This window comes from Labeo rohita, chromosome 7 (assembly GCF_022985175.1).
Source record: "Labeo rohita strain BAU-BD-2019 chromosome 7, IGBB_LRoh.1.0, whole genome shotgun sequence".
NCBI classification, from domain to species: domain Eukaryota; kingdom Metazoa; phylum Chordata; class Actinopteri; order Cypriniformes; family Cyprinidae; genus Labeo; species Labeo rohita.
The window spans coordinates 38,666,965-38,811,143 of record NC_066875.1 but is presented as its reverse complement, the minus strand read 5'-3'; the positions used below and the strand labels follow the sequence as shown (position 1 = coordinate 38,811,143).

At 36.9% G+C, this 144,179-nt stretch overlaps 8 protein-coding genes and 1 long non-coding RNA gene across 13 annotated transcripts in view; 4 read left to right on the top strand and 5 right to left on the bottom strand.

Moving 5' to 3' along the window:
* Positions 1 to 7,993, top strand: part of si:dkey-19b23.10 (uncharacterized) — a 15,675-nt gene extending 7,682 nt beyond the window's left edge. For all 3 annotated transcript variants that reach the window (XM_051113768.1, XM_051113770.1, XM_051113769.1), the window contains exons 2-12: positions 1 to 689; positions 787 to 908; positions 1,090 to 1,236; positions 3,045 to 3,265; positions 4,501 to 4,652; positions 4,731 to 4,834; positions 4,956 to 5,016; positions 5,102 to 5,190; positions 5,267 to 5,401; positions 6,889 to 6,989; positions 7,133 to 7,993. The exon at positions 1 to 689 is cut by the window's left edge and continues 144 nt beyond it. In XM_051113768.1, coding sequence (XP_050969725.1) covers positions 1 to 689; positions 787 to 908; positions 1,090 to 1,236; positions 3,045 to 3,265; positions 4,501 to 4,652; positions 4,731 to 4,834; positions 4,956 to 5,016; positions 5,102 to 5,190; positions 5,267 to 5,401; positions 6,889 to 6,989; positions 7,133 to 7,610 — 2,299 coding nt within the window. In that variant the 3' untranslated portion in view covers positions 7,611 to 7,993. The remainder of the gene's footprint in view (positions 690 to 786; positions 909 to 1,089; positions 1,237 to 3,044; positions 3,266 to 4,500; positions 4,653 to 4,730; positions 4,835 to 4,955; positions 5,017 to 5,101; positions 5,191 to 5,266; positions 5,402 to 6,888; positions 6,990 to 7,132) is intronic.
* On the bottom strand, positions 4,514 to 6,466 carry LOC127167645 (uncharacterized). Its single transcript, XR_007828003.1, has 3 exons — positions 6,009 to 6,466; positions 4,726 to 4,807; positions 4,514 to 4,610 (listed from the first exon to the last, which is right to left on the bottom strand). It is a non-coding gene; the product is annotated as an uncharacterized LOC127167645 (long non-coding RNA).
* zpax4 (zona pellucida protein AX 4) lies at positions 7,752 to 14,175 on the bottom strand. 2 transcript variants are annotated; one of them, XM_051113766.1, is made up of 19 exons: positions 14,010 to 14,175; positions 13,835 to 13,917; positions 13,657 to 13,746; positions 13,316 to 13,443; positions 11,893 to 12,033; positions 11,598 to 11,672; positions 11,306 to 11,476; positions 11,131 to 11,227; positions 10,788 to 11,011; positions 10,523 to 10,676; positions 10,235 to 10,443; positions 9,571 to 9,688; positions 9,229 to 9,434; positions 8,995 to 9,112; positions 8,630 to 8,799; positions 8,446 to 8,543; positions 8,251 to 8,360; positions 8,006 to 8,158; positions 7,752 to 7,850 (listed from the first exon to the last, which is right to left on the bottom strand). In XM_051113766.1, exons 1-19 carry the CDS (start codon positions 14,030 to 14,032, stop codon positions 7,831 to 7,833), a joined length of 2,388 nt encoding a protein of 795 aa, XP_050969723.1. In that variant the 5' UTR covers positions 14,033 to 14,175; the 3' UTR covers positions 7,752 to 7,830. The 2 variants fall into 2 exon arrangements, with proteins under 2 accessions (XP_050969723.1, XP_050969724.1); XM_051113767.1 differs by having other exon boundaries at positions 8,009 to 8,158.
* Positions 14,176 to 17,234: 3,059 nt separating this feature from the next.
* On the top strand, positions 17,235 to 25,777 carry si:dkey-19b23.7 (uncharacterized). Of its 2 annotated transcripts, none has more exons than XM_051113788.1 (9): positions 17,235 to 17,521; positions 17,925 to 17,990; positions 18,495 to 18,566; positions 18,765 to 18,940; positions 19,021 to 19,078; positions 19,458 to 19,629; positions 20,986 to 21,183; positions 21,480 to 21,606; positions 25,495 to 25,777. In XM_051113788.1, the coding sequence occupies exons 1-8, from the start codon at positions 17,510 to 17,512 to the stop codon at positions 21,584 to 21,586; spliced, it is 861 nt and encodes a 286-aa protein (XP_050969745.1). In that variant the 5' UTR covers positions 17,235 to 17,509; the 3' UTR covers positions 21,587 to 21,606; positions 25,495 to 25,777. The 2 variants fall into 2 exon arrangements, with proteins under 2 accessions (XP_050969745.1, XP_050969744.1); XM_051113787.1 differs by having other exon boundaries at positions 17,919 to 17,990.
* si:dkey-19b23.8 (uncharacterized) lies at positions 21,996 to 26,935 on the bottom strand. Its single transcript, XM_051113789.1, has 3 exons — positions 26,571 to 26,935; positions 23,841 to 24,530; positions 21,996 to 23,720 (listed from the first exon to the last, which is right to left on the bottom strand). Exons 1-3 carry the CDS (start codon positions 26,611 to 26,613, stop codon positions 23,635 to 23,637), a joined length of 819 nt encoding a protein of 272 aa, XP_050969746.1. The 5' UTR covers positions 26,614 to 26,935; the 3' UTR covers positions 21,996 to 23,634.
* A 13,339-nt stretch (positions 26,936 to 40,274) lies between these two features.
* Positions 40,275 to 55,111, top strand: LOC127167559 (uncharacterized). Its single transcript, XM_051113688.1, has 12 exons — positions 40,275 to 40,490; positions 44,977 to 45,028; positions 45,131 to 45,214; positions 46,037 to 46,138; positions 46,452 to 46,492; positions 46,639 to 46,809; positions 52,003 to 52,119; positions 53,019 to 53,070; positions 53,184 to 53,267; positions 54,054 to 54,155; positions 54,250 to 54,290; positions 54,439 to 55,111. The coding sequence occupies exons 1-12, from the start codon at positions 40,428 to 40,430 to the stop codon at positions 54,610 to 54,612; spliced, it is 1,083 nt and encodes a 360-aa protein (XP_050969645.1). The 5' UTR covers positions 40,275 to 40,427; the 3' UTR covers positions 54,613 to 55,111.
* Positions 55,112 to 57,919: 2,808 nt separating this feature from the next.
* tnfsf12 (TNF superfamily member 12) lies at positions 57,920 to 65,701 on the top strand. The gene is made up of 6 exons (XM_051113792.1): positions 57,920 to 58,698; positions 60,929 to 61,010; positions 62,523 to 62,570; positions 62,664 to 62,687; positions 62,775 to 62,902; positions 64,392 to 65,701. Exons 1-6 carry the CDS (start codon positions 58,483 to 58,485, stop codon positions 64,644 to 64,646), a joined length of 753 nt encoding a protein of 250 aa, XP_050969749.1. The 5' UTR covers positions 57,920 to 58,482; the 3' UTR covers positions 64,647 to 65,701.
* An 11,594-nt stretch (positions 65,702 to 77,295) lies between these two features.
* chd3 (chromodomain helicase DNA binding protein 3) lies at positions 77,296 to 135,042 on the bottom strand. Its single transcript, XM_051113800.1, is given in 41 exon segments — positions 77,296 to 79,257; positions 83,321 to 83,447; positions 84,878 to 85,041; positions 86,045 to 86,240; positions 89,132 to 89,264; positions 89,553 to 89,661; positions 93,319 to 93,447; positions 93,685 to 93,819; positions 93,900 to 94,137; positions 96,448 to 96,602; positions 96,701 to 96,866; positions 98,007 to 98,151; positions 98,278 to 98,411; positions 98,813 to 98,898; positions 101,166 to 101,252; positions 102,517 to 102,694; positions 104,936 to 105,102; positions 105,256 to 105,487; positions 106,598 to 106,722; positions 113,867 to 113,984; positions 114,345 to 114,476; positions 114,723 to 114,864; positions 115,029 to 115,202; positions 115,419 to 115,540; positions 117,281 to 117,418; positions 117,648 to 117,848; positions 117,980 to 118,171; positions 120,232 to 120,322; positions 120,448 to 120,579; positions 120,658 to 120,875; positions 120,959 to 121,162; positions 123,706 to 123,963; positions 124,157 to 124,344; positions 125,536 to 125,665; positions 125,753 to 125,880; positions 127,676 to 127,740; positions 127,742 to 127,915; positions 127,997 to 128,121; positions 131,471 to 131,645; positions 131,859 to 132,002; positions 134,901 to 135,042. Coding segments are annotated over 39 exon segments (5,952 nt in total). The 5' UTR covers positions 131,579 to 131,645; positions 131,859 to 132,002; positions 134,901 to 135,042; the 3' UTR covers positions 77,296 to 79,051.
* Positions 135,043 to 136,867: 1,825 nt separating this feature from the next.
* LOC127167793 (cytochrome b5 domain-containing protein 1) lies at positions 136,868 to 143,239 on the bottom strand. The gene is made up of 4 exons (XM_051114035.1): positions 143,012 to 143,239; positions 142,854 to 142,930; positions 139,921 to 140,139; positions 136,868 to 139,358 (listed from the first exon to the last, which is right to left on the bottom strand). Exons 1-4 carry the CDS (start codon positions 143,130 to 143,132, stop codon positions 139,131 to 139,133), a joined length of 645 nt encoding a protein of 214 aa, XP_050969992.1. The 5' UTR covers positions 143,133 to 143,239; the 3' UTR covers positions 136,868 to 139,130.
* Positions 143,240 to 144,179: the final 940 nt, after the last annotated feature.

The following is a 144,179-nucleotide window of genomic DNA, read 5'->3' as shown; positions in this document are numbered from 1 at the left end:
TGACCTTTACCAACAAGGTTCAATAAGTGGGCTCGGCCCGTTTGAGGTTCCGTGTGAAGCCACGGATGGCACTGGAAGTGCTCTAAATGGAATTGATCAATCGGGGAACGCTGCTTACTGGGGGAATACGTCCCCTGTGTCCTCTATAGGACTGAACAGGAACAAGCCACAAACTGGAGTTTATGAGACCGACTGGAGCTCTACCTGCCACCAACAAGAGGCGTCTGAGAGTTATGAAACAACTGGCCGTCAGCAACAAAAACTGGACTCATTCTCAGAGGCCTTTTGCAGTCGTAGCACTTCCCGAATGCTGGGTGGAGAAGAGCATAGCGGTTTTAACAACGTTACTCCTCCATCACATGCACTCTCCTTCCCTCTGGTTCTAAGCCCACCACCAACCCCTTTGCCTCCATCTTTTTCTCCTCCTAAACGACCTCAACATTTTTTGCCCAGCCAGATTTTGAGTCAATCACAAATACAAACACAGACGGATGGGACGCTGCAGTTTTTCCCCTCTCTACCTTCGCCCTCCACTGGCAGGTTAAATCATCCGATTTGGCTCCAGCTACAAGCTGACGACAGCGATGGCCTGGATTTAACGCAGCACCTTCAACAAGATTCAAACTCCCCCCTGGTTTATTCAGAGCATGGAGGGCCTCATCTAAAACAAATAAACTCAATGCAGAAAGGTACGGGTTACATTATGCAATGTTTTCTATGTTGACCTGCCGTAATTTTCAAATCTTAAGTATGATTTTTAATAAAACAAATGCTTTTCTTGCTTAGACTGCTCACTGCAAATGTCTCTCAACTCTGCACTGGTTCAACATCATCATCCTCAGGCCTGCGTGCAGCAAGATCTGGGTCACGAGCACGGGACATCTGAAGATCACATGACATGGCCTCAGGTCTGTCATCTGCACCTTCAGACAGATTGTTAACCTGAGAAGCATATTTGACTTATGCATCAATGGCTTTAACATCACAGCAGCCCATTTAATTTTCTTGTTACATATTTTAAGCTGGCTATGATAGCATGCAACATTCATTACAACCAATAATGTACAACCAATTTTTTCATTTTAATAGATGGGGCAATCATCCCATTCATTTGGACCTTCTCTGCACCAGTCTAGTCTCCATGTGCAGGGGTCAGGAGAAGGAACTCGATTTGGTTGTGGACTGAACTTCAGTTTTGGGTCCTCAGACAAACCTCTGGGGTCCTCCAGCACACAGGCAAGAGACCATTTAGTTACTAAATGATTTTGTGCCATTCAAAAGTCTGGAGTCAGTAAGACTTTGAATAAATTTTAAAAACAAATACTTATTACTTTTTGGATCAATTTAATGGATCCTTGCCGAGTAAGTGGCAGTAAAGACATTTCTAATGTTACAAAAAATTCTATTTCAAATAAGTGCCGTTTTTTTTTTTTTTACTTTCTATTCATGTAAAAATCCTGAACAATATTATCATGGCTTCCACAAAAAACATTTTACAACAGTTTGCAACAGTGATAATAATGAGAACTGTTTTCTTGAGCACCAAATCAGCATATAGACCAATTTGGAGTAGACGTCACAGTTACAATACCGGCAGCTGCGCGCGCATTTGCGGTGGCAGAAAAACACCGGTCGAGGGCAACAGGTCAAATCCATTAAATTAGAGAAAAAATGTATTGTTGTGCCTTTGGATGTTAGAATTGGAATGCAAATAATTTTTATAAAATACTGTCATCAAAAACATAATTTGAAGCTAAACGCAGACTTTAAACGGACAGTCTATGGATGAAACCTACTATGATTACCCTACTTTTAAAGCATAAATTTGTTTTAAACAATTTGTCTATATAATATTCACATATGCAGTTCATAGGGGACATATTGTGTTATAGGTATAGCATGAAATACTATTTAAATCTATAATATTTTACATAACATTTACCAATTTTATCTCACAATTCTGACATTATTTTTCTCTGCAAATGCAAGTTTATATCTCCTAGTTCAGACGTTATAACTTGATTTAATTCAACAATAGCAAGTTTGTCGGTTCTGAGGAAAAAAAAAAAAACAGAAGTGTGGTCTATAAACTCATGATTCTAAGCCGAGAGATAAACAGAGAACAACGCTGATTTTTCTTATCAGAATTGTGAGAATAAAGTGAGAATTTTGAAATTTAAACTTTTTAAAAAACATTTTTTTAATTTTTTTTTTTTTTTATTCTGTTAGACCATGGCTTCCATAGATCGCTACTTGAAAACCGTCATTTTCTGCCACCAGATAAGTTCTGCCCACAAAAAAAAAAAAAACAGCATTACTGTTTGCAAACAACAAATTGGTCTATAAGAGTGATTTATGAAAGATCATGTGACACTGAAGACTGGCGGCTGAAAATTCAGCATTTTCATTACAGGAACAAATTAAATTTTAAAGTATATTCAAATAGAAAACAGTTATTTTAAATTGTAATAATATTTTACAATATTACTGTTTTTACAGTATTTTTGATCAAATAAATTACAATATGATAATATTTTACAATATTATTGTTTTTACAGTATTTTCAATATATTTTGATATATATTTTTTTAAATAAATAGCCTTAGTGAGAATAAGACACTTTTTTCCAAAAAAAAAAAAATATATATATATATATACAGAGAGAGAGAGAGAGAGAGAGAATCAGAATAAGAGCAAGAGCACACCCATCAGCAGGCTTTATTTGTTAATTCGTTAGCCATAGTTAATTTAAGTTAATACATTTCTTGTCCCTTTTTTTATGTTGATGTTACAGCTTGCAGACAACCACTATGCAAAAGCTACCTGTGCTTGTGACTCTTTAGCTCCTTTATACTACTCTATAGGTACTCAAGATTAACATGAGATTGGTAGAAACTGTGTGTTATATTCGCTTTAAAAAAAAAAAAATGTAACTGTCATAGGTTGAAACCACACGTATTCATTTCAGCTGTTAAGCTGTGGTTAGCTCTGTAGCATCATTTTAAGCACAATTATTCACAAGAAGCTTTATTTGCCTCATGTAGAACGTTCCCAGCTCCGTATATACTGGAGTCCCTTTCAACAGTGTGATCCAGATGAGTAGAGAGCTCACGGAGGACTGGGAACAAACGACACCTCACTATACGCCACCTCCAATGCTGAACCCGACACGTAGTGGAACAGGACTCTTCTGCAACCTACTGTCTTCCCTAGCTGTGGAAAACAGAGCACTGTGGACAGACGAGAGGAAAGATGACTCACAAAGGTGAGCATTCAAATGTTTGTTTGTTACTTCTAAGTTTTAGTCGCTCATTGACGTCACAACGGAAGCATTTGTATTATTTTTCCTAACATTTTATTTATTTATTGTTAATTAAGAGCTGTCTGAACCGCTAAATAGAATCGTTACTTATTTAACAACAATAATCTGTCAGGAGATAACAATGCAAAAGTTGGTGTCAAGTTTTTCTCTTAATTGGGTGAGCATCTGCTTGATTGTGCTAATTTGACTTATTTTAACCCTTCTGGCACTGTTCAAATGTGGGTCAAAAAGTACCTTTTATTTTAATTAAATGAATGTACTATATTGTAATTTGATCATGTTTCTTTATTTTTTATTTAATAGTATGTTTTTAAGGTGATTTTACGGTACTAAATTATATTTATGGAATAGTTATGATCCATGTATTACTTGTTAACCACTTTTTGAGCATAGACTTGAAAAATGTAATTTCCAACTTAAACTGTCGCAAATCTTGAATGCTATAGAGCACAGACTTTAAAAGTCTTTTTAAAAAACACTATGTCAGATTATTGCACAAAATGCCATTTTTTTAATATGAAATATATAAGCCATAAATCTAAACAAGTTTCATATCTCAATGAAACTAGCCCTCAGTATGATTTTGTTTGGGCACAGAACCAAACGTTTCTACTAGATAAAAATTAGTGATAACTCTTAAGAATAAGGTTCATTAGTTAACATAAACTAAGAATGAAAATACATCTACAGCATTTATTAATCTTAGTTCATGTTAATTTCAGTATTTATTCATGCATTTTTTAAATCACAAGTTGTATTTGTTAACTTTGGGTAACACACTGTGAACTAACATGAATAAACAACGAACTACTGTATTTTTATTACCATCAACAAAGATTATTGAATAGAGCAATAAACGTATTGTTCATTGTTTGTTCATGTTGGTTAATACAGTAACTAACGTTAACAAATTGTAAATTTTTCTTTTTTTTTTCACTTCCCATTCAGTTATTTTTGACTGTGAATAATACAAATGTGACATATTTTTCAAGAATATTTAACCTTTTCAAATTATGTCCATGATTAAGTTAAGTTAAGTTAAGTTAAGTTTTGTTGCATAGCAAGTCCCCAAAAAAGTACAAATCGGCCAAAAACAACACCAGAGAGTTAAGAAACTTACGTGTCAAGCCGATTTGCAGACAGATGATTTCGTAATTTCTTTTACATTTACACTCCAGGTGCATAAATATAGGCCCAGAGTTCCAAGCTGAGCTGCCAGATCTGATAATAGGAAGAGAGCATGAGATGTGTTCAGAGGAACCAGTCAGGGAGGAGCTGTTATGGACACCTTGGACAGAGTTAGAGGAAAATGACACCCTTTTACAACACGGTAATCAAAATAAAATATTTCAATGATTATTAAACCACTAGTTTCCTCTTAATTAATGAGTGTGATCTCAAACCTCAGTGGAGAACCTTCTTGACCTGAGTGCCTCCAGTGTTCTACCAGGAGGTGGCGCCAATTTGGAGCTTGCTCTTCATAGCCTGTCTCATTGCCAGGGAAACATTCTAGTAAGTGCAATATTCATTATGAATTTATGTTTTTATAATATTTTGTAATTAATTTTGATCACTGTATTTCACAAAATAATGTAGAATAATATTTAATTTTCTTATTTTTTCCTGCTAACAGGCAGCACTGGAGCTGCTGTTGTTTAAAAACTCCCCTCCATCAGAAAACTATCACTATTCTGGTAAACACTCATTTATTAATTGCCCAAAACTTTTACAGTCACCATATTGTAAATCAGACTAATTAGTTTTTTACTTTCCATTTAGGCATGGACATGTGGACTTTGAGTGAACAAAGACTGTTCCATAAAGCATTTGCAATTTATGGAAAAGATTTCTCCTTTATACACAAAATGGTAATATATTAAATATCTGCAATTCTAAACCACCAAATATCCGAGATCATAGTATTTACAGTTTTCATACTTTCAGGTGAGAACAAAGCAGGTGTCACAGTGTATTGAATTCTACTACAACTCCAAGCGGCTTTCAGAGAAACAAAACAAACAGAGGGAGAGAGAAAAAGAAAGTTTGGAGAAAGAGAGAATTGCAGCCGTCGTAAGTCAGGTAAGACTGACTTCGATTACAGCACATCACTATCAGACTATACAAGAGCTGATCAGGTAAATCCATGAACCAATAAGTTTAATACAAAAATGAGAAAGATATTTAATAGCTTTTTAACTGACCTAGTTTGCCCAGCCTTATCTAACAGAACACAAAAAAGCACTGCGCATTAAAAGAATACCATTTTTACAGAACCTTTATATTTAACGATATTTAATTATTTTTACGTATAAGTGTATATTTGTAATGCCACATATGTTTCTGAGTTTTGCTTTGACCAGCAGGTGACGCCAGCCTGTGGTATTTCTACAACTTTGAAACAAAGAATCATTTGCAAAAGAATCGGTTCGTTTGATTCAAACGTTCGAAAAGCTTCGTTTCTCCCATAAGTCCTGAAAAACACGTTTTTACGCACAAAAACATCTGAAAAATAAGTCTTAGTAATAGAGTATCCCCCAAGTTTTCCGAAACTTCCGAATGTTATATTAAACGCTTCAAATAAACACGAAAGCATATAGTTTAAGAAGGTCTGCCGTGTCAGTTGCTTTGACAGATTGCGTGTGCTGTTTAATGCGTTTGAGAAATGTTTTCACACTGCATGACTTACAGTTTACGGTCATATCCTCTTCTGTAATTATGAGAAATTCGTGGGAGTAATTCCATTCTAAAATTGTCAGAAAAGGCTCGCCCAACACGCCAGTCTACTGTAAACTTCGCTTCACGAATGCGCATGCGCGACAAACAGACGGCGGGATTATAAATTGCAGCGGTATATACATGTAAGATTTTATACATTTTTTTATATACATGAATATTAAAAAACACGCTAGAGGAAGTAGAGGAAATGCTTGTTTTGGCAGAACATTTTTCTTCTTGTCGGTTAACTCAAGATTTGGTCAGTTACCCGGATACGCGTCCATACTGGGGATACTCGGATGTAAACAACAGCATGGATCGCACGGTTAATGTACTACTGGATATGTTGTTCTGCTAATTTATGCTGTCTAAACCACAGAAAAGACGTGTGGAGAGTGCAAATCATATAAAGAAGGACTTAGTAAGCAGGAAAGGGCGCTATATTTTGACAAACTAAAGTTAATAGGTGGCAAAGATGTACAGGCAGTATTAAGATATTAGCCTAATATTTGGCCCACCACAAACACCTTTTGTTCCTCAGTTTTTTTAACCTATTTGTTATAACTTTTGGCAGTCTATAGTTCTCCAAATGTTTTTTCCTGGTCCCGCTGATTAGTGCAGCCCAAAACATGATTATAATTGATTATTTTCAACAGCAATAATCAGCAAAATATTTTCGTTTGGTTCAGTGTCACCAATATGGCTGACTGATGACACCGTGGAGAGAAAAAAAAAAAAAAAAAACCTCTGTAATGGCCTACTACCTTTGATTTGCACATTTTCTGGAGGACAGCATTGGGTACCATGTAGAATAATCATATTTCATTTTCAAAACTCTTACTCCTTTACAGGTTCCTTCAGCCCCAAAGACATTGGTTAACCAAACCAGTATTGACAGACTGATTCATACCCCATCACTTCCCACAAGCTTTCCTTGTAAACAATGTGGAAAGTAAGTATGCACAACTTTGCCTGTGCTATTTTAGCATGTAATGGGTTTGAAAGTCACAGTCTTTGTTTTAAAAGCAAGCATGTCTGTTTTGGACATTAATTGGCATACAACCTTCCCTTTGACCTTGCAAATTGTCTTTTCAGGATGTTTTATAAAATCAAAAGTAGAAATGCTCACATGAAGATCCACCGACAGCAGCAAGAGGACTGGAGGGAAAAACTACAGATACACCCCAACCAGCACCACAACCTTAACCTGACCAGAGCACTGACTCATCCAAACCAGCAAATCTTAACCCAGACCCATCATCAGAATCACATCCTGACTCAGAGTCTGATTCAGAATTTGGTCCAATCACAGACCCAGCTGGCTTTTCTTCAAAGTGCAAAGACTCAGAGTGCATGCCCAACTAGCAGTACAGGTTGCATGGCTCCTACCCAGAATCCACAGATTGTGCCCAAAGCACCTTCCTTACAACTCCACACTGGACATCAGCAGACTTGGGGCTCGCTGCACAGTGTAGACACGGGAGGCCTGTTTTATAACCGAGGCTCCATGGTAAACGGGCTCCATTTAAGCATACAGGACAGTATCGGTAAACAATGGGCTGATTCCCAATAACTGACATACCAAAACTGACTTGTACAGTTTGTTTAAAACTTTCAATGCCATAAGGCGTTATTAAAACATGTTACTGCTTTCAAAAGTTTTAAAATTGAAAAACAAATGTAACATGGAAAAAAAGAGAATGCCAAAAAGTGCTTGAAGAAAAGTACTTTTATTTTAAACAGCACAAGACAAAAATGCTTAAGAGTCAAGTTTATTAAATATCACATCAAATCTAAAAGCCTCCATTAGGTCCTGGGGGAGAGAAAGAGAAAGTGTTAATGTAAATAACCCATTTCATCTTCAGCTGTTGCTGTAAAGCAAAATGAACTTGGTTGTACAAGTTTTTAAACTTGCATTAAACTTAAAATTGCTCAACTTATTCTGAGTAGTTAGACTAATAATACTACCACCTAATGACCACTGGGCATATTCATCTAGGGGTGAGGTCCACTGGCCCACTCGTGCATAGTCAGCTGGTTTCCTTGCAACACCTAACTGAAAAGAGGGCTTCATAATTGTTTGTTTCTGTGGTTGCATGGGCTTAAGCATTTGGGGAGGAACTGAAAATAGAAAACATGATCAAGATTATAGGCACTTAAAGACCACAACAAATTGTTCTGAAAATCATTGGCAATTAAGCAGATCAACTTGCCCTTTACAGGGTCCTTCATTTGTCCAATTCCAGGTGTCTCAGCTGCAAACCTCCGGTCCACAAAAAGGCTTTCAATGCCACGTACAGGGTAAATGCACCTCACGGTCACTCTGATTCAAATGAAGTCAAAAGATTTTAATATTCGTTTTTAAACTAGCTGAATCACAGTTGCACAGCTTTAGACCCTTAACACACCTGTACGCAGCATCTCTAGTGATGACTGGCCTGGTGTCCGTGGAATACAACTCATGAAATATGATCTCATTTTCATAGGTCACATACTGCTGATCAATCTGTATAGCAAGACGATGAATGGAGGCATTTTCACTTGTCAGTTTCACAGAAAAGAAATAAACCCAGACAACCCTTTCAACTCTACCTGAAATCTGGTGCCACAAGTGTTAAGTCCAAAAGAGAAGAGGACTCTGGTCTCATCAGTTTCTTGGGGTCTGCAGCTTTGGTCTAATAGTGTGGTTCTGGCAGGGTCTGCAGAAGGAACCGCTTTAGTGATGTCACTCACCACAGTCATCACACCATCAGTAGAGCACACTGCAAAGATAAGGGAAACCGTTCAGTCGAGAGCAAACAAGAATCACTGTATTTGTTACTTTACAGTGTCTTTACTTCGTGCCTAGACCTGTATTAGATCAAACCAAAGCCCACAGAAACCAGCCTCAAAAGCAGCATGCTTCCTGATGCCATCACCACAGATTTGGGGGAAGTAAATAAGAGACGTTACATTACCCAAAAGCTCAGTGGTTTGAAATAGACAGCGTTTGGACGAGGACTGCTCAATCGCCAAGGTTTTAGCATTTTTGGTGAGAAGCTCAAAAGTGCCATAGAACTGCTGCAGAGTAATATCCTACAACAGAGGGAGATTTCATGTTAAATTTCAGCCACATTGTCACAACTCATGGCAATTTTGAGAATTTTAAAAATGGCTTCTGCAACGGAGTCCAGCTTGTAGTCAAGTTTAACCTCATAGATGTATCCTATGGTAAACAGAGGCACATCCAATATTAACGTGGTGCTGTCATTGGTCAGGATGTAGCCACGTTCAGATGCCAGCTGTGGGGTCAGCGTGTAGGACCCAATGCCAATGTCCCACAAGTAGTCGTACTGCTGATGGTCCTTCATGAAGCTTATGCCATTGTCAGCACACATGCTGTCAAACACTGGAGGTACTGTGGAAACAAAATTAAAAACTCACCTCAACGCACAACAGACTAAGTACCATACTAATACTGTTAAAAGTGTTTGAGTACCCCAAACACCCCAAAACCGTAACTTTTAAGATGCAGAAAGGATAGGGTTTCTTACAGGCATCAATGATGAAAGCAGACACAGAAGAAAAGTGGTAATAGGCCTCCATTTGAGGCATGATGTTCAAAGTCCATTTAATTTCCAAAGAGTACTCAAAAAAGCCCTCCGAAACGTACTGGAAGAAAAAGACCAGCAAAACACTGAAAACCAGATTTTCCAAAGACTAACACTGAACACACTGGTCTGAAATTAGGGCCACTTTCGAACAGGGTTTTGTATAGTCAATTATCCAACATGGATTCACCTTAAGCAGTATACTATACAGCAGTCAACATTTGAAGTGGGCCACAAAAAGTTCTAACTTGTTCTAAGACAAGAACGGGAATTATTTTGGTTTTAGGACTTCGAAAGGTTTTGATCCACTTGAAATGTGGATCACTGTATAGCAAATCTCAACTGCCCATTTTTGTTGCAAAAACATCTTATCAGCCAGCTCTTTATATAAATTGATATACAAGAATCTCCAACTTCATCCAGATGCATGCAGTATACTTGCTAAATCTCAATTGCTTGAGTGGTCACAAAGCCTATATTAAAAGACCTCTCTACTTCAACTTGACTAAGGCATGAAGAAAATCCAGATAAATTTCTGTAAAATTGCTTTGAAATGGTGCTTTATGAAAAGTCCTGACCTAGAAAATACACTGAAAAGTAAACTTACCTGCTTCACAACAAATTGGTCTTCAAACGGCACCCTAATGATGTACGCAAAAGTATTATTTTCTTCCGAGACTCTGGTGATGGAGTATCCCATCTGTGCGGCAGTCAATACAGAGATCTCTTGGCCATTCAGCTCTACGGACACCAGTTCCACATCAAAAGGAATATTACCCAGGTAGACCTGGAAGACTCGCTCCTCAAGTGTTGTTTCTGGAAGAGCCAGTATACTTTTAGTGAACAATCACCCAAGGAGAAGCAGTGAAATGCCACAACACGATCGGTGACTCACGGTTAACTGAAAAGGGAGGACGAGGAATTGGTGGAGTAGCCATCTGCCGGACCACATTGTGCTTGGTCACCACACCACGCTGGTCCACAAATGTTTGCTGGTAGGTCAGCTGGACCATGTACAGTTCATTATACACGTTGTCCATCACAAAGCTCTGTAGGCAAAAGTAAACATTCAATTCATAAGCTCCTAATTCACGTACCTTTGGATGCTTTAAACAGACATTGTCCAGATTCATACATGGATACAATGCCATGGATCATACCTTTCTTATCCCTCCCTCGGCAGCATATGGGATGCTACTGTCTACAGTCTCCTCACTGACCGTCACAGAGTAGCCTCGGTCTGTTGCAGCCTGTTCGTCTACTACCTCACCATCAACTCCCATGCCTATGTACTCACTCCTTAGCTCAGAGGGTCCAACAACCAGAGGAGTCATTACTGCAGGGGTCCTCCAGTGAAGTCTGTAGCCATCAAAAGAGCCTTCATCTGAAAGAGTCAACAAAGGGCATCTAAATATGAAACCTAAAGGGGAGTCTTGCAACTACACAAAGAGTCAGTAACAGATGAGGGGGGTTGTTTGGGAGAACAAAAACAGTTGTTTTTACCCAGTGAACAGGCAGCAACCAGGTCCACCATGACCACCATCCAGTTCTGTCTGAAAAACACTGTGGCTTGGATCACTTCAACTGCAACATTATTGACCTGAAACAAGTTAGAAGCATTTGTGATTATGGGGCAGTCTTAAATGAGGCAATCAGAAAGTGACATTAACCACCATACCATTTTTACAGAAGAATAAGGTTGTCCAAAGGTTGTTCGAAACACAAGTCTGCCAGGTGTGGCCATTATGAAGTAGCCCAGAGTAGCAGCATCTTCAGTTGACATGACTGCAGATTGCTGGCCCTCTTGTTGTAGAATCACCTGCCAGGCCTCAACAGCTGAACTTTGGGCCTAGAAGCAAAAATAAAGTGTACCCAAGACCTTGATTTAAAAAAAAAAAAAAAAATAATAATAATAATAATAATAATAATAATAATAATAATAATTAACTCAAGAACAACTAGCCACTTACAACAGCATAAGCTGCAGAGAAGTCGTCTTTAATACTGCCAGCTGTGGGACAAGGGAGATCAGTTCTCACAGACACCTAGATGGAAAGAAGGGAAAACGGTTTACAAATAAAGCAGAGTTTAAAAAAAAAATATATATATTTATATTTTTATATATATATATATATATATATATATATATATATATATATATATATATATATATATATATATATATATATATATATATATATATATATATATATATATATATATATATAAAAAAAAAGTGAATCAAAGTATCAAAGTCAATCATACCTCCATGTAGTTCTCCTCACAAGTGACCTCTCTCGGAGAGAAAGGAGGAACAGAGCAAGTCTGGGAGACATTGAAAAATGATTCTGTGCCACTCTGATCCATAATGAACACACCAAACATGAAGGTGAAGACCTCATCATTCTGATGGAGTAAGAAAAAAAAAAAAAAAAAGTTAAGTTGAGATCAGTAATATTTTGAAGTGTTACAAAACCACTACAATAATGCTTACCAGTAAGCATTCAAATATGACCTTGGACCACAAATAAAGGTCAATTTTTTGAAATTGTGATTTATACATCATCTGAAAGTTGAATAAATAAGCTTTCCGTTGATGCATGCTTGTTAGAATAGGGTAATATTTGGCCAAGATACATCCATTTGAGAATCTGGAATATGCACGTGCAAAAAATAAATACAAATATTGCCTTTAAAGTTGTCCGAACAAATTTCTTAGCAAAGCATATTACTAATATTTAAAAAAAAAAAAAAAAAAAAAAAAACCTACAACACACAACAAGTTTTGATATACTTGCGATAGATGATCTTTACTTAATATCCTAATGCATTTTGCCTTAAAAGTTAAAAAGAAAAGAAAAATAGATCCATACGATGTATTGTTGAATTTTGCTACAAATATACACATGCTACTTATGACTGGTTTTGTGGTCCAGGGCCACATATATACACCCACACATTTGTTTTTGTTAATTGTGGGGACTTTCCATAGACTTGTCTAGTTTTTATACTGATGAAACGATATTGTCTATCCCCTAACCCAACCCTAACCCTAAACCTACCCCTTACAGAAAACATGTTTGCATCGTTACATTTTCAGATAAAAATCATTTAATAAATCATTTTTAATCACTTTTTTTTTTAACATTGTAGGAACCACAGGCCGGTCCTCACAATGTCAAAAAAATTCAGGTTTTACTATCCTTGTGGGGACATTTGGTCCCCACAATGTAGCAAAAACAAGTACACACAACCCCCTAATATTTCTTGCATACAGTAGTACACAATACCAAAATTAAGCAATTATGAAAAGTTTACATAAAATTCTACAAAAGATTTTCAATTTGAATAGAAAGTTTAAAAGTTCATTTATTTAAAACAAGTTAACATGCATTTGTCATTTTGATCAAATTAAATGTATCTAAATAAAAAGAATAATCTTCCCAAAGACAAATTTACAAACTCGTAAAACAGCAAATATGCATCAGTTTGATCAAGTGACAGTAAAGAATGGTAAAAATCTTATTTCAAATGGTCTTCTTTTGTACTTTTTAAAACAAACACCACAACTGCTTATAAAGACCCCAAACCTTTAGCCAGTAATGTAGGTCACACTCCAAAAAAAAAACCAAAAAAAAACCACAACAACATTTTCTTGATTCCCATCATTACGGAATAGATTCTGTACCTGATTGTCTGTGTGACAGGAGAAGTATGATGCTCTAAGAACTACACGACCCAGCAGAGGCTGGACAGAGTAAGTGTAACCACACTGAGCCCCATAGCTCTCTGTAACAGGATATGCACCCCTGGCATCTAAGAGTTCAGAAAGAACAAGAGGGAATAAAAAATATTTTATATATATATATATATATATATATATATATATATATATATATTTTATTATTATTATTATTATTATTATTATTATTATTATTATTATTATTATTATATATTTATAAATTATATTATATTATGATAGAAATGAGTTAAGAATTAAGAAATTAAGAAATTAAAGTTCAAACGCACCAACAGCCTCAAAACGAGGCTCACTGCCAGAAGGTGGTATGTCTAATGAGATAAACAGGGAACGGGTCTTGCATTCAACCACAATGGGAACTATGATCAAAACAAAGACAAAAACGCAGTTTAAGACATGAAGACACATTAAACTTAAAGTAGAACACAGCTTTCTGAAAGCGCTCACCTTGTGGCAGTATGGAGGACTGTTGCAAAGTGTTTACGGAGTCAAGTAGAACACAAGTTACTGCACACTGGAAAAGCAGCCATCTAATGAAAAAGAAAAAAAAAAAAAAAAAAAAAAACAAATTGCTAATGGATTCGTGTTATACACAAGAAAAAAAGCCTTGGTAAACAATTACCGTGAAAAAAATCCAAAAGCCATAGCCACTGATTAGCTTAAGCGTCTGTAGTGTGGTAGCCTAAAACACTAACGAAACTACATTAGCACTAAAACACAATATCCTGAGCTATGCGGCTAAGAATGAAAACATGTGACTGCTGCCTAGATTTTAAATGTGTAATTGTTAGCAGGCGGATGTGTTGATTGGATACTATTGGGCTACTTTAATTAACTCATGGGTTGCTGTCACTTGTTACTTTTTTTTTACCTGGATGGCCGGAAGCTCCGCCCATTATCCAAAACTAAAATAAATGGCAATTGTTGAAAAATAAAACCATGTTTTGTTACAGTATTTCTTTGTTTGGAAAATGCTAGACACTGTTGCGAGTTCTCCATTCGAACTTCATCTGTTCAAAGACAGCTAAACAACCAATGAGAAGAAAAAACACCAGAAAAAAGTCTGAAAAATGACTGAAATCTAAGGTCTGCACATATGGTAGTCATTGCTGTTGTCATAAACTGTTAAGAAAGAGAAAAAGAACAGAGTTTACATAGATATTTTTAGTCTTGCAGGCTTAAATTTGTATAAAATTGTATAAAATACACAGACGTAAGTAGGAATAAAATCACTGTAAAACAGAAACGTTAAGGTGTAATTTCAGTGTACTAACCAAGCCATTCTGTCTGGATTAAATTGTTCTAACAGCCCAGCACTTTAATTCATACATACACATAATAATAATATTTTTTCTTTTAGTCTTAGAGTTATTTCACTCATTTTAGCCGTTTATTCTTATTTGGTAATTTGACATATTATCTTCTTAGCTGTACATCAAATCATTTATTTTCAGTTAAAATTAAATCTGACTGAAGGATTGTTGAATCAGTGTAATAACGTTTTTGTGCGCTAGGTGGGAGCAAAGATACATAAAAATAGAGGCTTTGTCTGTTATTATATTTTCATAATATAATTTACCTTTCTTTTATAGTACTATTCACTTCTGCGCTGGTCAAATTTAAAATTAACTTTAAAAAGTTTTTATTTCTTGCCAGTGACTCAATAATAAAAATACATAATAAAATAAAACATCACGATAACAAAGTTGAACCATATGAAAATGAAAATGTGAATGAATTTGCACTCATATATTCTACATCCAAGCATGAGATTGTGTCACTGTCACATCTATAGTGTCATCATGAGATGACTTGCTTGCAGGAAATGCACCCAGCATGACCGACCAGCTCTGTGTGATCAGTCACACAGTTATTTCTCTATTTTTTCCCTTCAATAAAGGGGAATAACAGAAATCAGACAAGTCTTACATAATAAAATAATAGGGAGTTTTGAAGTGAGTTTCCATTTTCATTTAATGAAAACAATGAAAGACAACTTGAGAATCTTATTGGCAGATTTCTACATGACCAATTCTACCTTAAAGTTCAAATGAACTACAAAAATTTTCCAAAAGGATTGCGGACGTCTGTTGTCTTTTTCTTACTATCTGAATCTTACTCTGCACTTACAGCGTGGCCTTCAGCATCCATCCACGTATCAGAGGTGGAAAGGAAACAGAATAAAGAGTGAGAGAAATACAATAAAATGTACAAGAACAATTCATTCAAGGACTGAACATGAAGCTTTGCGCAGACAGGAGTGTTCAATGAAATCAAAAATCATTTGGCTTGAAACCAAATGAATGAACTGACAACATGCACCTCAGTCTCAAGCTTTTATGAATCTGGGCGAAAATAAAAGGAATATTCTGCGGATGAATGGATATATTTTAGAGGGCATTTGAAGGGTTTGTCTGAAATAAAGGAAAAAAAGGCTTTTCAGTGTAGTTGAATAGAGCAGACATACTGTACTTCTCGGTTATAAAGATTCTTACACTAAATGTCCAGAAGTGAATTATTTATATTGATCAATTAATTAAACAAAGGCTGAATATTGCGCGTTTTTAAGGCTATGTAATCTTCACAGGATGTCCATAGACAGTGTTTAAAAAGCACAGTTTAACCATATACAAGAAAAGAACATAATGCTGTCAGCTAAACTGTCAGACAGGAAGTGGGGTCAGCTTTGAGCTGTGAACCATGCACACTTAAATGAACAGATGTAAGACTATAAAACAGAGTGAGTTCATATTTAAACATTTCATAGCCTTAAAAACTAAAATGTCAGAAGACGAAGCAATTTTTATCTGAAACTAGCCCCCATGTGAGAAAGAGGAAGAAACTATCACAAGCTATAATGAGAAACAGTGATCTCATGTCACACTTTTTTTTTTTTTTATGTTATATTCTGAGAAGTGACTAAAAGTGAAACACTGACATAATTACGTTGGTGCAGCATTTGGTTTTACTGCAGAACAATTAATAAACTCACTGACTGATTAAAACAAAAAGTACATAATGTGTTCTGTCCCAGAGTGTTTTTGTAGACAATACACATTCCACTGAATCTCTTCTGGCAGTGTTGTGCGCCTGCTATTGTGTTCACTTCCTGTTGTGGGCAACAGGGTAGCGTGACATCATTTAGCTTGATATATGCAGTGAGTCATTTGTCTGTCCACAACTGATTTCTAGTCAACACAAAATTCAACAGCTACAGATTATGTCCTTTCTTGTGAACCTGAAATTGATGTGGGATTGATTAATGTACTGAAATTAAATATGAAGTAATGATTGACCTTTTATGATAAACAGATGAAACCGTTAAAGAACATGTACAAGTCACCAATTTACTGGCACAGGCAGTATTAGTAGTGGGCGACAAATGATCATACAACATGAGAAAACTTTTAAGTCTGGTTTGATGGTTTTAGAGTGGTTTTGGGCACATGTTAGCTGGCCAAGATGGGAGACCACCAGGTCAACCATCTAAACCCCAGCCTAACCTATCTGAGACAGGCAAACCACAGTTTCATAAGCATTAATACTGCATAATTTCTTCATTTAATCAGTTAACTCTGGCTATTAGGCAATAGGTGATGATCTGGCACTGTGGCTAAATGCAAATAATAACCTTGCTATGCTGCTTCAGCTAAATTACAGTGCCTACCACAGCGCTATTACATTTAGCTACATAAACATTGCATAATTCTTAATTCTTAATTCACTGGCTATTAAATCGTGGTGTTAAATGATGTGTTAAACGTTACTCTCCACAAATCCCAGTATGATTAAGCGGTTATGTGATATTTTACGTTTTTCCGTAAGAGCAAAACACGCAGATGATCCCTTGCGCGCCACAGAAACATCTGCACAATGATCAGCGCGAGAAATACGAAATAAGACCTAATTTCCGAAACTCTTAAAACCGTGGAGGAAAACATTAGGATAACAATCTATTGCTCGCATTATTAATTTTCCAAAAAAGTGATACGATGCATTGCAGGAGAGGGAAGACAGAGAAGTGGATGTGGAAATAGGCGTGACAGTGTGCTTGCGTTGATTTGCCCAATGCATCTAAATTATAGCAAATTGGTTTGATTGTTCGTCACTGTACATGTAAACATGAGTTCTGGCGTAAGTATATGAAAATGCTCTTTTGATTGCATGCTTAATAATGCGCTTATACTCAAATTTCCAGTTGCGCTGGTAAATAATGGGTTAGATTTTGTTTGACAGTCGTAAACGGTGTTGCAGAGGTCGTATTATGGTAATGTGTTTGGTGAAAATTAATTTATTAATTGTAAATTCACGTATTAAATGCAAAAGGTTTTTTTTTTTTCTCCTCAACCCATTGCTAGCAATGACAGGCTTGGCTGGCGTTGCCTAGTAACGAAGTGATGAGCCCTCAGCATATGTGGGCTTCATCAAATCTTGTTCTTTCAACATTAGAAGGTTACAAACAATTTGTTGTTACGCAAGTGTGTATTGTTTAAAACAACTAATTATATAAACTTTTTTGCCTTTGTGAAAGATGCAGGAACAAGAACAAAGGACGAGACTTCAGCACTTCCTGTCGGAGCTTGCAATACTGGGTTCTTTACAGGTGGGCTGTTACTAAAGCAGTGTACAGTATGTACAGTTTCATATATAAGGGTCTTTTTTATTGATTTATAACTGAACGCTAAATAAATAAGCTTTTCGTTGGTGTATTGCTTGTTAGGATAGGACAATATTTGGTCGAGATACAGTTATTTAAAAAAAAAAAAAATGGAATCTGAGGGTGAGGTTCCAAAAAAATCTAAATATTGAGAAAATCGTCTTTAAAGTTGTCCAAATGAAGTTCTAAGCAATGCATATTACTAAAAAATTAAGTTTTGATATATTTACATTATGAAATTTACTAAATATCTTAATGGAACCTGATCTTTATATCCTAATGATTTGTGGCCTAAAAGAAAAATCAATCATTTTGACCCATACAATGTTTTGTTGGCTATTGCTACAAATATACGCGTGCTGCCTCCGACTGGTTTTGTGGTCCATGGTCACGTTTAATTAAAAATTAAAGATTAAAGCTCACGTCACTGTCTTTTATGTCTGTCTGTAGGGCTTCCATTATTTTCAGCCCTGGCTAAGAGGGAGAGAGGAACTTCTGTTGACTGTGGTCAATGATGACTTGGTGGGCTGTTTGTTTCTTTGTTTATCTTGTCTCTCAGACATTTTAATAAACATAAATGTGTTTGAGAAGATGTTTGGAGATGTTAGGTCATAAAGCACAGCCTCAAACCTCTTTCAACATACTCTAGAAACATCAAACTCAATTGCTGCTTAATCAGTGACAGTTATATCTTACGCCAACTTGTTTATTTGCTGACAGAGATGGCGTTCACCTGGGTTCGCCGTGTCTGTGGCCTCCAACTTCACCAGCTCAACCTGCAGTAGCAGTTACAGTCTGGACAGCGACTACGCCAGCTCGCCTTTAACAGGAGAAGGGCCACTTCCACAAGAAATACAAGAGACGCCAGACGCCACACAGCAACAAACTCCCAGCAGGTGGAGGAAAAAATATCCTTGGATTGTAGCAATTATAAATGAAGTGCTGTATATCAATTATTTTTATTACTCACTTACAGGAATGTTGATTCTCATCTTCTCCCAGCCTCACCCAGTGAGAGAGAGATTGCTGTTCCTGTGAGTATCATCGCCAGTGCCAAATTCACATATTAAGAACGTTACTCATCTTAAAATGCACAGGTAATGTTAATTAGTTTAGGTTTGAATGGGTTTAAATGGGTTTATTAGTTTGGGGGTTTTATGTGTTAATTATTTTTAGGTTTTTATGCTTTTGAAATAAATCTCTTTATTTGATCAAAAACAGTAAAAATACTAATATTGTGAAAAAGTATTACAATCTGAAATAACTGTCATTTTAAAATGTAACGGCAAAGCTGAATTTTCAGATATTTTATGTTCTACATACAATACTTCCTCTTTGACTTTTGAGCTTTCTATAAGATACTAAGACAAAAATGAGGTAGTCAAGGCTCTCAAAGATTGTTTTTCGCTCCAGGAAATGAACTGCACCCTGTTCCTGTTAGCCGGCTACGCCAAGTATGGGCAACCTTATGCCTGGATTCGATCCAATCATGAACGCCTAGTAAACGTTGGAGGAACTGATACTCTAGTCAAAGATACACCAATGAAGCTGAAGTCCATCACAGACTGGGTTTCAACATCCCAGGGTTTTAAGATTTTTAAATGCCTTTTTTTTTTTTACCATCTTACACTTTAATTTACCATATTTTCACAGTCTTATTATATACATTACCAGTTTTTGAAAAGTAAGATTTTTAATGTTTTTAAAGAAGCCTCTTCTGCTCTCCAAAGTACAGCCAAAACTGTAACATTTTGAAATATTTTTACTATTTAAAGTAACTGTTTTCTATTTGAATATTTTTAAAATGTAATTTATTCCTGTGATCAAAGCTAAATTTTCAGCATCATTACTCCAGTCTTCAGTGTCACATGATCCTTAAGAAATCATTCTAATATGCTGATTTGCTGTTTAAGAAACATTTTTATTATTATTATCAATATTTAAAACAGTTAAGTACATTTTTTCAGGATTCTTTGATGATTAGAAGAACCACAGATAAGCGTTTATCTGAAACAAAAAGTTTTTGTAACATTTTACACTATACCATTTAAAAGCTTGGAGTCAATATCATTTTTTATTTTTGGAAAGAAATTATAAAAATGAATACTTTTATTTAGCAGTGATGCTTTAAATTGATCAAATGTTATGATAAAGACATTTATAATGTTACAAAAATTTCTGTATAAAGAATGCTGTTCTTCTGAACTTTCTATTCATCAAAGAAACCTGAAAAAATTACTCAGCTGTTTTAAACATAATAACAATAATAAATGTTTTCTGAGCAGCAAATCAGAATATTAGAATGATTTCTGACTGCTAAAAATTAAGCCTTGAGATCAAAGGAATAACTTAAATTTTTAAATATATTCAAATAGAAAACATTTATTTTAAATAGTAAAAATATTTCAAAATTGTACTGTTTTTGCTGTATTTTGGATCAAAAAAATGCAGTTTTGTCAGATAGCCTTGTGGGCAGCGTGCTGATATATAGCGCTGTTGCACGCTGGGCATCCCGTCTTCAAATCCCAACTCAAGGACCTTTCCTGATCCCATCTCTCTCTCCCACTTTGCTCTCTGTCACTTCTGATCTGTCCTTTCATAACAAAGGTAAAATCCCCAAAAAATAAATCTTTAAATAAATGCAGGTTTGGTGAGCAAGACACTTCTTTGAAAAACATCAAAAATCTTACTGTTCAAAAACTTTTGACTGGTCGTGTACACTTTCTTTATGTGCTTGGGTCAAAGTTTGAAAACTTTAAAAAAAAAATTTTTTTTTTTAACAAGGTTAAAGATTATGTATAACTATACATACAACTAGTGGTATGTGATGGTTGTATATCCATATATTTTTGTGATACCATAAACCATAGTAATCAAACACCTGTAGTTTAAATTTTACAAGGCTCTTACATAACACACAAGTCTTTTATCTGCCCTGTAGGAACTCATGTGTGGGACGTAGTGAGTGAGCTTGTAGGACTGTGCACCATGCCGCCTCCCGACAACCCCTTTTCTCTGGACATGCGCTACCTCCAAACCCTGTCCCTCCCAGAGCGCTTCCTGGTCACTGGGGCCCTCTTGAATTTCCTGGAGATGATTGTGGTTCAGGGAAGCCGAGAGGAACCCTTCTATGATCTGGGTGAGCACAGAGCTCTAGTTACTTTGAAAGATTGGAGTCCGGGAAATCTAGGATCCAAATATTTGGAACGTTCTTTTGTCATTGTGCTCATACGATAAGGGGTGTGAGTAAAAAAAACAATACAGAAGTCTAAACACAGTAAATTCTTAGGCCTGCTTCATACATCCTGTGTCAGTTGCCTAAATTTGTTTCGCCGTGGCATAGAATCACTTATTTTTCGCATAGAGCCACATCGGTTATTGGTCAGGCTAGATTTTACCATCATCCTCTAATGTTTCCTCTACTTTGCTTTTTAGTTGTGGAAGAGCTGAAGCCACTGAGACGACTTCATTTCCAAAGTCTTTCTGAGGTCCAAAGGTTTCAAGGCAGCGACAGGACGCCAAGTCCTTTACCCACCAAATGAAAAATGAACAACATCCAATGGTATTAAACAGTTTGGCATAAAACTCCAAACACTACAAATGTTTAATTTGTTACAATTCTGGATTAAGTTAATTATTTACTTTTTGATATTAAGGACCATTAATTTGTTTACAAAGAAAGGTTTAATAAAAACAGCTTTAGCCTGTAAGCTTCTAAATGTCAGCCATGTCATGTTTTTGCAAACCACGTTCACGTTTTTGAGAAACGTACTAAATCAGACGAGAGTATTTTAATCCCTCGCATTAAAAGATTTGCGCCCCATGACTTACTCACAAACTACTCCCTCTTTAAGGACCTAATCTATCCTGAAAGTCAAGTATCAACAGGCTTTTTAAGTTCTTGATGTCTTTTGTGTGCTTAATAAATTAATAGAATACACGACACAAATGTTTCATGTATAAAAAGTTTAATATTTCATAAAATACATTTCGTATTTAAATATGTACACAAAAACAGGTTTAAAATAAGGTACGAGAACATTCACAGAACATTAAACACCTCATGAAGCAGACAGAACAGATCCAACAACAGATCTGAGGTCGTTGTAGTGCGAGATACGATTTAATACAACTTTAAATAAAATCCATAAGGATAAAATGAAAAAAAAAATCCTTTGATGTAATTGGCCTAACACATCAGGCAGAATTTTTAATACCGTGAGGCACTAACTATATGTTATTGTTATAAGAAGCAGCTCTTAGAGAGCGTATGTAAGTGTGAAGGAAATAGCCACTTATGGTGCTGGACAACCTTTTGTACTATTGTACTATTGTTCCAGTCATGCGAAGCAGGGTGTCCTTGTTTAAAATACTTGGTTTATGTGAACAGGCCACTTAAAAATGCTTCCATGTGATTTATAACTACATGAAAATGCTGCTTTTTCAAGGACATGTCTTTCTATGGAAGCATACCTGAATCAGTCAGCATTCTGATGTCATAAGCTGTTGCCTGGAGACAGTGGCTAAGCTGGCTTTTTTTATTTTTAGAAAAAAATGGGCTGATGTAGTAAAACAACTTGCAGTTACCGAGAAAAGTCTAGAAACTGCTGGAATGCAGGTGCATAGAGAATATTCTCATTTTAAGAGCACACAGCAATACCACGAACTCGTTTCTTCATTATCTGTCTGGAATTAGAACCTACAAGTCAAGTTCAAAGCTTGAACCACTCAAATTCTAAATAAAAATGGCAAACTGAGGTAGAACCAAGCAAAGCAGGATATGGCTATGATAGACCAACCAGAAAGAAGAATCAGTACCTCTCACTTTTCAATTGCCAAATTACAATGAGCACTGATTGTCAAGTCGGTTTACAAATACACAGTAAATAATAAACCATGAATGATGGACACATTGAGGGTGTAATATTAATTCAATCATCAGTTAACAATGTGTGGAAGTTTTGGCCATATGGAGAAAAAGAGCAGGTGAAAGCATACAGTAGTTTAGAATAAAACTGATTGTCTTTAAAATGCCATTTACAGCATAAAAAGCATTGCTTCCTTTATGCATTTGGGATAGAAACACATTTTCAAAGCGCTTGCTTTGACGTCCTGGTCCTGCGACTGTTTACCATCATGCGTCCACCCACTTCCCACACAGATCCTTACCTGACACCTCTAATACAAACAAAAACTATCTCACTGCTCATCAGTCACATTTACAAACTACCCAGACATGTACTGTACACAGAGGAGACTGACTGGAAAAACTCAACTCTGTGATACATACAAGTCTTCAAAACCAGATACCAGCTCAGATGACACTTTTGGTTTTGTCTCTTAATCCCGAGATGAAATTTAAACCAGCATGAACCCATCAGTTTCCTAAACCAAAGAACCTCTCAGTCTGGAAACCTATCACTTTGGTAAATCCATAAACTCAAACTTCAGACTTGAGTCACAAACTTTATCAATGCTCAAAAGTTCCACCAGTTCTAGGTGTGGTTGTCCTTTTCCTCACTTTCCATGCTGGAAATTCCCAAGCATCACAAAATGAATGTGGACAAGGTTCAGGGTGGGATGGAGACCATCAATGCCAGTTGTCACTGGCAGAACCTATTCTGGAAATGGCACGGAGAGGACTGCGGGACACCGACCCCCTCTTCTTCCATCGGACTGAAACACAAAGAATAAAGACAGTTACAAATCTGAAACAGAAAAACAGAACATGCATTTCTTAGGAATCAAACCAATGCCTTGGCCAGTCTGTCTCCACTTTGTCCTGCTTCAACTCACCTTTTCCCAAACTAGCTGGCAACGTTGACCCTTTGGGTGTGGGTGTACCAGGAATCTCTGGCTCTTTAGCGATCCCTTCTGCTTGCGGCAACGTGGCACATCCACCTTGCCAGTCATTGAGTGCTCGCTGAAATGACATCGCCAGGCATGCGGTCATGTCCTTTGCCCTTTCTGCCCGACTGCACCAGAACACTCTACATTGCAGTTGCTGACCGGGCTGCCTGCAGATGTACAGAAACACATTGGGTCTGGCCGTGTGCGAAGCACAGTACGCAATATCCTGCAAGTAGGTCTTTGTGAGCTGTCTTCCGGTGCTCAGTTCTTTAACTTCAACATATCGGGGTCGCACTACCAGGGCGTGATCTTTAGAAAGCTTCCCAGGGGCCCCATCCAACAGTCGATCGATGGCGTCCTCCGCCTGCTCCAAGTCCAGGGAGAAGATCTTCTTGGTGCCGAGGTAGTGCACCTTGAAGAGGGGATCGCCATGAGACAGGCTCTCCGTTCGGTCGCGACGGAATCGTCGACGCAGAGCCGCCGGCGAGTTCTTTAGAGTCTGCATCAGATGAAATGAGGCCAGAGCCATCGTGGGAGATGATAGAAGCGGAGACAGTTTTTTGGAGTCACAGGGATGCTTCTCCTGCTTGTCCAGTAAGCCTCCCAGTGTGGCACAGCTGAGTACAGCCTTGAGATCTGAAGCAAAGAAGAAAGAGAAAGAAGGCATGCTCATTTACTTGTGTGGTCCAAGTGTTACTTTTCTCTTCATGTTTTTAGCTACACACTAGCTTTATGTTTAAGCATAAAATGACCCAGTACATTATGTACTTATGCGGTAATTTGTCTGCAACTGTCTGTTGGCTCTTCGTGGAAAATGGCTATGAATAAACCCACACCCAAGATCTCAGGATAGGATCGGTTTCAGTCAAGCATTAACACACACTTATGCATTGTCTCCTCCTGCATGCTGCACAGGAGCTTCAAATATTAAACAGGCCACATTCGCTTCTAGCAAGAGTGGAAGAACGTCTGTCACCTGTGAGTCATCTGAGACACTCTGCTGGAAAAAGGACAATAAATAACATATGTAGACACCGAGAAGTAATTGTCCACTTAAAATTAGCAATGTTTAACTTTACATCATTTTGAAGGTGCTTATTCGTAAGATTTTGTTTATGTTTAAAAAAAAGGGGATGGACTGACAAAAATTGCATCAAAAATGAGTGTGACGTGTAAATATTCCATACTGGTATTGAGAAATAAATATCTAACATTGTCACTATGGTACCAATATATCATGCATCCCAAGTTGTCTATGTTATATGACCTTGCCAAAAGTTTCTTACCCTGCTTCTCACCGCCTAGCTCAAACATTTCCCTTAATTATATACTTTGTGTGTTGAAACATGCACATCACCCATTTCAAACATGTATTTGAACAAACCCGTGTTAACATGCCCTTGAGCGCCTCATTAGGTCAAGTCTAAATGCACAGAGGGGTGTTGAAGTTCTGCACTGCAGAAGTTATGTAAAACTTGCAGCTGTTTTTGTCTTTTGTCTCGTGTTCCCAAAAACATCTCACTTTTATTCCCACATTGTACTGGCCATGTGGCCGATACCATTGTGTTGCATTTTATTTTTTCCGCTCTCTTTTTTTCAGGCCCATTATTTCAGCATCCCCAGATGCTTCTGAAGTTGGTCACTGCTCGGACCTCCAACTGTTTTTAGCCCAGATGCCTATTGTTGAGGAGAAACTTTCTACAGGAAACAGCTTTAGACGACATCCCGCCAACTTCAAAATATTTCTTGTCCAAAAGACAATGGTGTGTAATAGCGTGTTATGTGAAAAATGCAAACATGAAATAAACCAGACTGATTTGATCTACAGACAACAAATAGACACACACAAAAAGCACATCTGTAAGGAAATGACCTCTCCGTTAGAATACCTTTGTGAGCATTAGAACCAGAATGTGTTTTGTGAACTATGTCTGAAATGGTATACACATTTAAAGTTAGATAATCGCAAAATTCGTCCAATGCGTTTTATGTTGTCTCATTTGCTTTAGAAAGACACACTCACGATAAGAACATTCATAGTCAAATACAGATGGCGTAAATGTAAAACAATTCTGATTGCTATCTCATAGACACAGACTAATAATACAGACAAGCTTTTTTTTTTTGCAGTCAACCTTAAGCAAAACAAACAAACGGACAAAAACAGTGCTTTAACTAAGAGTCTATCTTTACTTTTACTCTGAGGTCCTCATATGGTCACCCACAACTCTTCAAGAGTTAATCATTACAAGCCACTGCAATTACTTCATAGTGGTTGACTGATATTGTTGATGCCAATACTAATATTGCTTACTTTAATCTGCCTAAAATTGCTTGCTCTTCTTCTACCTTGGTTCTACTGTGGCTCTGACTAGGTAAAATTGTTAAATGGACATTTAACAGCAGTAAATGACATTAACATGAAATAAACACTTATTTTAGACAAAATTTGTTCAGTTGACTAATGAGCCTGGCAGACATCCATCAGTAGTTCACATTTCATTAAGAAAGTCTAATACACAACTATAAAATATTTTAACTGAAACAAAAAAAAAAAGAGACCAGTAACACCTTTTCTGTTTGTGAGGCTGGAAGACAATCTTAAACTTGTACAACTTAATAAAAAAAAAACGACCACCTTTTCAAATACAAGATTTGTCACTGAAAGACTCTCACCTTTCATGCAATCTTCGCTTTTGGTCTGGCACAGGTAAATCATGCGTGCTCCACAAACAGCTGAATGGAAAATACACGTCCAACCCGTCGTAGCTTTTGTCACCTCGTAAAACTTTTAGAACCTAACTCGAAATTGTAGCGGTAGTGGCGCTTCACGATACACCGAGACGAACGCGTTGTTTCACAATGTCGGGAGTGAGTATGGTACGAGACAATCGCATGTTATCTTTGGCGTGGGCAGCGCGGCTCTGCTTACCTCACTGTACGCTCTGACAAACCGAATGAGTCAAGCGAGCGTCTGCAACGCTGTATTTGAGCGGCGTAGGCACGCCTCCGCGGGGAGATGTGAGACAACCATGAGGAGACCGAGTTAACGAATGCCTGAAGCGTATGAAGAGGGTGTGGGCAAAGTTCAGCCCTCAAGAAAGCGTCAGCGATGTACCTAAAATAAGATTCACCATGGACAAAGAAGACAATGTATCTGTGCGCACGGCCAGTGGGGGGAGAAAGTAAATACCGCGGGTTGTCAAGTGGATATGTAAATCATAAGTACAGATAGCATCAAATGATGACAAGCTTGCTGTAGATATAAAAAAATGATAAGGCAACAAAACACCTGCATGTGTTTGTTACTATATTTAGTAGTTTTTTTGCAGGCTCACCATGAGGTATGCTTACCTGCACGTACAGGTGATACAATGTGAGTATAAAAACAAATTATTGACAAAACATTAAGGAGTGTGTAGCCTAACACCTATTCTCTTATAAATTCAAGGTCAAATTTATAACACTCAATTTAACCATGACCTCCATGTTCCTTAAAGGGGTCATCAGATGCAAACTTTTCATGTTGTTTGAACATTAATGTGTGTTGGCAGTGTATGTACAAATCTATTCTATAATGATAAAAATCCATGCAGTGATTTTAAATTAATCTGTAAAAATAATATCCTCTTTTTCAAATCGAGCTGTTCTCAGATGCCTGTCAGTGTGCCATCACACCGACAGAGGTCGCTCCCACGATAGTTGATTGACATGAGCGTTTTACCTCAGACCAGCTGTCACAGTCCAGTAACTTTCCTTGTTTTGATGGCGAAGCAGGGATGTAAGTTAGACAAGAATATCTCTGATTGAGCGATTGAGGTGTTGTGTTGCTGGATGTGATAATGAACATAGTGGTCGTCATTCACTCCCGACATCTGAGCCGCTGAAGATGCAGTGGATTATTTGTTTGTGAATGGAATGCACCTCCCGATCTACATATATCCGTCTATGTTCGTGCGAATCATTCGTGATCCAGCTTCACTTACAGCAGAAGTGAGTATAAGCGCTTTTTATGAATCTTTGCGATTGCCTTTCCTTAAAACGTGGTAGTTAGGAAGTTTAGCGGCTAAACGCGCTAAATGCGGTTAAAGTAAACAAGCTCGTCACTCCACAGAGAGAAGAGAGGGGCGGGGCGAGCAGAGCTCATTTGCATTTAAAGGAACAACCCCTTAGAATGAGAAGATTTTTGCAGAGCTGATTTTGGCAAGGTAAAAAGGGTATTGTTTCACAAAACCACTGAGAATTTTTAATCAAAGTATATTAGAAACTTTCATTAAGACCCTAAAGAATCATATCAACTTGTGGAAAATGGGCATGCGATGACCCCTTTAAAGGATAATTTGATCATGCTAGTTAAACAAATTGATGTTAGTAAGTTCTGTTAATTAAATGTATAACAGAAGCTTTTCATCTACATTTTTCACAGACAAGGCTTAAACTAGTCCCAGACTAAAATTTAAGTCTGAGCTGTTTCAACTGAAGGAAACTTGCATTGATTGATCTTAAAACATGCCAGTGCCTGTGTTTTGTCTCAAGATGCAAACCAGTAATGTTTTTTTCTAAGGCCCATTTCTAAAAATTACTTAAATGTCCTAATTGAACTATGGCCTGGCTTAGTCTAAGCCCTGTCTGTGAAACCAGGCCCAAAAGTACCATGACTGATCAGAAGGTTGAAACACTTTCTACTGGAGCTACAAAGACTGCCCAAACGTGACTGTATAGACAACTGATGCAACTGTGAGAATGACTAACATAAGTTAATTTAGCAAATTAACACCAATGCATAGCAAACAACCTTCAAAACGTTAGTTAGTGGAGTGACTAATCTAATGGTTAGTAATCTTGGCTATATTAAAACCAAAGTTGCTTGTCAACTCCCATATGGAGGTGATGCATCACTTGAAGAATTTAAGAAGGTATCCTATCTATTATCGTTGTGCCAGAGCAAATCACTTAAAAGATTAGTTCACTTCCAGAATAAACTTCCAGGATAATTTACTCACCCCCATGTCATCCAAGACATGTTTTTCTTTTTTCAGTTTAAAGAAATTAAGGTTTTTGAGGAAAACATTCCAGGGTTTTTCTCCATATAGGGCATCAGTGGTGGCCAACGGGTTGAAGGTCCAAATTGCAGTTTCAATGCAACTTCAAAGGGTCCCAGCAGAGGAATAAGGGTCTTATCTAGTGAAATAATCAACCAGATCTCACAGCAATTTGTACATATTTTATGAGGCAGGTAATTTGTACATATTTTAAAAAGGCAAGTTCCCTAATTTGTATGAATTTGTACGAATGACCTACCCCTAACCCCACCCCTAAACCTACAGATCGAACAAAACCATAGGAGTGAGGTCGTACGAATTAGCCACCTCATAAAATACATACGAATTGATCATGAGATAGTGTTGAAATGATCGGCCTGCAGTTTGGACCTTCAATCCATTGGCCACCATTGAAGTCCACTATATGGAGAAAAATCCTGGAATGCTTTCCTAAAAAACCTTAATTTCTTTTTGACTGAAGAAAAAAATGAACATCTTAGATGACACTGCATGGCTTATTGCAGCTCACTGTTTTGCAAACAGGTTGTTCATACACTCTTAAAAAATAAAGGTTCCAAAATGGTGTTTTTGCAGTAATGCCATAGACAAACCATTTTTGGTTCCCTAAAGAACCTTTCAGTGAACAGTTCCTAAAAGAACCATTTTGAAGAACATTTAAAAAGAACCTTTTTCAACTATAAAGAACTTTTTCTGCATTTGAAAGGTTTCATGAATGTTCAAGGTTCTTCATAGAACCACTAATGCGAATTAAGAACCTTTATTTTTAAGAATGTAGTTTGCACTGCATCTCCTGCACTGATAGTTATGCTGTGCTTTCTCAATGCTATACTACTGTTGTTTTGTTGTATTGTATGACATTATTCCCATGCTGTACACATTTATCCTTTTCTAGTCCACTACACATTGGTGAACACAATTTCCACCAGTCTGGTTTTGTGAAATTATGTCAACTAAATAGTAAATTTTGGTTCTTTGAGACTAGAGTCCCTAAAGGAAGAATATGGGATGTCTTTTTTATATTTTTGATGTTTTAATTAGTTTCTCAATAGAGGTAAAAGTGAATTGAGTTAATTCATACCATATGTGTGGACTGAGAAAGGAACACTGAGCCCCTGTGTAATCAGCAAATAGAAGATTTGGGAAACACCCACCAAAGTAGCTCTGGTAGCACAGCGGTGCTATTATACAACTGCCAGTGACGCCACCAACCAACCCCCCCTCCAACAAAACACACACACACACACACACACACACACACACATACTCTAAATACATAACGAGTCCAATTTATTCAGTACAAACACACTGCCTTTCAAGTAAACCCAACATGAAAAACATGGTGTGCCAGGTTCACTGCACAGTGCCAAAGCAGGAATAACTGAACAATTGTCACGGGTTAGCATTTGACGTAAGCCACTTCAGGTTTTTGCCAGTAGGATGGCAATGAGCAAGTAAGGCATCATGTGTGCAAAAAATTATTAATTTAATACCAACTGCTGTATAAAAATAAATACATCCATTTCTGGATAAGACTTTGTCATAGCTGTGATCTTTTTGGTGATAGCTGTGATCTTAATCTAATGACCATTAAGGTTTGTTGTTTTTTTAGGGGTGGGGTTGCTATTTGTGGAGTCTGAGAAGTTCAGCGAAGCAAAGCATAAAAAGTGTTTTCTGCTTTGTTTCTTCAACTCAACATCTAAGTAATCAGAGTAACCACCCACTTCTCTCTGAAAGCCTCCATATCTTATCTCACAGGCCCAAACTAAACCTTTCCAACAAAAACAAGAAAATCTCAAAAAGCAGGCAGCGCCAACTCTAAAAAGGAGACATTTTTAATGGACCAAAATGTGATTGACGTAACTGGACATTTTTTTCTTAATCTCTCTTGTAATCAAGTAACTATTAGGCAGATGTTTGATCCAAAGCGCCACATTTTATTAAGACGATCCTGGCTGATATTGCCTAAGGGTGTTATGATAGTTTAGTTTGCTATGCTTGAGCTAAAGTGGTTTAACTTGCTTTAGATAAGCGACTGTGTGAAACTTTGAGTTTCACAGTGAATATTCATTAACATGCACAAATACATTCTTCTAGTGCTAAGTCATGATGATTAATCATAATGAGGTCAATAACAAATAATTAGAATAACAAATATGATTCAAATGAAATAGTGAGAGATGTCATTCACAAGTATACTGCACTTTTTATACTCGATTTGGAGAAACTCCAAATTCTAACAGTTAATGTAGCTCATTTAAAAATGATAATACTAACTACTGTCTGTTTAATAAACCTCCCTAAACTTCTTCAAAGGGCTATAGATTACTAGTCTACTTCATCGTGAGCATCTTTTTCTTATACCTGTGATGTTAATGTGCATATTTGTTTGGATGACCAGTTGTTGTTGTTTTTTTGAATGTCCTTCTATTTTTATTTATTTATTTAGCTGTTTGTTTGAAAATCATTATGTTGTAATATTATTCAATTCAATACCCTTTTTTATGGTTGTTGATGTTTTTTTTCTGTTTCAGAGTTGTTGTTGTTTATGTGTGTAGAAATAAGTACATATACATATCATCAATCATTTTACTATTCTGCAGTTATTCTTGATCTGTAATTGTATTGCGTAATCAGCTGAGTTGGAGAAAATCAAAATAAAGTGAGGGGAAAAAAACTTCTTCAAAGGGCAAAAATAGTACTGGAAGACTGAGAACCATTATTCAAGTACAGAAGGGATGACATGATATAAATATATTTGGAACAATAAGACATTTAGAAGTACTGGACTTGACTGTCTGCTGTCGCAGATTCAGAGACTGCTGCGTGCAGGAATATTTGTATCACTTCTGACAAAGCACTGCTGCTAAATTTAGTAACATACGAGCGGGCCATAAGCAGCATTATTAAATTACTTGTGACAATTTATGCAGCATATCCAACATAATGTGCTTGGAGTTCACAACCTTACAGTATCCTGCAGGCATGGAGTTTTATCATTTGGATAACATCAATCTAACTGTCTGATATAGGCCTGCTGCATAATTAGATGAGCTTCTATTAACCCAGTTAAAGTATAAGTAATCATCTAATGTTATAGAACAGACATAAACAGTCTACTTTTTAATCAAACATGACAAATACCATGCTAGATTTAGCTGACAAAACAACCCTTAAAGTCAGGCTTTTTCCATGTTTAAGTGCTATAATCAGGTCTCAAGTGCATCAACCCAGAAAACATGAAAAAGGACAACCCAATAACTTTGTTTTGGTAAGCCGCCTTCTGCAAGCATATGAAAAAATGAGAGTGTCAGATTTTGCTCCTCCCGTGACATAGTCAGGGGATCTTATTATAATATTACCGCCCCTTAATCTGCATGTTTCCACCTACGGTGCCGCTATTTAGTTTTCGCAAGCGACAACAGTGTACCAATTCTAACGCCATGGCAAAAGTTCACGTAAAGCATGCTAACTGTTCTGTCATTGCCTGCACAGACGAGCAGAGAACACTATTTAGAGTCCCAGCCTCAGAGGAAACAAGAGAGCAGTGGATCTATTGATTTATTTACTGTATATGCTGCCACACAGATCTAGTATAAAAATGTGATTTTTTTCCCAGCTGTTTACCTTCACAAACATAACCGACTATTTTTGTAACTCCTGTGTATATTTAACAAAAACTTGTGTGTATAAGACATGAAAGAGAACTTAGTTTAGTACTCACATGCCATGTGACAGCCGCTTTCTGTGCGCTTGGTTCGGATGTGTGCGCTCATTTGCATGTAAAGAGACATGCACGAAAACAGTGTGTTTCTGCTTCCACGCAAAATGGGATTTTTCAAAAAGATATAATAAATGATCTGTGGGGTATTCCTGGGGACACCTGTATGTTGTATTTATAGTTTCAAACTTGTTTCTTTTTATACTTACACCCTCCCCCCACCTCCCCCCCCACAATAAAACAGCACAATAAGACATGAAAGAGAACTTAGTTTAGTACTCACATGCCGTGTGACAAAAACACAAAACACAAACACAAGTTAAATTAAATTTAAGATTACAGTGCCATGCTAGATAAATGTTTTGTTAAATGTTTGTGTAACCAAATGTGGAGCCTACAACTAGATTACTCAAAAACATGTTTGTTTAAAGAATATTAAGGACAAAAAAATGCCAAATCTTTATGTCAGCACCAATTAATATAATACTCAGGGTAATTTTTAGTTAAAATGTGGTCATTTCTGTCAAAATTGTGAAACAATCAGCAAATAATAGGCTTCCATTTCATGTTCTTGTTTTTTTACTCATTAGAAAAGTTTTTTTAATGTACGTAGCTAACAGTGCTAACACACTACAGCACTCACATTATCTAAAATAAATCCCTCTATGTTCTTTCTTGTTGGCACGAGTAGGTGTGTACACTATGTCCATGAGTGCCTCTACTCACGTTTGTCTGGATGTGTAAATAACACAGGTACTAGAAAATGTACGTGCTTGTTTTGGCTTCAAACACACCATAAAGAACAGCTATTTCAGTTCATTTCTAGAGGTCAGTGTAGAGTGGATAAGAGCTGTCCATGATAGAATAAGGTTTTACCTATATATGTACTACTTTAGTATGAATAGCAGAAGTAGGTTAGGTTTTGAATGGCTCACTCAATGACTGAAACAGTTAATGTCTAACAAAATATTAAGTCTTATACTGGAAAGCCACAGCTTGACCGGCTCCACTGTAATGTCACATGACTAATGCTTACTGCATCTGGACGCAGACAAGCAACGTTTGCTCAGTCTATTTTCTCACTCAGATACGGCATGATGACAAACAGTTGTTCTTCTCCTAATATGGGAAAGAGGGACGTTAGTCCTGTACACGGAATAAGGGGATTTTTTTTTTCTTTTCTTCACTCTTGAGTTCTCTTGCGGTTCAGTTGCATCAGCTAGATTATGAGCTCATTTCCTTTTTTATCTGATCTATATATAAATATATGAATAGCAGTTACATAACAGATAGAAGTTTGTTAATTGGGCTTTACATACAAAAAATGTGATTCAACTGTAATATTGTCCAGATAATAGTGATTTTACATAAAGGTTCTCTAGGCAAATTAAAGCAGACTGTGCTAACCTTTAAACTTTTTTATTTTAAATACGATCACAATTTTTTTATTTTTTATTTTTAAAGTAACACTACCAGTCAAAGATTTTTGAACAGTAAGATTTTTACTGTTTTTTTAAAGAAGTCTCTTTTGCTTACCAAGCCTGCATTTATTTGATCCAAAGTACAGCAAAAACAGTAACATTTTGAAATAATTTTACTATTTAAAATAACAGTATTCTATTTAAATATTTTAAAAATGTAATTTATTCCTGTGATTTCAAATTTGGATTTTTAGAATTAGTACTCCAGTCACATGATCCTTCAGAAATCATTCTAATATTCTGATTTGCTATTATTATTATGTTGAAAACAGCTACGTAGATTTTTTTCAGGTTTCTTTGATAAATAGAAAGTTCAGAAGATCAGCATTTATTTGAAATAGAAATCTTTTGTAACATTATAAATGTCTTTATCATCACTTTTGATCAATTGAAAGCATCCTTGCTAAATAAAAGTATTGATTTCTATGATTTCTTTCGCAAAAATAGTTATACCAACTCCAGACTTTTATATGGTATAGTGTATAATGTTACAAAAGCTTTTTATTACAGATAAATGCTGATCTGATCTTTCTATTCATCAAAGAATTCTAAAAAATGTGCTCAACTGTTTTAAATATTGATAATAATATAATCAAAAATGTGTCTTGAACAGCAAATCAGCATATTTTAATGATTTATGAAGGATCACGTGACACTGAAGACTAATGATGCTGAAAATTTAGCTTTGTTCACAGAAATAAATTACACTTTAAAATATATTTAAATAGAAAACTTATTTTAAATAGTACAAATATTTCACAGTTTTGATGTTTTTGCTGTACTTTGGATCCGATAAATGCAGAATTGGTGAGCAGAAGAGACTTCTTTAAAAAAACATTAAAAAATCTTAAATCTTTGTTCAAAAACTTTTGACTGGTAGTGTATATCTAAATAAAACCTTTATGCAGTTGCCTGAAGTTTCATCATGCCACATTTAAAATGATGAAAGCACCCCAAAAAGATACTATAGTAGCAGAAAAGGAATGTCATCACGTCATAGACTAAATAGGAAAGGAAGACGGTTTCCTGCCCTGCACAAGATCAAGAGGAGAATGCATTATATAGGCTACGAGTGGACCTTCAGCTGATGTTATTTTGGGCGGAGACTGTTATTTGTGCACCGTTTACATTTAAATTCAGTCTATTTTTATATTGTGTAACAGTTACTGTTAAATATCACTAAGATCCATATTTTTTCACTTATGTTTGGATCAATCAAATTCTGTTTAAAGGTTCTTACATCTCATGTGCTGAGAGACTGTGTCTCTGTTCTTCCATCAGTTCTTTTTTAGGTGTGTATAAAAGAGTCTGAGGCTACTGGTTGTGATGTCAGGGCTGCTATTTTTCCATGAATCCATGAGTTTTCTAAGCGCTGTAGTTAGGAGTGTTAATGTCAGTTATATAATGGAATGTCATCACGTCATAGACTAAACAGGAAAGGAAGACGGTTTCCTGCCCTGCATAAGATCAAGAGGAGAGCGCATTATATAGGCTACAAGTGGACCCTCAGCTGATGTTATTTTGGGCGTAGACTGTTATTTGTGTACTGTTTACATTTAAATTCAGTCTATTTTTATATTGCTTAACAATGACTGTTAAAGGGGTCCTATTATGCTTTTGATTTGGGGGTGTACTAGAACATGCTTTCATGCTTGGTGGTTCGAAAAACGCATTATTTTTAACATAATTTACATTATTACAATACATCTCTCCCAGCCTGGCACATAAGGCTCGATTAGTTCCAGGTTTAATGAAGGCCCGCCTTCCGAAAACAAAATGTGTTGTAATTGGTTAGCTCTCCCACTGCGTTGCGATTGGTGAACAGCTTAGACGGTGTTTCAGTACTGACAAGTTCCATGTACAGAGAAACAAGTTCCATGTACAACTGTTAGTGTAAGCTAGATTGAAGTGATTCTTACGTTTTAAATATGGATATTTTTTTTCGATTCGCTCCGGGGGGTTAATGAAGCTTGGGAGTGCCAGGATAAATTTTAATATAACTCAGATTGCATTCGTCTGAAAGAAGGAAGTCATATACACCTAGGATGCATGGAGGGTGCGTAAATAATACGCTACAGTAGTGTTGGGCCCTATCATCAGCCTGCGAGATCGCCAATGCATGATATTATTGTGCTAATGTATTTAATTATTTACATACTTAGTTTCATTACCTGAAACCAGCTCCAGCATAAAGCTAAAAGCAGCCTAACATTATCAAAGAACATCATCACTGATCAGCCTAGCCTATTCTAGTGCAAGTTTATGCATTTTAAAAAACACTTGCGTTATAAGTGAAGCTATCTACAATGATGAATAAATCTATTAAGACACACTGCACACGTCTGCTGCGCGTTACGGCTCTGACGTGCAACCGAAGTAGATTGTGGCTTTGGCATGTGTTTCGACCCCCTGTATTGCAACGTCTGTGGTGCGTTACAGCTCTAAAGCGTCCACTCTAGTCAGTGCTTGTGCTTATATCCGCCACGCTGTGGCTTGTTGAAGTGGTTCTCTGCGCTGCATCGCTAAAGTTAGGCTAATCCCCCACCTCGTCCCTACCCTCCCTCCAACAATTTGAATTTCCGTGGGTGGGATTTATTTTAATGATATTCTAATGGTCCGGGTTGTGACATCATTGCATGAAGAAAACAAATGCTGTAGTCCAAAGGAGCCGTTTGGTTGAATCCCTGAAAAGGGATTTTTTAAAAACAAAATATCTCCTTTCGGAGTGGACTCCAAACTAAAGTTCAAAAAGTGAAAAAGCATAATAGCGACCCTTAACATATCACTAAGATCCATATTTTTTCACTTATGTTTGGATCAATCAAATTCTGTTTAAAGGTTCTTACATCTCATGTGCTGAGTGACTGTCCCTCTGTTCTTCCATCAGTTTTTTTTTAGGTGTGTGTAAAAGAGTCTGAGGCTACTGGTTGTGATGTCAGGGCTGCTATTTTTCCATGAATGCATGAGTTTTCTAAGCGCTGTAGTTAGGAGTGTTAATGTCAGTTATATAATGGTTCTTGGCGCTAACCTGATACTAATGAGCCTATACTGGGGCACCATGCAGCGTAAAGAAAAAAAATCAATTTTCTCCTTTCATGTTGCCACACCTTTAACATTTTCATAAAACTGTGGATCACTCACAGGTCCTCTTTTGCGTCAGTGATGTCCTTGACATTTCAGTCACAAATACAGCTGTTTAGTTTGTGGCCCTAAAACCCAGAAGAGAATTAACATTTTCCAGTTATGTGTTCGATCCCTAACTGCCTGAAATGTCAGTGCTGGATTTACGAGTTAATTAAAGGTCTGTGGTTAACTTTACTTGAAGACAGTTTTATCTTTTGTTTATTCATTTAATACACTACATACAACATAAGCTGCTGTTTTTTTCCACACTGGCCTACTTTTTTTTAACACAAGTTTTCGCACTGGTTCCCAAAAAAGCACAACTACTACCTCAAGAATGTGAGTTGACAAATCATACAATAGAGTGTTTTCACGACCATCACCAATTGGCCATATTGGCGGTACTGAGCGTAAACAATGCCACTGAACCGAACAAAACTTGCATATTTTGCTGATTATTGCTGCTGAAAATGCTCAGTTATATTCATGTTTTGGCCTGTACTATTCGGTCGGCCCGGGAAAAACATTTGGAGTACTACAGACCGCCAAAAGTTATCACAAATCAAGGAGAAGAGTACAAAAGGTATTTGTGGTTAGCAAGAATCTTGACAACATTCATGTTTGTTCTTATCATTTCTGGTCAGGTAGGTGAAATATTAGGCTAATATCTTAATTAATACTGATCGTACATACCTTTATCACCTATCATATTCAGTTTGTCAAAATATTGCGCCCCTTATAGAATAGTCCTTCTGTGTATGATTTAGCAGCTTCCCCATGTTTTTCTGTGGTTTAGACAGCATAAATTAGCAGAACAACCTTTTTAGTAGTACAATGACCATGCAGCCCACGTTGTTGTTTACATCCAGGATGATCAACTGACTAACTGACCAAATCGAGACATAAGTGCAAACCCTCTACTGTAGTATTTACAAAGCAAAAAGCAAGTTGTATTTAAAAAAAAAAACGATGCCAGCGTCTACAGTGTTATAACTGTGCGTAATTCAAAACAAAACGCACTTAAAACGTTAGAAATTAAAGTAACTAATTAAAGTGTCTCAGAATTAGCCTTCTGGGGTTGTTGGCCTGTACAAATTGATGGCTCTGATAAAGGATTGGCGTAACTTAAGTAGCATTTTGTCTTAAGATGTTGCTTTCGTCTGGTCTTTCAAGATTTTCTCGCCCTCACCTGTTTATTCAGCCTACTCAAGGATAGAGCACAATTAGCTGTTTCCGTCTGAAACCCACGCGCCCTCATCCCGTTGAATGGACAGAAGCGCGCGCGTTCGCAGGCACTGTTTCACAGCATGCAGCTGGATCTTTTACATACGTCATCTGATGATCATGCGTAGCTGATGGAAAACGGCATCATTTTCCCCTCGCTTACGTTAGTCAGCCTCAGACAACGGTTCAGTCAGCAGCGCCCGTTACTTTAACACTGGACCTGTTTTAAGTGGCAAGAGGCCAGTTTCTGAGAGCAAATCTGAATATAACTGTTCAGCTGAAAGCATCCACACCCTATCCGTCTAACTAGCCCACGAATCTATTTTTAGCAGCATACAAACTCTGAAAATACCGTTTACACCCCTGAGTTGAACAGTGACTTTGTGGTGCGAGTGTTGGCTGTGAAATGTGTGGCCCTATTTATTGTAGGCCTTACATTTAATGAGCTCACAGCTATATGATCATATTATGAGGCGGCTACATATGCAATCTAAAACTGAATTTAGATATGCTGTAGATGTGTGTAGAACTTATATATATATCTATATACATATATAGATCTCTATATGTATATATCTCTATATCTCTATATATCTGTGTTATATATAACATTTATACGGCAGCCCAGTGGTGTAGTCTAGTTTTTTGTAGTGTGAATTTTTGCTTCCACTCTCATACTTACCATTCCAGAGCTATGCATACAGTATGCATCTACATGTAACTGAGCGCATTCTGAAAGACTGCTTATGTGATATCGACCTCATTATTATAAGCAACACAAGACTTAATAGCCAGTGACATTTACAGTTGGGGAGACTGGACTGATTTTCTAGTGTTTGGTGTTAATCATCTACTGTATACACCTGGAGTACATCTTTTCCCTTTTTTCCACATTCATTGATCCACCACACTGATGTTTTTGAAGTTATTAGCTAGCTTGAGAAAGCCAACATACTGTTTTACTATTTAAACTTCATATTTAAACTTTTTGTAGAATATACTGTACTGTATGTTCTCCTAGAGCTTTAATGCTACAAGCACCATGCAGCCTCGGCGGAGTCCTTGGACCTGAATGTAGTTTGTTGCTATATCTTTTCTAGCTGATGAGACAATTTTTGTATAAATGTGACCCAGGACCACAAAACCAGTCATAAGGGTCAGTTTTTTTAAATTGAGATGTGTCGTTTGAAAGCGAATAAATAAGCTTTCCATTGATGTATGGGTATGATAGGACAATATTTGGCTGGTATACAACTAAATCTAAATGCCTTTAAAGTTGTCCAAATTAAGTTCCTAGCAATGATCTTTACTTAATATCCTAGTGGATTTTTGGCTATTACTACAAATATACCTGTGGTACTTAAGACTGGTTTTGTGGTGCAGGGTCACAAATAATTATCAAAAAATTCGTATAGACTTGCATTAGTTGAGCAAAAATGCCCTCTCTAGAGGACAATTGAAGTCCACTAGAGGGAGCCACAGGATAAGACATTTTTCAACTCATTTACTTTCGTTTTCAAAAAGTTACATTTACAAATAAATGCATACTTTTCCCTTATGCTGCCAAGTAAAGCTAAAATATTTGATCATGACCAGGACAGGTAATGAATGTCTGATGTCCACAGGCCAGTGTGAAAAGTGACAGCTGACTGATCTGTCCCTGCTCCTATCGGGCCACTTCTGCGTCCTCGCAAAACTCTTATCATTTCATCAACTCTTATCTCATTTTTTTTTTTTTTTTTTTTTTTTTTCAGATTTGCCAATTAGAACATTCAAGCGATTTGACACTATTCAAGCACAATATAACAGTGCAGTGTCTCCCGAAGCAGCAGCAACTTCAGTCTTCAGGGCCAAGCTTACGAAAACACTGAAAGAGTGTAGTTTGAGTTTTTCTTTTGCTCAGTTTTTTATTATTGAACACAGGATGGATTTCACAATCAGGGCCGCCACACTCGAGGACTGTAAGGACATTTCGCGGATGATACTGGTGAGTGGATGCGTCCACGTGTCATAGGCATGTGTCCATTTATGACGATTTTAGAATCTTATGAAAAATAAAAACACATATCTGCTACGTCATAGACAGAATGCGCAATCTTTCATTATCGTGTAACGTATGTAATTGCATCAGTGTTGTTGATGACAGAGTTACAGTAAGCTGTACTACTTACAGTGCCGCTTCATAAAAGTAGAATAAATTATTCTAACCTTGTTTAAAGGTTTTTATGATTGATTTTCATTCATATATGGATTCTCTCCAATGTTTTGATAGTAAAAAATGTAAAGGTACAACTGTATTTGCTAAAGTTAAAATTAATTGGAAAGTGAAATTATATATGTTGTGGTTTGGCGTATTGACATTTGGTTGTATTTGTCTGTATTCTTATTAAATTGTATTTTTGTATATTTATATCTAAAATTTAAAGTGTAAACGCGAATTTTTATTTATTCATTTATTTATTTTTTTGTTATTTTTATTTGGATGTCTTGTTATTAATGTGTATGTTTTGCTTCTAATTAAAAAAAAAAAGTAATGCAGAGGTGCCCAAACTCGTTTGGAATACAACGTGCAGCAGCCTTCACCTGTTACCCGTGACTTTTGTGTTTTGAATCGTAAACAGTGTTGACAGACTGGATGGACAATTTTCAGCCCCAAACAAAACGGGCACTCCAAAAAAACAAAACAAAACAAACAAAAAAACATGTCAATCATGGTTCACAAGTACAATTTTTAACTGCTTAAAACAAATAATGACGACAAAATAATATAAATAGGCTATAGATAAATTTCACAGAATTAAATCAGGGCAAATACATTAAAGAGAATTAGAAAATGTAAATGAGGTCAAGTTTTTTCAAAATTTTTGATGTTGAAAAATACAATTTGTTCTCTGAATGACTAATTGCTGTTAATATCCTCATATGAATGTCTGCATGACATGTATAATTCAGTCTAGAATCCGTGGTGTGAAAATGATCGCTGGGAGACGCTGGCGGAGTGAACAAGGCTTGAGAGAGTTGTGAGTGAGGGCGCGGACGCAGCCTCCGTGTTGCCAGATCCATTATATTATAAGAGTTTTTGGACTTGTCTTTTATACTTAAACTGACACTTTAGAAAGGTTATAAAGTAGGAAGTTTCAATTCAGAATCAGCGATATCTTTATCTTATTTGCACAAGATTTGAAATAATTTCGATTTATTTTTTGGTTTTTGTTTGTTTTAATAGCAATATCTGGCAACACTGTATCGCCGGCACTTAAACTGACAGTAATCAAAAAAGCCCATGGACCGGTTATTGTTGACAGGATATCACATTCAAAAAGGGAAACGCAAAAAAAAATCATGACATTATCTGTCAGAAACGGTATCAACGCTCTCAAAAACAGTAGCATTTAACACTGGTACACAGATCTGTAGAATAAGTAGGTTACAGAATGAAAACTAGCAGACACTAGCCATAGGCAGAGCATGTGTAAGGCTGGGGAAGGCTTAGCTTTCCCCTGGCCACGAGGACTTGGGGCAAAAAATTACACTAAATTGGACAAAAATGCCCCCTGCACAAACAAATTAAATCTATTATGGCTGTTGCTGACAAAAATGAAAAAAATGAATAGAAAGTGTCGATTGCGCCATTAAATTAAGATCACGTTGAAACACTTTAAAGACTTAAAGTTCAGTCGTTCATCAGTGGACCACTCCCAGCAAGGGCAATTAACGTGTTTTCATGGTTGCTTGGGCTGAATACATGGCTACAAAGAACTTAATATCAGCTTCCGAGTTGTCATGTGGTTGACACATCCCACAAGGGCACTGATAACACCACGCAGCCAAAATAGCCACTGCTCATGGACACCATCCCGGCTGAGCTCTCCCACTGTTTTGCTAAAAAACTAAAAAACAGCAGGCCCCACTACCACCAGAGCCTGTAGGCCCAGCTCGCCCTCCTCCTCCTGTGAGAGCTGTCCGGACATGCAGCAGTGCCAGGGCCCAAACCCTCCTCCATCTGCTGTAGGTGAACCAAAAACAACTGATAGCAGCTCTCAGTGATATGTGTCGGGTCCCTGCTATGATAGCAGCAACATTCACAAATGTTTAGCACATCCTCAAGTAATGTAGAGGTCGGACAGGTTCGACCACAATTCCAAAAATAAGCTACTATGTCTGTTTTTGAAGAAAACACAATTTTGGAAGAGATAGTGCAGCACCTTAAATCGTCAACCTGCTACCTTGACACAATTCCCACATCTTTTTTCAAAAGTGTGTTTAACTGTTTAGAAGCAGATCTGTTAGAAGTGGTGAACGCCTCACTTCTTTCTGGGACTTTTCCAAACTCCCTAAAAAATGCAGTTGTTAAGCCCCTCCTGAAAAAAATAAATCTTGATAACACCATACTGAGCAACTATAGACCCATATCAAATCTTCCTTTTATAGGCAAGATTATTGAAAAGGTTGTTTTTAATCAGCTGAACAACTACTTAAACTCAGATGGATACCTGGACAAGTTTCAATCTGGTTTCCAACCGCATCACAGCACAGAGACAGCGCTTATAAAGATAATAAATTGTATTTGCTTACATTCTGATTCTGGCAAAGTATCAGTGCTGGTACTACTACACTGTAAATGACCGTGAATATAATGGAAAGAAACTGTAAAAATGCTACAGTAAAAACCAGTTAAATGGTTAGTCAGCCGATCTCTGGGTCTGGCGGTAGCACTTTTGGCGTAGCTTAGCATAGATCATTGAATCTGTTTAGGCCGTTAGCATCTCGCTCAAAAATTACTAAAGAGTTTCAATATTTTTCTTATTTAAAACTTGATTCTTCTGTAGTTACATTGTGTACCCATAGTACAGCAGCACAATTCCTTGATTATTACACTGGAATGAGAGTGTAGTTCCTTGTCATATCAGCCTAGAAATTCGCTTTTCATTTTCCGTCGGTCTTAGTACACAATGTAACTACAGAAAAGCCCAGTTTTAAATAGGAAAAATATCGAAACTCTTTTGTCATTTGCTAACAAGATGCTAACGGTCTAATCAGATTCAATGATCTATGCTAAGCTATGCATAAAAGAAAAATCAGTTGCTACAAATATACCTGTGCTACTTAAGACTGTGTTTGTGGTCCAGGGTCACATGGCTATGCTAAGTCTCCAGACCTGGAGATTGGCTGAATGCATTCGAAAACAGTAAAACTCAACTGTTTAACTCTAGGCGAGTTGGAAAATGAGCCTATTTTCAAAAAAAAAAAAAAAAGTGGAGTGTTCCTTTAACGTTACATCAGTTAATGAAATTACGGTATTTAAATGTAAATTTAAGTTAAAACCGTAAAACTTAAAACGTTGCTACTGTATTGTTTTACGGTAAAATTCTGGCAACCACAGCTGCCATTTTTTCCCGTAAATGTTACGGAAATTTTTTTACAGTGTAGATGCGTTTGACAATGTCGGTCATCACATACTTCTAGACAGTGTAACTCGTAGTTGTGTGCGTGGAATGACGAGGAGGAGAGAGGAGGTCCAATGCACATAGAGTTTATTAAATAATCCAAAGGGAAACTGAATGTACAGGAAACAGCAGGGAACAGCAACCACAACGTAAACACAAGCTATGACAATACAAGAACCGACAAACTAAACTAGACACAACCAAACTTATATAAACACAGAAGGAACCAATCAGGGGGAAGCAAGAGGCAATGACGTAATAATAAGGAACGGAAACGTAAAGTCCAAATAAGGGCATACACGAGGGAAACACACAACAGGGGTCCACAGGGGTCTGACAGACAGACTGGAAAACTGGGTTGGGGTTTCTGGGATGGTCCTCTAATGGTTCAGGTCATAATTAGAAGGGAGAGGTTATTATGTGAGTTTAAGAGAGCATAAGACTACATTTACACGACAACAATGTAGTCAAAACGGAAACGTCTCCCTTGTGTTTTTAAAAAGTTTCACGTATACATGACGTTTTCAAAACGATTCGCATTTATACATATCTGTGAAAACTGCCAAAAATGTTGTATTACGTATGTCTTGCCAGTAGTTGGCACTGTCAAACTTGCACATTGAAACCCGTTTTCAAAATTATGCGTTCTCAAAACTTTCTTCATTTAAACAAGAAGAAAACTAAAGTCATTGCATTTGGAATATTTAAGTTCTTAAGGTGAATGCGTACCTTGACTCTAGGGGGCAGAAAATCAAGAGATCAGAAAATCAGAGTGTAGCGTGACCACTACGTTACACAGGCTATTGTCAATTAAATGGTCCTAATTACTAAAAGCTTGTTAGTTATGTTAGTTATGTTAGTTAAATACTTTGCTTAACTTTTTTTGGCTTATTAGTCATTCTTTTATTTTTAATCATATTATTGTCATCACGTATGCCTCATATGTTTGCAAAGTGAAGAAAATTGGTTTGTCACCAAGGAAAAATCAAATTGCAGCTGTTTCTGTTGTCAAATCCTTCACACTAGGAATTGGCAGAGTATGAGAAACTTTCTGACCAGGTGAAGATTACACAAGAAGGTAGGTCTGATGGTCTTTTCAATACAAATACTATTTTGGAATAAATAATAGTGTGACTTGCTTTAATTTGAAGCTAATACCAAACATATTTCTCTATTACAGCTCTGGAGCAGGATGGCTTCTCTAAAAACCCTTTTTTTCATGCAATCATTGCTGAAGTGCCAGAACACCTTAAGTCCAGAGAGGGTGAGAAAAAAGACCCAGGCCGCTTGATTCAGTATTCATCTGGGATGAACAATCTTATTCAAACATAAGATAAAAACTGCTGTCCTTCGGTAACCTGCACTATGACACATATTTGTTATTTAATCTGAGCATGTGTGTCATGTCTACCCTGAGTACATAGTTGTTACATAACGTTGTTTTGGCATTTTATCCTCCTTGACTTTACTTCCTCACGGTTACATATATGCATTTTCTACACCATTTTTAACATCGCCACAACATATATATTGTTGCGGCATTTACTCATTCAATAGTAGTTTATCCAAAAATAAAAATTTGATGAAAATTTACCCTGCAGGCCATCCGAGATGTAGACGTTTCTTCATCAAAACAGATTTGGAGAAATTTATCATTACATCACTTGCTCACCAATGTGTCCTCTGCAGTAAATGGGTGCCGTCAGAATGAGAATCTAATAAAAACATCACAATAGACCACAAGTCCTCCAGACGACTCCAGTCCATGGATTAATGTATTGCAAAGTGAAAACCTGTGTGGACTGTTTTTGCTTGTAAGCAGTGCTTCTGATTTCTCTCCTGATTCAGACCAGATGACTTTTTCAATGGAGAAAGCAATATTATAGATAGAAGACATTAATTAATGGACTGCAGTCATGTGGATTACTTGATTTTATCAGCCATTTGGACTCTCATTCTGATGTAATCCTAAATTTCTCAAAATCGGTTCTGTTGAAGAAACAACTTTGACAGTATTGTCATTTTTAATTTTTTTTTATTTTAGCCATCAAGCTGACAGAGTTGATTCATATATATCTCTTGACAGGTCATACCAAAGTTGGTTACTGTCTTTACTTCTACGCATACAGTTCATTTAAAGGTCGGGCGGTGTACATGGAGGATCTGTATGTGATGCCAGAGTTCAGAGGTATGGAAACCACACTGTGTGCTTTTGTTTATTTAAATTAAAAATAAATTGTAAGTCTTTTGTCGGTGCCGATAGCCTTTTAGGCAGCAAGCCAACATGTAGCGCCATTGTGCTCCGGGCGTCCTGAGTCGAGTCCCGGCCTTTGGACATTTCCAGATCCCACCCCTCTATCTCTCTCCCACTTCGTTTCCTGTCACTGCTATACTGTCCTGTCAAAATAAATGCGAAAATGCCAAAAATAAATCTTTAAAAAAAATAAATAAATAAATTGTAAGCCTTTTGACTAAAAATGTTTTTCTTGGACTATTTTCAGAGAAAGGCATTGGCAAGGCTCTGATGTCCAAAGTCTCCCAGGTGAGGTTGTTTATTTATACTCGATAATAGTTGCATATGGCACACAATCATTCTACATTAGCAAGAAATCTGTTGTTAACAAATTGAGAATTAGATTATTGTTGACTGTGTACATTTTACATGTTTGTGCTTACGATCACCCTCAGCTTGGTCTGGCTGCCGGTTGCACACAGCTGAATTTCACTGTGCTGGACTGGAACAAATCATCTCTGGACTTCTACCTAAAGGAGGGCTGCTGTGATGTGACCTCTGACGTTGGCTATCACTGCATGCGCTGTGAGGGCGATGCCCTTGAACACTTAGCCCAGAGTGATCTTTAAATTTTGAGGCGCACAGATTCCCTTGTCAACCACTGTGGAATTGCATATGTATTGGTCAAATTATGACATAATCATTTTTCTATTAGTGGAAAGAGTGGAAGTGAAATTATTATATTTGCTGCTGTTACAATCATTTGTATTTAGAATTTAGAACTGTTGCTCTTAGAGGTTGTTCCTAGAGGTTTTATTTAAATAGCCATGCGACCCTGGACCACAAACACTTAAACACTAGTCTTAAGAAGCACAGGTATATTTGTAGCAATCGATTTTTCTTTTATGCCAAAAATCATTAGGTTATTAAGTAAAGAGCATGTTCCATGAAGATGTTTTGTAAATTTTCTACCATATATATATTAAAGGGGTCATCGGATGCTAAGTTTACTTTTTCATGTTGTTTGAACATTAATGTGTGTTGGCAGTGTATGTCAAGTCAAGTCAAGTCACCTTTATTTATATACCGCCTTTAACAATACAGAATTGTGACAAGGCGGCTGTACAGTATTAAATAGGAAACAGTACATCAACAATGCCAAAGGCAACACTAAACACTCACATTATAGGTAAAGGTAGTTAATCAAAAACAATAAAATAAAATGCAATATTGTGTTAAGAGAAAGTGTCCCCAACTAAGCAAGCCAGAGGCGACAGCGGCAAGGAACCAAAACTCCATCGGTGACAAATGGAAAACCTTGGGAGAAACCAGGCTCAGTCGGGGGCCAGTTCTCCTCTGGCCAAAGTTCCCGTGGTCTTGTGCCGACAGCCGTCTAGGTGATGTGGTCTTTAATGTGGATCCGTCTCTGGGGCTCATCTAGTTGATGTGGACTCCGCTGACATTCAGGGCTGTAGAGGTCGTCTCTAGGTGCTGATCCACCGTCTGGGCTGGGTTCGGACTGGATCCGGGGGACTGCAGTGACCATCTGATCTGGATACGGACTGGATCTGGTGGTTAATGTGACCTCGGAATAAGAGAGAAACAGACTAATATTAGCGTAGATGCCATTCTTCTGACGATGCACCGAGTACATCGGGTGTTATGGGAAGTGTTCCCGGTTCCGGTTGACCTAATTAGTGCAGCCTAACAATCCTTTAATGGATTTGAATTATAAGAATGTGGATTTGTTATGTGTAAGCAAGGTTAAAGAGATGGGTCTTTAATCTAGATTTAAACTGACAGAGCTCACAGAGTGTGTCTGCGTCCCAAACATTGTAGGGTAGATTGTTCCAGAGTTTGGGCGCTAAATAAGAAAAAGATCTGCCGCCCGCGGTTGATTTTGATATTCTCGGTATTATCAAATTGCCAGAGTTTTGAGAACGCAGCGGACGTGAGGGACTATAATGCGATAAGAGCTCACTCAGGTACTGGGGAGCTAAACCATTCAGGGCTTTATAAGTAATTAGCAAGATTTTAAAATCTATACGATGTTTAATAGGGAGCCAGTGCAGTGTAGACAGAACCGGGCTAATATGATCATACTTTTTGGTTCTAGTAAGAACTCTAGCTGCTGCATTTTGGACCAGCTGGAGTTTGTTTATTAATGAGCAGAACAACCACCCAATAAAGCATTACAATAATCTAACCGTGAGGTCATAAACGCATGAATTAATGTTTCAGCATTTGACATTGATAGCATAGGTCGTAGTTTAGATATATTTTTGAGATGGAAAAATGCAGTTTTGCAAATACTAGAGATGTGGTTTTCAAAGGAAAGATTACCATCAAATAGCACACCTAGGTTCCTAACTGATGACGAAGAATTGACAGAACAGCCATCAAGTATTAGACAGTGTTTTAGGTTATTACACGCTGAGGTTTTAGGCCCAATAACTAACACCTCTGTTTTTTCAGAATTTAGCAGTAAGAAATTACTTGTCATCCAATTTTTTAACTCAACTACACAATCCATTAGTTTTTCAAATTGGTACGTTTCGCCAGGCCGCGAAGAAATATAGAGCTGGGTATCATCAGCATAGCAGTGAAAGCTAACACCATATTTCCTGATGATATCACCCAAGGGTAACATGTAAAGCGTAAAGAGTAACGGCCCTAGTACTGAGCCTTGTGGTACTCCATACTGCACTTGAGATCGATATGATACCTCATCATTTACTGCCACGAATTGATGGCGGTCAGATAGATACGATTTGAACCATGCCAATGCACTACCACTAATGCCAACATAGAAAGTGTGTATTTGTGCGTTATAATGTAAGCGCCATTAATGACACCTTGTGTTTAATAATAATAAAAAAAGATAGATTAGTGAAATGAAACAATCATTTAATAAAATCTGAGAATGATTAGTAATTGTCTCTTATTGGCCAGATTAGCTAAGCCCTAAAAACACTTCAATGTTTAGTGGTACAGATGATATCACATGATTTATAGATTATATTTAATAGTTTTAATACACTTTGCATAAATGTTTGCAGTTAGTTTTAACAGGTAGCATTACATTATTAGGGACTAGGGGCTTACGTTTCTTTTCAGGAGCACTAGTGCTCCTACTTTAAAAAAAATATTTAGGAACACCTTCTTCTCAATGACAGAAATGAACCTTCCCATTGTAAGGCGATATTTGACTCCTTAAAGTTTATTATTATTACTTTTAAAACTTTGTAATGCCATTTTTCTAACTTTGAATGAATTAATGAATGGAAAAATAAGTTACCAATCAAAATAAATCAGCAACAACAATTCATCTTTGCATGGCATGGAAGAGTGCAAATGTGGCAACATGGAATATTTACAGATTATTTGACAAGAATTAGAGGTGGCATTAATGCATTTCATAATAATAATGTTATGAGATTAATGTTTTAAATTTAACTTTTGAATACAGAAATATTAAACGTTTTTAATGACTCAATTTATACTTTAAAAATTAAACTGGAATCGCCAGTAGGTTGCAGCAAATCACTGAATCATTCATTCAGTCGATTCATTTAAACGTCTGATTAATTTACGAACGAAGCAAGTGACTCTCTATATGAATGGGTCACTGAATCACTGACTCACTAGATTTGTTCAAAAATGTAGATTCAATCATAAACAGCGCTGTGTTTGGTTGGAGATGTGCAGCGGCTCAGCTGTGATGTTCTTTGGAATTATTTTTGTTGACGAAATAGAGCGCAATCAAACAACAGTGTTCCTAAAATTTTAATGTTAAAATTTTCCTGCATTTTAATTAATGAAGCTTTCTACACTGCATACTGAATCTATTATTTACATCGTCTCTACACTTTGTTTCTGTTTGTTATCATGAATGACAAAAACTGCAGTCTGCTTTCACAATCTGTGCTGTGAGTAGCAGGACGCGTACTGATAGAGAAGAATTCTACTGGCTGCAGGCTGCATTATGGCCAATCATACTGTGCTATGTCCATAAGCACCTCGGCCTCTTTAGTTACTTAGTAAGTAACTGGTATGATCTTTTAGGATTGAACTGTTATTTTGTAGCACTTTAGAGAAGCTCTGTGTAGCCTCATTGTGAAGATGATGGCAAAAAGGTTACAAGCTGCTGTATCCAGTGTAATGTGGAATCTGTTGGCCACTGATAAAAGTACATTTGTCCATGGTTTTGCTACATGTGTTTTTACTTGACTAAAAGCTTTTAAAACAGTGTGATCTAGATTAGTGTAGAACAAAACTATGCGTAAGTAATCATAAAATAAACATAGTAAATGCCATCAAAGCTCATTTTTGAATCAGTGGCCATAAGATAAATCATAGCAGGACACAGAACTCACATTATAATCAACCTGTTACATTCATCCCTTTCTAAATTCATCAAAAGCCCAAATGCTTCATCGATTTTGCTTATACACTTGATGAATCAATATGACTACACTAGACAGACAGACAGACAGACAGACAGATAGATAGATAGATAGATAGATAGATAGATAGATAGATAGATAGATAGATAGACAGATAGACAGACAGACAGACAGACAGACAGATAGATAGATAGACAGACAGACAGACAGATAGATAGATAGATAGATAGATAGACAGATAGATAGATAGATAGACAGACAGATAGATAGACAGACAGACAGACAGACAGACAGATAGATAGATAGATAGACAGACAGACAGATAGATAGATAGACAGACAGACTGATATATATATAGATAGACAGATAGATAGATAGACAGACAGACAGACAGCTAGATAGACAGACAGACAGATAGATAGACACAGACAGACAGACAGACATACAGATAGATAGATAGACAGCTAGATAGATAGACATACAGAGAGACAGATAGACAGACAGACAGACATACAGATAGATAGATAGATAGATAGACAGCTAGATAGATAAACATTCATACAGAGAGACAGATAGACAGACAGACAGACAGATAGATAGATAGATAGATAAACAGACCGACAGATAGATAGATAGACAGACAGAGAGGAGAGAGAGAGAGCGAGACAGACAGATAGATAGATAGACAGACAGACAGAGAGCTAGATAGACAGATAGATAGATAGACAGACAGACATACAGATAGACAGACAGACAGACAGATAGATAGATAGATAGATAGATAGATAGATAGATAGATGATAGTAATTTTAAAATGCCTCCTATAGAAATCATTACTTTTGTATATTATCATATTAATAAATAAATTACAATTCGGTAAATTACTCGTTCCAAATTCTAATTTAATTTTCTGTGGCTATTAATAATAATAATAATAATAATAATATTGATTATAGTTGAATAAAGCTACGTTATGTTTGAGTGATTCAGGAAAGAAGCCACAGAATGTGTGAGGCAGAAATAGTTAGAAATAGTCACAGCATCAGCACAAGTTAATATTAAACAGCATAATAAACACTGCGTTACGTATAAGAATGAAAGTAACTGTTAAACCAGCAGTGATGAGTCAACCCTTAAATATATACTGTTTCTGTGGAATGATGACGTACATACATCTAGCTCTAGATAGGCCTATGTGTGATAATAAGCGTCTAACATGAAACACTTTTTAATAAAAGGTTAAGAGGTTTCTTTACAATAATCGTATGAATGGCTAATAGTGATGACGAAACTGTGTTATCACACCAGAACCTGCAGATGGCGCTGTTTCAGCAGTTTCTGAGTGCCGCGTGACAGTGAGAGCCACATAAACACATCCCTTCCGTATTTCCATTTCATAATATTCCACGTTGACAAACACTCAGGGCTTTTTTTTTTTTTGCTCAGTTTGTTATTATTGAACACAGGATGGATTTCACAATCCGGGCCGCCACACTCGAGGACTGTAAGGACATCTCGCGGATGATACTGGTGAGTCGACGTGCCCGCGTGTCATAGGCGTGCGTCCATTTATGACGATTTTAGAATCTTAAGAAAAATAGAAACACATATCTGCTGCGTCACAGACACCATGCGCAATCTTTCATTATCTTCCAAACGCTCCTGTTATTTTAACGCGTAGCGTATGTAATTACATCAGTGCTGTCGATGACAGAGTTACAGTAAGCCATATTCATTTGGCTCACTGTAACCTGACACTTTCCTGTCATTGAGCCTAGTGGAGTGCATTCGAAATGCTCGGAAACGTGCAGCAGCCTTCACCTGTCAGGCTGTCAGCTGCGACTTTTGTGCTTTGAATAGTGGATGAGCAATGACGTCATAATAATGAAGATAAAAGAATGAGAAAATCAGAGTGTACATTATACAGGCCATTGTCACGTCAAGAATTAAATGATCTAATTACTAAAAAGCCTGTTAGCTACGGTGCGAAAATGGAAATAAAAAATTAAACACTTAAACAGATTGTGAAAACAAACAGCTGTGATACAGTCTAACAGAATTCAAAGCATACTTTTAATGGATGATAAATTAAATCTAAATAAAAACTGTAATATTCGCTATAGTACCTGACTGCCCAACTAAAACATTTAATAAATTTTATTTCAAATATTTTATGACTTTAAATGTTCAATGGATGGAAAAATACTTTTCAAGAGATCGTTATCTCAAGCAAATATGTGCATCATCCACATGGCCGTCATAAAAGGAGAAACTTTCTTTGGCTTATTAGTCATTGTTTTATTTTTAATCATATTTTGTCATTTTGTATGCCTCATGTGTTTGCAAAGTGTAGAAAATTTGCTTGTCACCAAGGCAAGATTGCGCAATAGTGGGTTAAACTGTTTCTGCTGTCAAATCCTTCCCAACAGGAGTTGGCAGAGCATGAGAAAGTTTCTGACCAGGTCAAGATTACACAAAAAGGTAGGCCTGATGGTCACATCTTTTCAACACAAATATTATTTTGGAACAAATAGTTCTGTGGATTGATTGAGTGAGAATTTGAAGCTGATACCAGTCATATTTCTCTACTATAGATCTGGAGCAGGATGGCTTCTCCAAAAACCCCTTTTTCCATGGAATCATTGCTGAAGTGCCAGAACACCTTAAGTCCAGAGATGGTAAGAAAAAAGAACCAGGCAGCTTGATTTAGTATTCATCCCTCCAGCGGTGCCCTGCACTATGATACATAGTTGTTATCTAATCTGAGCATGTGTGTCATGTCTAGCCTGAGTGCATAGTTGTTACATAACCTTGTTTTGCCCTTTTATCCTCTCTGACTTCACAGTTTTCTGACATCACATTTCATGCCGTTGCATGCCATTGTTGTGGCATTTACTCATGCAAGATTAGTTACCCAAAAATTAATATTTTTCGAAAATTAACTCACCCTGCAGGCCATCCGAGATGTAGATGAAACACTTGATCCTCTGCAGTGAATGGGTGCCGTCAGAATAAGAGTCCAAACAGCTGATAAAAACATCACAATAAGCCATTTAATGTCTTGTGAAGAGAAAAACTGCATGTTTATAAGAAACAAATCCATCATTAAGGCGTTTTAACTTGAAAGCGTTGCTTTCAACTAAAATACAAGCCCATAATACAGGTCCATAACTCTTCCTTCAGTGAAAAAGTTCATCCTTAGATCCACTGACATATTTAGAACTCTTTAGGGCTGCTTTCACTTGTAGACAGTGCTTGATCAAACTAATCTCAATCTTGGATAGGGTAAAATTTCATTTTTTAGTGAACTTATCTTTTAAGTGCCTGTCCAAATGTGCTAATACTGTGGTAACTGTATGTTTTACAACTTGGTATTGTTTGCCCGGAGTATATTTGAGTTTTGTGCTTTGTATTTTAGCCATCAAGCTGACAGAGACGATTCATATATGTATATCTCTTTACAGGTCATACCAAGGTTGGCTACTCTCTGTACTTCTACACATACAGTTCATGGAAAGGTCGGGCGGTGTACATGGAGGATCTGTATGTGATGCCAGAGTTCAGAGGTATGGAAACCACACTGTGTGCTTTTGTTTATTTGAACTGAAAATAAATTGTAAGCCTTTTGACTGAATAATGGTTTTCTGTGAGTATTTCCAGGGAAAGGCATTGGCAAGGCTCTGATGTCCAAAGTCTCCCAGGTGAGGGTAGTTTATTTATACCCGATAAAAACAGCATATAGCACACAATCATACTACATTAGCAAGAAATCTGTTGTTAACAAAATGAGAATTAGATTATTGTTGACTGTGTATGATTTTACATGTTTCTGTTTCTGATCGCCCTCAGCTTGGTCTGGCTGCTGGTTGCACGCAGCTGAATTTCACTGTGCTGGACTGGAACAAATCATCTCTGGACTTCTACCTAAAGCAGGGCTGCTGGGATGTGACCTCTGACCTCGGTTATCACTGCATGCGCTGTGAGGGTGATGCCCTTGAAAACTTAGCCCAGGGAGATCTTTAAATTTTGAATCACATAGATTTCCCTGTCAACCACTGATCAGAGCCACAAGTAACAAGTTGTTTGATAAGCACAGGAAGACCATGCTCATATCCTATATAGATTTTCTGAAAGAAACGCAACTTTATGAGGCAATAGAGATAAGCATTATTTTCAAGAACCACAGACAGAAGAAGCTGCTTATTTATGTTGCCTCAAAAAGTGTATTACATATTGACACATTCTACGCATTTAAATAGTAAAGTCTGGCCTAACCAAAGATTTAGAAGTGCACTGTTGTGTTATTGGGAATCACATATACAGTTGAGGTCAAAAGTTTACATACACCTTGCAGAATCTACAAAATGTTAATATAGACCACAAGAGAAAATAATATTTGAATTTATAAAAATGACCCTGTTCAAAAATTGACATATGCTTGATTCTTAATACTGTGGTATGTTGAATTATCCACAGGTGTGTTTTTTTTGTTTAGTTATAGTTGTTCACAGGTCCCTTGTTTGTCCTGAACAGTTAAACTGCCTGCTGTTCTTTAAAAAAATCCTTCAGGTCCCACAAATTCTTTGGTTTTTCAGCATTTTTGTGTATTTGATCCCTTTCCAACAATGACTGTATGATTTTGAGATCCATCTTTTCACACTGAGGACAACTGAGGGACTCATATGCAACTATTACGGAAGGTTCAAACGCTCACTGATGCTCCAGAAGGAAAAAGCGATGCATTAAGAGCACAGGGTGAAAACTTTTGAACAGAATGAAGATGTGTACACTTTTCTAATTTTGCCTAAATATAGTATTTTTTTATTTATTACTCCCCTTCAGAAGCTGCAGAAGATACCTACATGTTTCTCAGAAGACAAAATATTTTTAAATTCCAAAAGATTTCACCCTCAGCTCTAAATGCATCATTTTTCCTTTTGAAGCATCAGTGAGCATTTGAACCTTATGTAATAGTTGCATATGAGTCCCTAAGTTGTCCTCAGTATGAAAAGATGGATCTCAAAATCATACAGTCATTGTTTGGAAATGGTTCAAATACACAAAAATGCTGAAAAAACAAAGAATTTCTGGGACCTGAAGGATTTTATCTGAAGAACAGCAGGCGGTTTAACTGTTCAGGACAAACAAGGGACTCATAAACAACTATCACTAAACAAAAAACACAGCTGTGGATGATTCAGGTAACAACACAGTATTAAGAATCAAGTGTATGTAAACTTTTGAATGGGGTCATTTTTATAAATTCAACTATTATTTTCACTTGCAGACTTTGTCTTTTTGCAGATTTTGTAAGCTGTATGTAAACTTTTGACCTCCTCAACTGTATATTGGTTATATTATGACATACTCATTTTTCTACTAGTTGAAGGAGTTGAAGTGAAATTGTTACAGCTGGTGCTGTTAGAATCGTTTATATTTAGAATTTAGAACTGTTGTTCTTAGATGTTCTATTTGAATAGCCATTTTAATATTTAGCCATATATTATGTGTCATTTTATTTTACATTCGAATATCTGTTTGAACATCTAGTCGCTCACAAATCACAAATCCACCTAATTTAAAATTATACACAAGTAGTGTTCCTAAACTATGTTGTAATATATGAAGAACTGATTGGTACACAAGAGTCACAGCTACCTAGAAGATGATGTGTCTGTTTACGCTGTGCATGCACAGATATGAGCCACATACTTTTCCTGACTACTTTTTGGTAACTATTACTAGTCATAACAGAGAATAAGCTCACTAAAAGTAGAAAAATGCACTACAGCTGTGAATAAGATCAATCCTATATGATATTGGGTAGTGAAACCATGCTTAGATTTTGCTTTTCTGAATTGTTTACTTTGACTTGTGCATTTTTTAGTAACCAGATATTTTATGTTTACTGCCAAAAAGACTTTGGCAAGAAAATCTTGTACTGTTAGTGAATACATTATAATCATGAACAACATAAAACCCATAAGTACCTCAGTCTCTAAGTTTAGTTATGTAATAAGTAACTGGTATGACCTGTTAAGATGGAACTGTTATTTCGTAGCACTTTAGAGAAGCTCTGTGTAGCCTCATTGTGAAGATGATGGCAAAAAAATTACAAGCTGCTGTATCCAGTGTACTGTGCAGTCTGTTGTTCTATCGGCCACTGATAAAAGTACATTTGTCCATGGTTTTGCTACATGTGTTTTTACTTGACTAAAAGCTTTTACAACAGTGTGATCTAGATTAGTGTAGAACAAAACTATGCGCAAGTAATCATAAAATAAACATAGTAAATGCCATCAAAGCTCACTTCTGAATCAATGACCGTAAGATAAATCGTAGCTGGAAGCAGAACTCACATTTGGCCTGCAGATCACTACATTTCTAAGCTGCTGAAACGCCAACATGTTGCTGTTCGCACACCTTAGGCAACAGCGACATCGAGTGGTCACCCGGAGAAGCGATTAACGAAATACCACATTCAGGACTTTTTTCCAGCGCACTTCGCGGAGGAATTCAAATAGTATTTCAGTGTTAAAAACAACTGAGACAACAGCTGCGACGTGCGTATGTTGTTTCATTTAATCCTTCAAATGCTCAACCGACTGACAGGCCATCGTTTCGTAGCAAATTAGACCCAGAATCAGACCCAGGCTCATTTTCTGACTCATAATAATCAAACTCACTGCCAGGAAACCATCCAGTTGTTTGGGATTTTTGGAAGGGAGAAAGCAAAAAAGCAAAATTAGACACGTATCTTCACAATATTGACGTTTATGTTAGGAAATGATTAAGCGATGATTAGACTGCGCTGTTTGTGATTTTAGAAAACATGGAGATATTTAAAAAATGATAAACAAAATATTACATTTAGAATGAAGAAAAATAATTGACATGCCATTAGAAGGTAATAGAGGTTATTATTTTAATAACCCCTGCTATGTACAATAATCACACGGTTTTATGAGCGGATTCGGGTTGCATAAAGATTCTAAATGTGTATTGCTGGAGTTTTTTCTTATGAAATTGTGCATGTGGCCGGTTGCATAAATGCTTAGACTAGTCTTACAAGTTAGTAATCAAAATTGTTCAAGATTGGTCATTAGTCTTAATAACTGGTCATCAACTCGGGTACATAAAAACGTAGATTGGTCTTATTTGAATTTGATTGCCTCTTGGCATTTAAAAAATAATAATAATTTTCTCCTGCATGCGTGCATGCATGCATGCATGCATTGTGGTGACAATTTAATCAGCACTCTTTGCTCCATTAATGCATGGTCACACTTGGTGAAATTTTAGAGAACAACCAGTTCAGCCAGCCTTCTAGAAAAAGACACGCGGACAAACGCACTTGTTGATTTGAGGCAGGACAGAGCTAAATAGTATTTCGCTACAGAATAAGAATACTTGGCACCGCACGAGGGGGGGAAGGAAATCTGTTTTCCACTGCTGTGCAGGACTCACTTCCCTGCAGTGCATACTTGAGCACATGGACGCAGAAGTGCTTTGAAATGACACCTCTTATGGACTAGAGCATGATCTATTTGTCTAAGAGAACACGAGGAAGTCATGCCAAAGAATCAGGTCTCTGGAAGATGCGAGTAAAACCCAAATTCCACAGTGTTGCTGTGCTACTGTCAACTCTCTGCACAGGAATGAACGGAATATTGCTATTCCATTTGGGCCAGTTTGTGCAATAAACGCAGCCAGGTCTCCATATACCAAAGCATTGCCAGCGGCGACTGATTTGCTGGGTCAATCTCGCAGCGATTGCAACCAGGTTTGCGTTTGCAACAGCTGCATTTGCGCTCTGAGTTGGAGAAGCTGTCGCGCATGGGACCTACCAGTGAGGCTCAGAGATGTTCTCGTGGAATATGGACAGAATGATTGATGTGGAAGCTCCAGAACGGTAAACGACCCGTGTGCGCAACGATGCAGCGAATTCTTCAGAGGAGACGGATCCGCACACTCCGCTTGGTTTGGTCGCTCATGGCCGTGCTCGCACTGTCCCTGGCCGTGTGCAGTGCCGTATTTACAGTGTGGACAATGCGACAAACGCGGGACCTGTCGAGGTCTTTTCAAACTCTGCAGGAGCGCTTGGAGCAGGTAAACGCCACGGCTCGTTTGCTCTGCTTTTTGTCTTTTAAGTGCATGTCAGATGCATGCATGCATTCACATTTGTCAAAACAGTTCTCACTAATCATGCAGTGATTTTGCAATTATGCCTTTTCTGTCTTTTAATCACGGGGTTATGAGCATGAAAGCCCTTTGCAAGCCCTTTTTGGGGAGGCATATCATGAAGAATGCAATCGTATAATTTCGATGCACTTGATTATACAAACATACAGCTGCAGCACCGCTGGGGGTCTGCGGGACGCGTTTTTATGACCCTTCCAGACTTTGCGCGCGGGGTGCTGTGAGTTATGGCCTATTTAGTTTCTAAAGTCGCTGCCAAGTGTGATGGTTTCTGTTGCCAATTTTGCTCCATGTTTAGGGCAATTTACTGGAAATCTTAGACTACTTGGCACGAGTGCGTTTCGAAGCCAATTGACATCGCCTTTTAAGCATCGCGTCTCGTAAAAGCGTTTGTGTAATTATGGTTAAGTGATTTGCAACTTGTAAGCTACCATTTCGAGACTTAGCTTGCCCTCAGATACAAACGGGTAACTTTGTCATGAGTGTGCTGTTGTCATTATGAGCATTGTTTTAATTACTGGAACAGGAGTATTTCGCAAGCGTTCCTAAGTGTCCGTTCTTCCGCTAATGTGGACGGAACACCGGCCTAAAGTGTTCTGAGAGAGTTCCTGCACAACTATCCAAGCGCCCGAACACCAGCGCAGCACGAAACATACAGCGACCAGTCTGCGATTCCAGAACGAATGATTCTTATGAGCCGGTTCTTTTTATAGAGTCAAACTCTTCAGCGGTTCCCGAACGAATGACTCGTAAGATTCGGTTCTTTTTAGGGAATCAAATTATACAGCGTGACCAGTGAAGCGCAATTACCGAACTAAGGACTCTTGTGAGCCGGTTATCTTTAGTGATTCCGAAACACTTACGAATCGGTCTTAGTAGTTACTTAATTAACTTGTGGTTACTGAATTAAAATATTTGTACTTATAACTCAAGACACTTAAAAAGTGTGGTAACAGTTTGACAACATTTAAGAACGAATGAAATATGCGACCACATTCTTGTTTTAGTGTTTTATCACAGATTTTTTTCATCCGAAAGCGAGTCGCTTAAAAGATTCATTCACAAACGACACTACTACTAGTACAAATTTAAAGTCACAGAAAGGTAAAATAAAAATAAAACACCATGGCAGGTGTAGATGTCAAAATATGCGTACCTCATTTGAAGACGAGATTCATTCTCCAAAGCTTCTTTATGAACTGCTTAACCAACGACGCGTAGGCTAACTAACGTCAGCTAAGTTTTTAATCCTTCTTGCCAGATAATATGAACATTATAGTTAGGTATGTTAAAAATGTGGGGAATGTTTTCCGTGGATTTTTAGAGACTGTTTTGTTTGAGAAAAACATGGAAATACAGTTATGGTTTGGCAACAGCAGCATTTTGGTAAAATTCTGCAATCAATTTCTGGCAAGAGTTCACCCATCTAGCAATATTTCACTCTTAAAAAGAAAAAAAACATGTGGTTGCAACTCTGCATGTGACTTTTCTTTCTCGGAGTTTGTGGCTCTATAATTGTATATGGCGAGTGTAAATCCAAATGCACTTTGCATGGAGTAGATTGAAAGTCCAGATGGACAGGTACTCACGTCATTTATAGGCACAACCGCGGTTTCTGTTGCCAGACGTTTGTTAAACCGCTGACAAAGCGTTCACATGCTTGTCACATTGTTTGTCAGCTTTTTCTTTTCCACTTAAAGTTTCCCTTTAACAGAGAAGCATTCCAGGAATGCACTGCATTAAAGTAAAAAAAAAAAAAAAAAAAAAAAAACGTACAAGGTGTTGTTACCGGATTTCATTTAGGGGAAGTGGTTGACCTATTAAAAAACTGAGTGTCAGTGTTTGCCAGCCTTCTGGTGACTGTTTGTTTGTGTCTCGCTCAGGAACGCCTCCAGCTTGGGTTTGATTATTTCAAAAGCTATGACTACTGCATGGGTTACCCGCAAAACGCCAGTTAATAGAAGCCAGCAGTGTTTCTCCCCAGTGGCCTGAGCGTACTTGACACACATATTTAGGTTCCATTCTTGGCCCAGTCACGCTGGTCGTGTCTGTCTCCCATATCTGTCTGCAAAAGCTGTTGAGGGCGATGAAAAATGTTATTCTTTCTTTTCCTCTAGCTCGTTATTTCTCTCTCTTGCAGGTGAATATGCAGCGCAAGGCCATCTTCCAGCTCATCCTGGAAAAACGCGAACTGCTGGAGAGTCAGAGGTTCCGCAGAGATGGTACTGAAGGACATCATATGTCATAATGTCAGGCACCAAGCCAGATAGTGAAATCCATTCAAAGCACTGGACTAGTAAACACCGAACAAATGATCTGCGATTGTGGCAGATTGAACGGCAGACTATCCATTATAGCAATCACACGTTACTCTTTCAAGGAAATTGAATAAAACCACAGAGATTAGAAAAATGCAGGAGATGTATCAAAACGCTATTAAACACAAAGCCGTAAAACTGACACACGACAGCTGCTGTCAGAAAGCCTTGGATCACCTGCAGTCTTTGCAGCTGCAGATGGATGATCTTTGGTCTTTGCACGCAATATTTACAGAGACCAAACCGTTTTGGACACCGCGGCACCTTGGGTAAACCATTGGGCATATGTTTCCAAAAGCTGCAACAGGAAACAGTAGGCAGCAGGCTGAATGACAGCAGAAATTACAGGTTTGAGCTGGATGGACACGCACCCGGCAAAAACCAACTGGCACAAGGACCGCAAGGGCATAACGGTTTTAGCAGCCTTCTAAAACAAGTGACCCCTTGCACTGAAGCCTGAAATAGCTTTAATTAGCAATAGAGTTCTGCCTCGAATTCTGTCGCAATTATGCGATAAGGCATCTCGAGGTTGGCCTCCTGAGTACATGGTGGAAAAAACAGTGCCAACAGGGTAAAACAACAAACACGAGTGTAGAAACAGATGGACCTTCAGAAGTCTAATGAGCAGCCGCAAGTCTTCAGCTGACACCTGACGGCTGTCTGATTTCAAAGCCAAAATGCTTATCCACAATCATTCCTCAAAATATATTGTTTTCTTAGCCCAGAATAGTGCCCCTTAGGGACAGTCATGGCTTCAAGTTGAAGCGGTCAGCCAGAAATAACAGTCGTTTTAACCATTTCTAGCAAGTTCCTTTTGAAGTCTGAGACTTAGGTGATCAGTCAATGCACATTTTGACGGACTGGCGGGAGTGCAGGCAGCTCCCCTGAGGCGAGATTCGAGAGTCTCTGGAGAGGGGCAAAGAAATAGAAACAACACATTTCTCGAGGTGGTTTGTTTGAATTACTGCATTTAGTTGAACGGTAGCCATAGCTGTTAATCTATCTCATTTCGTAGGATTATTATTTTCTGCTTGAGAAAGGTTAAGAAAGAGCCAACAATTCATTTTTCTTACAGTGTCTAATTTTGTGTGTGTGTTTTAAAGTTTTGCATTTTTGTTGACTGGAACCAGCTGGTGGGGTGAAAGTAGAAAATACTGTGCGTGGTGCCTGTTACTGAAAACAAAGGCTAGGAGAAGTGTAGAACAGAGCTGAAAGGAAATATTTCACCATCTGCTTTGACAATCAGGACTTCAGCTGGTGTATAAATTATTCTAGATTAATCCATGATGTTTGCATCTGCACAGCTGTTTAATGCTGGAAGTTGCAGGAGCTCCACATGGATGACTCTTATCTGCATCCCAGAGAGTTTTGTCTCTTTTTCCATAACACGGCTTTCTTTTGTCTTTATCTTGCAAGCGGGAGGGAGGAAAGGAAATGGACGAAAAGTGGCCTCTCATTTTGAGAGTAAGTGGACAATACTGCAATTCATTTTACTTAACAATAAAAATCCCAACTGCTGTTTTTCCCCCAGACTAATATATATCTCATTTTTAACAGTAACCAACGATTCCTTCCAAAAAGGTGAGTAATTTGGAATTATATATATGTGGAATATTCTCTAACTGTTTGTGTCATATGGAATATTCTCTAATAATGTGTGCGTCCTAGTGGGGAATGAGGGAGTCATTAAAGGATGGACTGAGGAGCAGCTGAATATGAGCAGGGCAGTGCATTATAATCCAGAGACTGGCACCTTCAAAGTGGAGCGCAGCGGCGTCTACTTCCTGTACTGTCAAGTGAGTTAAACCACTTTTCTGCAAACTTTCCAGGCACATCGCCCAAAATACTATATATAGTGTTTTAAACTTAAATTATTGTATAATGTGTTGATGTAGCAAAGGAAGCAGAATTGCAATTTTGAATTTGATATAGTGTAGTAGAATTTAAATTAATTTAAATGTGAAGAAATTCATATAATAATTTTACAAAAAATTAAAAGTAAAAAATAAAATGTGTGAAGGTTCATAGATATTTTGAATGATAGATAGACAGATAGACTAACAGATAGACAGCTATACAGATAGACAGACAGACTGATAGATAGACAGACAGACAAATAGAAAGACCAACAGATAGATAGACAGACAGATACACAGACTGACAGACAGACAGATAGATAGATAGATAGATAGATAGATAGATAGATAGATACACAGACAGAAAGATAGATAGATAGATAGACAGACAGATCGACTGGCAGACAGACAAATAGACATACAGACAGACAGAAAGACAGACAGGTACACAAACTGACAGACAAATAGACAGACAGACCATCAGATAGATAGACAGACAGACAGATACACAAACTGACAGACAGACTGATAGATAGATAGATCGACAGACAGATACACAGACTGACAGTTAGACAGACAGATAGACAGACAGACAGACAAATAGACAGATAGACAGACACAGACAGATACGCAGACTGACAGATAGATAGACAGACAGTCCAATAGATAGACAGACAGACAGATAGACAGACAGAAAGACAGACAGGTACACAAACTGACAGACTGACAGACAGACAGACCGATAGATATACAGACAAACAGACAGAAAGACCATCAGATACACAGACTGACAGACAGACAGACAAATAGACAGATAGACAGACACAGACAGATACGCAGACTGACAGACAGATAGACAGACAGACAGTCCAATAGATAGACAGACAGACAGACAGAAAGACAGACAGGTACACAAACTGACAGACTGACAGACAGACCGATAGATAGATAGACAGACAAACAGACAGACTGACCATCAGATACACAGACTGATAGACAGACAGACAAATAGACAGATACACAGACTGACAGATAGATAGACAGACAGTCCAATAGACAGACAGACAAATAGACAGACAGACCGACAGATACATAGACAGGTACACAAACTGACAGACAGACAGACAGACAGACCGATAGATAGACCGATAGATAGATAGATAGATAGATAGATAGACATTTTAAAATGCAACCTACATAAAACCTGTCATATTTAATAAATTAAATAAATTATGATTCAGTAAATTACTCATTCCAAATCAAATTCCAATTCAACTTTCTGTGGCTCCTGGTAAATCAAACCAAAAGTCTTCTGGTTTAGTCATAACTTACCTCCCTTTTGAAAGTTTGCTCTGATCTTTCATAACATTCCCTTTTCACTTGTTCTCTTTCTCCTGCCATTTGGCATTACCTGCATTTCCATCCTCAGGTACACTTCAACGAGAACCAGAGTCAGTACGTGAAGCTGGAGGTGTCCGTTCCTAAAGGCCCTTTGCTCCAGTGCATCGAGGGGTACGGAACCACTCCGGCGTCTGGCTCCCACAGGTTTCACTTCCTAAAGCCTTGCCAGGTCTCCGGCCTCCTACGCCTTAACAAGGGCGCCGAGCTGAAGGCCATCACCGGAGGTTCGTTCAGTCTGCAAATGTCGGGCAAACACTACTTCGGCCTCTTCAAAGTCAACTAGAGGCACAGACGGTTTTCCAGACACCTCAGCTGTACGGACAAAATAGTTTTATAGTTTTCCACAGATCACTGGCCCAAAAGTACCTAACCTAAACCTGTCTCTTTGAACCTGGCGTTGCCTTAAAAGAGGAAACTCTGACTCAGCGAGGAACGTTTCTATAACCAGCTGCCCATGGTCACGGATGACCCCTTTATGAACGCAAGTGCCCTTCCATGAAGATGTCATCGGGATGTTAATGACTGCACGACTTGCCTTGCTGGACCAATTTATGGGGAATCATTTGGTACTCTGTCGGTTTGGCTGCAAATGCCTTATTAAACGCAAACCAGCACAATTTCTACTATATAAATATAACATTTAATTACAGCATACCAGAGACATTGCTCCAGCAGCGTGGTTGGCTTATATACTGGCATAACCAGTTTGACCAGAAGGACGATGAATTTTCAGCAGCGTTGCAGGCCACTACAAGCATGAGAGGTTTCACCACTGGTTACTTGGCTGGACCAAAACAGAGTTGCCCTAGTTCCTGAACTGCCTCACCACTGGATGGGTTCAGCGCAGAAAAATGAAGGTTTCGGTTGGTTGTTATGAAAACTCAGAGAGACCAAATATGCGTCAAAAAATACAAGAAACTTTACTTTTGTACACGTTTCTTTCCAAATACACTGTCACTGTGACATATGAAACATATAGTAATATTTATCGATGAAAAGGCAGTGGCTTCTTAAAGCAGATGATACATCTTGTGTACTGTACTGTCTAACTGAAAGTGGACTATGTGTACTATACAGCATGACGGTTGATGGCACAGACCTTTAAAAATGCCACAGTATGCCTTTAGTTTTTATATAATGTGCAATTTCATGTTATATTTTTTTAAAAGGTAAAGTTACAGATTTTTACACCATCGTAATGTCATTTAATCTCACTCATTAGAAATGTATGAAACCACTGGTGACTCGAATCTGTCATTGTCTACCTGACCTAGCTCTCCTGAAGCCTTTTCGTAAATCTTGTCAATACTGTCAATTAAATCTGAATTGGAAATCACAGCCGCCATTCCAAATGCACTTTGCCCCAAATGGGTTTCCTAATAACGCAGCCGGCTTCCTCTTTGCAGTTCCTGAACCCTCATGCGGACCCCCGCAAACCTTCTTATTTCCACTTGCTTCTGGACTCTCACTTCCTGTATCTCAATCTGCAGCAAATAGTTGAAAACCTTTGAGGAAAAACATGTGCTTATTCCCCCCTGATCTCTAGCTCCATTCCTTCCCCTTGTCTACTCAATTTTTTTTTTTTATCTGTTTGGGTTCACTCCTCGCATAAAATCCACATTTGGCTAACGGCACCGTTTCTGCTTTTAAAACATCCAAGATAAACCTGACTGGGTCGAGATGAAGTATGGTCAGATTCTGTGAGCGTGAACGTGTGAATCTGAGGTGACGGAGGCAGTTTCGATTTGAAAATATGCACAGGTGTTTCTTTGTTTTCATGGGCATATTTTTTTAGCTGTATTTTACCTGTAAATCAGGTTGAAAATATGAGGTTCCTACATTTAGGGCTATCAAGAAATATAATCTCTATAGGTTTTCAAAGCCAAAAGACCTGTAAAACTGTTGAAGAAGTTATATTTCAAACCTTCAGATTCCATAAATTATGTTGGAATATTAAGTAATCATAGTCAAATAGGACAAAATATTAAAACTTTTATCTTAAAATATTAAGATATTTGCTTAGAATGTTTCATTTGAACATTTAAGTCTAACTGTACTGTTGAGAAGATTATTAACATCTTCCCATCTGTGTGCCGAAAATGTCTTTTTTGTCTTAAAGGGATAGTTCAACCAAAAAAATCTTCACCTTCAAAATCTCAACCCTCATTCACTGCCCTTATAAAGTTTGGAAAAGTCAGGTCATTTTTAATATATCTCCAATTATATTCACCTGAAAGAAGAAAGTCATATACACCTAGGATGGTTTAAGGGTGAGTAAATCATGAGGTGAATTTCATTTTTGGGTGAACTATCCCTTTAAGTAATCATCATAATAACGGTTCCTGGACTGGTGGATCTGTGGTGCATTCAAAAGATCTGACTGAATTCTAGCGATTTTGATGTAGTTTCGTGAATCTTTTTGACTGCCTCATTAAAAAGAATCGCCTCATAAGAGTCATTTGTTTGCGAAGCGGACATCAGTGCTCACACTGCGTTTGCTGCAGGGTGTAGATTAGACAATTTAACAAGATAATTCCTGATGAAAACACAAGTGGACACACACAAAACTTTCCCAACTAGGGCTGTCACTAATGATTATTTTGGTAATCGAGTAATCCATCGATTATTCTGAGGCAATAATAATTAGTTCAAATAAAGTATCAAAAGCAAGTAATCATATGGTTTAACTGAACAAAACTGTTAAAATACACAGGCCTGGGTTCAAAGACAAGGTTTAGACTAAGCCAGGATTACACCATAGTTCATTTAGGACATCTAGGTCATTTTTATAAATGTGCATTAGAAAAAAACATTATTGGTGTGCATCTTGAGACAAAACAAAGGCACTGGCACTGATATATTTTTAAATCAGTCAGTGCAAGTTTATTTCAGCTGAAATAGCTCAGACTTACATTTTAGTCTAGGACTAGGTTTAAAGAAGTTTACTTCCAGAACAAAAATGTACAAATAATTTACTCACCCTCTTGTTATCCAAGATGTTCATGTTCTTCTTTCTTCAGTCAATAAGAAATTGAGGAAAAAAATCAGGAATTATCTCCATATATTGGACTGATGGTGCCCCGAAGTTTGAACTTCCAAAATGCAGTTTAAATGCAGCTTCAAATGGTTCTAAACGATCTCAGCTGAGGAAGAAGGGTCTTATATAGCAAAACTATCGGTCATTTTCGAAACAAATTGACAATTTATATGCTTTCTAACCTCAAACGCTCATCTTGTCTAGTCTGCCTGAACCCTTGTTTTTTCCGCTTCAATACGGTCAATACAGTTAGGGTATGTCGAAAAACTCCCATCTTGTTTTATTCCCCAACTTCAAAATCATCCTACATCGCTGCAGAAGTACCGATCTAGTGTTTACAAAGTAAACATGCCCTTTGCAAATAAATAAATAAATAAATAAATAAATAAACAAAGGTAAAACAGCGATGCAGGACGTTGAAGAAGAAAACGAGACGGGAGTTTTTCGACATACCCTAACTGTATTGACACGAATGGACCCTTTTCACAAGCCTGTGATGACGCGTTTTAACGGTCATCATCATCATAAATCCTTTCAACTTTTTTATATTTTGATTTTTAAAAATATGTATGTGCATTTATAACACTATACTTTGTATTATACCAGGTCTTCATCAAGTTACCAAAAAACTAGTCAACTCTATGTGAGGGTGTTTCTAATGCTGCGGCTATGGGAGGGACGGTAAATTTGACATTGTTCTCTCTTCTGACTGCCGATATCAGTCTCTCTCAATTTTTTCCTTTGAAAGAAAGTCGTGAAAACACTATCGTGTAGTTTTTCTTTTGTTATTTGGGCAAATGGGAATGCAAAAAATATATTTGTGGTACTCTCCCATTCACTGCTATAGGATTTTACCCAACTATGATGACTTACGCTATGAGAAACCCGGAAATGTGAGAAAGGTCCATTACACCGTCTACGCATGCGCATCACAGAGACGAGACAAGACGAGCATTTAAGGTTAAAACGTACATAAATTGTCAATTTGTGTAGAAAATGACCGATTGTTTAGATAAGACCCTTTTTTCTCGGCGGGGATAATTTAGAGCCATTTAAAGCTGCATTTTAAACTACATTTTGGAAGTTCAAACTTGGGGGGGACCATTGAAGTCCACTATATGGAGAACACTCCTGAAATGTTTTCTTCAAGAAACAATAGAGCTAATGTACATTAGGTTTTATAACAAATGCCTGCAGAGGGCGCCAGCGGCCTGACGATTGTTTTTACACGTTACCACGCAATAATCCTTGTTTAATACTGACTAAACAACATTTAAATAAAATTGCCACTTAATCTTTAATATTTGGCCATTTCTTTACTATAGAAAAGCTACAGCCACTGTACTTTCTTGAACATGCGGACATCAAAACGAAACGTGTAAACTCAAAGTGAGGGTTTAAACTTCGTTTTGAAATCAGGATGAACAGTTAGCATTTTGAAAAAGAATTTGATGTATTCTCCTGTGTTTGCGTAGGTTTGTAAATGATTTACCTTACAAATCTGATGAATAGCGCACGTTGCGTTCCCAGATGAACCTTATAACAAACCCAAACTCACAACAACGTGCAGAGATGGAGCTTGAGAAGCTCCACATATGTAAATGATAACAGTTTGTGTTGTGTAGAAGCATTTCCTGTGAACAGAGCCGCTTTGAGAGGCACGTATAACCTACACACATGAAAATAAATCGCATATATTAAAACCACATTGCATATAGTTGTTTAATTGAATCATAGGGCATAGTGTGAATTCTTAATAGCATTCCCTGCTGAAAAAAAAAAAACAGCCTAAACCCCAAACTCCCTCTAAAACCAACCTGCTGACCAGCTAAAACCAACTGCTAAAAGTTTTAGCAGTTTTTTTTTTCAGCAGGGTTATGCTTTATGATTTTAAAATGGGCGCCACTTCCGGTGTTTTGCTAATTTTTGGACACGGGCAAAATGCAATGGAGGATTTAAAAAAAAAAAAAACGAATCCAGCAATCCTTGCAGCCCTAATCCTGACTGTTGTCTAAGTGAGTAGATTTTAAATTACTGTTGCAAATTTATTTATTATAAAATATATATTATTTTTTTTGTGTAGTCAGTCTGGAGCCCTGGAATATGTTGAATCTCCCAACATCCTCTTGTTTTTCACTTGACAACAAGCACAGCAAAACAGACGTTGTTCTTTTGAATTTTTATTTTATTACAAACAAAACAAAAAACAAAAGAGAGAAAGATGCATTATTAACATGTTCCGTTCGGTGTGCCGAATGTCGATCACAACAATGTCACTGACTGTCTGGAATCACAACGTACACAGTGACGCTTAGCAGGAAACAAACAAAACGCAAAAAGGCTGACAACAAAAAAACAATATATTAAAAGACAGAAATGAAAAACGGACAGAAAGTGCTTGATTTGACACAACTCTCCCAAATAATACCAAGCACTGAAACGAACGATATTTCCGTTTCAACAGAGGAACTATACTGGGGACCAGGGCAAATAAATTAACATTTCAACTCTGATCTGTCTGAGTTGAGGCCTAGCTAGGAATAGTACAACTGCAGCCATATACAGAGTTCACATCTGCTGATTAACCCTTTACAGTTGTATTACCATTTAAGGCGATTACATTGCAAGGCTTGCTTTTGTAAGAGCCAAAGATCATAAAGAAACGCTGCGGAAGGAATTTCAGTTGCTGATTTGAATATATGCATTCATATGTTTTCAATTTCATGGTTACACGTGATCCACTGCATACAGGTTATTCGCTTGCAAGGCCCAAATCTAGATATAAGCGATGTCCGTTAGATAGCAATGATATCAATCATTCCGAAGTCCGCTTGACCTCCTTGTGCAATATTATTACAAGAGGTCCGGTATAGAGAAATGTCATGGACCAAACATACAATGCATCAATGTTTCGACTGTTTTTTTTTATTATTATTATTATTATTTTCATTTGGTAGAAGCTTCGCAATCGTAACATCAAGGACAACATCAAGAGCAACAACAATAATCTTAGTTGTAATAACAAGGATTAAAAACAGGAGAACACAATGAAACCGAGTTTAAATACGCAAACGATATCAAAGAGCTCGTAAAAACAAGTAGAAATGTGAAGAAAGGATAGGACCGAGATGTGAGCGATTCGTCCGAATGGACGAAGGTGAGGGTGAAGTGATGGGGGGGATGACAGAGAAAGAGAGAAAGAGGAGTTCGGAAAGTGTAGGACTGCCAAACGTGCTTCAGTAACAATCTTGAACACTATTTGGGAGGTCTGAAGATGCTTTTGATGCATCTTCACCTCACCGTAACACAAGATTAAGGGTCAATACTTAAAAAGGCAGGGAACTCTACATATCAATGCTTGATGTCCCAATATAAGGCTAAATAAACTTCATAACAAACTTGTCTTTTTACCCCAAGACAATACTGCAGCCAATACTGTTTTAATCGAACATAATACATTACTTCCTTACTGTCGTGATAGGTTAGAAACTTTACCTCGTGTTGAAGAAAATAGACCAGGGTACTTTTTGATGTAAAAATGTGTTTCATCCCAAACCAACCAAATTATCTTAAAGGGAAAGTACACTCCAAAATTAAATTTCTGCCATCATTTATTCTGCCTAATGTCATTCCAAACCAGTTTGAACTCCTTTCTTCTGAGGAACAAAAGACATTCTGGAAAATGTCTTTTCTGACCGTGCATTGAAAGTCATAGTGCTCCAGTGTTGTTTTGGACCCCACTGACTTTAATTGTACGGACAAAAAAAACATCACACAGGTTTGGAACGTAAATGATGACAGGATTTCATTTTGTGTTTAACAAGCATTAAGACTGCTTTAAGATTGTTGAAGGTACATGGCGGCTCCAAAACAGTCGCGCTAGCTTACGATGAGGGTTCGCTTGAAAGATTGCACTATGCTTGAGCTCAATGGGTGTTTGTCTTGTCTAAACCGTGGACTGTGAGGTGCATGCTGTCGGAAAAAAACAAATCACTGCGGGTGACGTGAAGCTATTCCACATACATGCAGCTTCATGTCTGTGTCGAGGATGAACGTGAGTGTGCGGATTGGTCTGAAATGCGAGGCTGATTTGGGACAGATAGTTATGAAAGGAAAGGAAATCAAATATTTGTGTGTGTGTGTATATGCGCACATACGGTATGTGTACGGGAGGAAATAACCAAAGGCGAGCTGGAGCTCTGAGTAGCTGTAACTCGAGGTGCTGTGAAAGTGCTGCCGTGATACTGAGGGTAGTCTGTTCATTCGTCAACTGCAGGTGCATGTGTGCATGTATGTGTTCAGGAATAGTCGTGTTTACGTTTGCATGCAGATGTCCTTTGACTGAGTCAGCGCGTGTGTGTGTGTTTTCGTGTGTGGGGGTCGGGAGGTGCTGAATTCAGTCATCGATGCAGATCACCTCCCCACTGCGCTGTTCCCTCCGTGCCATAAGAAGCTCTGCCTCCCTCTCTTTCTTTACCGACATGGGGGGTCCGTTCAACACTGCAGGGAAACATAAAGGGAAGTTAATGATCTGTATACTAATTATGGTTAGCATTTTTTGTTTATATCAAAACAGCAAAACAGTGACCTTCTAATCATTACTGTATCACATTTTCCATTTCTCACTGGCTGACTTCTCCTTCCTCTTTTCCCTTTCTGTCTCATTAGGTTTCATTCACTTACTGTGAATATGCACATATTTCAGCGGAAAAAAACATGTGTGAATGTTTTCACACAGAATTCGTGATTCATCCATAACTTTAGACTTTGTTTCTTAGAGTTGTTCCTCAATTTTAAATTTAGTACATTTAAAAGATCACTTCTGTCATAGCAGAGTATTTATGCCCATTAGGCCTACTATACCAAGCATGCACTATTCAGGGACAAATATGTGTGTAAATGATGTACTTGAAGACTTGCATACAATATTAGTGAATTTGAACCAGTGACTGTTTAGAAAGCAGTCCAACGGTGATGGTTCATTGAATAAGAAAACTTCTGGATTTCAGTCATTTTAAATGTTTAGGTATCACAACATTATAACAAAGTATAAAAGACGTAAACATGAGATAAATATACACTTCCAGTCAAAATTTTTTAAGCAGTAGGATTTGTAATGTGTTTTAAAGTCTCTTCTGCTCACCAAGCCTGCATTTATTTGATCCAAAATACAGCAAAAGCAGTAATATTAAAAAAACTAATTAAAATAACCGCTTTCTATTTGAATATATGTTAAAATGTATTTTTTTCACTGTGATGCAAAGCTAAATCTTCAGCATCATTACTTCAGTCTTCAGTGTCAAAAATTCTACTCAGCTGTTTTTAACATAGTTATAATAAAAAATGTTTTTTGAGCAGCAAATCGGAATATTACAATGATTTCTGATGGATAATGTGACTGGAGTAATGATGCTAAAAATTCAGCTTTAAAATCACAGGAATAAATTAGAATAATAATATTCAAGGAATAATGGTCTTATCTAGTGAAACGATTGGTCATGTTCTAAAAAAAGATAAAAATATATATTCTTTTTAACCACGAATGCTCATCTTGCTCATTCATGCATTATGTAGTCACACTGGAAAGAACACACGTGATGTAGGCGGGAATACCGACCCAGTGTTTACAAAGTGAACATGCAAAGAAACTAAAACAACAATGTTGTTTAGATTTAGTTTAGATTTTGAAGTTGGAGGAGAAAGTGTCTTAAGTTTTTCGCCCTACTTTACCTTTTTTGAACGGAAGTGCACAGACAAAGAACTAACCATGTGTGATCTTTCCAACATGATTATGTAATGCGTGAAATCACGGACGTGCTTCGCAAAGCTAGTGCAAGATGAGCATTTGTGGTGAAGAAGTATATAAATTATTTTTTTTTAGAAATTCACTGATCGTTTCGCTAGGTAAGACCCTTATTCCTTGGCTGGGATTGTTTGGAGCCCTTTAAAGCTGCACCGAAACGGCAATTTGGACCTTCAACCCGTTGGCTCCCATTGAAGTCCACTATATGGAGAAAAATCCTGGAATGTTTTCATCAAAAAACTTAATTTCTTTTCGACTGAAGAAAGACAAGAACATCTTGGATGACTTGGGGGGGAAAGTTATCAGGATTTTTTTTTTTAAATTCTGGAAGTGAACTAATTCTTAAAGTCAAATTTTAAGTGTTTTTAAAGATTAACTTGTAGTTGGCAGAATACTGTAGCTAACTTAAATGTAAAAATAGGGAAAATAAACATGCACAACCCTACATAGCCACAGACAAAAATAAATAAATAAATAAAACCACATTGCGCTCCATTGTGGACATCCTTTAATGGGTAAACTTGCATACAGTCAGAGTATACTATATACCATACACAGTAATAATAATAATACAAAACCTTGTCTTCTATAAAGAGATACATGTGAGAACAACAGTACTGAGCATTTTAGTTCACCACACACAAGCACATAGTGAGTGTATAGTGTTTGAAAATCTTTAGCTTAATTTGCTGTACTTGTAGTTTTTTTTTTGCAAACTCACAGTATGACTCAAACAGACATGATAGCTGCCATCATTTGAGTCATTTATAAACTTCTGAGTCACATCTAACTGTCCTGCCGGGAACATCCTACAGTACCGTATGTGTTTTAGACACATAAAATTACCATAAGTGGCCTACAGCACAAAATTACACGTTCAAGATGGTCATGTGAATATGTCACGTTGACCAACAGAAAGCTGCTTGGTTTGAAATTGTGTTCTCTTTGAGCAGTGCTTCATGCATCGCTACACTACTGACACTGGACTGTTTTTGTCCAAGAAATTTCGCCAACACTTTATTAATGTGACTATTCTATTCTATTCTATTCTATTCTATTCTATAAATGGGGTTAAGCACTTACTACCTTTGGTTTGAAGAACTGCATCTTTATTTAAAGACAGTCCAAATGTAATTTATTGGTTGCACAATATCCTGAACACCAGGTGAGTGACAGCCACCTTGATTGTGCACCTGGGGTACCTGTTTAGTCTCAGGCCTAAACATGTAGGGAACTGAGGAACAGTTGCAAGATCTTCAAAGAAACAATCCTTCTTGGCATGTGTTCCTCCAAATTACACAACCAAAGTTTTTCCAAGGACAAAAACGCCAGAGTCGTTTGTTGTGCTACAGGTTTTGGCTGAGATGAATGTTCTGGAGTGTGCAAAAAAAGAAACACTGTGCACTGGAACAGGCTAATGCTAACGCTTGAGTTCAATTATCTGATTAAGACTGGCACCGTTTCGTAAACATGCAATAAGAGAAAAAGAATGCATGGCCTTCAGATGGGAACGTGTCTGGGGAGAGCTTGGAATGCATTGGGGCTCCTTTACAAGGGGGAAATGCTGAGCTAGAAACCCGCCGGGTGACTTTCATATCGCTGAACGTTGTACTGCATACTCCTGCGGCGCGAGCCAAGGAAAATAATTCATTACTCAGATTCAGATCTCGGACTGACTTGACTCTCTGCTTCTACAATCAACAATCTTGGAACTATCTGGCTTTCTCACTCAGACTGTCTCACTGTCTTGCAGGCTGCTGCTTTTTCCCAGACTGTCTCTCTCAGATTACCTCCTTTACACAGACTGTCTCTCTATTCCAAAATGTCTCTCTCAGACTGTGTGTTTCTGTCAGACTGCCTTTCTGTCCCTCTCGGAGTGATTCACTCTGACTCTTTCTTTTAGCTTTGTTTCTCTTTCCAGGCTGTCTGTCTCTTGTATCTAGGGCTGCAATGATTAATTGATAAAATCACTAATGCATAATAATGATAATAATCAAAACAAACTAAATCAACAATCATTATCTAATTAACTGGGCCTTGTTTTACTTTAATGACTTCACTTAGCGAGAAATGAATGGAGAAATGAAAGTCAATAATTCATTTTGATCAAATTTGTTGGACGTAAAAATTTTTTTTTTTTGAAATGCCCTGTAACCAACTGTAATTAGATAACTATAATAGTTTTTTACAGGAAAACTTACTCAAGAAAAATTACATTAACATGTTATTACAGCACTGTTCAAAAGTTAGGGGTCAGTAAGGTTTTTTTTTTTAAAATAAATTAATACTGCTATTCAGCCAGGATGCATTAATTTGTTTAAACGGACCGTAAAGACATTCATAATGTTTCAAAACCTTTTTATTGTAAAAGGGTCATATAATGCGATTTGATGTTTTCCTTTGTCTCAAACCCAAAATAAGATTCTCTATAAAAGTTAAGACTCAGCCACGCCTTCCTAAAACTGCTCATTTCAAATACGCCCCTACAAATCTACATTACTGTGTGGGAAAACTATTATAACACCAGCCAAATGTATACACAAAGAAAGAAGCGTAACTTTTTTTCTCACTGTAGTATTGCTGCAGTCGCCGCCATGTTGTGGAGACTGCTGCGTGTTTCGTTGCGAAAGCGAAAGTAGTTTGTTTGGCCTTCCAAATGAGTTCCAAACTTAAAATCAGTGGTTAAGTTATATTATAACACTGTTCCAGAACAGTACAACACAAATATTCGAGTGTGTTTCCTGAACCTGGGAGAGTAGCCTACAATGCCAGCAGTGAGCACTATAAAGTAGGGCAATTCCAACTTTGTATAGACAGTCTAGGACTTCTGACTCACAGCCTGTAAGTACGTTTTCATATTTAAAGAATTTGCTACTGGCTATTCAAAAACGAGAGTTTTGAGCAGTGTAGAGTAGTGCTTGTTTGTCGTTTCTACGATCACAAATGCAGAGATGGTGTTATGTTTACGCGGCGTGACACAACACAATGCGTAAAAGGACAGTACGAGTCATTATAATCAGTAATTATGTCCTCACTGGATGCAACAAATGCCTTGTTTATAATGGGTTTTATTGTTTTTGTCTCATTGTGCCAGGACACAGCATCACAACATAGTAAGGGGTGTAACATTTTCGTCACACGCTTGAGGTATTTGGCTAATCACAATGCACTGGATAGCTGGCTAATCAGAGCACAGAGCACTTTTCAGAACGATGAGCTTTGTAAAAATCCACGCGTTTCAGAAAGGCGGGGCAGAGAGGAGCAACAATAACGTACAGTATGTGGAAAATAATGTGTAAACTGCGTTTAACACATTGCATTACACCAAATACACAAAATAATATTCTTTTTAGCAACATCATATGACGCCTTTAAATAAATGCTATTCTTCTTTCTGTTCAATCAAAGAATCATGAAAAAAAAACACGGTTTACACAAAAACACTAAGCGGCACCTAATCTGCATATTAAAATGATATATCAAATTAATGTAGCCTGGGTGAATATAAGACATACTCTATGTCTGGAAATGTTTGTGTTCCCCTAAACAAACTGTTGATTTTTGTAACATTTATATTTTATTAATTTTAGTGTTTAGTAAAGCTTATTTTTATACATCTACACTACCAGTCAAAAGATTTGTAATGTGTTTTAAAGAAGTCTTCTCTGCTCACCAATCCTGCATTTATTTGATGCAAAGTACAGCGAAAGTAGTAATATTCTGATATATTTTTACTATTTAAAATAACTACTTTCCATTTAAATTTATTTTAAAATTCAATTTATTTCTGTGATCAAAACTTCATTTTCAGCATCATTACAGTCTTCAGTGTCACATGATCCTTCAGAAATCATTCTATTAAGCTGATTTCCTGTTCAAGAAACATTTATTATTATTATCAATATCTAAAACAGTTGAGTACACTTTTTAGAATTCTTTGATGAGTAGAAAGATCAGCATTTATCTGGGGGGGGTTATGTGACTGGAGTAATAATGCTAAAAATCCAGAAAATTCAAGTAGAAAACAGTTATTTTAAATAGTAAAAAATTTTCAAAATATAACTATTTTTGCTGTACTTTGGACCAAATAAATGCAGGCTTGGTGAGCAGAAGGGACTTCTTTAAAAAAACATTATTAATCTTACTGTTCACAAACTTTTGACCGGTAGTGTATATTTGTTTTATAGCCTTCAATTTGCAGTTCAGTTTGGAAGAGAACATGTTGGGCAACATGTTGGTTAACTTGCTTTTATAAAACACAGAAAATAAATATGCCTTTTTCATCCTGATTAATTAAAGAAATAATCAACACATTAATCGCTTATCAAAACATCCACTAGTCGCCCATGAAACTGTTATTCTGATCTCTCAGACTGTCTGCCTTTCATTCATCTTTCTCTGACCAAACATTATCTGAGGGCACCAAGTTTTTCTTCTGCCTCAAGTCTCAGCCTCTCTACGTCTCAGTAAACCAGAAAAACATGCAGAGATGGCAGCCGGCCTCAGTGACCCAGCCTATTCAAACAACCAGCACACTCACACAATTAATCACTCACACAGAAGAAGCCACACACCAGCAGCCCTGAATCTTCACTTGTACAATATCAACCCCAACCAAGCACAAACACACGGACAATTAGCTTCAGTTCATTGCTACTGCAAGACCACGCACGCATACGCACACTCACTCAACTACAATAAAACACACCATGTGGTGGAAAATACAGAGCTACTTAAGTGGCTCTCGAGCGTGCGTGAGTGTGCACATGTGGGTGTGTTTATGCATTTTTGTAGAATGCAGGGAGTTCTCATACAACAGTCGTGTACTGTGTAAACGTCCTGCTGGGGATTGAATCTGGCTCTAGCACAGCGCAGGAATTTGGTTGGACAGGTTGCACGCTCAGCATGAGGGTCTTCTGACCCAGGATCAGAGCATTCCTTTGATAAGTTGGCTTTTGGAAAATCATACAGCTGATCTTAGATCAGGTGCAGATGTATATCCGCCTGCATCACGCTACAGGGACAGGTTGCTGCGATGAAAGGTCTTCATGCTTATGTATATGAAGTGATTTCGTGCCATTTTAACATTTCACAGTCCTGGTTTAGCGACGCAGAGAGTCCGTGGCTGGAGAGTTTTTTGAGAGGTCCGCAGTTTCCAGGAAAATGATAGTTCCACTCCACTGTGCCTCAGTTCCAAAACAGTTTTGATTGGGTCAGGGGTTTTAATGACAGAAAACAAGCTTGTGGTATTTTGGAAAAACTGCCGTCTTTGGAATCCTTCACTTCTGACATTGCGAGGCTGCATGTGCGTGTGAGAGAGAAAGAGAGCAGGAGAGCGGATAAATGATAAAAGAAAGAGAGATACTGTATAAAGGGATGCAGAGAAATAGTGATTTGTGGTGGAATTAGGGAGGGAAGGTTTCGAGCACTTAAACGAGCACTCTCGCTCCTTCGGCCAAATGAAAAATTAATCTGCTGGGACTTCTCTCGGACGGACAGATGAAAGAAAGGGAACGGAGGGGGCAAGGGGAGAGAGAGTGAGAGTGGAGGAGAGATACAGAGAGAGAAAAAAAAAGTGCTGGAAAGGGCAGAAGTGGAAGAAGAGGTCTGTGTTTTTGTCGTCCATACGGCTCTTGTTTCAGCTCCCTTTTCCCTACTTCATTTCTCCCTTTCGCATTTGCTCGTTTTGTCTATTATTAAGCATTTCGCCTGAAGAGGATCTTATATTTTCAGACATTCCCACTTCTTTGTTCCCGCCCATACTAATTCATTCCTAATTTATTGTTTTTTTTTCTTTTTTCTAGCCTCTTTCCCCCTCACGTTCTACGGTCACTTTGTCTCTTTCAGGTCACGGTTTTTTGGGCCGTCCGTTGCGCGGCAGGTTCTCCACCGTGTTGCTGAGGCGATACTTGACGATGATGCTGTGCACGGTGGATTTGGGCATGCGAAGCTCCTGCCCGATTGACCCTTCCGACTTGCCGTCCTTCCACAGGTCCACCACCCTCTGGCGCTGCAGCACGTCATGTTCCTTGGTCTTCAGGCAGGATGAAGCTTCTGTGGAGGCAGAAAGGGGGCAGACTGTAGACACTGGGGGGGGTAGGGAGCGGTCAATCAGCGGCATAGTATCAGTCCTCAATATAGAGAAAACAGAAAAACCCATAGGCTGGAAGGAGGCCTTCTCTCGAACAAAGAAAAAGCACAAAATCTCCCAGTTTTGTGTCTCCCGCCAGAGTGAGGACATCCACTAGCTGCGAGAGCAGTGACGCACTGAACTGTCACAAGGTAAAAAAAATAAAGTAAAAAATACATGTAAAAATAATAGATGTTCGGCCATTTTTTTGCCAAAGAAATCTGCGTTGACATAACGTGTCTAAAACCTTTTGCTCCATGAAGTTCATGACATGTAAAACGCTAAGAGTTTAAGTGGCAATGACTTAAAAAAGAAAACAAGATGTGCTCGCCAAGGTCTTTATTTTTTGACAACTTTAAGAATGATTGAGGGAGATGTTACAGGGTCCGCTAGGATTTTAACAGAGGCAAAGCGGAGCTCACACTCCATTTTGTCTCTCTCCTCCCTCTCACTTCTTCCTCTGTCTTTCAGAGAGATGTCTGAGCGGCTCCAAAAAATGTCCTATTATGGAGTACGTTAAACAGATCAACACAGTCTGTCCTTCATTTTTCTCTTTTCTTTTATATCTCTTTCTCTCTCTCGTTTTTTGTTTAGTCTGGCATGCTGTTTTCATCTCGCTCCCTGGCTCGGTTTAAACTGGGGTCACCGCAGTTGTCTTAATCAGGGACCAGAGGGTTCAAACGGGCCCCAAGCGGGGCATATTTTTAGCCAGGCAAGGGTTCAGCGTGTACAGCCTCAACAAACCCAATCAGCCTCTACACCCACCAGGATCTGAAGTCTGGGGCTATTTCAGTGACAGACAGAGACTGAAAGAGAGAGACACAGACAAAGAGGGAGCGAGCGAGCAAGAATCTAGTTCTGCCTCCAGGGGGTTTAAAAAACCGGCGCAAAGGCACAAGCACATTTGTGTTTCTTTCTTTTTTTTTTCTTTTACTCTCTTAAAAATATCTGAGTAGAAAAGCAAAAAAATGTTCCCTCGGCTGAGCGATTCCTGGCACGGCTACGGTTCTGGATAACTGTAATGACATTTTCAGAAAAAGCACCATGGCAAGAAAATATGCCTCCCTTAGACGCTGTGGTAGAAAGATTGGTATCAGGACACTCGATCCAAAAACCTTCGACTCTGTACGGGTAAAAACAGTCGGGACGATGGACGGAATTTGGCCTCTGATAGAATAAACATAAAACGGCAAACAAAAACAACTCCGTTTGTTCTTCTCAGTGCTTCCTGCACACATATGCTGTTACAGAGCTAATATTGAAACAATAAACTCACTGGCAGAGCTAATCTGTTCTCTTGGACCAAAGATGGAGAACGTGAAATAATTTGGCCAAAATTCCACAGGGGCCCTCTCAAATTAAAATGCAATTAAGTGTGCTAACCAGAATCATATTTTTGCAGAAATATGAATACATAAAGTGTGACTTATGTCAGTGTTTTCTTTTCACTTAGGACAGAACATGTGCTTGCATTTCTGAACAGTGACATATTGAGCAAGGACTACATTTGCAACCGTGTTTACGGTTTAAAAACTAAATAGTAAACTACTAAACGCTGAAATCATTTCAGGCCCATCAAAAGTCTGTTAATGGATTAAAGCTTTTTAGGAAGCAAACACTACATCTTCAAAGAGCTTATGTCAAATCCAGCCTCTCATACACTGACCTCACAAATTATTGTGAAATACAGCATTTGTACACCCACATATACGCCCACATAAATACAAATAGACTGAGAGGGAAAAAAAAGAGGGAAGTTGAATCGTGTGGATTTTGCCACGTAAATCATGGTCAAGTTATGAAGTGCTGTCCACTAATAAATCACTGCTTGCTACTAAAACTAATAAAAACACTTTTGTTCTTTGAAATACAGCTGAAATAAAGTAAAATATCAATATCAGACGAAAAACTTAAACTAAGAAGTTCCGAAAATTACAAATGTTGCCTTGGAAACTAAATGAAATAAGTTGAATCACTAAGATCACTTAGATTACTGAAAATAAATTAAGCCTAAATAGTAATATAAAAAAACCTATAAAATATCTAAAATGTATACTAAATTTAAAATGAAAATTAACACTGAAAATATAAAAAAAATGTTAATAATATCTATAATAGTATATAAATAATGCTAAATTAACAGACTGGTGTAGTCTGGTTTACAGATGACTCTTTTGAACTGATTCTTTTAAGAAATCAGTTAAAAAAAAACTCGTATTGGTTTCAATCTGTGAAACATCTGCTGCATGAACAGCTCATTTGCTTACTGACTGGATGTTTGTAGGAGTAAAAGAAGTCAGTATTGTTTTGTTGGAGAAGTTTGCAAAATTAGAGCTGCAAAACGATTAGTCGTGATTAATCGATTCAAAATAAAAGTTTATGTTTACATACTATATGTGTGTGTACTGTTTATGTTTATTATGTATATATAAATACACACACATATATGTATATATTTAAAAAAATGTATTTGTATGTAAACACGTTTTATATTATATATAAATATGTTACATTTAAACATTTTCTTAATATATACATGTATGTGTGTGTATTCAGATATACATAATAAAACAAACTTTTACTTGAATTGATTAATCGCAACTAATCGTTTTGCAGCTCTAAAAACATTCATTCATTTTTGCTGCTAAAACCAAATTCACTGGTGTTTTATATGTGTATTATGCATTTACTTACAAATCTGCTTTCATTTTACTAACGTTACCAAGAATTCCTCAGCCCTCGAAGGTAAAGTACATTCTACACCACTTGTGTCACCAAAAGAAATTGCACAAATGACTGTTTTCAAACAGGTTTTCAGAACACTCCCTTATCCATCCGTCATTGGCTGGCCTAAAAGTTGGCTCCGCCCCTTACTCATGCTATTGGATGCTCAAACTTGCAAAGCAATGTTTTGATAGCACCACAGAGCCACAGTTGTAGAAACTAACAGGAGTAGACTGGATTTGGTTGTAAAGTTAAAAGTTTTATTTGTTAATAGAAAGAATACTGTTGATAGGTTGCCTAAGATAATCAAGTGAATCTTGCTTCAAACTTTTATGAAAACAAACTTTGTTTTAGAATTACATGTACTAATAAATAAGACCAGGAGACCAGGTATTAAGAATGTTGAATTTAACTACTAAAAGAACGTGAAACATTATTATATTTTTTACCAAGAATTCCTCAGCCCTTGAAGGTAAAGTACATTCTACACCACTTGAGTCACCAAAAAGAACTGCAAAAATGACTGTCTGCAAACAGGTTTTTAGAACACTCCACCCTCCATCCGTCATTGGCTGGCCAAACACTTGGCTCCGCCCCTAACTCATGCCATTGGATGCTCGAACTTGCAGACCAATGTTTTGATAGCACCACAGAGCCACAGTGTTTACATTTTTCGGCAGAATCAACCTATGAATAGCCTACTTATAGCTGTCTCTGCATATTAAGCTGCGAGAGGAGAATTTAACATCCAAAAAAATGAACTTCATTTCACCATCTAGCAGATGCTCTAATCCAGAGCTGCTTACAAGCAGTACTTTGTTTTCAAATTTTGAGACTGCCATGATCAACAGATGGTAAGCAAATCTGCCTTTCAAATTTAAACCAACCAAACAAACACATCAGTACCCCCAGCTGGTCAAAACAGATTTCAATTAGACTCTGAATTAAACTTGTCATTTCAGAACCTATCTATTTCTTACAAAAAAGACATTGAGACACTCATATCATGTATACACACAGACAGCACAACACACACAGTTGGACCGTTTCTAAAATCATGAAAAATCAAATAAATAGTTTTACTGCCTTGAAGTGCTTTTGTGCACAAACATCTCATGTTTAATATGAGCAGTTAACAAACACTGATCTGCTTTTTCATTAGTGCAAATAAAAAGCCTTTATGATGGTTCAGAGTAACCAGAGTATGAGATCACTGGAGGCTGTTTTGTTGTGCCTTTCTGGGGACGGTTCAGCAAAACTGACCTGATATGAAAGCGCCAGGGGGCATCTGGCTGTAGTTGGCCCCAGCCAGAGTGAGAGCCGCTGAAGGTGCAGGTGTGAAGGGAGGGCCAAAATTTTGCGGGGTGGCGTATGGGCCTGGAGGAATAGGCTAGATAAAGAGAGAAAGAGAAAGAGTGTGTGTCATAAACCAAAGGGCAGCTTTGAAACACTACACATTTTATTAATGGCAAATGGCTGCAACATATAAGAGAATATTTACTTTTTTATATAATTTATTAATTCCTTTCAGTATCATCAATTTTGAACAACCTGTGGCAGTATAATTATTCAGTCCCTCCAGAATTTCGCAAATTTTTTTTCGCGATTTTGTGGGGGTAATTTCCAAAAATTTGCGCTAAATTTGCGATGTTTTTTTAATAATTATGATAGCACATTTACCAGATTATATTATGTTAGATTCATAATAGTCTTACATGACACAAAGAACTAACAAAATGTATGACGTTTGTTTATTTTGCTACGAAACAAACGACAACAGGACAAATAAGTTTTGTCTGCTGCTGCTGCTACTGTTGTTTCATGAATTTACAGCAGGGGTCTCCAACCTCTTTTACACCACGGACCGGTTGCTGTTTAAAAAATATTCTCGCGGACCAGGGGGACTATAGGCCTGAAATTAAAATTATTACAATTATTATACTGTTATCAGCACATTTTGAAGTAGATTAGTCTCTGAGAGAATATGTGCCGTGAATGCAGCGTTAGAAAACCCTTTATTTACTTTGACTTTCTGTATAGTGAATTGTAAAGTTAAAACTGTAGTTAAGACGTTCACCAGCATAACTATTGTGCAAAGTTTGATATCCATTGGCTCGCCTTCATGGTTTAAAACAGAAATACTTCCACTATTGCAACGTAACCGCAAACCCCCATGCTTATGCATCTTAAACGCAGGGAGACGTGAAAGAGGAATCAACTTGGTATCCCGCGCTGTCTGAAACACTTTTCTGTGCTTGTACGCGCTTCGGGCGTATGCAAGAACAGCGCGCAAGTAACGAATCGAGTTCTGTTTCGTTTCTCCTTCTTGTGGTTTTAAATACCTTGAATGTGTGCATTGGCAAATTAATCTGCAAAATCACATGCCGAACGGTGGGGTCTTGACCGTGACCATGTAATAGGCTAAATGACAGATCAGAGACAATGCTTCAGGGAAACTGCTTTGCCGGTCCAATGGCAGACTCCAGCGAAAGTTTTGTGTTCACTGTTTCACACACACCAAACACGTGCGCATATCTGTATCTTAAAAAATAATACATTACAGCTTCAGTAAAATTTGTTACATTTCAGTTAGTAATTATAATTTAGTGTTTTTTTAAATTAATTAATTAATTTTTTTTTTTTTTTTTTCTTGTGAGACCTTCTTTTTTGCGATTATTTTACAGTGAAATGTCAACTTATGCAGGATCACAAAAAATGCGACGTTGCTGATTTTGTGATCGTGGAATCGCGAAAAACAGGAGGGTCTGATTATTTACTATCTGTGTGAATGTGCACATTCATGTGTGTTAGTGTATTTACCGGTGGTGTGTGTGTCTCATTGCCTTTGTTGGCCAGTCTGCTGAGGATGCTTCTCTCTGACATCTGCAGGCGGGCTGTGATCGGTGGGACTCTAGAGAGAGTGGCTGGGAGCCGCATTACATCTGCCTTCATGTCACTCAAAAGCTCTTCCAGCTGGTTAAGAACTACAAAAATATCCATCATTACAACATGAAAAACTGTAGAAACTAACAGAGTCAGAGAGGACTTGGTTGTAAAGTTGTAAGTGTAATTGTTAATAGAATGAATACTATTTTTATAGGCTGCCTAACATAATCAAATGCATCTTTTTGCTTCAAACCTTTATGAATACACTTTTTTGGAATTACATGTACTGATAAATAAGGCTAGGAACAGGTATTGGGAATGTCGAATTTAACAACTAAAAGAGCGTGAAACATTACTGTATTTTTTACTGTATACTCTGAAATTCATTAAGCCTGAAAACAATTAGAATAAATATTTCCTAAACACAGTCACCTGCTGTTTGAAGAAAGATTCTGAACATTGTTGTTGCTGTTAACTAAAAGCGAAATTTACTGAATTAAAATAAAACTGGAATAAAATGAAATATAAATATTACATGAACTTCAATTTGAAATAAACATTAGTAAAACTTAAAATTAAAATGAAAACATAAAATGAAATATTCAAAACATGACTAAAAAAATTACTAAAACTAAAATACACTACCAGTCAAAAGTTTTTGAACAGATTTTTAATGTTTTTTAATCATTATCAGCTTGAAAGCCAATCGACAGTTCAGAAAGCTAACTAAAAGTGACATAGTGAACTCTAATGGTCAAAAGTAAATTTATTGTCAGTTCTCTCAGCAATCGCAGACAATACTACATGTGATAAGCCAATGGGAACTGGTATCCAATAAATGGTTTATCGGTAGAGATTAAACAACACGCTTGAGAAAACTCCAGGACATTAAAAATGCCTTGTGTTCTTAAACTGTTCCCATATCAGAGCTGGCAAGAACACCGGTCCCACTGGATCTATCCAGAAGCCTTTTATCAGACCCTTAAGACGCCAGCAAACTTTGTCAGAGTTACACACAAACATATTCCCTCTCATTTTTCATTTATAGATACTTATGAGCTAAATCCCACACAAACACACACACACACACGCTTTCCTCACCCTTATGCAAGACAGCATTGGCAGGTTTGTTTCCTGCGAGCGATTCCTTGCTGAGATGTTGATGGGACTCGGCTAGACATTCAACCTCAGCAAAGCGAGCATTCAGGGCCATGGCCGGGTGAGTGGGGTCCTGGGTCATGTTGAGGTATGCAGCCCGACGCAATTGCTCCTCTATCACCAGGGCCTGCTCTAGCAACTGAGAGAGAGAAAGAGAATGAGAGAGAGATCTTAGATCTAGAGATGTGTAAAACTAGATGTTTAAAAAATTAGTCATCTAGTTGTTCAGGCAACCGACTAACTACTTGATGTGGCACGACAGCTAAAAATGACCATCTAAATTTGTATGGTAAAAAAGCAACGGTGCTTCAAAAGACATTAAATTCAAAAGAAACGCTAAATAAAGCACTATATATTTAAACTAAAAAAGTTGGAAACAGTTGGAAAGCTTTAAATTAGGGCTGTCAAATGATTAATTGTGATCGCATACGAAAGGAAAGTTTGAGTTTGTCTAATAAATGTGTGTGCACTGTGTGTAATTATTATGTATATATAAATGCACACTAATAAATGTATATATTTGAGAGACATATGTTTTGTACAAAATATTTGTATTTATATATAATATAAATTACATATAAATATTATAATAAATACATATACTTGTAAATATTTCTTAAATATATACATGAATGTGTTTCTATTTATATATACATAATAATTACACACAGTACACACACATATATTTTTGTATATATTTTATATGCAATTAATTATGATTATTCGTTTGACAGACCTACTTTAAATCTTTTTTCTCAGAAATAGAAGCATCTTTTGTAACAAATTACCATCACGTTTGAATAAGTCATATTGTTCACCTAAAAATGAAAATTACCCAATGATTTACTCACCCACAAGCCATCCTAGGTGTATATGACTTTCTTCTTTCAGACTAATGCAATCAGAGTCATAGTAAAAAATGTCCTGAATCTTCTAAGCTTTATAATGGCAGTGAATGGCTGTTAAGATTTTGAAGTCCAAAAACGTACATCCATCCATCATAAAAGTGCTCTACACAGCTCCAGGGGGTTAATAAAGGCCTTCTGAAGCGAAACGATGCATTTGTCTACGATCCATTTTGTTCCAGTGGAACGTGGAAGTGATGAATGCGGAAGTACAGAGAATAGAGCAAAATAAAACACTGGTCATGAATTAAAAGTTTCCTTTGCTGTAAACAAAACTTGGTTCACGTGAGACTAGCATATTTTCACCGACGTCCTACGTTATCCACTGGAATGCCACTCTGTCATGAATGTGCATAGATTATGGGTTATAAAGTTTTAAATATTGATGTTTTTCTTACACAAATGCATTGATTTGCTTGAGAAGGCCTTTATTAACTCCACCTGGAGCCGTGTTGAGTACTTTTTATGATGGATGGATGCACTTCTGTGGATTTCAAAATCTCGACCATTCATTGCCATAATAAAGCTCAAAGTCAGGACATTTTTAATAAAATTCTGATTGTATTCGTCTGAAAGAAGAAAGTCATATACATCTACACTGTAAAAAATGACTGTAAATTTAACAGTAAAAGACTGTAAAATGCTGTAAAAACCTGTTAAATGGTTTAGCGATAAGTTCCCCTACTATATACTTTTAAAAAATGTACTGGACATTGCATGTAATTTTACGGTAGTATACCGTTTTTTGAAGATTTTTTGTACAATCAGTTTTGTACATTAGGGTTGTATGTTACATCTGAAGTTGTTAAATAAATGTTTATTGCATTATTTCAGTTTCATGTGTGTTACTATGATGGGTGTTTAGTGTTTGTGTCAATGATACTACATATGACACTACATATGTTAATATTTAAAAGCTGCTTGTGATGGGCTTTGGTTCATCATGTGACTTCTCATCACCATCTGCTTTCTCATCACCATCTGCTTTCTCAATGGATTACAAAGGTACAAAACAGATTTCAGTACGTCAGTAGGTTGGTACATTAACATTATATCAATTAATGAATTACGTTATTTAAGTGTAGATTTAAATTAAAACCGTAACACCTACAACGTTGCTACCGTATTTTTTTCTCAGTAAAATTCTGGCAACCACAGCTGCCGTTTTTTACTCTAAATTGTACCTAATTTTTACAGTGTAGGATGACTTGAGGATGAGTAAATCATGGGGTTATTTTCATTTTTGGGTGAACTTTAATGCATCCTTGTCGAATAATAGCATTTTTAATGCTAAACTTTTGAATGGTAGCATAAACCTTTTCATTACATCATCTAAGCACAAGCACAATCCCAAATTCCTGCTTTAACAGACAGCGAGGAAAACACAATGGAAAAAGTATCACGGGTGAAAAAGTGAAGAGGCTGAGAGAACAAAGAAAGATAAAAAAAAAAAAGAAAGATTGAGAACACAGAGCTGGATTGAGGGAGAGTGAAACACAGGCCTCAAAATAATAGAGAATTAAGAAATTTATTGAACAGAATTGACAGAAAAATTACGTTTGGAACGATAAACCGTTCCAGTGATTTATGAGCATGAGAAAGCACCAGCTTCCAATTAAAAGAAGTTCCACTGGAATAACGGCGGGTCTCAGGTTGCTCAACGCATTCGGAATTATGTAAGCGTAGAAAGAGAAAGACAAAGAGAGAGAGAGAGAAAGGCTGAGAAAAGAAAGGAGGATGTAGAGAAAAGGATATGAAACATGTGATGAAAAGAAAAACAGGAAAAACAATGAGACATGGCTGTTTCACAAGAATGCGTGTCAGCATATTCAGGTTTTGTGCTAAAAAGATCAAATCTTCAGGCAGGAATCATACAAACAGAGCAAAAGGTAAAGCAAGAAGCATGCCAAAACAAGACACACGAGTATATAATTACGAGACAAATGACAGAACAAAAGAAGCAGCTTTCAAACAATGACCTACCGCAACTCGAGACAAAAAAGTGTAACATAACTACAAAAGCCACAATGAAAACCAAATTAAACTCCACCACGGATATCACAACAAACACAAAGTAAAGAAACTAAACACAAAACTTTATTTTTATTCTTTATTTACAACATACCTTAAACCGCCTGGCCAGGAACTTGTTTTTCATCTCTAAGAAGTTTCCCTTGTTGGCTTGAGTTTTGAAAGGTTCGTTTACGATGGCGAACTGCGGGTCGTTCTGAATGTCCTGCCACCGTGCATAGCCGTGGCTTCAGCAGGTCAAGGAGCAAACCTGTCAAACTACATTAGACCATGATATGTGTTCAAATCGAACGATCTTTATTTTCAATAAAAGAATAAAAATTTTGCAGTCTGTATAATATTCGCTAAAAGAAAATGGATGTATTTGTAGGAACGTTTTTTCCATCTCATTTTATGTCCTTGTTCTTCTTGGCTTTGAGCTCTAAACAAACTGTTCATTTAGCAATCGCAGTATAAATATACATTAATGGAACTGGGTTGTTTCTAGGGTGACAGCAGCCTATCTCCAAGGATACCACACGATGCCTGCCAGCAGCCAGAAGTCGTGTCGCCGGTGCCAGATCTCATTGATCTTGCCTGATGAAATGGCCGCCCGCTCCTCGTTCTGCCAAAGCGTGTGGAGCTCTGTGCGTAAAAGACAAACACAACACGGTCAGATACCATTTACAATCTGTTTATACCTGCTGACGAATAAATAAACAAAAGGTAACAATCCTCCGACAACAAAGCTAGCCAGCGTGTAAATCGAGTTATCTAGCTATAAACTACTCTAAGAGTGTGGGCTGCATGCTTAGTGTTTGCTTGAAATGTTTTCTCAGCGCTAGTGAAATGTTTATGGACGTTAAGTATAAACCCCTTGATGTTTAGTTGTTCTCCTTTAAAGTTGTAAATTAAACTACTTAAAGTGATTGGCTTCTGGGAACTGAAACTATTTATAGTAACTGGGTCTGGAAAATAATAGACCGGACAAATGACCGCTAGCCTGCTAGCAGAGGGAAGGTAAATATTAAGAGATGGAAATGTTTAATCAGGGATGCACAGATAAAATATTGCACAGATAAAAAAACAAATAAAATAATAGCAGATACCAAAAAGCCAATTCATTTTGTGTTAAGGCTAAAAAAAAATAAATTAATATTAAATGTTGATACTAGTTTGGATATATTGATAATAAAATAATATATATATATATATATAAATAAATATACTTGTAAATATTTCTTAAATATATACATAAATGTGTTTGAATTTATATATACATAATAATTACACAGTACACACACATATACTAGGCAAACCCAAACTTTTATTTTGCATGCGATTAATTGCGATTAATCGTTTAACAGCCCTACTAGTAATGCTTTACAATATGATGTTATTTGTTAACATTAGTTACTGTATTAACTAACATGAATGAACACTGAATGAACAATAAATTTATTACACAATTTATTAATCTTTCTTAATGTTATTATTAAAAATACAGTCACTTGTTCACGTTAGTTTACAGTGCCTTACATTAACATACACAATTTGTGATTTTAATAATACATTAGTAAATGCTGAAATTAACATTAACTAAGATTAATGAATGCTGTAGAAGTATTGGTCATTCTTAGTTCATGTTATCTAATGTAGTTAACTAATGTTAACTAGTGAACCTTATTGTAAAGTGTTAACGATAGTGTTGGGCAATGATTAATTGCGATTAATCGCATCCAAAATCAAAGTTTTTGTGTACATAATATATGTGCGTCTTCATCTATACATAATAAACACAGTACACACACATAAAGTATGTTATATAAACAAAAACATTTATTTTGGATGCGATTTATCATGATTAATCGTTGTCCAGCGCTTGTTAACAGTTATCTTGAGTATTACATGATGGCAGTTGTAAAAATGAGAAATAAGCATGCACAATTAAATATGCAATGCTGACCTTAAAATCTTCTAATATCTGCTGATAACTGATGCAACTTGCATCATCAATTAAAATATTTACAGTTGCATTTTATGATTTAGTTAACCACTTGTGGCATATCTGGGTAGTTAACAGTTTTGAAATGTAAGAAAAATTCAAATACAATATTTTTTTCTCAAGTGACTTGCATCTTGATGATATTAGTCAGGTGATTGGTGTTGGTCATTACACTCATCTTCAAACAATTTCCCAGAATTTGTGGGAAAATGACTACTACTCCTGAACTCTGCCTTTATATTCTCAATACTCCCAATTACAGTATCCACCCTTACCGCATACCAATTATTCATAGTATTAGTCTCGCAGAGAAATATTGATGTATGCACTTATACAGTATCTGCACACCAGACATAAACACGCAAGTGTACGTTTACATACTGATTGACCATGAATATAAGCAGAATGCATGAAATCATAGGTTTTCGTATTTCAACACAAGTCATTTTAGGAAATAATCAATGGTGAACGATGGAAACTAATCTAAGGGAAGCCTTCGTAAACCACTGACAGATGAAATCACTGCTTGCTGTTCCTGGTAAAACCGCTCAACAGAAGCTAAACTGCTCTTCAGAATGTGACCACACTGTCATTTTACCTCGACAACACACTGCTCCACTGCGTTTTATCATAACAGTACATGCTTCAATTTACATGAGCCAGCACCTTTACGTAATGTTTCCACAATTACCTGGCACACATTGGTGTGCTTGTCAATACTTGGCAAACAACTAACATGATGATTTAAGGATAAACATGGATAAAGGTCAAGATGTGGTAACGAGTACGATGGCCAGACACTTAGAAGCGGCAGAATCGCTACTATGAGTGATGTGATCCACTGAACTAGCAATACGATTATTGCAACTGCATCCTTAAAGTTGCAGGGTATAACTTCTGTGCTATTAGGACCAAGCAAAATTGAAAAAAAAAAAAAAAACTATGTTGCTAAACATAATCCAGTTAGCCCCTACTGGTAGATGTCATGATTACACCATCAGGAAACAAACAACATTTTTCTCCTTTGACTGCCTTTGAAAATTAGTTGTGTGTGAAATGTGTATTTTGCCCACAGCTCATGAAAGTGCTAAGGAAGTCCTGCCAAACAGCAAAAAAAAAAAAAAGAAAGAAAGAAACAAAGGAAAAAAAGTTTGGAATCAGTGAGATTTTTAATGCATTTTAAGTTTCTTTTGCTTAACCACTTGTGGCATATCTGGGTAGTAAACAGTTTTGAAATGTAAGAAAAACTCAAATACAATATTTTTTTAAGTGATCTGCATCTTGATGATATTAGTCAGGTGACTGGTATTGGTCATTACACTCATCTTCAAATAATTTCCCAGAATTTGTGGGAAAATGACTACTACTCCTGAACTCTGCCTTTATATTCTCAATACTCCCATTATAGTATCCACCCTTACTGCATACCAATTATTCATAGTATTAGTCTCAAAATTAAAAAAAAATTATTTTGTGAAATATTATTGCAATTTAAAAATACAGGTTTCTATTTAATATACGTTAAAATATAATTTATTCCTGTGAAGCAAAGCTGAATTTCCAGCATCATTGCTCCGGTCTTTAGTGTCACATGATCCTTCAGAAATCATTCTAAATTGCTGATTTATAATAAATGTTGAAAACTCTTTTGGGACATGTGATATTTTGTTTCAGGATACTATGATGAATAAAAAGAATAAGAAGTTTTCAAGAGGTCAGTACATTTTTTTTCCTTTTTTTTTTTAAAGAAATAATATGTTCATTCAGCAAGGATGTGTTAAATGGATAAAAATCTATAGTAAAGACTTGTATTATTAGAACAGATTTCTGTTTTAAATAAATGCTGTTCTTTTTAACTTAACTTTTTATTCATCAAATCCACCAAAAAATGGTAAAATATATATTTCAAAACGGCAAAAAAAGTTAAAAGAGGTAGAAATATTCAGGACATTTTTTAGAAGTTTACTTTTAGAGATCACAGATATCAACAATGTAGAAAATACAGAAAATATTTTGTGTGTGTTTGTATGTATGTATAATTTTTTAAACCTGTGCACAACATGTATTTATCATATATTCTACATATATTTTATTCACTATATATACATATATATATATATATAGTGTTTTGGTAGGGCTGTGTAAATTCAGCACTGACTTGACGTGGCTGGTCAAAATCATTTATGGCTCAGATGATTGACACAAATACTGAGCACCTCCCTGAGCAAATCAATGAAAGCATTATAGCAGACAAAATGGCACAGCAGTTTTATTTGTACAGTTTCATTTGTATTTACCTGTGAATCCTCCATCTGCGATGTTGAACATAAACCGTGGGCGCTCTATGGGTTTGCCGTTACCTTTGGGCACCTCCTCCCTCTGCCCTCTTACCTCCTTCACAGCATCCTTTTCACCCTTTACCTCCTCTGTGGGCCGATGAAAAAGAAAAACATGTTTACATTGTGTTTAGTTATTTCTTCCCTACATTAAAACAAAAATAAATGAAGGCTAAAATTCAGTCGTACTGATGGCTGCACCATCAACTTTAGGCAAAGTGCTTTTTAAGAAAATGTATGATAGACTGTATAAACAACCTTGACACAGTAGCCTTTCATTCTTCTCTATGCAACTATATAAAGAAAGAGTAGCACTGTAACGTTCACCTTTTTTGACATCAGAAGATTGATCTAATTTCTCTTTCTTTTCTGTTGTTTCTGTGGGAGGTGATGACCCTTCACTCTTCTCCTTTTCTTCTCCAGTCTTCTCTCTTTTCTCTCCCTTGTCCCCTTTCAAAGCCTCTGTAATGACAGACAACAATCAAACACAAATCACAATAAAATAACTGACTGGCACTCCAGCCATTTCCCACCGCAGATACCTCTGCTCTCGTCTTTAACAGATGGAGAATCTGATGTTTTCTCCAGGGAGGCCTCTTTTTCAGCACTCTCCTCCTCTTGTTTTTCTTTCTCACTCTTTTCTTTCGGAGAAGATTGAGAGATGGCAAGGCTTTCTTTTGTTTTTGAGTCGTCAGAAGCTTTTGTTGGACTTTCAGATGTCTGAGCTTTTTCACTGGTGGTTACAGGATCTTTTTCACCCTCTTTAACTGTGGTGGACGTCTGGCAAAAGAGAAAGCAACACATTCTTTTTTGTATGTCATATGTACATAGATGAAATTACTGTTTACAAACAAATACTTGTAGAGGCATTTCTAGCTTCCTCAGGCACTCCGGAATGGCCATTCAAGCTCTAAACAGCCAAAATCATTTTGTATCAAACAACAAATAAATCAAATCAAAATTTCATTATTTTACAACAGATGTTTATTATATTACATTATAGCAGATGTTTAGCTAAGTACACTTAGCTAATGAAAGGTTTGGGACTGTTTGCTTCCTGCTTTTTCAGACATCCTGGAAGAAAGCTGGTTTGCATTACATGACCAAGTGCATGGGGCTAAAACACCCAGTTTGTTGGAGATTTGGGCCTTTATATTTCCATCAGGACATGTTGTGGATTATGGCAATTTATTGTTTCGTACAATAAAGTGGAGGGATATTTCACATTTACTTGCATTTATTTGATCAAAACAGTAATGCAATAACTATTTGAATAATGTAACTGTTTTGTATTTTCATATATATTTTACATTATACAGATGGTGTCAAAAGTTTACATACACCAGAATCTGGAAAATGTTCATTATTTTACCAAAATATGAGGGATCATACAAAATGCATGTTATTTTTTATTTAGTACTAACCTGAATAAGCTACTTCACACAAAAGACGTTTACAAATAGTCCACAAGACAAAATAATAGTTACATTTATAAAAATGACCCCATTCAAAAGTCAACTTGAAAATGATCCACAGCTTTTTTTTTTAGTGATAGTTAAGGTTTGTCCTCAGGGTAAATTTAACTTTCCAATTTTTCCATTTTTCTGGGTAACATGTAAGTATCTGATGCTTCAGAAGGTAAAGCTGCAGCTTGTTGAAAACTTTTTGAAGGGCAGTACTAAATTTTTCTTCTGAAAAAATCTTCTGTAGCTTCTGAAGGGCAGTACTAAATGAAAAAAATATTATATTTGGGCAAAATAAGGAAAATGTACACTATTCTATTCAAAAGTTTTCACACCCCTTAATGCATCGTTTTTCCTTCTGGAGTATCAGTGAGTGTTTGAAACTTCTGTAACAGTTGCATATGAGTCACTCAGTTGTCCTCAGGGTGAAAAGATGGATCTCACAATCATACAGTCATTGTTGGAAAGGGTTCAAATACACAAAAATGCTGAAAAACCAAAGAATTTGTGGGACCTAAAATATTTTTCTGAAGAACTGTGGCCAGTTCAACTGTTCACGACAAACAAGGGAGTCATGAACAACTATCAGTAAACAAAAACACAGCTGTGAATCATTTAGATAACAACACAGTACTAAGAATCAAGTAATAAACATTGACATTAATAGAAATGTTTCTTGAGCACCAAATCAGCATATTAGAATGATTTCTGAAGGAATGTGACACTGATGACTGGAGTAATGGCTGCAGAAAATTCAGCTTTGCATCACAGGAATAAATTCGATTTTAAAATACATCAAAATAGAAAAAGGTTATTTGAAATTGCAATACTATTTCATGATATTACTGCATTTCTGATTAAATAAATAGAGCCTTGGGGGACACAAGAGACCTCATTCAAATACATAAACACATTTTACCAACCCCAAACCTCTGAAATGTAGTCTATGCCACTAAATCACAGGTGTCACTTTATTCTAACTTAAAAATAAACAATATAATTTAATGTTTAAAGGAGTAGTTCACTTCTAGAACAAACATTTACTGATAATGTACTCGATGGGATCCTTGCTCCTCGGCTGAGCTTGTTTAGAGCCCTTTGAAGCTGCACTGAAACTGCATTTTCCTCCAAAAACATAATTTATGACTGAAGAAAAGAAAGACATCTTGGATGACAAGGGGGTGAGTACATTATCGGTAAATTTTTGATCTGGAAGTGAAATACTTCTTTAACAGATCATTAGATCCATCGCTGGAAGCATGAATACTGTGTGGTGTCAGTAATTTTATCTACATAAAACAAGCATACACACATGGTCCTTCACACTTTTTAAAATAGTATATTTATACAGAAAGGTTCACATAGAGTTTTGCTAAACCTACCTATTAATATAATCCTTGCCACACCCTGACACACACACACACATTGGTTTATTATGCTGGATATTGTTTTCTATTCTTCTTACCTATATTTTTTATATTGAGCTAATCCTATTTTATAACCCCTAAACCTAACCATTACACAAACCTTTCATACATTTCCATTAAGACATAATTTGGTATGCTTATTAAGTTGTTTTCCTTGTTGGATGGTCTCCAAAATGTAGGCAACACACATACACACATACCTCTCCTTGTTCTGCGCTTTCCACACTCTCCCCCTCCTTTCCTTCTTTTGCTTTTTCCTTCTCTCTCTCTCTTTCTGGTTCTGTCAGGGATTCACACTCGTCTTTTTCAACCTCTTTCAAGCCCTTTTCTATCTTGTCAGGTGGAGAGGGAGTGGCTGTGGGAACAGGTTACAGGTTACGGCAGGTGAAGACTCTGTGTGTGTGAGAGATTCTCTCTTCGGGCTGCATATGAGGATTTTGCGTGGGTTTGTACCTGGTTTGGAGGTGCACGGTGTGTTGTTGCAGCTCATTTCAGGTGTGGGAGTGTCTGTCTTAATGGCAGGTGAAGAAGCTCTTGACGATTTCTTGGAGTCCACAGTAATCTCTGGCTTGAGTTCAGGCATGCTCCATTTCCCGTTAATGTGCTCAAACTCTTGCACCTGCACACAATGTGAAACACACCTGCCTCAGTAAAACTCAAATGCATGTGTGCATTTATCTATCTATCTATCTATCTATCTATCTATCTATCTATCTATCTATCTATCTATCTATCTATCACAGCTAGGTGGAGCACAACAACAAAAAAAGAATGCAGGATTTTCAACACATGTTTTACAGTTTAACTATTTTAACACTCAAAACAGGACACTTAAAAAACAGAATGAGACAGTGATATCTGTCTGAATGTGTATGGCTGTAGCAGTGATGCTTAAAACTTATCCAAGATGATTTTATCAGCTGTGTAAAATATAAAGCATAGCATGGTAAAGCATCATTTAATGTATTAATATTAAGAACATATACTACCGGTCAAAAGTTTAGGGTCAGTAAAATGTATTTGACAAACGTTTTTTTATCCTCACCATGGCTACATTTATTTAATCAAAAATACAGTAAAAATAGTAACATTGTAACTCATTTTTATTGTAACAACGTAGATGTCTTCACTGTCAGTTCTGAACAATTTAATCTATGAATGTTTAAGTATTCATTTTTTTAATAAAAAATCTTACTGACGTCGGCGCCGATAGCCTTGTGGGCAGCGTGCCAACATAAAGCGTTGTTGCTCTACGGGCGTCCCGAGTTCGAATCCCGGCTCAAGAAAACCGTATATCAGAATTTTAAACTGATATGGCTATAAAACGCATAATTTAAGCACGACAGACATGATAATCAAAACCAAACAAATTTATTATCAGAGTATCTGAGATGTGAGCTATACAGGCACAGCTCCATTTTGGAATAGGGGACGGGAAGCAGCAGCTCATTGCATGTAAAGAGACGTATGAAATAGCGTTTTTCTGCTTCCACTCAAAATAGGCAATTTGAGAATCTTATATAATTAATGATCTGTGGTGTATTTTGAGCTAATACTTCACTGACACATTCTGGGACACCTTAGACTTATATGACATATTGTAAACAGGGGCATAATAGGTCTCCTTAAAAATAAATACTATAAATAAAGTCAACCTCGCTAATCAAAAACAATCATCTGGTCAACCATCGTGATCTATGCATAGTCCACAGTCCAAAAGGCCTGTTATCACTCTGAAATGAGACAGATAGATACTGACCTTCTTCTTTACAAGAGACATGACCCCTATGCGTGTGAGAACCGGCTGCCTGCAGAGCCCCTCGCGCGGCACACCGTCAGCGAATGTCTCTGAACCGTCAGCCACCGGCTCACAGAGGTGCCTCATGAAGAGCGACACGTACGCCCTGCCAGAGAAACAAAGTCAACGGAAAAGAGAGAAAGTTTCCTTAGCGGTACCCAAGTCTGAAGTTTACACACGTCTGTATCGAATTACATTTTCCAAACACATTTACTGGTAAAGAAAATCATACTTGAACTCTTTTTCACTCTTGCCACGGAGGTCTCGCACGAGCCACTGAGAGGAGAAGGCGTCCTGAGCTGGCATCCCCCATCTCATGATAGCATTCAGGAAGGCTTTTCTCTGGCGCGTATTAAAGCCCAATACCTGATAATCACACACAGACACACGATTAGGAAGAAGATTCCATTTTTATGCGAATTGTTTTAATCTAATCAGGCCTCATACGAAAAACAGACATGATTTTAGTGACATTATGAAACGTTACTGGGCAATTCTCAAAAGTGGAAAAATGCAGCCCCGTTATCTCCAGCTGTATGTCAGTCAATTTAATTATGAGAGGCATGAATCCAGAGACCCTGTATATACTGGACACGCAGGCGACCTTCAGATAAGCAAACACTCGGAAAATACACTATAAATCACATTAAACTGTGACCAATAGGCGTGTGTTGATTTTACACTAAGCATGTGAACATGCCTTTTAATGGCCATTTACAATAGTTGTGCCAACACAAATGAACTAATAAAGAAAAACTGCAAAATACCTCGATGTTGCCGCCAACTCTGGCCAACAGGGGTGGCAGTGGTTTATCCTTCTCGTTTCGGAGCTGCCTGCGTGACTGTCTGCGACCTGGACGAGGGGAGAGGAAAGTCAGCCAAGAGATCAGTTCAACATGTCCATCTCACTGAGCCAGCATCAGGAAACAGGGTTACAGCACAGGAAGGATACATTATCCTGAACAGCTGCAATACATAAACTGCAAATGTGTCTTCAGAAGAAAAGCAAAACCTGACAAAACCACAAGACGTCCCAACAAGGTAGCAAAAGAGGCACAAAAGGAGCAAATAAATATCTTAATTAGTCTAAAAGGAGCCAAAAGGTTTTGTAGTCATATTTGTACATTTGTGCGTGAAGCTTGCATGTGCAACACTCACTGAATACTTTTTAACAGTTTTATTTTAATAGTTTTTAATATTAATTAAACTTTTAATCTTACTCTATTTGTAAAAAATAACATTCATAAATGCAGAAATTGTTTTACTAGTTTAATTCTTTGTTAGGGGGATTATTTATATACATATATAAGCACAGGTATATTTGTAGCAATAGCCAACAATACATTGTATTGGTCAAAATGATCTCATTTTCTTTTATGCCAAAAATCATTACGATATTTAGTAAAGATCATGTTCCATGAAATATTTTGTAAATTTCCTACCGTAAATATATCAAAACTTCATTTTTGATTAGTAATATGCATTGCTAAGGACTCCATTTGGACAACTTTCAAGGCAATTTAGATTTTTTTGCACCCTCAGATTCAAGATTTTCAAGTAGTTGTATCTCAGCCAAATATTGTCCTATCCTAACAAGCTTAAGCATATTTATTCAACTTTCAGATGCTGTATAAATCTAACATAATTTTTAAAAAATTGAACCTTATGACTGGTTTTGTGGTCCAGGGTCACATATATTTTATATTCCATTCCAACACTTTGCAATATTGTTCAATCCGTCAACGCATTAGCATTAGTATCAATTCATGTACATTAAGAATAAATATTTTTTATTAAACATTTTAACATTAATATTAATTTATAAATATAATATTGTTTTATAAACTTAATATTGTATAAATATGATATTGTTCTCATTCATTCATAATACATTAACTAATGTCAACATACACAGTTTAAAAAGTTCAAATTCTATTAGTATATGTAGAAATAACAATAACCTTAATTAATTAATAAATGCTGTAAACATATTGTTTATTGTTAGTTCAACTGAACATTATTCCAACCTAACTATAAATAACTTATAATAATTTATAACTTAATTATAAATAATAAGTAATAATAATAATAATAATATATCATGATATTTTATTAGTAGTTATAACATTTATGGCCCTATGAAATCTGTTCTATTTTTCCCAAATTCCGTCTATTTTTTCTGGAATCTGTTTTTTCTGTTTTAATTTTTCTAGACTCTGTTTTAATGGTTAAATTTAAAAAATCACAATCAAAAAGTATGTCGGATTAATTGAAATCGTGAAACTTATACAATTTAGCAGCAATTTGTTAAAAGTTCAACAAATATTACATTTTTAAGGCTCTATGAAATGTTTTAATTTTTACTAAATTCTATTTTCCATCAATTACCTGGATTCCATTTTAATGGTTTCGTAAAATTTTAATAATCAAAAGCATGACTAATTAATTATTTTATCATTCTTTTTTTTCCCCAGAAATCCTGTGTTGGGTATTTACAATTTTTCTGATAAATAATTTCTGGTAAATATTCCTTAAAAATAATGTTTTAATAATAATTTTATTATTAGTAGTAGTACTATCAATACATTAAGTAATATATTTCTGTCACAGTTTGTTCAAGTTAAACCAAACTTTTATTTTAAAAGGTTGCTGTAAAGACCATTAAGTTTCAGTTTGTATATGATATGACGATAGTTTTTCTCATAAGAAACAGTAAAATATTCATGAAGTGATTCTCAGAGCAGTTCTAAATATTATTTTTATTTGTTCACATACTCATATATTGAGGCGGCAATGTCATGCACGCTTCGGTTTGTGTGTAGTAAATGAAACAGAGGCATGCAGAGGCACGCAGAACATGCAGGTTTGTATTTAAATAGTATTTCTGTGTCATAATATTCACAGACACTAGTCCATATCGTGATTTAAGTGGACTGACCTACTTTTGATTTATTCATCCCAAATTGGACAAATTTCATTTTTATGACTATATTCCGCAATTCAGTGTGTGTTTTCCGCAACACAAAAAATCATAGGCCCCTAAACGCTTTATTATGTTTATTTTTGTTACTAAAAAGAATATGTGAATGGGAACTGATAGTGTGTTTGTTTGCTACTCACCCTCAGGTCTCTCATCAAAGTCCTCATCTTCCTCCTCTGAGCCCACGGAGTATTCTGATTGGTTATCTGAAATGTCAGCATGCCACTCTGTATATGGAACAGCATAGAGAAAAGAGCACTGTCAGTAATAAACAATCAAAAAGAAACCACAGTACAGAGCACGTTCAGCAGTGGTCAAACAATTTCCATTCACCAGAACCCTCAAATAAAGCCCAACAAAATCTTATAAATCAGTCTGGCAACCTTCTCCAACAGTGGAAAAAAGACAGATGCGATCGATTCATATTTGGCTCTTTTGCGACAAAATGTTCTTTATCTCCATTTATCTAACTCTGCACAAGCGCTCTGTTCAAATTCAGCTGTCAGAGAGAATGATTTAGTCCTACAGGAAAACACAGGACTGCTTAAACCAAAACGAAAACCCACAAATGTCAATTATCGAAGCAAGGCCGCTGTCAAATTTTTAAAAAGGCCAGGAGATTGTTCTTTGTGCATATGTAATATATTCTGCTGCAACGAGTCAGGCTGCTTGGATACACAAAGAAAAGTATGTGTACCTACAGTTTATCTTACTTATCACTGTAATTACGCAGCCATAAGCGACATCACAAAACCATAAATTTTATATTGTTCCTTTTTGGAGAAAACCTCCTTTTTCATTTTTGTTATTTGTCTTCTTCCTGACCATTTGTTTTTCTCTTTTTGACACATAAATGAAAAGCTGCCACACTCTGGCATCCCCTGGGTGTTGTGGATGTAGCCGTTTTTGAGTCAACTGCATGTGGCTGTTCTAACCTGACCAAAACAGCAGTGCGTGGGATATAGTCTTTCTTTCCCACTCAATCAAAAGTAAAGTAGTAAACCACACGCCAAGAATGAAGCTGCTACAAGATGTAATTTTGGAGATCTAAATGAGATAATATGCTACATTTATATGACAAGCACAAACATGGTTTATTGCAATAGTAGGCAAGAAGAACGGGCTAATTAAAATGCAGTGGGGTCCAAAAGTCTGAGACCACACTGAAAATCCAAGATTCAAAATTCAATTGAATCCTTGACAAACTTACAACAAAGAAACATTTTGACATAAAATAGAAAAATATTGCAGATGGCTGACTCTTTTTAGGTCACTAATAAAATAATCGAATTTGATACATAGACCATGTGACTCCTTTGTACAGACAGTCAGATGTTCTTTCGTTTAAGCACAACACGCTCTTCGAGTTGTTTGCAAATTATTCTGGAGAACATGATCATCAGGTTAAAAAAAAAAGTTCAAGGGCTGAAGCAAAATTCAACATTCTAAATACTAAGAAATGACTAAAATTAATTCATTTTAACATTTTACCTTGGTCCTCCTGTGCTGCGTCATTGTAGTTGACCTGTTTGCGGACTCTCTTTCCTTTGCCGAGATTTCGGGCCAGATCTTCCTGCTGCTGTTCGTAGTGGTGCCTTAAGAGTTTCTCCCAGTAATCAGGATCCACATTCTCTTCCTGCTTAATGATCTCTCTCTCTATCTCCTCTATCTGGACACGCAACAACAAATGAGATCTCCTTAATATATCATTTGTTTCTCAAAGACACCAACAATATTCTATAGAGTGGAAATGGAGAACATCTTCTGCTTTAAAGAATGTTTCTCCTGAAAACAGACCCCAGTAATCTCCAGTATCTTCTAGAGTTTTAAGGAAAAATCTATATATAGATATAAATATAACTTAAACATTTCTAATCACATTCTTGCAAGACTAAATTGTTTAAGACACGTTACTTTTATAGCTCTATACTATTACTGTATGTCAAAAATGTCAATTTTTTATGTCTCATTCTCACCAAGGCTGAATATATTTGATCAAAAATACAGTAAAAACAGTAGTATTGTGAAATATTTTTAAAAAATTGTTTAATATTTGAGTATATTTTTAAAAATCTGTAATTTTCCGCAGCCATTACTCCAGTTTTCAGTGTCACATGATCCTTTAGACATCATTGACAATCTTTAGACATATGCTAATTTGGTGTGCAAGAAATATTTCTTATTATTATCAATGCTGAAAACAGTTGTGCTGAATAATTTTGCATAAAGCTCAAAATAATTCATTTGAATTTGAAATCTTTTGCAACATTATAAATAGCGTCCTTGCTAAATAAAATACCTATTTCTTAAAAAAACAAACAAAAATAACATACTGACCCTAAACTTTTGAATGGTAGTGTATAGGGACGTAACGATATTATCAATATCATGGTATCGTGATAACAAAACTGTCTCAATATTATCATGAAGATATGAAACGATATAGGTCTTCTAGGCAAAAAGTGTAGTTTTTTTTAAATATTCTAACATAAAAGGTCATTAAAGTTGTGTTTTGGGCCATTATGCTTTGGCACAATATGGCTTCATCAAGTCTGTTTTCTCTGTGCGTTTTTATTGAGACAGTTTTGTTATCACGATACCATGACAAATGACAAACAACACATGACAAATTACACTGTGTCATTATTTACTGAACGAAAATGGAGCCAAAATGGAAAAGCCATGTGTGAAAAAGTTAGGGCACCCTTACTGTTAACATTGGAATTAAGAGGGTAAATAACAGTTAACAACTGCTAATTAAATACCTTTGATTAACTGATCATCAGCAAGTCTGAGCGCCTCTATAAAAGCATAAACTTTGGCAGTTTGCTGGTCTGGAGCCTTCATGACAATACCATTAGAAAAATATGGGACAAAAATGGCATGTTTGGAAGGCTTGGCAGAAGAAAGCCTCTTCTATCTAAAAAAAAAACATTGCAGCACAATTTAGGTCTGCAAAGTTGCATCTGAACAAAACAGAGTCTTCTAGAATAATGTCCTTTGAACAGACGCGCCGAAGTGGAGATGTTTGGCCATTATGCACAGTGCCAAGTTTATTAAAACCTAAAGAGAATATCAGCACAAACACCTCATACCAAAAGACAAGCATGCTGGAGGAGGGCTGATAGTTTTTGCTTGTTTTGTAGCCGCAGGACCTGGGCACCTCACAGTCATTGAGTTGGCCATGAACTCCTCTGTATATCAAAGTATTCTAGAGTCAAATACGAGGGCATCTGTCCGACATCTAAAGTTGGGCCAAAACTGGGTCATGCAACAGGACAATGATCCCAAGCACACCAGCAAATCTACAACAGAATGGCTAAAAAAGAAAAGAATCAAGGTGTTGCAATAGCCCAGTCCAAGTCCAGAGCTCATCCTGACTCAAATGCTGTGGTGAGAGCTGTGCATAAGCAAATGCCCACAAACCTCAATAAACTGGAACAACGCTGAAAAGAAGAGTGGTCCAAATTCCAGAACAATGCGAGAGACTGATAAAGTCACAGAAAATGAATGCTTCAAGTTATTGCTGCTAAAAGTGGATCTACAGGCAGTTGAATTATAGGGTGTCCTAACTTTGTCACACATGGCTTTTCCATCTTGGCTTTATTTTTGTTAAATAAATAATGACACAGTGTGATATGTCATGTGATGATGTTTATCTGAGGATTTATTTTCCAAATTTCAAGACCTGCCAAGGACCAGATAATTTTTTATTATGTCCTAATACAGAAAACCATGGAATTCAATAGGGTGTCCTAACTTTTTCACATGACTGTATATACGTAAGCAGTACATACTTCAGATAGATGTTAAATTCAAATGTCTTATAGCTAATTTTTCAGAATAAATGTTAATCTTTCACATTCCTTAAAAGTCCCACTCTTGGATACTCCACAAAAACATCTCCCACCTTGTCATCTTCTCTGACGGTGTACTGGGCCACCTTGAAGGAGCTCAGATACTCGTTCATGTTCTGCATGTCAGAGTCATCTGTGGCGTCCTGGCTGCGGTCTAGCAAACGCTCGATGGCGGCATTGTCGTAGTGAATGACGCTGCTGTCATCATCCTTATTGTCCCCTGCTGAAAAAAGAAACAACCTTCAGTACCTTCTTTATTGGGCACAATCATGCCCTATGCGTTATATTTAAAGATGTTCCTTAGTTGTCTAAATTACCAAATGATTTCCAGGTTATTTATAAACAAGCAATCAATTTATCTCATCAATCCCACCCTCAATCTCATCCTTAAAAAGCTCCTCAGTGCCAAACTTGAGGATGTCATCCAGCTCTTGTTTAGACATGGATCCGGCTTTTGATCCCAGACCAGGCCGCACCACCAGGTGTGTGAGCATCATCTTTCTTTTGGCCACCTGAGTGATTCGTTCCTCCACCGAGGCCCGAGTCACGAACCGATATATCATCACTTTATTAGCCTGACCAATCCGATGAGCTCGGCTGAAGGCCTGAGAGAAAGAGATAAGATTCAACATGAAACTGCTACACTGAACTTGCTAAAATATGTTAAGGGGATAGTTCACCCAAAAATGAAAATTCGATGTTTATCTGCTTACCCCCAGGGCATCCAAGATGTAGGTGACTTTGTTTCTTCAGTAGAACACAAACAAAGATTTTTAACTCAAACCGCTGCAGTCACATAATGGCAGTCAATGGGATCCACAGCTCTGAGAGTCAAAAAAACATGCACAGACAAACCCAAATTAAACCCTGCGGCTCGTGACGATACATTGAGGTCTTAAGACACAAAACAATCGGTCTGTGCAAGAAACTGAACAACATTTATATTATTTTTTACCCCTGATCCACTGCAATGTCTAACTGTCCTGAGAGTGTTCACAAAAGTTGGGAGTCGGTGAAAAGCCAACACTCCCGGATGAGTTTGTGCAAGCAAACGTTATCTTCTAGTTTTTAATCAATCAGGATAAGCACAAGTAATTACCATTTTGAGTAGCTGTCACACCCACAATCTCTGCACCGTGTAAACAGTGGGTGACTTATACTATACAAGCGACAAGGTCGCTTCCCCGCATGTGTCTACTATGCCAGAGCGTGTTGACACGTCACGCACCGGCTGTTGTGAACGCGCTCAGGACAGGTGGACATTGCGGTGGATCAGAGGTAAAAATTATATAAATACTGTTCAGTTTCTTGCACAGACCGATTGCCTTGTGTGTTAATACTTCACTTTATCGCCACGAGCCGCAGGGTTTACTTCGGTTTTGTCTGTGTATGTTTTTGACTCCAGTGGTTCCCATTGACTGCCATTACATGACTGACAGAATTTAACGGTTTGAGTTAAAAATCTTAATTTGTGTTCTACTGAAGAAATAAATTCGCTTACATCTTGCATGCCCTGGGGGTAAGCAGATCAAACATCAAATTTTCATTTTTGGGTGAACTATCCCTCCTTGAAACCTGACAGATGCTTTCGTAAGGTTCAAAAGTCTGTACACAAACTGTCCACTAGGTGGCAGACACATGATACAGAAACCCTTAACAAGTAGTGTGAATATCAGTGAACGCTGGTGATGACTGTATGAGACACTCATACTTACCTGAATGTCATTGTGAGGATTCCAGTCAGAGTCAAAGATGATGACTGTGTCCGCGGTGGCCAAGTTGATTCCCAGACCGCCCGCTCGTGTAGAGAGAAGAAAACAAAACTGACATGCACCAGGAGCTGCGAAACAGACAGAGAGAGATTTGATTTAGTCATTACGTGGTTAAAAAATGGCTGTCAACCAGTAGAGATTTTGCTAAGCCGTTAATATGGTTTATCACAAATTGTAAATACCATTATGTAAATATATCTATGTGGCTATCAGTGAGTAGGATGATACTATATACACATGATGAATAAACATGCAAGATGTGTTCCAAACAAGTCACTATAAGGAAGAACTTGGTGTTAAAAGGGGTGCGACTGCATGAAAATTCCTTAAAGTTATATGAAATTACTCAGTGTGATATAAGATTAGCTCATACATTTTGGCAGTAGCAGTAAAATGTCATTAAGATATCATAGTAAATAACACAATGATTAAAATCTCACTGATTAAAAAAAAGGCAACCTCAACACCACAAAACAGCTAAATACTCAATACAAAACAAAAATATATTTATAGCACTACTGTTGTTCAAATGTTTATATATCTGATCCCAGTGATGATCCCAGACTTTCTAAATGCTTTAAACAGCGATATAACTATATCTGTTCTCTGTAATTTTGCCCTTGTAAATTGCAAGTTTTGCTTACCCAACAATAAAATAAATTAGCTGCCATTACAGAATCAGACATTAGGCATTTGGCATATGACATTAACTTTTCTCCACATCTGAAAACAACTGACTCAGCAACTCCAAGAATGGATTGAGTCTTACAAACAAAAACTGTCTTTTGAAATTCACATTCATCATCAATATTTGGACTGGCAAAAGAGGAGAGAGAGAAAAGAGGACTTTGTGATGACATTTTAATAGTTAAAATGAAACCTCTGGCTTCTCAAACATTTCAGGCTACGTCTACATTAATCTGAGTTTTCATTTTAAAACACTTTCCATCCACATTCGCATTTTCAAGCGTTTTCCAAAAGTTTGTCATCCACATTGGAATGTCAGAAAATGTAAAACCTCATAAAAGCTTGCTGAGATGATACAGACAGAACAGAACATAAGTTTTCATGCAATTCTTCTGGCAGGATCATTTTATTTACGGAAATATCTCATCATTCACTGACGCGTCCATGTCGCGCTCACTCATGTTTGATCTAAAAAGCAGCTGCCCTCATGTTTTGCCGCAGGACAGCAATTGTGAGTACATTTTCTGTCATCTTTCAGGACTGTCATATGAAGAGTGTACAAAGTAAATATTTTTAGCGACAATGTGAAAGTGAATAACACATAACAGGCACAATTAGTGGTATAAACAGATGTCTATTAGTACAACATGCGTCACATGACTAAAGATGCATCATCTTTTTCAAAAGCCTCTGTTTTCACAGTCCACACTACAGCGCGAAAACAGTGTTCAGATTTATCCACATTGGAGAGTATTTTCAAAAAACTTGACTTTCCTTGACTTCCTTGACCGTCTTAGTGTGGAAGTAAGGGCAAAATGGAGAGAAAAATATGAACAAACGGCGCGCTCACCTTTGAACCGGCGCATGCGCTAACCTAATTTTTAACCTGGAGAAACCTTCTTACAAGTGAACAGAGTAAAGAGGAAATAACATGTTAACAATCTCCCTATACTTTAAACAAAACAAAGTATAAATACAAAAAAAAATAACACACAAAACAAAGATTACAGTTACCATAGAGTCTTTTTTTTAAATGACCCTTTCCTGTTTCTTTTTTTTCTTAAGTCCCCAGTCCTTAACTAAGTGCTTTCAATAGCACCATAGTCCTTCACTGAGTACTTTCAATAACATCAGGGCCGATGCTCCTTTTTTTTATAAGACAGTCAGCGAGTTCAGTTTTTGTGTCTGACCAGAGTACCTTCTTGATTCTTTTACTCTGTATGAGCTTCTTTATGCTGCCTATTTCCAGTCAAAGATGTTTCTCAGAGACCTGTTTTGCTGACTTAAGGGCATCAAACAGAGGGTGGTTGTCTGTCACAAAGATCAACGGGAGTGTATTCAGCTCAGCATTTCCAGTAGTAAGTTCAGAAAAGAGAGTAGTCAGAAAAATGGCATTATCTATTCCATCCGACAGGGCTAGAGTTTCCCCTGCCAGAGTACTCCTCACCACATGTCTAAATTTTCTTGGATTGCCAACAGAAAGGAGAAAATTTTCTCCTTCTCCCATGAGACCAATCGATGTTCCCCCTTGCGTGCCCCCATCAGGGAGATTTCCAAGGGACACATCACTGAAAACGACAAAGTTTAGAGCATCACTGTTCCCAAATGTTGAAACCTGAGAGTCACCTTTTCAGATTTAAGCTTTCTAATGACCTAATTTGTCTCGTGAGTAGACTGGACTGTAGCATACCTTATATTTGATGCTAGACTGCATACATTAAACATAATGTCTGGTCTGGTTTGTTTTGCAACCCATAGTATTTGTCCTATTTTTGACATAACCTGCTCTTTTTCAGTCTCATTAATAGAAACATCCCTCTGCACTGCACGTGCTGCTTGCAGCCAAATAGGCTGTAGGTTTTCAGTGTAACTATGCTGATGTACATGAACTACACCGTTAACAGTAACAAAGTCCATTCCCACATAGCAGGACATAAATTCACTGGACAACTGCATGCCCCGCAAGAAAGCAGATTTGATGTCCATAGAATGGACTTGCCACTTATTTTGACAGATTACAGCTAATAATAGCCTAAGAGAGTCAGAAGCACAGGTTGGGGAATCTTTCTGCAGCTCGTGAATATTAAGCTCTTCAAAACCTCTGGCTACAAATCGTGCTTTAGGCACAATGCCATTCTGAGTTTCTTTGAGACTACAGACCCATCTGGTAGAGACACACTTTTGACCTGCATCATCAACTTCTCCAAAAACATTGTTTTTGTATCAATTGACTATTTCATCTTGTTTAGCTGCATTAAATGAAATGTCTTTTGTTGTAAGTACATCAGACTCTTTATCAGTTGATTCAATGTGAAGATAATCAACACAAGACATATCCAATGACTCTTTTTGCCCATCACTGCTATCTTGTTCAATATGTTGCAGATTAAACCAGTTTTTATATTTTCCAGAGGCTTTGCCTGCTCTGCTTAAAACCTTGGCTCTCTGCAGACCACCACTGTCCTGTTTCATAAATGTTACAGTCTGTCCTGTTTTTAGCTTTACACCAGCTGAAGAGACAGGATTACCACACACACATCATGATCTGTTTCAGTTTGTGTCATACTAGGATGAACCATTTCTTCTGTATTTAAAGGAGTACTCCACTTCCAGAACACAGTTTACAAATAATTTACTCACCCCCTCGTCATCCAAGATGTTTATGTCTTTCTGTATTCAGTCGTAAAGAAATTATGGTTTTTGAGGAAAGCATTTTCCAATTACCATATAATGGACTTCATTGGTGCCCCGATTTTGAACTTCCAAAATGTAGTTTAAATGCAGCTTCAAAGGGCTCTAAACGATCCCAGCCCGAGGAAGAAGGGTCTTATCTAATGAAACGATCTGTAATTTTTTTCGAAAACTAAAATTTTTTATACTTTTTAGGCACAAAAGCTTGTGTAGCACAGGCTCTGGGATGCACGTCCACGATGCTACAAATCAGTAATGGGTTGTTCTCGTAGCATCGTGAACACGCATCCCAGAGCCTGTGCTACACAAGCTTTTGTGCTTAAAAAGTATAAAAAATGTATTTCCCGAAAAAAAATGACTGATCGTTTCACTGTGATCGTGACACTTTTTCCTCGGCTGGGATCGTTTAGAGCCCTTTGAAACTGGATTTAAACTACATTTTGGAAGTTCAAAATCAGGGCACCAAAGAAGTCCATTATATAGAGAAAAATCCTGAAATACTTTCCTCAAAAACCATAATTTCTTCACAACTGAAGACAGAAAGACATGAACATCTTGGATGACAAGGGGGTGAGTAAATAATTTGACAATTGTTGTTCTAGAAGTGGAGTTCTCCTTTAACTCCCTGGTGTTTTCTTGGTCACTGTCTTTGTTTTCTTTACTATCTGAACGATCTGCTACATTGTTTAAGCTACCTTTTTCACTTACTTTTGGGCTGTTGTCTTGTTCATTTTGCTTATCTTGAGATTCCTGATCCTGTGTGTTTGTCTTACAGAGCCTGGATTGATGTACTCTAACAAGAGTCCCCCTATGTCTTACAAACACAGCAGCTCCATCTTGACCAATAACTACCACTGGCCACTTCCACTGAGGACAGTCTATCCTTTTGTAATAGACCTTGTCACCAGTCACATAGATGTCATCTGTGGGCCTAAGCTGCCTACGTAGTGCCCTTCTTATTTGCTCAGAAGACTCTGCTTCTGTGAATGCTTTCCTAGAAGCATATAAAGCAGAAATGTGTTCTCCTACTTTAGCACAGTAGTACCTTCTAGAGCAGGCAATTTATCAACTAACACGGAAGGTTAGGATTCTGTCCAAACACTAATTGGTATGGACTGTAACCATGCACATTCAACATACTGTTCTTAGCCATGAGGGCCCAGTCAAGGGCAGTGTCCCAGTCACATCTATTTTCTCGTTTGACCTTCAGGATGATCTCGGTGACTGTTTGGTTATGTCACTCGAGTAGTCCGTTGCTCCAGGGACTGTATTCAGCTGTTGTTCTTGTTTAAATGTTAAAGTTTTCAGCCATGTCTCTGATCTCTTTGTTGTTGAATTCCCCTCCATTATCACTGTACAGCTTTTGGGGAGTGCCATGGACACTTATCCAAGTGTGAATGAAAGAGTTGACAATTTCAGATGACTTCTTTGTTTTCACAATGTTTCCGGCGCTGAAACGTGTAAAGTGGTCATTGATGTGAAGATACCATGAACCTGGTTCTAACTCGTGCAGATCCACTGCCACTGTCTCGTTATATTCCGAAGCCATGGGCAACCCCACAGCAGGCTTTAGCTTTGTCCTTTTGTACTTTAGTTTGTACTTCTTTGCATATTTCACAGTCATATACTATTTGTTGTAGAATATTAAAGCATTCTTTGTCCTTATTTCCTGAACTGTAAATGAGCCTCTGTAGCCTGTCTAGCCTGTCTGCCGACGCGTGACCAAACTGCTTATGGAGCTTCAGAAGGATTTTGTGTTTCTCATCTGGAGACATATCGTCTGTCACTGTTACAACTTCCTCTTCAGTTTGATCTTTTTTAGTGTCTTTGTCTCTGATATCGACACAGTAATGTCCAGAACTAGTAAATTCAAGAGGAATGGACTGTTTGAACATCACTGCACTGTCCTTTTCCATGTCCAAAATTGTCCCTGCTTTCTTCAGTGACGTCTTACTCAGCAGGAGTGGGATGTCAACCTTGACAACTTCTGTTTCAATTGAGCATTAAGTGTGGACAGTCTTTAGCCTAATGAAATGTGCACTGGCAAATAGCACATCTGGGATCTCTTACCGTATTTATCCAGTGGATTAGTCCCTGGTCATGGCTGCTCTGGTTGCCCACTTTGCAGCGTTCTGTTCTCCTCCTCCTTGTGATCTTTGTGCGGTGAAAAATGCCACGCCCTGGTTCACTTGAATTCCGTTTTCCTCTGAAAATCCGTTTCAGAGCTGATTTCATAGACGAAAACGTCAACTCTGTGCAGGCCGTCAGTGCTAGCTGTCTGTTTTTTAATCGTGGCAAGCCGTGTCCAATAGCTTAAAAGCCAGCACAGCGTCAGGAAGCATAACCAAAGAATTTCTGCACAAACTGTCAGAAACCGTCTTAGGTAAGCTCATCTGCATGCTCGTCGTCCTCATTGGGGTCTCGACCTGACTGCAACCAACTTATACCAGTCATAACCGACGTTTGATGGCGTCCGGCACCTTAGAGAGGTGTGCTCTTCATGGATGAATCCCGGTTTTTACTGTACAGGGCAGATGGCAGACAGCGTGTATGGCGTTGTGTGGGTGAGCGGTTTGCCGATGTCAACATTGTGGATCGAGTGGCCCATGGTGGCGGTGGGGTTATGGTATGGGCATTCATATGTTTTGGACAGCGAACACAGGTGCATTTTATTGATGGTATGTTGAATGCACAGAGATACTGTGACAAGATCCTGAGGCCCATTGTTGTGCCATTCATCCACGACCATCACCTCATGTTGCAGCATGATAATGCACGGCCCCATGTTGCAAGGATCTCTACACAATTCCTGGAAGCTGAAAACATCCTAGTTCTTGCAAGGCCAGCATACTCACTGGACATGTCACCCATTGAGCATGTTTGGGATGCTCTGGATCGGCAAATACGGCAGCATGTGCCAGTTCCTGTCAATATCCAGCAACTTCGCACAGCCATTGAAGAGGAGTGGACCAACATTCCACAGGCCACAATCAACAACCTGATTAACTCTATGCACAGGAGATGTGTTGCACTGTGTGCGGCAAATGGTAGTCACACCAGATACTGACCGATTTTCAGAACCCCTCGGACCCCCCCCAATACAGTAAAACTGCACATTTTAGAGTGGCCTTTTATTGTGGCCAGCCTAAGGCACACCTGTGCAATAATCATGCTGTCTAATCAGCATCTTGATATGCCACACCTGTGAGGTGGATGGATTATCTCGGCAAAGGAAAAGTGCTCACTAACACAGAATTAGACAGATTTGTGAACAATATTTAAGAAAAATAGGCCTTTTGTGTACATAGAAAAAGTCTTAGATCTTTGAGTTCAGCTCAAGAAAAATGGGGGCAAAAACAAGCCCCAAGGCGACAGCGAGGGCTTGCTTCTTTGTGTCGAGCTCGGTAACCCACGTCCAGATATTAACTTTCTTTTTTTCAACACTTGTATGGCCTGGTTTCAGCAAACTTCGGCAGAACTTTATAACTAGCTGGCATTCTTCAACCATCCTCTGCTAACATGTTAACTCAATTAAACACAACGTTTACGTTACACAGTTAGCACACTTTATTTCCTACATCTTGTCGTCTCCCCCATCAGCAACACACCTCAACTCCGTTCCAACACAACTCTGCCCCCTTTACACCGCACGCTCACCTTTGAACCGGCACATACACTAACCTCCTTTTTAACCTGGAGAAACCTTCTTACAAGTGAACAGAGTAGGGAGGAAATAACATGTTATCTCTAGTCACCATTTTTTGAAAAATGTTTAATGTTGAAATATAGTTTTTTCGTGTCATATATCACCTAGAATTCTCTAGCTGCTCTCACCATTAAATCTGTCAATGGCTTCCTGTCGGAGAGCTCCAGTGATGCCTCCATCAATCCGCTCATATTTATAACCCTCATAATCCAGGAAATCCTCCAGCAAATCCAGCATCTTGGTCATCTGATGGGGAAACAGAGTGTGTAAGCACAAATAAGATCTAGTAAGTCATGATAAAATCAAAATGAATGCAAAGTACCACATCTGATTAAAACAGACCAACAAAGTTCCACCTAGCCTGCCATGAGCTGCACATTAGACTGCACTGATTAGAAACACAAACTATTAAATTTGAACAAAAGCACAAAGTAGAAAATAAAATAGGGTAAACCCTATATATTTATGTAATATTTTCTCATTTCAAAAGTTGTGCTGTGCACCACCTGGGGGCACTAAACAACCACAATTTTAATAGCAAATACAGTACAGGTTCTTATGTGCAAAATACAGGCTGAGTGAAAGTATTTACATGTATGTTTGTACCTGAGAGAACACTAGCACTCTGTGGCCTTGCTCTTTCAGTTTTCTGAGCATTTTCTGCAGCAGCATGAGTTTCCCAGAAGCCTTAGTGAGACCTGCTCCTTCATATGCTCCACTTGGTGTTTTAGGAGCTTCCTGTAACACAACAAGACAGCCTATGATACTTGTGCACAACAAAGTAACCTGTCAAACACTAAACACAACTATTTACTATTATTTTAAACATACTAAATATTATCTTAAATATTCTGGCATTTGAATACAATTTTCTGACAGCAGATGGCAGTATTTTACACTACATAAGTTAGGACCAAAAAGAGTGAAACCCCATCCTAATTAAGTGTTTTTTGTTGCTGTCAGAAATACAGTGTGTTTTCTTACGGCAGAAGCGACGGGGAAGAGGTAGGGGTGGTTGCAGCACTTTTTTAGGTCCATCATAATGTTGAGCAGAGACACTTGGTTCCCTCCTCCTTTAGAATTCAGCGCCTCGAAATTACGCGTCAGAATGAACTTGTAGTATTTTCTGTTTATACACAGTGTGCACACAAAAACATATGAAAAAAGTCAAGCACACATAGAAATTTATTTAAACAAATTAAATATTTTTATTGCTTCCTATTGCTGATTATCATGAGATAATAAATACAACACATTTTGTTTATAAAAAATCAATGCTGTTGTACTTACTTCTGCATGGGGCTAAGCTCCACTCGGACGATCAGCTCAGTTTTGGCCGGCATGTTCTTAAACACATCAGCTTTGAGTCTCCGGAGCATGTGTGGGCCGAGCAGGTCGTGCAGTTTCTTAATCTGGTCCTCTTTAGAGATGTCTGCAAACTCCTCTAGAAAACCCTCTAGATTACTGATGGATAGAAATAAAGCAATGTAGTCGAGCTATTTTAAAGTTTTAAAACATGTTTGTGTTGATGTGTACATACAGTGGCCTCAAAAAGGAGACTTCAGCCACACTAAAAATGTACATCATTGCATTGTGTAACATATTACATCCAAATACTCTTGGGGACATTTTTATAGTTTGTTTGAGCATATAAATGTGCTTTTATGCATATGTGCATACTTGAAGCGGTTAGGCGTCAGGAAGTTGAGAAGGTGGAAAAGTTCTTCCAGGTTGTTCTGGAGTGGAGTTCCTGTTAGCAGCAGCTTATGGTCTATCTTGTAGTCGTTGAGTCTCCTGAAGAACTAACACAGCACAACAACTGTCTTCAGTTAATAAAACACATACATCTGTATTTTACTTAATTGGAAACATACAAGGTGTTTACTATAGACCGAGTATGAAACCATAATGAGCAGCACTTCTTTTATACACAAACTTTTACACACAATTTTATATCTTTTTGCAAAATGTGTACAAATAGGAGTAAAAAATAGTTATGAAAAGTTTGGGGTCAGAAAGATTTTTTTAAGTAATTAGTATTGGTTTTAAGCAAAGACTCATTATGTATCACGGTTTTTACAAAAGATTATGTGACACTGAAGACTGGAGTCATCAAAATACAGGTCAAAAGTTTACATACACCTTGCAAAATGTTAATTATTTTACCAAAATAAGAGGGATCATGCATGCATGTTATTGTTTTTTTAGTACTGACCTGAATAAGATATTTCACATAAAAGATGTTTACATTTAGTCCACAAGAGAAAATAATAGTTTTATTTAATAGTTTTAATTTATTTTATAAAAATGACCCCGTTAAAAGTTTACATACACTTGATTCTTAATACTGCGTTGTTAACTGAATGATCCACAGCTGTTTTTTTGTTGTTGTTTAGTGATAGTTGTTCATGAGTCCCTTGTTTGTCTTGTGAACAGTTAAATTGCCTGTTGTTCTTCAGAAAAATCCTTCAGGCCCCACACATTCTTTGGTTTTTCAGCATTTTTGTGTATTTAAACCCTTTACAACAATTACTTTTGAGATCAGTTTTTTCACACTGAGGACAACTGAGGGATTCATATGCAACTATTACAGAAAGTTCAAACACTCACTGATGCTTCAGAAGGAAACACGATGCATTAAGAGCCGGGGGTGAAAACTTTTGAATTTGAAGATCAGGGTAAATTGAACTTATTTTGTCTTCTGGGAAACATGTAAGCATCTTCTATAGCTTTTGAAGGGCATTTACTAAATAATAAAAAAAGATCTTTAGGCAAAATAAAAAAATAATGTACACATCTTCATTCTGTTTGAAAAACTCATCAAAAGTTTTAAACCCTGGCTCTTAATGCATTGTGTTTCCTTCTGGAGCATCAATGAGCGTTTGAACCTTCTGTAATAGTTGCATATGAGTCCCTTAGTTGTCCTCAGTGTGAAAAGATGGATCTCAAAATCATACAGTCATTGTTATAAAGGGTTCGAATACATAAAAAGGCTGAAAAACCAAAGAAGGGACCTGATGGATTTTTCTGAACAACATTTAACTCTTCAGGACAAATAAGGACCTCATGAACAACTATGACTAAACAAAATAAAAAAAAACACATAGCTGTGGATGATTCAGGTAACAACACAGTATTAAGAATCAAGCGTATGTAAACTTTTGAATGGGGTAATTTTTATAAATTCAGCTATTATTTTCTCTTGTGGACTAAATGTATACGTCTATATATATAATTTGTGTCTTCAGTTTCCTGCAGACACATTACATACAAGAGAGTCTAAGTACAAAAAAATCATTGTATTAGACACATTCATCTATATTTTGGTCCCCTCTGTGAATTTCTTAACTGAAAATGTGCAATGGCTTTATTATGGTGGTTTATAAAAAGTGCTGGTTTATTTCTGTCATCCTCAATCTACTGTGTTGCCCAAGATGTAATTTCCTGTGCGGCATTAAATTAGGATGAATCATGCAAACACACTCTCTCAAACCAAACAAAACTTGGACAAAAAACAGGAACACCCAACTAAGTCAGTATACCTTGGACTGGTTGTTTTTGAGCCGGTGGGCTTCATCCACAACAAGACATGCCCAGTCAATGGACTTGAGAACATTCTGGTCTATGGTCACAAGCTCATAGGAGGTCAACAACACGTGGAACTTAATGGGCGCTTCTCTCTGGAGGGATGATGTGTAGAAAATGAAAACAACAGTTAGAGTAAAATAACACATTCCTACAGCACCAAATGACATCCTTCCCCTCTTCACTCATACTATGGCTCTCCTTCTGCCATTTTTTTATTTTACTTCTCTTCATTTTCCTTCTCACACTGTCCATCTTTGCATTTCACCTCTCCAATCAGTAGTCATTCCTTCCCCTCCAGCGTTCATCTCCTCTCCTTCTTACCCGTAATTTGAAGGCTTTCTTTCCTCCCTTCACCGCCGTGTCGTCAAAGGTGAACTCATTCTCACGGATGATGGCCCGGCTGTCCTTGTCTCCGGTGTAAGTGACAACGTAGAAGTCAGGAGCCCACATCTCAAACTCCCTCTCCCAGTTAATGATTGTGGACAGCGGAGCGCTCACCAGGAATGGCCCTTTAGTGTGTCCCTAAAGAAATGGACAGAGAGATATGGAAGGATGCACAGAGAGCAACAGGATGGGAGATAGAAATATAATGTGAAGTTCAAAAAAATGACTTGTCATTTAACATACAATTTTATAACCTGACCCTCACAGACCTCTTTAAAGAGTGAGTAGAGAAAAACAATAGTCTGGATGGTCTTGCCCAAGCCCATTTCATCAGCCAGGATGGTGTCTGTTCCCTGCGCCCAGGAGAACCGCAGCCAGTTCAGCCCTTCCAGCTGATAGAGGTGCAGCGTCCCTCCTGTCTCTGTCACAAAGTCTGGCTGCTCCTCATACTTGATTGTAGGCTGAAAGAAAAAAGATGGGTAGAGAACTGATGAGAAAAGACAGAGAGACGGTGGTCCTACATCCTCTGGAAGCTTGAACGCACTTAGGACTTTGTGCTAGAAAGCAGATGTGACAAAATATAACATCAGAGAAAGTTAAAATAGGGCTGTTGACAGGTAGAATGTGTAAGAAAACAAATATGTGACCCTGGACCACAAAACCAGTTGTAAGCACAGGTATATTTGTTTGGGTCAAAATTACTGATGTTTAAATTTTTATGCCAAAAATCATTAGGATATTAAGTAAATATTTTGTAAATTTACTACCATAAATATATCAAAACTTAATTTTTGATTAGTATGCATTGCTAAGAACTTCATTTGGACAACTTTAAAGGTGATTTTTTCAATATTTTGATTTTTATGCACCCTCAGATTTCAGATTTTCAAATAGTTGTGTCTCGGCCAAATATTGTCCTATTGTTATTTATAAATCTCATTTTCTGACATTTTATGACTGGTTTTGTGGTTCAGGATCACATATAGTGAATCAACAGCATAAAAGAGTGGTTCTCATACTGTGGTACGCTACACTAATCAATAGTTTTAAAACAGGTGTGCCTGGTCCTGCTCCTGGAAGGACCGCATCCTGCAGAGTTACCTCCAACTCTAATCAAACACAACCAAACCAGCTAATCAAAATCTTTACTGGTTTACTGTAAACTTTTAGGCAGGTGTGTTGGATGCCAACCCTCCAGGAGTGGGATTGGCCACCCCTGTTTTAACATGAAAAATAACATCCACAGTTTTTTCCATTTAAAAATTTTCCCCAGTCTATTTATGATTTTAATATAGCTTTGTGTCTAAGGCTGTAATGAATAGCCTACATTTTTCTGCAATACAGGACGTGAATATTTAAAATGCTGAGCATTGTCTGTACGCAGACACAGCACTGCATGACACAATTTTATTGCTCACTAAAAAGAAAGAAGCAGACAACTGAAGCGATCAACAAAAGGTGAGTTATTGTTATGTTTGGCCTCAAATTATGTAAGCATCTAGATGCTCATTTTTAAGAGGGCAAGTTTGAATTGAACTGCAGAATTTGCATATTACTGTGCTACATTGTGACAGCAGTTCTTTCTAAATATGATCATTTTGTTATGTTTTTTAGATGCTTCTTTTTTCCTGCAAAAGTGCCAAGAACCTTTCTGATTCACAGTCCTCCCATCTCTCATACTGTATAAGATACTTCTAGTATTTCTGCTGTAATTATGAAAAAAAATGCTTGTTTTAATTTTTTTTAACAGTCCTGATATATTAAATGCATTAACCACAATTTTGTAATTCCATACGTTTTGAAAACTCCGTTCTTCAATAAAAGCAATAGTTGTTAAAGGGGAAAAATAAATACGATACTGTTCAAATCATGATTTGATTAGTTTTATGAGCATTTTAATTTAGAGTTAAAGTATTAATAAACTAGTAATTAATTAATATTACTTTTATTTAATAATATATAAATATTAATTTAAATATTAATAATAATTCACCAAACTAAACATCAAGTCATCATGAATTACCCTGGTTGAAAAAACACTGGTCTAGCAGCAGTGTGATTTATTCTAACAACAGAATATTACCAATATTATTTTAAAAATAACATTACACATTATGCTTAAAGAGATGACAATCTGCTAAAAAATTAGGGGAACACTATTCTGACAAGACTGTACTTGTTTGTCTTAACCACAGATTTTAGTTAAAATGCTACTTGGCCTTAAAGGGATAGTTCACCCAAAAATGAAAATTCTGTCATTATTCTGTCATCATTCTGTCATTGTCATCAATGTGGAACATTTCAGTTGAACTGCAGTCTATGCAGGGTCAGAAAGCTCTTGGATTTCATCAAAAATATCTTAATTTGTTTTCTGATGATAAACGAAGGTCTTCCAGGTTTGGAACAACATGAGGGTGAGTAATTAATAACAGAATTTAATTTTTTTGGGTGAACTTTAAATATATCCCTTTAAATATATTATTTCAGAACCACTGGAATAAAAAACACATGTGACACTAACATCATTAACAGGTGTGCTTGGAGCATCATCATTCTCCTCTCTCCTCCTCATCTTCCTTGGCTTTTCTGGGTCTTCCTTCATCACTTCTTCCCTGTGAGAAAAAAAGAACAAAACACCGCTTATTCCATTATCCAATATATACTTCTAGAAAACAAAGATTCTGTGAGAAATCAAACCCTTGTGACAGTTTTCTGAAACATCTATGTATAACTGCACCTGTGTCTCCAGTACGCCGCTTTGTGCCCACCGAACTCGGGGATGTCCAGCTCATCTCTCTCCCAGGTGCACTGGTCATAGGTCAGATCTCTCCATTTAACCAGGTAGTGGTAGTTGCCCTTCTTATCCATGCTGTGCGCAAACACACAAACACATAAAATGTAATATTCTGACAGTACAAATTACTACATTAGCACAAAAAACACACACCTGTGATTGATTATCCTGTGCACCATCATCCACTCAGGTTTGATGCCATATCGGTAGTACTTCTCCTCCAGAATGGCATATTGAGGGTCTTTGGCCCTCCGCTTCTCACTCTTCCCAGAATCCTCCTCTCCCCCAGAGCCATAGTCCAGACTGGGCGGCTCGTCCATGTCCGTTTTCCTTTGATAGTTCCGGAACATCACGGAGTGGAAGATCTCGAGCTGAGGAAAGACAGATATGATAAGGGAAAAGTCTGTACATCCCGTAACAGCTAAGTCTGTCTCACACTGTCTTACTCTCGCACCTGTAGCTCTGTGATCCAGGTGCAGTGCCAGTAGGACTGTGCTGCTAGCTTCACAAAGAACTCTCTCTCTGGACGGCCCTTCATAGGCGGAGGGGGCGGTGCATCAGGGGGTGCGTCTGGGGGTGGAGGGACAGGAACAGGGGGTGGGGGATCACCCCATCGCCAGTGCAGAATTTTTTGCACTCGCCCTTTGATTGGTGGACACTGAAAGACAACAGAAGTTGCACATCATAAACATTTCCACTAGACGGATCATTGATGAATTTGTAATGTATTAATTACAAAATTAAACTAATTAACCTAAAGTAACCTCATAAATTACTTAGTCCCCTCAAAACAATCTCTCAAGCTAAATCCAACCACAATGATTTTACACCAAACCAAAATCAACCCTAACTTTAACTGTGCTCACCTCAAATCAACCCTTCTCTTTATAAACTTTATTTATTATTTTACTGTGTATATTAACAACACATGAAATGCTAGCTATATATACTAATGCAATTTATTCCTGTGATGCAAAGCTGAATTTTCAGCAGCCATTATTTCAGTCTTCAGCATCACATGATTAGGGGTCGACCGATATGTGTTTTTCAGGGCTGGTGCCAGTATTGATTATTACAGATCAAGTAGACCGATAACCGATATTTTGAACCAATATAACATGTCGTGTAAAAATATAACAAGGGCTCTGACAAAAACTTTCTTTAAATGCTTTTAAATTATTTTATTGGCAAATTGGTTTTGAAAGTGAACAATATCAATAACCATAAAAATGCTTGAAATGGGTGCCGATAATCGGCCAGGCCAATAGGTCGACCCCTACACATGATTCTTCAGAAATCATTTTAATATGCTGATTTGGTGTTAAAAACACGTCCTACTATTATTATATATAATGTTGAAAACAGTTGTGTTGCTTAATATTCTGTGAAAACTGTAATACCTTTTTCAGAAGTTTTTTTCAGAACAGAAACAGAACTTTTTTGGGAAACAATGTACGTAAAAAAAAGTATTTTTTGATTAATTTATGTGCCTTGTTGAATTAAAGCAGGGGTGTCCAACCCTGTTCATGGAGATTGACTTTCCTGCAGAGTTTAGTTCCAACCCTAATCAAACACACCTGTCTGTAATTATCAAGTGCTCCTTGAGATCCTAATTAGCTGGTTTTGGTGTGTTTGGTCAGGGTTGGAACTGAACTCTGCAGCAAAGTCGATCTCCAGGACCAGGGTTGAGCACCCCTGAATTAAAGTATCAACTTCTTTTAAAAAAAATTATTTAAAATATCATTTAATATATATATATATATCTATATATATATATATAGATATATATATATATATATATATATTCTAATTTTAAATAAAAAAACATCTTTGCCATGTTAAGGCTAATTTTATCACTAGCACTCAATGTATTCTAAATACCCACAATAAAATATTTTCACACATTTTTGCATAATTTAACACAATTTCAGCTTGACTGAAAATAATATTATGTTCACAAGTGATATTTACCTTGAATTTCTTTCTTTTCTTCAAACATCACATTTCTCATAACTCATCCCAAGCATGCACTGTTCACTGACAGTGTTGTCTCCATTGTAACCAAGTACATTAACTCCTGAAAAAACTTTATTAGGACCAAAATTGTTTGTTGTGGTCACTCCACAACTACAGGTCAGCTGTCCCATAACTCATTTTATGTCCACAATAAACACTGGTTTGTGTTTCTATTATCATAGTTTTACAGTGGTGGCCAAAATTATTAGAACACTAGTATTTTCACCAGCTAAAAATGGTTTTAAGTCAGTTATTTCTATCATTTGCTGTAGTATGTCACTGGAAATATCAGTTTACATTTCCAAACATTGATTTTGCCATTAACTGTAATAATCAGGTGAGATTTTTGTTTGCACAAGGATTCTGACAACAGTCAGTTCTCCACACAGAGATCTGATCTCATCATCATCCAGTCTGTCTGGAATGAAACAGAACAAACTGAGACTGAAATTCAAACGAACTGTGGCAACATCTCCAGGATGCTTCAAAAAACATATTTGCAAAGCTACAGTACTGTTAAATGTTTTAGTCACTTGTGTAAAAATGCTGTAAAGTGCTGTGAGGATGCTGTCAAAAATGTCAAAAATAGATTTTCTTTATCAATTAACTTCTGTTAACTAAATTTGGTGTGACCATCTTTTGCGTTTAAAGCAGCTTTTCCCCTAGATGCACTTGCGCATAGTTGTTCAGGTAGGTCTCTTGATGCATCTTGGAGGTGTTGTCACAGTTCTTCTGGATTTAGTCTCTCAGTTTGTTCTGTTTCATTCCAGACAGACCGGATGATGATGAGATCAGATATCTGTGTGGAGCACTGGCTGTTGTCATACTGCTTGTGCAAACAAAAATCTCACTGGAGTATTACAATTAATGGCAAAATTAACATTTGGAAATGTAAACTGATATTTCCTACTGACACACTACAGCAAAAGATAGAAATAACTGACTTAAAACCGTTTTAGCTGGTGAAAATACTAGTGTTCTAATAATTTTGGCCACCACTGTAAATCTTAGTTTAAAAATGAATGTTTGGGTCTGTGACGTGGGAAAAACAATAAACTGTGTGAAAGCATAAAAAACACTTGATTGGAAAATATTAATGATGAAGGTATTGTAATGAATGTTTATTGTATAAACATTAAGCCCTGTGACATAAAATTGGCAGTACAGTGGTGGAGCATTACTCACAGTGCAGCGTGGACAGAGCCACTCTCCGTTGGGGATCTCGGGCAGTGGGGGGTTCAGGCAGTGAATGTGATAAGATGACGGGCAGGAGTCACAACACAGCAGCTCTCCTCCATCTTTACACACGCGACAGAACTCCATGTGATCATCCTCTTCTTCCTCTCCACCCAGCCCTGGCTCCACATCCCGGACATCGTCACACTCCTCTTCAAAGTCCTCAAAGTCTTCTTCCTTCGCTTCCCACTGGATCCCCTCTTTCTCCTGAAAAAAAAACATGCACTTAAATAGAGGAACATTAAACTGAAAAAATTCTGTTTCATCTCATATTACTTCCAAGTTTTTTGATGTTGTTGATAATCTTCTCAAATATAAATGTGAAAAAACTATCAGATGAGATCGGGTTCCAGTTTAAAATCAATCTGAAGTTCTGTAGGTCTGGATGGAAGTGACTCACGCAGTGAGGGCAGCTCCACTTGCCCTCGGGGGCTTTCTCAAGCTCAGGCTCAAGGCACACCAGGTGGTACGCTCGAGGACAGGTATCACACAGAATGATCTCTCCTCCCTGCTGGCACACCTCGCAGTAGTCCTGATGGTCAGTCTCATAGCCATCGCCATCCTCATCACCCAGTGCTGAGAGAGAAACTTAATTTGAAGAAACGTAGCAAAATTAATTTTAACCCTCTGATGCATAATGTCAATTAAATTCAAAAGTGACAAAAATTTACAGATAATGTACTCACCCCCTTGTCATCCAAGATGTTCATGTCTTTCTTTCTTCAGTTGTAAAGAAATTATGTTTTTTGAGGAAAACATTTCAGGATTTCTCTCCATGTAATGGACTTCTATGGTGCCCCCAAATTTGAACTTCCAAAATGCAGTTTAAATGCAGCTTCAAAGGGCTCTAAATGATCCCAACTGAGGAAAAAGGGTCTTATCTAGTGAAACTATCAGTTATTTTTAAAAAATTACAATTTATATGCTTTTTAACCTCAAACGCTTGTCTCGTCTAGCTCTGTGTGAACTCAGTTTTTTTTCGGTCATGACAGTTACGGTACATCTAAAAATTCCCATCTCATTTTCTCCTCCAACTTCAAAATCATCCTACATAGCTGCAGAGGTACCGACCCTGAGTTTACAAAGTGAACATGCAAAAAAAGTGAAACAACCTTTACAAAAAAGGTAAAAACAACGATGTAGGGTGATTTTGAAGTTGGAGGAGAAAATGAGAAGTGAGTTTTTAGATGTACCCTAACTGCCATGACTGGAAAAAAAACAGTTCACAAAGAGCTAGACAAGACAAGCGTTTGAGGTTAAAAAGCATATAAATTGTAATTTTTTAAAAATAACTGATAGTTTCACTAGATAAGACCCTTTTTCCTCAGTTGGGATCATTTAGAGCCCTTTGAAGCTGCATTTAAACTGCATTTTGAAAGTTCAAATTTGGGGGCACCATAGAAGTCCATTACGTGGAGAGAAATCCTGAAATGTTTTCCTCAAAAAAACATAAATTCTTTACGACTGAAGAAAGAAAGACATGAACATCTTGGATGACAAGGGGGTGAGTACATTATCTGTACATTTTTGTTCTGGAAGTGAACAAGTGAACTAATACTTTAAAGTGAAATGTAATGTCATTTCGAACAAAATAAAAGGCAGTCTATTGTATGAGGTGCTATATAAACAAATGCACTTGCATTGTGCATGATTACATTCTTGTTTCCAAGCCAAAAGGATTTTTTGTTTTTTATTTAATGAATCAGACTTTATTTTTAAAGACCTTGTTTTTAAAGGGAGAACCAGGTCATCGTAGTACAGTACAAACAAATGTCTCACCCTTTTTCTTCTTCTTTGCCGGGCGACCCCTTTTGTTCTTCTTGACCCGTCCCGAGCTGTCAGAGCGGACGGAAGAACTGTGAACGCTGGAGTTCTCCTGCTCAGAATCGTCCTCGTCCACCTCCTCACTCTGCATTACAACCACACATGCGATCAAACACAACCACTGCACCCAACAAACATTTATGTGCACAGGTTTTACACAAGTATAACTCACCGAACTGCTCTTCTTCCTCTTGTTACCAAGCGTTCCCAGTTTAATACGCAAAGGAGCCATTTTCTTGGGTTTTGGCTTCTTCTTATCAGAAACACGAGGACTCTTACTGCGTTTCTTGTAGCCAGGGCCTGTTGATAACCAATAAATAGCAATATTAAAATTAAACAGTATTGACATTATTGACAGTATTTGTCTGGATGCATTAAAAATAAAACACTAAAAACTAAAATCAATGAATTTAGGCATCAGAAAATTATGAATATACAGGGGTTGGACAATGAAACTGAAACACTGGCCAATATAGTGTTGGAGGTTTCATGGCTATATTTATGCAGCCTTGTGGCCAGTCTTTACTGATCGCACATTCAACCAATAAGAGCAGAGTGTGAAGGTTGACTATGTGCACCCAATAGCTCAAACATTGTACCCTGAAGGTGGTGCCGTGTATTAGGATGCTAATGCACCAATACACACAGCAAGACTGGTGACAAGAGTGATTTGATGAACATGAAAGTAAAGTTAAACATCTCCCATGGCCTGCACAGTCACCAGATCTGAATATTATTGAGCCACTTTGGGGTGTTTTGGAGGAGCGAGTCAGGAAATGTTTTCATACACCAACATCACATAGTGACCTGGCCACTGTTCTGCGAAAGGAATGGCTCAAAATCCTTCTGGCTACTGTGCAGGACTTGTATTTGTCATTCCCAAGATGAAATAATGCTGTCTTGGCTGCAAAAGGAGGCCAAACACCATACTAATTGTGGTCTAAACCCAGGTGTTTCAGTTTCACTGTCCAACCCCTGTATGTTTAGAGAGTTGGATAAAATGACATTTAAAAATGTAATCAGTGTTTCTAAATATTAACTTTAAATGAGTGTAAAGGCAACATTAATGTAAAATTATGGGATATGCATGCAGGGCTCCACACTAAGGATTTTTTCTACTGGCCCCTGACAAAATATTCACTGGCCCTTCCACAAAAAATAAACTAATTATATAATATAGTTATTGTTTCTGACTTATGTAATTTTGTGTTGTAATAATTAAGGTTATTACACCCAAATTTTAGGTACAATTTCTGAATATGGTTTTATCAAATTTTGCACAGGTTTTGTGGCAAAAGATTTCATGACAAAGTACACATTTCTGTTTTTGAACTGTATGCAAATGTATGCATATTTAATTATGTGGTGTCTCATTTGCATATTTAAACATAACATTTCAATAAACTTTTAATACAAAATAATTATATACTGTGATTAATCAAGTGGGGGAAGTATGGTGACATCTACACTAACAGTAAAAAGTTTTTGAACAGAATGACTTCGAATGTGTTTTAAAGAAGTCTCTTCTGCTCACCAAGCCTGCATTTATTTGATCCAACATACAGCACAAACAGTAAAATTCTTAAATATTTTTACTCTTTAAAATGACTGTTTTCTATTTAAATATATTTTAAAATGTAATTTATTCCTGTGATTTGAAAACTGAATTTTAGCATCTTTACTTCAGTCACATGATTCTTCAAAAATCATTCCAATATTCTGATTTGCTGCTCAAAAAAACATTTTTCATTATTATTATGCTGAAAAAACAGAAATAGAAATCTTTTGTAACATTATAAATGTCTTTATCATCACTTTTTAATCAATTTAAAGCATCCGTGCTAAATAAATGTATTTCCATAATTTTTTTTTCACCAATATATATATATATATATATATATATATGTATGTATGTATTACTGTTCAAAAACTTTTGAGTGGTAGTGTATTAGTTATTTTTTCCCCCCGTTATCACCTGTAGTGTATCTACCATCAGTTGCCATCAATCTTACAAAAACACACATTTTTGATGCTGTGTGTTTATATAACAAAGCAAATCAACAAATCCTGTGCTGACACCCATACAGCTACTGACCTTTGCCCTCTTTGGTCTTGGCCTTGCGAAGTGGCGGTGGCTGAGGTGGAGGTTCAGGGGGAGGCTGTTGCTGCGGAGACCTGCTCAGCAACGGCGGCTGCGGCGGCGGCTGCAGCGGCAGCGACGGCTGCTGCCGAGCCTTTGAATGGATTATTGGAGCTGAACTCCCTCCATTTGGCCCCCAGAATGGTCATCATCTTAGACATGGGGATTTTAGGGTTCTTCTTAGCAATCATGGGTCTGCAGAGGATAATAAATTTAATACAGAAATGCTGCTGCAAAGGAACTACAACGTATGAGTCCTCTGGTGCAGGTCAGTACCTCATGAACTGGCTGAAGGCTTTGTAGTTGGTTAGTGTGCGGTAATCTTCTTCTGTGAATGTGTGATCGACATCCTCCAGTCCCCACTCTCTAGCCAGCTGGGCCGACGTTTTCATCTCTACTGGCTGGAAGAAAAGCTTCATCATATGGCTGTCACAATGTGGATGGGTAATAAATGTCTGCAAACATCTGCACCCTAGAATCTACTACATGTTTACTGGATCAGTAATTATATGTGTTGTACATTATCATGGACATGCAACAGCTAGAAACACCATGTACTTGTCAATCTTTCATAATTTCTGGAGGCAAGTGTGAGAAGAACCTCTGATGATGCGTTTGCATATGTTTATGAATGTGTGAAGTTTTGTCTGCAAACACATTATATTGAGGGAAATGATTGCATATACAGTACTAACACCAGCTTAGCAGATAAAAGCGATTCATCTTTTGATACACTGTAAATACTAGTGGCTATCTTAAATTTATTAAAAGGATAGTTCACCCATAAAATAAAATTCTGTCATTATTTAATAACTCGCATGTTGTTCCAAACCTGTATGAATTTCTCTCTTCTGTTGAGCATATAAGAAGATTTTTTGTAGAATGCGTGTAACCAAACAGTTGTTGACTCCCAAATGGCTTTCATAAAAAAATACAATGGAATTCAATGGGGACCAGAAACAGTTTGGTTACTTGCATTCTTCAAAATATCTTCTGTTGTGAGAAAATTCATACAGGTCTGGAACAACTTCAGAGTGATTAAATGATGACAGAATATTCTTTTTTGGGTGAACTTTCCCTAATATTCTGCCATTCTTACTTGTTAATCATGACACTGTTTGCACAGAACCCTAAAGTTGCCATTAACAAAAAAAGTCCTAATTAAACATTACTTGAAGTGCCACAATTTGGAAAACTGCTGTTCCTTAAACTTATTTGGTTTAAAATCCATGAAATCATAAGAATTAATAATTCAAAAGAATCAAGTACAAAACTGAGGCAGTTGCACTTGAATAATTAAATTATGTATGCTTGGTCAAACCGAGGGAATTTATCATGGGTTTGAACTCGTTTGAACTCTGTTGTTTTGCTGTAGCTGGTATTCGTGTTTTGTATGAAGTCAGAGTTAAGGTGATTAGTTTTCCTTTGGTGAACTTGGACCCTGTTGAATTTAAGCAAGTTCTCTCTATATATTTTAAATAATTACATAAAAAATGTATGCTTTAATCCTAGATCTGAGTTAATGTGAGTTAACTTAATAAAGAAATTGTTTTTGCTGAAAACAGTTTTTGCTCAAAACATTTTTGAGCAACACTTATTTCATCCAAGACGCAGATGAGTTTGTTTTTTCTTTTCTTGATTTGACTTTTTCATCAGACAAAAGCAATATTATGGACTCAAATTTTATTAATGTTTATATGTTAAAAAGAAAAAAGAAATGATGAATTTATTACAAACACAGACTTTCGCTTCACAAAATGTTAACTGATGGACTGGAGTCGTGGATTATATGCGGATTATTGTGATATTTCTTTGTTTGTTCATTTTTTTAAACAGCATGCCAGTTTCTGTAGCTACATGGCAAGAAAATTTTATAGTAAAACTACACTGCTGTTCAGAAGTTTGTGATCAGTAAGATTTTTAATGTTTTTTAAAGATTTTATATGCTCATCAAGGCTGTGTTTATTTTATCAAAAATACAGAAAAAATGTAATATTGTAAAATATTATTGTGATGTAAAACAACGTTTTTCTATTTGAATATACTTTAAAATCTAATTTATTCCTGTGATCAAATCTGAATTTTTTTAGCATCATTACTCCAGTCTTCAGTGTCACATGATCCTTCAGAAATCATTCTAAAATGCTGATTTATTATCAGTGCTGGAAACAGTTGTGCTGCTTAATTTTTTTGGAACCTGTGATGATTCTTTGATGAATATAAAGTTAAAATGAACAGCATTTATTTAAAACAGAAATCTTTTGTAATAATATACACTATCGTTCAAATGTTTTTGGGTCAGTACATTTTTATTCTTTCTTTTTTTGAAAGAAATCTTGCTTAATTTTAACAGTGTCCAAGTTCACCAAAGAAAAAATAATCATCTTAAAGGAGAAGTCCACTTCCAGAACAACAATTTACAGATGATGTACTCACCCCTTTGTCATCCAAGGTGTTCATGTCTTTCTTTCTTCAGTCGTAAAGAAATTATGTTTTTTGAGGAAAACCTTTCAGGATTTTTCTCCATATACTGATATGGTGCCCCGATTTTGAACTTCCAAAATGTAGTTTAAATGCAGCTTCAAACGATCCCAAATGTGGTTGTAAATGATCCCAGCCAAGAAAGAAGGATCTTATCTAGTGAATTGATCGGTTATTTTCATTAAAAAAAAATCATTTAAATACTTTTTAATCTCAAACACTCGTCTTGTCTTGCTCTCCTTTAACTCTGTGTACTCTGGCTCAAGACAGTCAGGGTATGTTGAAAAACTGTATTTTCTCCCTCAACTTCAAAAATCATTTCAAAATCATCCTACATGACTGCAGAAGTTTCGACCCAGTCTTTGCATGCAAAGAAGATCAAACACACTTAACAAAAAAGGTAAAACAGCAATATAGGACGATTTTGAAGTTGAGGGAGAACATGAGATGGGAGTTTTTCGACATACCATAACTGTCATGAACCGGAAAAAAACAGAGTTCAGAGTAAGACGAGACAAGCGTTTGAGATTAAGAAGTATATAAATTGTATTATTTTTATTAAAATAACCGATTGTTACGCTAGATAAGACCCTGCTTCCTCAGCTCGGATCGTTTACAACCACATTTGGGATCGTTTGAAGCCGCATTTAAACTGCATTTTGGAAGTTCAAACTCGGGGCACCATAGACGTCCACTATATAGAGAAAAATGCTGAAATGTTTTCCTCAAAAAACATAAATTCTTTACGACTAAAGAAAGAAAGACATGAACATCTTGGATGACAAGGGGGTGAGTACATTATCTGTAAATTGTTGCTCTGAAAGTGGACTTCTCCTTCAACACCGACTTCTTCCAAAACATGAATACTAACTACAGCAAAAAAAAAGAGATCAAAACAGTTCAAACTCATGAAATTTTCACTGCAGAGGATCCATTGGTGAGCAAGAAATGAAAAGCTAAATTTTTAAAAAATCTGCTCTGATAAAAAAAAAAAAAAAAACATATCAGCACCTTGGATGGCCTGAGGGTGAGTCAATTTCCAGCAAATATTAATTTTTAGTTAACTCCTTCTTGAATCAGTTTTCAGTTTACTGCTCTAAGTCAAGTAAACTAATTCAGCTTTACACTTTATAACGAGCTGTCTGTGTTTGATTTGGATACAGAGGAGAATAAAGAAAAGTGCACAACCTATATCAGCAAAGTTAAAGGGAAATAGCATGCAAATAGCATGCAAAGCAAGAAAAGGCATAGAAAGTGCTAAAGGATAACCTTTGTGGTCTCTTCGTGTGTGCTATCGTCATCCTCTTTCTTCTTTTTCTTGGTTTTCTTCTCTTTTTTTGTCCTTGTGTTTCTTCTTCTTTTTCTTCTCTCCTCCATAATCGCTGGCAGCACTGTCAGAGTTCATGGCATACTCCGGCTCTGAGTCTCTTTCTACGTCACTCTCCTGCGAGAGGCAGAGAAAGTAAAATCAACTATAATGCATTCATTTAGACAAATTAATAATGAAAATAAAATGTAATAATAAATTAGCACAATTATCTAAATTATCTATATTCAATGGGCTCTTTTTAGAAAATATTGATACGTATGATTAATTAATAAATGATTAATTACTACTGAAAGAAAGTTTAAAAAAAAAATGCATTCGACCACATACTATTTTTTTGCGCTTGCGTGCTTTGGCCATCTTTCCCTCCTTGTCCTTGTCTTTCTTTTTCGTCTCTTTCTTTTTTTTAGGGGCCTCGTTTCTTTTTCCCCAGGTTGTCCCTGTCCGATGTCTCAGTAATGTCGTCTCCATCATCTAAGTGAGAGAGATGCAGGGAAATGAGGAAACATGGAAGGATTGTTAAAATGAAAGTGACCATAATACTTTGCAAACCCTCATCCAATCCATCCAATCATTTCCCACTTCAATTATTGAACAACATGAGCGGAGCAGTGCGGAGACCGAGACCATCACACAGGAAAAATAAGTCATTCCACTTCTGACTTGAACTAAGCTGTAATACTTAATGAATTAATCTCACAAACATGATTATCTACATGACCTAATTACGACTCTCCGAAAGCTATTTACGGAGTGAATTTTAAGACGATGATAAATATTGCATGCAGCCCTCCATAAGATGAGTATTTTAGGTCAATGTGTGAGCAGAAGCAATTACTTTAAAAAGATAGTTCATCCAAAAATGAAAATTCTGTCATTAATTTCTCACCCTCATGTCGTACCAAACACATAAGATCTTCGTTCATCTTCAGAACACAAATTAAGATATTTTTAATGAAATCTAAGAGCTCTAAGAGGTAGTAAGGACGTCGTTAAAATCGTCCATGTGACATCAGTGGTTCAACCGTAATTTTATGAAGCTACTAGAATACTTTTTGTGTGCAAAGAAAAAAAAAACGCAAAAGCATGCGTCGAGGCACTTGAAAAGCATATTCGTAGCTTTGTAAAATTACAGTTGAACCACTGATGTCACATGGACTATTTTAACGGCATCCTTACTATGAATTTCATCAAAAATATCTTCATTTGGGTTCCGAAAGATGAACAAAGGTCTTACAGGTTTGGAACAACATGAGGGGGAGTAATTAATGACAGAATTTTCACTTTTGGGTGAACTATTGCTTTAAGTAAAAACATATGTGATTCTGGACCACAAAACCAGTGTCATGTAGCATGGGTTTCTTTTTTCGCAATAGGCAGAAATACCTTGTATGGGTCAAAATTATCGTGCCAAAAAATGTTTGTGCCAAAAATCATTAGGATATTAAGTAAAGATCATGATTCATGAAGATATTTTGTAAATTTACTACCATAAATATATACATTTTTGATTAGTAATATGCACTGGTGAGAACTTAATTTGGACAACTTCAAAGACGACTTTTTCATTATTTAGATTTTTTGCACCCTCAAGATTCCAGATATTAAAATAGTTGCATCGCTGCCAAATATTTGAATACATCAATGAAAAACTTATTTATTCAGCTTTCAGATGATGTGTAAATCTCAGTTTTAAAAAACTGACCCTTATGACTGGTTTTGTGGTCCAGGGTCACATATAAGGAATAATTAAATGATGCAGTAACCCACTTTTTCTTTCTCAAAATATGTTTTTCTGTAAACTTACAGTCAGTTCAAGTAAAAATGTGCAAAAATGGTTAATATTTTAACTTCCAAATAAGGTACCTGTATTATGACAAATATGACACGCTTCCATAAAAGGAGCTTTGACACAGACATCATCTTTCAGAAGGGCAAAGTGGAGTTAAACAGCTCTGGTCATGTGACTATTTACAGCAGCCATGTAAAATGGTTCAGATGAAACCAAACCAGTCTGTTCTTTCATTTAAAGCAAACATCGCTGTATAGACCACACGAACAGCTCTTTTCAGCTCGTTTAAATTCAAAAGTACATTTTGGTCATAATATGACATGTCCAAAATCTAATGTTTTTGACTAACACTAAAGTTTACACCAAATAAAGATATTTTAGGGTCAGAAATACCTCCTCACCTACTCACTTTTTACACTGTACCATTCACCCTGAAACAGCTTGTTTGTATAAACGCAGATTCTGTTAACGCAGAAGCCTCGCCATTGCGCTGCGATAAACGAGTTAGATTTGATTGTGTCTTTGTTGCTGGGGCGCGCAGGCAGAGCCCTTTTTTCCCGCTCGCTGCAGCCAGGGGCGGCAGTAGCACGCACTCGGGGCTCGGTGATTGAGAGGCCGCGAGTCGCGCTGATGCTCCCCTCGTCATGAACTCCTGCACCTGGGGAGCAGACCACCAGATGAACCGCAGCTGAAGGTCGCGGGGGCGAGACAGGACGCACGTGCTAATTGATTCACGCACACTGTGGGAATGCGCGAAACAGCGGTTACGCACTAAAGAGGCCCCAAATACCACAAACATCAGCGCAGTGTGACGTAAAAGTTAGGATTAAGTAAATAAGCCACATAAGTAAAACAAATGTAACTGTATAAGGACTAAATTTCTCAGAGCATCAGTTTATGCAACACGTTTGCAACTACGCGTTGTGATGGCAAATTCATGCTGTGGCACATTAGTGTAAACTTTGGACTTATCACTCTCTGTTGATGTTAAGCCATGGATGTACATAATAATTCAGCGCTTTATTGACACAGTCACACACCAAAACAGCCCGAGGGCTGGTGACTGTACCAACTGGCATTTTGCAAAGTGAAAGCATCGCAGCTCAGATCTCTGCCCTGTGCTGAACCAGGCGGCAGTGGGTCGGGTCAAGTTTATTTACATTGTCACAATCTTGACGCTCACGCCTCTTTCTGACCCGCATTTAGATCAATGCATTGTCATATTACTCTTTATCTGCTTAAGTGTTAAGTCTGTAACCTTCAGGGCACACAAAAACGACATGGTGGCGGCTTAATGATCCTTTGTCGGATCACAGCTGGAGATGAAAAAGCACCATCGTATGACAGACCTGATGAATGACACAGACGGGACAGAGTGAGGGGGGATCGGTCAACTTTAGCCAAACTCTACGCAACTCCTTGCCGCGAATAAATCAAGCATGCACAACGCACAAGCGCTTCAGAGATGCAAGAATGAAGTATGCAGCGGCGCAGATGTCGCTGTCGCAGTTTTAGGAGCATTCGCGTTTGTTTCGGTGTGTTTTTGTGCGCTCCCGTGTGCGCCGCGGACTGTACGGTACCTGGCGCGGCTCTTGCTGCAGTTTCTCTAGGCGCCGCCGGCGAGTTTATGTCGCTTGCGTTCTCGTCCAGGTCTCCGTCGTCTTCTTCTTCTTCATCAAAATCTCCTCCCTCGGAATTAACCGCCGTGCCCTCATCTTCCTCACAAGAACGGAGAAGAGAGGACATTATATTCCCGTCGGTGACCCCGTTCCGCGAGATCTAAAAGTGTATTCCTTGCGAATTATGATATTTATTTAATATTCAAATCGACACACAAAAAGTGGGGGGCGTTTTGGAATATTTTACACTACAAGGCAGAGAAACAAAGATGGCCGCCCTTATATTTATTTTTTAACAACCCCCCCCCTCCCCACCCCCCCCCAATAAGAAAAATCCCCTTACATAAAAATGGCTGACTATATTATTTCAGAACGCCCCCCCTCCTCCTCCTCCTCCTTTTTCTCTTTCTCCCTCTCACTCTCTCTCTCTCCAGACTCCCCTCCCTCCTTAAAAATAATCACATTGTTACTGGAGGGGGGCGTATAGCTGATTGCAACTTGTATTTCAACTCGGTTTATTGTGTGTGCTTTCGCTCCCTCACTGCTTCAGACTTCCCTGGTAACTGTGTCTGCTGCTTTTTTCCGAAAGTGCACGTAGTAACGCCCGCGCGCACTGTACGCAGCGCACCACACGAATCTAACAAACATGGCCACCTTAATATTCTTTTAAGGCCCCCACCTTTGTAAAAACAAATGCAAAAAAAAAAAAAAAAAAAAAAAAAAAATGTGGAACGAAGGGGCTGATGTGAGGTTGGCTAGAGGGGGAGCGCTGCCGCAGCCATGCCCACACTTACATCATGTTGCATTGCTTAAAAATTAACTATTTGAGGACAGGGTAAAACAAAGCAAGTTATCAGAGCCGCGCAAAATAGAATCAATTATTAGGGAAAATGAAATGGAATAGGTCATTTGACACTTTTAGCTGCTGAATTACAATAATAGCTTGCAAATACATATATTGCATTGGGAACTTTCTGAGTCTGGATGCCACAAGCAAAACATTACGCAGTGGTACTGATGCAAATAAGCTTTGTGCATTTATTCCTGCTTTAAATACGTATTTAGTTTTTTATTCAGTCTGATTTCATGCTTGGTTGGTATTCTAGATCAGCGATTCTCAACCTTTCTGAAAGACAATATTTGAAGTCCTGCCAAGATATTTCAGGTATGAAAAAAGCTACTTATTTCAGTTTTCACTTATTTTTTTCTGTTACAGAAATGAAAAGTTGCAATACAAGCTTAATTTACTTAAATATTTATATAAATTATATAAATTATATGTGTAATAGCAACATTTACCTAGTTAATAGATAATAAAAATCCATAATTACAGATGCAATTTCAATAAATGAATATTTATCATGGTTTACATTATAATGAATTTACATAATCTTTGTATTCATTTGACAGTATCTGAACTCCCACCAAGATATTTCTGCTTTTAAAAAAGCAGCTTATTTCATTTTTTTAAGAGAAATTAGAAGTCGCAATAGAAACTAATTTACTTTAATATTTATATAAATGATTTAAATTATATTTATAATAGCAACATTTACTTAACAGTTAAATAAAATGTTATAAATAAATAAAATAATAAAATTCCATAATTACAGATGACATTTCAATAACTGACTATTTATCATGATTTACATTATTAATACATGTACATGATCTCTGAAGTCATTTGACAATAGTTAAAGTCCTGCCAAGATATTCCTGATATGAAAAAAGCTTTATTCATTTTTTTTTTACAGAAACTAGAAGTTGCAAAATATACAGAATTTACTTTTAATATTTATATAACTTATCTAAATTATATTTATAATAGCAACATTTACTTAAAATACTTTAATACAATATGATAAATAATAAAAATAATACAATTCTATAATTACAGATTCAGTTTTAATAACTGAATATTTATCATGATTTATATTATTATTATATTATTATTAATGAATTTACCTGATATGTGTAGTCATTTGACAATATCCGAAGTCTCGCCAAGATACTTCTGGTGTGAAAAAAGCTACTTATTTAAATTTTTCTTTTCTTTTCTTTTTTTTTTAAAGAAAGTAGAAGTTGCAATATACACTTAATTTACTTTTAATATTTCTATAAATTATCTAAATGATGTTTATAATCAGTGTTGGGGAAAGTTACTTTTAAAAAATAATGCATTACAATATTAATATTATTCCCTAAAAAAGTAACTAATTATGTTACTTAGTTACTTTTTATGGAAAGTAATGCGTTACTTTACTTTTGCATTACTTTTTAAATCTGGGCAGGGCTTGCTTGTTTGTTTTTAATATAAAAAGTTCTATTTTTGGCAAATGTAAAAGCCTTTTCACACCAAAAGCCTCAGGCTTTCAGAAAAGTAAATTCATGTCTGTACAGTAGAATGCAGAAGAAAAAATATCAACTCTTCAGCAATAAAAAAAGGAAAACAAATGTTAGATTATCTTAAGTAGTTTTTGCTTATTATGGTTGAATTGCATCATCGAAGGTCAGCAGCAAAGATATCGGTTAATAAAATGGTATTAAATGTATAAAGGATATTTGTATTATTTAACATATTTAATTATTGCAGGTTTGTGTCATATTCTGAGTTGAATTTCACTGTTTTTATTCATTTTGAGGAATACTGAATCTGTTTTTCGTGAGTGAGATAAATTAATCCATGTTCACATTTATTCTAGAACTAACATCTTACTCCCAATTTCTCTCAACATGGGTACAGGAGAGCTTTTAATCAATAAATGGGGGAAAAAGTAACTGGCATTACTTATTTGAAAAAGTAACTCAGATATTTTCCTGTCAATTAAAAAGTAATGCGTTACTTTACTAGTTACTTTGAAAAAGTAATAATATTACATAACTTGCATTAATGTGTTACACCCAACACTGTTTATAATAGTAAGATTTACATAAAATTGTTAAATATTATAAATAATTAAAACAATAAAATTCCATAATTACAGATGCAGTTTCAATAACCAAATATTTACCATGTTTTAAATTATTATTAATGAATTTACATGACCTTTGCAGTCGTTTGACAAAATTTCAAGTCCCACCAATATATTCCTAGTATGAAAAAAGCTATAAAAATTTTACAAAAACTAGAAGTTGCAATATGAAATCAACTTACTTACTTAAATATTTATATCAATTATCTAAATTACATTTATAATAGCAACATTTATTTAAAGTAGTTAAATAAAATATTATAAACAATACGATTCCATAATTACAGATGCAGTTTCAATAACTATCATTTATCATGATATTATTAATGAATTTACATGATTTTTGTAGTAATTTGTGATTACAGGTTTTTTTTATTATTATTATTTTTATATGAAAATAGTGATTTCTCAGCAGTTTCTACCCAGTCGATTATTTCTGAGCTTGACAACCAGAAAAATGTATATTTGTTATAGAAATGTGCATGACTTTTGTAGGTCTTGAAATCACATTTTTAAAATTCCACATAAATCTAGGTTATCCAAGATTGTAGAAACAGATGTTGAGGGAATGGAGAAATATGACATCAGCTTACATCTTCAGTTTTAGCTGTTAATCCATATTTAGTCGTCTTTTAAATCATTTTAAGCCATCTCAAAACACCTAGTGGGCCCCCTGGATGAGAACCACTGTGTCAAATGTTCCTTCCAGTGCACATAGAACAAAACAATCCAAAAAATTCATTAGACCAAGTACACTGAGCACAACCAAAGGAAACTGCTTAGCAAAAAGATACACGTTGCAGATGTTAATGGCAGAGTCTCATAAAGCAGTGATTAAATTGAAATGTTGGCTGCATGAAATCATTTCTGTGTACATGCATACATATATAATGCTACTTAATTAGGGTTGAGAGCCCGCTGTGGCCCACAATACAGTTGCTGCTGCATTTCCTCCGAGCAATTACCATGGCAACCACCAGACTTTATGGTTCAGGGGTTTATTATGTAGGCTGGCATTCATCTTTTTTATTCTGCTGCTCAGCATTTGATTGGATGAAGCCCAGAGAGCTGCAATAAGATAACCACAGACAGGAATCGATGAAACACTGAACACATGAATAGTTGATGTGCCGTTCATGCTCCTTGCTCAAATTGGCTCACAGTGGATATGATTTTCTAATGAATTATATGCCACTGTTCATATTAATAGCATACGTTTTTAGAGTTCAGTGAGGTCGTCGTTGAAATACAGACATATGGATGGAGAGAAAAGGTCACAGTCTGGGCTTCCGCAGTAAAACTCGTCCTCCTCAGGGATGCCGTTTTCACTCAGGGTCTTGCTCATATCCAAATTTACGCCATTGTGCTTCCAAGTGTAGCTTTCTGCATGGGAATTGTAGCGCAGGTATCGCTGGAGAATCTCATCCAGAGTCTCCTCAGAGCAAACCTGCTTGGAAAACAACATCTTAGAACTATTTGGCTGCTAAAAAGTGCTCCATGTTTATTTTATGAATGCAGTCCTATAGAAAGACACAGTGCAGGAATTTGTCTTCCACAGGCGCATGGAAAGGAGAGACAGAAGCATCTGGGCTGAATGAAAACCTCCAGATGGTTATTCAGCCCAGAGTTTAAGATGCAGCCTGGTGGCTGCTGAAGCAAGTGAATCAGCACGGTCAGTCTGAAAACGCTTGTAATGCCAGAGGCTCAACATTAGGTCCATTTCCTTCAAGCTGGAAAAGGATCAGATGCAAAGAGCGGGAGGGAGCATGAAATCAAAAGATGGAGAGGAGCTACAAAGAGATGAAACAGTGCAACCCTGCCCTCTTCAGTATGCAGAAGCACAGTGCAAGCATAAGGAATGTGCTCTGTACAGGCATTTTATCTGTACAGGAATGCTTCAATAATTAATATGCACTTTTTGGGCCACAATTCTGAAATCATTTTGCAGATGAGTCAGCATCGACATTTTCTGCTCTGTGCAAATCTGTGCCAGGTTAATATTGGCCTACCTCCAGCCTCTGCTCTTGGGAGGTTAGAGTGTTGATAATGCGGATCCAGCGTGTTTTGGCAGACAGCAGCCCAACCTCATAGCGGTTATCCTTCCACCATGGCTTTCCGAAGTCATTGGCCCAATCAGTGCGAGGGCAGGGAGGGGGTATGTGTAAAAAGCGCCCCCTCGGGGTGTAGTATTTAATGCAGCCAGTCAACGGGTCAACATGGGTAAGAATCTAAAAAGGGAAAACACAACACTGTGAATTGACAAAATGTCAGCCCCATAATATTGTTAAAAAAAGTTTGATAATTCAGAGGATTGTGCCTTTAAAGTCAGCATGAGACCAAAATTGTGATATTCTTCCATTACTGTGAAGTATACACTACCAGTCAAAAGTTTTTTAAAGAATTCTCTTCTGCTCACCAAGCCTGGATTTATTTGATCCAACACTAATATTATGAAATATTTGTACTATTTAAAGTTACTGCTTTCTATTTGAATATAGTTTAAAATGTAATTTATATATGTGATCAAAACTACATTTTCAGCATCTTTACTCCAGTTTTCAGTGTCACATGATCCTTCAGAAATCTTTCCTATATTCTGATTTGCTGTTCAAGAAACATTTATTATTATTATCAGTATTTAAAACAGCTGAGTACATATTTTTCAGGATTCTCTGATGAAAAGAAAGATCCAAAGATCAGCATTTATCTGAAATAAAATGCTTTTGTAACATTATACACTATACCATTAATAAGCTTAGAGTTAGTATACATGTATTTTATTTTATTTATTTCTTGGGAAAGAAATTAATACAAATTAATACTTTTACTTAGCAAGGATGGTTTAAATTGATCAAAACTGATGATAAAGACATTTATGATGTTACAAAAGATTTCTATTTAAGATAAATGCTGTTGTAAATGCTGATTTCTATTTAAGATAAATGCTTCTGAATTTTCTATTCAGAGAGAAACCTGAAAAAATTCTACTCAGCTGTTTTCAACATAATAATAATAATACATGTTTTTTGAGCAGCAAATCAGAATATTAGAATGATTTCTGAAGGATCATGTGACTGGAGTAATGATGGTAAAAATTCAGCTTTGAAATCACAGAAATAAATTACATATTAAAATTAATTCAAATAGAAAGCAGTTATTTTAGATAGTAAAAATGTTTCAACATTTTACAGTTTTTTAGTGTACTATGGATCAAATAAATGCAATCTTACTGTTTAAAAACTTTAAAACTGGTAGTGTATAGTGTTACGATATACCAGTGCTTAAAAAGTATCGCAATACCCTGCTTTTAAAAACGGTACGATTCCGCATTTTACTAGTACCGGTACTTTATAATGCATTTTAATAAGAGCTGTATTTCTGCGTTTTTGTGTTAGTGAATGGCACAGATGCACAATTTTGTTTACTACACACATACGCGTGAAGCTCACGATGTTTTCAGCCTCTGCCGCCTCAAAATATGAGTACATGAACACATGAACGTAATCTCTAGAACTGCTTTGAGAGTCACTTCATGAGCATTTTACTGTTTCTTTTGCAGAAAATTATTGTCATATAATGAAGACCCGAAAGATCTTCACAGCAATCTGTCAAAATAAATGTTTGGTTCAACTTGACAGTCAAAAATATATTAATATATTACTTAATGTAAAGATAGTTATACTACTACTACTAATAAAAATATTATTAAAACAATGTTTAAGAAATATTTACCAGAATTTATTTACCAGAAAATTGTAAATACACAACACAGTATTTCTGAAAAAAAGAAATAAATAGCCTATAATAAATTAATTCTTTATCAAATCTAATTGCCCTTTATAAATTCATTAGACATGCTTTTGATTATTAAAATGTAATTAAACGATTAAAATAGAATCCAGAAAATGAATGGAAAACAGAGACTGACAAACAAAACTGAATTTGAGAAAAACATATTTTTTTTTAAACTTTTAATAAATTGCTGTTAAATTCTTTAAGTTTCATGATTTCAGTTAATCAGACATGCTTTCTGATTCATAGAAAAATGTAAAAAAAAATGAAATGGAATTTAGGAAAGAAATAAAACAGATTTCATAGGGCCCTCTTTATTTCATTTGTGTCTTTGTTTTATTGAAGTTGTCCTTTAGTTTGTTACTTGCATCTAGACTCTTATTATTAATAACACAGATAAAATACCAAAAATGTCATGATATAAATTGCTGTTGTGAAATAAAATTATTATATCATGAAATAGGATTTGGCTTTATCCTTTAAGCTAACTTACTAATATAGCAAAGATCTCTACATACCTGTAGGCTCGGTAGTTGTTCACCATAATCCTGTGTAGTGGCACTTGCGTGTAATTACTATTATTTATTATTTTTTTTTTTTAAAGGGGGGGATAAAATGCTTTGTTTTAATAGATCAAATAACTATGATCTCCATTTGGATCATCTATTATTTAATTACTTTCCTGTTGTTCTATGTTTTTTTGTAGTATCGGATCAGTAGTAGCATTGTGATATTTTAGTCAGGTATCGTATCGAAGTCAAACACTAGTAGTGTATAATAAATACTGCAGTGTACCATAAAAAAGTGTTGTCAGTTTTGATTTTATGTTGACTATAACAAAACAACCAGAGAACAAATACATTTTTCCTTTAAGGCAAAAATTCAGTAGCCTAGTTTGATTTTAGTTATAATTTCTGGGTAGGTTAAAAAATAAAGAAATAGTTTTGATAGGTTTAAAAAAACCCAAAAAGATATAGATTTTAGTTTCAGTTCTTGTCTTCATTTCATTGAAAGTAGGAAAATATATCTAAAAGCAAATACTATATTTTTACAAAATGATTATAAATATTATATATTAGGTTTTGTCAAATTAGATAAAAATATTACAATATTTTCGTTAAGTTTTACAAATGTTATTACAGTGGCTTACATCCTTTGTCTTTTGGTCAAACCAGTGACTGATGTCCTTTCCTGCACACTCTGTGATAGGTTTCAGTAACACATCACCTATAAAAGAGAGATACTGCTTTTAATAAACAGTTAATACACACCACATTGCAAAAGTTTGAATACAAAATCGTTACTTACCTTTATGTTCCTCCAGCAGTGGTGTCAGATCGTACACTTTGCCCAGGTACGACACCCATATATCTTTTAGCGTGTTGTGAACAGACACCTCCTTCGGCGTGAAATACTTTGGGCGCCGCATTTTAACAAACTACCTATTTTAGAGAAACAGAAAAACTGTTTACTCGTTTTAAAGAGTATTCAGTGAGCGCAGAAGGTGGCTGTTGTTGTTGTTACACTGGTGTTGTGAGGCGGCCACGGAAGCGCGCACAAGCTCACTGGTTGCTGTAGTAACCGAAGCACAGGGAGAGAAGCGCGCAACCTACTGAAGCCCTGATAAAGTAGCACTATTTTTTTTTATTATTTTTTTTTTTTTTTTTTTTTTCAGAATGACTTTGGTAAATCTTAATAATCAGACTACGTTAGTTAATGTAGTAGTTCATATTAACTGAGGTTCATTAAAGGAGAACTCCACTTCCAGAACAACAATTCACAAATAATGTATCCACCCCTTGTCATCCAAGATGTTCATGTCTTTCTGTCTTCAGTCGTGAAGAAATTATGTTTTTGAGGAAAACATTTCAGGATTTTTCTCCATATAATGGACTTCATTGGTGGCCCGAGTTTGAACTTCCAAAAAATAAATAAATAAATAAAAAAAACATAAAAAGAAGGGTCATAAAAAAAATATCCGAAGGGTCTTATCTAGCGAACTACATTTAAATATGAACGTACTCGGTCTTTTTTTTGTGGGTAGTATGAATGGAATTCGGAAAATATCCGAAAAAAAATATTGATTACTATTGAATCAGGTGGAAAGGTCAAACGGAACGAAGGCGGAACTACAGACCCAGTGTTTAGAAAGTGAACCCGCAAAGATAAGAAAGTGCAAGTAAGTCAAATGCTGTTTATAAATAAAAATGTACAACGATGTCCTCCTCTCAAGTTGTAGGAGAAAATAAGATGGAGTTTTTCGCCATACTCAGTGCACAGACGATGAAGTTACACGTGAGTTGTACTAGTGATGGGAAGTTCGGATCATTTTACCGACTCGGACCTTCGAGTCTCGTTCAGCCAAATGAACGAATCTTTTTTCGAAACATTTCGTTAATTTTAGCAAAATATAATTAAAATGTTACGTATTACTTCCCTAACACATCTACTGCTTACACAAACGTTGATTACACTA

Bases quoted from the DNA above. Each gene is read 5' to 3' on its own strand.
- si:dkey-19b23.8 (XM_051113789.1), bottom strand. From the start codon at position 26,613: ATGATTTACCTGTGCCAGACCAAAAGCGAAGATTGCATGAAAG. The intron at 24,531-26,570 runs GTGAGAGTCTTT...TCTTTGCTTCAG, and splicing joins AAGCGAAGATTGCATGAAAG to ATCTCAAGGCTGTACTCAGC. The intron at 23,721-23,840 runs GTGAGTTGAAGC...TTTGTGTTTCAG, and splicing joins GCCAGCTAGTTTGGGAAAAG to TCCGATGGAAGAAGAGGGGG.
- si:dkey-19b23.7 (XM_051113787.1), top strand. The intron at 17,991-18,494 runs GTGGGCTGTTAC...GTCTGTCTGTAG, and splicing joins CAATACTGGGTTCTTTACAG to GGCTTCCATTATTTTCAGCC. The intron at 19,079-19,457 runs GTGAGTATCATC...TTTTCGCTCCAG, and splicing joins AGAGAGAGATTGCTGTTCCT to GAAATGAACTGCACCCTGTT.
- zpax4 (XM_051113766.1), bottom strand. From the start codon at position 14,032: ATGGCTTTTGGATTTTTTTCACG. The intron at 8,800-8,994 runs GTAATGTAACGT...TTATCTTTGCAG, and splicing joins TCAAACCACTGAGCTTTTGG to TGTGCTCTACTGATGGTGTG. The intron at 8,159-8,250 runs GCAAGTTGATCT...TTCTATTTTCAG, and splicing joins AATGAAGGACCCTGTAAAGG to TTCCTCCCCAAATGCTTAAG.
- LOC127167793 (XM_051114035.1), bottom strand. From the start codon at position 143,132: ATGCGGCGCCCAAAGTATTTCACGCCGAAGGAGGTGTCTGTTCACAAC. The intron at 140,140-142,853 runs GTAAGCCACTGT...TTCCCTTTTTAG, and splicing joins TTGACCAAAAGACAAAGGAT to ATTCTTACCCATGTTGACCC. The intron at 139,359-139,920 runs GTAGGCCAATAT...TTTTCCAAGCAG, and splicing joins CCCAAGAGCAGAGGCTGGAG to GTTTGCTCTGAGGAGACTCT.
- LOC127167559 (XM_051113688.1), top strand. From the start codon at position 40,428: ATGGATTTCACAATCAGGGCCGCCACACTCGAGGACTGTAAGGACATT. The intron at 52,120-53,018 runs GTGAGTCGACGT...CCTTCCCAACAG, and splicing joins ACATCTCGCGGATGATACTG to GAGTTGGCAGAGCATGAGAA. The intron at 53,268-54,053 runs GTAAGAAAAAAG...ATCTCTTTACAG, and splicing joins ACACCTTAAGTCCAGAGATG to GTCATACCAAGGTTGGCTAC.
- tnfsf12 (XM_051113792.1), top strand. From the start codon at position 58,483: ATGTGGAAGCTCCAGAACGGTAAACGACCCGTGTGCGCAACGATGCAG. The intron at 58,699-60,928 runs GTAAACGCCACG...TCTCTCTTGCAG, and splicing joins TGCAGGAGCGCTTGGAGCAG to GTGAATATGCAGCGCAAGGC. The intron at 61,011-62,522 runs GTACTGAAGGAC...TTATCTTGCAAG, and splicing joins TCAGAGGTTCCGCAGAGATG to CGGGAGGGAGGAAAGGAAAT.